The 144179-nt window shown below is 45.7% G+C and overlaps 2 protein-coding genes and 1 pseudogene across 2 annotated transcripts; 2 read left to right on the top strand and 1 right to left on the bottom strand.

The window, feature by feature from the left end:
• Window positions 1–23650: 23650 nt before the first annotated feature.
• On the top strand, window positions 23651–132341 carry LOC121838488. Its single transcript, XM_042294766.1, has 2 exons — window positions 23651–24379; window positions 132225–132341. Exons 1-2 carry the CDS (start codon window positions 23651–23653, stop codon window positions 132339–132341), a joined length of 846 nt encoding a protein of 281 aa, XP_042150700.1.
• A 3029-nt stretch (window positions 132342–135370) lies between these two features.
• On the top strand, window positions 135371–135984 carry LOC115323557 (annotated as a pseudogene).
• Window positions 135985–138888: 2904 nt separating this feature from the next.
• On the bottom strand, window positions 138889–139673 carry LOC115309340. Its single transcript, XM_029967586.2, has one exon. It carries the CDS (start codon window positions 139671–139673, stop codon window positions 139137–139139), a length of 537 nt encoding a protein of 178 aa, XP_029823446.2. The 3' UTR covers window positions 138889–139136.
• Window positions 139674–144179: the final 4506 nt, after the last annotated feature.

The following is a 144179-nucleotide window of genomic DNA, read 5'->3' as shown; positions in this document are numbered from 1 at the left end:
CCGGTGCAATGACCCCAAGCTTCCACCGTGCTTTTTAAGCACACCATAGAACTTGGCATTTGCAAGTGATGATAAGTTCCGTCAGTCCACTCACTGGCCACGAACGCGAATTAAAATATTCGTCGACGAATTGATTGTTGACGAGCGCATACGTCCGAGTGACGCAGTTTTTGTGTCCAATGCGTGAGCTGGAGTCGGCTGACGTCATTTTGGCCTTTGTAGGCATTGCAAAGAGGATATTTAAAACCATACCGACGTGATGACAACATTATAGCACACTAACATTAATGGCACAAAACGGACCCAGCTACAGAAAATAAATATTGCACTCGTAAAAAATAATTTTCTGTAACTTGTTAGTTACAAAGACGAGCACACTTATGAGCATCGAAGTTGAATAGTATGTGTTGATGAATAGTTATATAGCAGGTCATTTCATATACGTCATTTGAGGAAACGCCAACTTGTCACTTGAAAAAACCAAAAAAAAAAAAAAAAAAGAAAACACTGCGATCAAAAGCGAGCTATTGTAAAGAAAGCACGTTATATCAAAACTAGGGATGGCGCGAACTTTTATCGACCCGAAGTTTCGATGATCGATTCAAGCGGTTCCGAAGGCTCGAAAGATTCGAATTTTCGAACTTTCAATATCGAGAAACTCGACGGAAGTCGAATTCTCGAACCTTCTAAACTAAGAAGTTCGACGCTTTTTGAAATTTCGAACATATTACGCTGCAAATTTCGACGCTTGTCGAACTTTCGAGCTTGATAGACTAAAAAATTCGATGACTTTCGAACTTTCGATTTTCTGGCACTAAAAAGGTCGAAGCTTTTCGAACTTTCGAACTTCCTATGCTAAGAAATTCGATAATTTTCGAACTTTCCAATTTATTATTCTAAAGAATTTGAAAATTTTAAACTTTTGATTCCTGAAAAGTCAAAAGTTCGACGAACTTCGACCTTTTAGGGTAAAAGTTCGAAGGTCGTCGAACTTCGAAAGATCGGCGGGCGGTTTCATTTGGATTCAAGCAGTGAGGTACATTCGTAATTTTTTCTTCTCGCAATTTTACATGCGGCGCCGCATTCCTTGCGAACGACAATGCCGTTTATTTCAACTATCTGGAATGCTTGGTTTTAAAGGAATAGATTCCCGAAGGAGCGAGGAATGACGACGGGTTTTTGGCAATTGTCGTTTGTGCCATATTTGAAGCGCGCTATAGCCGAAGCTATTTATGGTAGAGATGTTAAACTTTTTAAGAATAATCTATATATAGCCTAGGTAAGTGTCGTCTTAAAAAATGATTATTGTTGTTCAAGACGAGTTTCAAAGAAATATCTAAACATGTACCTACGGGCAATTATGCCCTAAATTTTGTAATTTTTTTCGCCTAAATTGCACGAGGTTTCGGATTTGAATTAACATCAGAGACAATACATGTCATTACCATCTTCAGAATACAAAATAATGAATTTATTGTTTTTTTTTTTCATGTTGAGGAATAAATTAGGACTTGTTTCTTTTGGCCTGTACACATTTTGGTGGGAGAAATTTGTTTCATAGTTCTGGGCCTCTGAATAAGCAAGAATACAACTCTTCCGGCGGGTTCTTGATAGTTCTTTTTCTCTCCAGCTTTTTTATTTTTGCATTGATTGTTATATTTCTTTATTTATTATTTTTTACCAATGACACAGTTATTTAGGTCGAAAAAACATAGCTTTGAACTTCCGAAGCACCGAGCATGTGGCGAGTAGTGCGTTCTGACAACGAGTTTCTAACAATGACCATCTACTCGATCTTTTATGCAGTGAAGAGCGACAGTAGCCATACATACACATAAATGATTTCAGATTAAAATAAGCTCGATCATGCCCTCTTTCCCCGTATTGTTTTCTTTAACAGACCGAAATATGGGACGAGGAGAGACTGGAGGCCCCCCCCCCCCCCCCCCCCCCCCCCCGTTTTTCCTCTTCCGACGCCACTGGTATGGTGGAACGCTCTTCGACCTCAAGTTACGTCAGCTTCTGCGCTTTTTGCTCGGCGTTTCTTCCGCCCCAGAAAATAAACCTCCAAAGCAATTACAAACAAAAAGAATGTCAACGTGCAGACGAGCTGGTGTATGTTGATCATGATGCAAAATCCCGAGAATGGGAATGAAATTTGCAAGAGATAGTGTAAGAAGAAAGAAAAAAGGGGTCAGGACAACGTCTCAAACTCAGCTGAGTTGAGTTTCAGACATTGTCCTAAGCTGAGTTTTCAGCTTAGTTGAGTTTGAGACGTTTGTCCTGAGTTGATCTTGAAATGTTGTCCTGTCCCCTTCTTTCTGTCTTATTACACCTTTTCTTTCAAATTTAATTCCCAGAGCTGAGCTTGAGGCGTGGCCCTGTGTCATGATTTAGAAAAAGAAAAGGAAGAAAGACAAGGGAAGGAAAAAGAAGAGCGGTATCGCGGGTGCGAAGGGATTCGAAACTGGACCAAGAGCCGCGACGGTTGGCTGCTCGAACGGTGCGCTGCCCGGCTCCGTCCCGGCGTCAGTGTGCTGCGCTACCCGGCTCCGTCCCGGCCCCAACGCGCTGAGAATCAACGAGCCTGGCTCTGTCCAGGCTGCAGGGAAGCTGAACTTCAACGTAACCGGCTTCAGCACGGTGACCAGCAGCGCAACCGGCCCCGTCCCGGGATCAAGGCACCCGTACCCGAGATAACCAGCCCCCGTCCCGACATCGCGGTACGCTCTACTTCACCAACGATCAAGGGGGCGAACCATCAAGAGCACCAGCGGCCCGGGCTACGACCCCAGGGGTGACTATACTGCCTGCCGAACGTGCTTGGACGGTCGAATGGTTTCTTTTCTTTTGCCTTTCTAACGTTGCCTCTTTTTTATTTTTTACTTCCTGACTTGAATATATATATTTGTTTTTCTTCATGCATTTGACTCAATCTCCTGATCCTTCCTCTCAACACCCCGGACGAACCTGACACCCTGTCCCCTTCTTTCTGTCTTCTTACACTTTTTCTTTCAAATTTCATTCCCAGTCTCAGGATTCTGCATCATGTACAAACTAAACTTATAATATGCCAGCGTCACTCGGGCGGCGTCCGATCGGATTACCGGCGTGCAAGGAGGTAGGGGGGCAGTTTGCCAGATCACCTCAAGGTTTTTCTGAACCTCAACCACCTGCCTGCCCCTGGCCGTTTCGAACTGGATGAGTATCGTTAAACAGTGCGTTCGTAGGATCACTACTTCGTGATGCACGTTAATGACCACCCCGGGCTGGCGGTCACAATTACTGATCTATTGTCACACGTCGCTCTGCACTGGCAAATATTCCAGCACATCCGGGAGACTTGTCGTCTCATTTAATTGCCTGACCAACTTCGGGCAGTCTAAATATCACACCCGAACTTTTCTAAAGCTGATTTTGTGAAAACCAGTGAGGCGTGAAAACGTTTTTTTAAACAAACTGTGGCGGAACATGAAAACCGGACTTCGAACTTTGCGGTCTTGGACTTCAAAAAGATTGAAAACCTTCGAAGTTTTTTTTTTTTTTTCATATTTAACTTTAGAAGAGAATCGAAACCTTCGATCTTTACGCTGAAAGAAATTCGAAATATTCGAATTTATCAAAATTTATGTATGTAAGAATTCGAAACATTCGATTTTTTGATTTTTAGATTTAAAGAAATTCTAAATATTCGAATATATCGAATTTCAAATTAGGTAAGTTCGAAATCTTCAAATTTATCGAACCTCAAGTAAACAAATATTCGAAATAATCGAACCCGAACGCTTAGAAACCGTGAAAGCTTCGACCTTTTTGAATTTGAAACCCCACGATTTTGGAAAGTTGCGAATTTTTCGAATTCGAACCTCCGTACGGTCGAAAATATCGAAACTTTTTGAAATCGAACGTAGGGTGGGTCGCGGTATCCCTAATCAAAGCCTTCAGAACTGCCAATTTGTAAAATCGTCGATTAGTATTGAAGGTTAAAGATCGCAGGAGATTCGTTGCTAAACGTTTCTGTGATTATGCGGTTACCTGGGGCTGAAACAACTTCCCCAAGGCCCAACATGCGACGCATACATTTCGCATTGATTCTCAGACACTCCAACGTTGAAACAAAGCCAAGAGTATGCGAAAATTGCATGCTAAAAGTCTTACCGATCCTCGAACACATCCTGGAATTCGAGCACCGCTACGGCTATATGATTGATGCTGTCGCACAGGTACTAATATCCAGAGCGATCTTCCACAGAAAAGGTATAAAGTGTCAGTCTTTTATATCTTCACGTTATAAATGCATCAGAGAGTACGAAGTCCGAAATTGTCGCCAACCAGTGGCACATTATGACTACCGCGCACCGAACAAACTCGCATCCACCAGGTCTGGGTGCTGCCATCTTACCGGTGACATCACGGCTCTTGCGAGGTCACGTGACCAGAAGTCACTCGGTTGCTATTGGCACGGTGCCAGCTCTGCTCGTTGCTATGTGCCTCGTGTGACCAGTCCCGGTGAGAGGCGGCACACGGAAAAGCGTGGCGCAACACTGGCAGCTACGCTGCCACATAGAGTGGCTCTAGGTTCCGTTGGTGCTGCTGGTGACGCGCGCGCTGAAAATGTCCTTAGCCTTTGACGTTGCGCGAGCCACCGCTCTAACCGCTCATTCACACTGGAAGCGGATCCGCGTTCGCAAAGCAGTTGCGAACGCGGTTGTATAAAGATCCAGTACAATTGCAAGCGCGCGCTCGATGACATCGAGTGCGCGTGCAATGTACTGAATCTTTATACAACCGCGTTGGCAACCGCTTTGCGAATGCGGATCCGCTTCCAGTGTGAATGAGCGGTAAGTCTTGCGCTGTAGCGCTACAATATATTTCATGATTTTGTTTTTGTGAAGAAGGTAAATTTTATCGAGATTGGTTTCTTTGGATGTACCCCAGACAAGGCTGCAATAATTTAAGCGGGAAAAATAACCTATTTTAGACAGTTATTTTAACAGCAGTTCAAAGAGCTGAGCTTTGGAGGGCACGTCAAAACGAAAACGCGGAGGATTTTTGAAATCAAATAGTTAATAGACTGTCCCATATCATATTAGCACAAAAAACTACACCGGGAGTTTTAAAATTATTTACAATTTCTATGGGACTTGAACAATATTTGCCTAGTCGTATAAACATGTTTATTTTGAGGACGAAAGATAATAACCTTTGTTTTATCAGTTTTAATGCTTATTCCTTTATCTCATGCCGATGTCCCTGATCGTAATAAAGTAAAATTCACAACATCTACAAGTTCTTCGCTGTTCGGGGAGGAAAAGCATATGCTGGTGTCGTCAGGGCATTGCAGTCCGTTGCAAATAAAAAAAGAAAAAAAGAAACGGAGGGCGAGGGAAAGAAGACCAGGGACGACGGGAACGCTGGAGAGGAGAGGGGGAAACCTCCTTTTCTCTCTAGCGTTACGCCTGCTTCCTGCTCTCAGGCCTTCCTTTCCCTCGCCCTGCCTTCTTGAGTTGCAACGGACTATATATAGGGTTCGGCGTTTTCGGTTTAAACCGATAAAAGTACGCCGAATTCATGTTTGAAAATTCTGTTTTAACCAAAAAAGGTCAGTTTTTAGGTTCGGCATTTTCAATTTAAACCGATAAAAACCGATAAAAGTTCGTCGAGTCCATTTTCTAAACTTCTGTTTTAACGGGAAAAGATCACATTGACGTTCCAGTCGTACAACAGAGCCGTGGCGAAAAAGTGGAACGCGGGATTCTAGAGGGGCCCTTGTCGAACGTTTTTTGCTTTTTACGAGATTGTGCCTGCTAAACACAAATAAATCTATATATTTTAGTTTAGAAACTCAGACTTTCACTTCCATTGGCTTATCTATTTGTCATTCATTATTATTCCCATTGCTTTCATGGAAGGTCATCTCTACTTCTCACGGGAAAGACCACTTTCCCATCGTTATAGAATTTAACCTTCTTACCATGACAGACCCCACGCGCTCTCCTCGTTGGAAATACGGAAACGTCGACTGCTCAACTTTCAAAGAATCATCTCTTTTGGCTTGCACATCACTTGACGAACTCGATATCGACAGAGCCACTGAACATATCACTCAGCATATTTTACAGGCTGCAATTCTCTCAATCCTCCTGACGCCTTCGCATCTGGCCAGGAGACCTAAGCTCTGGTGGAACAAAGATTGCAGTTTGGCCCAAAAACGAACGAAGTCGAGCATGATGTATATTTCGCCGCTACCCTACAACACACAATCTCTTTGAATTTAAAAGAAAAAGGGCCCAGGCGAGTTTAATTCGAAAGCAAGCGAAGAAAAAAATTTAGAGGGTACGCTTCCTCAATTAACAGCACTGTATCTGCGAAGGAAGTCCGGGATGCCGTACATAAAATTGACGGATCTTACCGGGCATTCACCATCCCACTGCTGAGTCTAAATGGAGTGTGTCCTTCAAGTCTCGAGGAACAGGCCATCATCTTCGGTAAGCATTTTGAGTATGTCTCCGGTTCCCAACATTACACTCAGACGTTTCAGCGACACAAGATAAATCCAGAAAAAAAAAGGTGTTATCACATCAGGTGGCATGCACGAATGATTAACAGGAGACTCATGTTTCTTCTAGAACGAAACTACTGCCTTAATAACTGAAATGTCGCGTTCGTTCAGCACGGTCCACTGTCGATCATCTCGTCCGCCTCGAGACATTCGTACGTGAGGCGTTTGTCATCAGGCAACAGTGTCTCTCCATCTTATTTGATTTGGAGAAGGCACACGACACGGTCTCGCGTTATGGCATACTGCGAGATTTATTCGATCTTGATTTCCGTAGCCGAATGTTGAGTGCCACACAGAGTTATCTGGAGCACCGCACTTTCGCCTGAGGCTGGGAGAAACTCTCTCTAAGAAGTATTTACAGGAAAATGGAGTCCCTCAGGACGGTGAACTGAGTGTCACTCTTTTTTATTGTCAAACTTCATTACATTGGCCATGCAATTTCTCCTTCAGTGCAATATTCTTTATATATTGATGATCTTCAGATCTCCGTTTCATCCTGTAATTACACAATTTGTGAACGTCGGGCCCAACTTGCGGTTAATAATGTGGTCAGATGGGCCGATAGAAATGGTTTTAAATTTTCTTAAAAAAATATCTTGTGTCAGTTTTTCTCGTCGATGTGGTGTTCTACAGGAACAGTCTTTGAACATGTATGGTTCTCCCATTGCTCTAAAAATTAACACAAATTTTTTGGCGTTGTGTTTGATCCCAAGTTGACTTTCGTTCCACACATTGAGAGCTTAAAGCTCAAGTGTCTTAAATCCCTGAACATCCTTAAGGTTTCGTCACATATATCATGGGGCTTCTATCGGCAGTGCCTGTTGCGTATCTATCGCTCAGTCAGCCGCTCTCAGCTTAATTATGGTTGTATTGTCCATAACTCTGCTCGGGCATCAGTTCTAAAGATGTTAGATCCTATTCATCATCAAGGAATGCGACTGGCTACTGGTGCATTTCGTACCTCCCCAGTGCTTAGCCTTTACGCGGAAGCAAACGAAAAGTATAGGAGGTTTTCCCTGGGTTTTATGTACTCTGTCAGGGTGCGCTCTGTCGCGGAGCACCCCGCTCAAGAAAATATTGAGACTATCAAGTTTCAACGAACATTTCAAAACAAACCTTCCATAGTCCCCTTTTTTATGAGGAATAATAGTGCAGCAGAATGTGTTGGGATGGATGCAAACCCTCTGTTAGTCCAGTACCCACCACATATAGCCCTATGGAAGAAATGCCACATACATTGTGACCTCACACTCATCAAGTATAGCAAAAAGGATGTCCCACAGGAAGTCGTAAGGCAGGACTTTTTTGAGCTTCAGACCAGGTATCACGAGTGTGTCAGTTCTTATACAGACGGGACAAAAAAAGACTCGGTAGTAGGCTGTGCTATGGTGGGACTATTGGTGAATCAGGTAAAAATATTAAATCCAACAGCCTCTATACTAGCAGCAGAGATTTATGGTTTGCCGCTGGCTGTTGATTACATACTCAAAAAATGTCTTTCTCAAGCTGTAATCTACACCAACTCTATGAGCTCTCTGAAGGCAGTCGTATGAATGAAACGTGAAAAAAATCCACTGGTTACCAAACCAGTGGATTTTTTCACGTTTCATTGATGCGACTGCCTTCAGATCCACTGGTTGCCAAACCAGTGGTTTAACAGTGAAAAAAAAATCCATTGTTAAAGTACCAAATTATCCTGGATGCAAAAAAAAAAAAAAAGAAATTGACATAGTCCTATGCTGGGTTCCTAGCCACGTTGGCATTCCTGGAAATGAAGCGGCTAATTGCGCAGCTAGCTCTGCTGATGATAGAGAACCTGACGCACACCTAATACCCTACAAAGATTACCGCAACTCCCTGAAACGTCGCATCAAAGCAAAGTGGCAGCTGCAGTGAAACAATGAAACCGGCTACAAACTACATGCAACCAAACCTTTTCTAGGCCATAAGAGGGTGCCCGACATTGAGAGCTCTTTCATGAACTCATAACGTGAAGGTTACGAATCGGTCATAATCATCTCACACATGGGTACCTTTCGAGCGGGGAGGATGCCTTTCAATCTGTGCACTGTAGCTTACCTTTACGTATTATGCACATATCCATAGGATTCCCCATGTATGACGAATGCCGTTATAAAGGCCTTCTCACTCTCTTATAAAGAACACATTCCACTACACCTTGCCATGCTACTAGGTAATGAACCGCTCATTTCGTACAGTTTTTTTTTTTAAATTTACCCAGAAATACCGGCCTTGTATACCGACTGGTATTTTATTTTTAATCCTAAACCCATTGACATATTGTTTAGATATATAATAATATGAAATGGGTTTGTGTGTATATTTATGCAACGTGTAGTTGGTCAGCCATTTTTAAAGTTACGACGTGTCACTCGCTGTAGATGAGCAATTTATCCAATCAAGTACAACCGCTAGCCTGGGGTCGTTAACATGCGCCACGCAGTAGTGATACACGACCGCACGCCGGTACGATTCTAATCCAGATCTAAACGACCAGGGGTGGGGATTGAACCCGGGATCCCTTGCTTCTGCAGCGCGAGCTTTCGCTCCACGTGCTGAAGGCTGGTGTGCGCTAGTCCACTCGGCCAACCGTGTACGACCGAGAGAGACCAGACCGGTTTTTAAGCCTTTTGCGCCTTCTTAGGACCGGATGGGATGCTGCCGAGCTGGTCCTGACTCCTAGGAGACCGCACGAGGCTTAAAAACCGGTCTGGTCTCTCTCGGTTGTACTCGGCCGCAAGTGTGTGAACGGGCCTTTATACACATTGATGTTCATAGTTTTATCACATATTTCGCTACTATAAATCTTTCCTCTTCTTAAACCCGAATAGCAATAGTCTAAGCTTGGCGCAATAAAGCCTTAGATACTGATGCGCATAAACCCAAAATCAATCAATCAATCAACCAACCAATTATCCCACGTATCCTTCCCGTTCCCGTTTTCGGGATTAGACGATTGGCAGCGAAGGCCTTGAGTAATTGACTGTCTGACAACAGAGCCTGTGAGCGGCTGTCCGCATCCACGTGATAAGCAGGCTTTTGAACTGGACCTGGCTCCGCCAATTTTTGGCTTTCGGCGGGTTCCTGGAAACTTTGATTCTTTGATTCATTGGATTAAGTACGGTTCATTCATCTGCACATATTTGTTCATATATATATATATATATATATATCAGGCACATAGCCAGGATTTTGTTTCGGGGAGGGGGGCGGGGGGAACGGTCCCCATGGGGCCCTCCCCCCTGGCTACGTGCCTGATATATATATATATATATATATATATATATATATATATATATATATATATATATATATATATATATATATATATATATATATATATATATATATATATATATTGTGGTGATTTGATCTCACATTGTGCAGGCGAAATGGGTCAAATATTTAATATTTTTACCCAAATATATATGTCGTATGTAATTTTCTACATCAAAGATATGGGAAAGCCGAGAGTTTGGTTAATTATTTGTCCTAGAGTTATAGAGCGCAGAAGCGGAAATGAGCATTTTTCCCAACTTTCGAAGGTCACGTGTTTGACTCCCTCTCCTACCGTGGTTTTTGCTTCTACGTTATTGTCTATTTTGTTTTTGACTCTGCGGATACTTTGAAGCGGACTTGATGTAATTTCTTATCTGTAGGCATTTAGAGATAGCAAAATAAACACCAAAATCACCTCCCAGGTCGATTTCTTATAAATTTTTACAGGTTGGTATTTGCGACCTGCATAAGTTATATTTAAAATTTGTGGGAGCCGAGGGTGAACGATGAGGCAGAGGGCACGTGACAGGCGGCCGACGGAGAAGACACGAGCTTGCGCGAGACAGTGCGTGCTGAGCGAGGCTGGTAGCTGGACAAGGAACGTCGAAGCCAAGCTGCCTGGCTTGGCCCATAACGAACCCCGGAGCGGTCCACCAGCGAGGTCTGGAGCAAGACCTGTGGAAACGGCGAGCCCTGGCCATCTGGCCTAGGCCACGACGATCCCGGGGTGGTTCCGCAGCGAGACTCGGGCATTGATAGCCCGGAACAGCCAGCCTACGCAGCGCTCGCGTGGGAAAGGCGATCCGCAGGCCTGGACACTTACCGCGACTGTGAGCTCTGATCGACGGGCGACAACAAGGGTCGGCGTGGCTGGACTTCCGGCTCTCGACCACGGGCAACCGAGAGGTACCGTAAACCCATTCGCTGTCCTCTCGTTGTCGGATCCCCAGGTGGCGGGTTCGAATCCCGACCGAGGTGCCCGCAATATGACGGAGGCTTATTGCGGAGAAGGCGCCGTGTAGCCGAGCTTTCGGTTGCACGTCAAAAGATCCCCAGGGGGTCCAAATTAATCCTCAGTCCTCCGCTGGGGCGTGCCAGATGCCCGTGGTAGGTTTGGCACGTAAAACCCCCAAATTTAACTCTTGTCCTCTCGTTGCAGTGTGTAACTTCCTGGATGGCGGTCGGAGCGCAAACCGATCGGGCGGCGATTATTAGTAGAGGGCTCTACGAAAAGAAACCCACATTAAAATGGCGCATCCAACGTGGGGCCCGTTCGGTATGCCTCTGCTTCTAGTCGTCCCCAGGGAGTCCCAAGGATTCGTTGAGCGGGTTGTTCAGTAACGCTAACGATGCCCTTTGAGACAAAGCATGGTAGAATTTTGGCGATTTGTCTCACAGCAGATCTCAGCAGGTGTCTCCTCGAATCGAGTACCTAAAGGGCTCGAAGGGCGAGGTTGCGGACGCGCTTTCTTGGATACCCCAGAATAATGGTTGGCAGGAGACGAGGAGCGCGGTTAAGATGTAAGAAAGTCGCCTTCGGAGGCAGGGGAGAGGCACGGCAGGTTCGCTGGAAGGCAGGATGGCGACTGGCAGGAGGGAAAACAGCCAGGCCTTATTGCATATTTAGGATTTTGGCTTGGAGTGATGCGGTGAGCCGGTAAGCGCTTGTCGAGGCCCGGGGTGCAGAGGGGTTTTTGTCAGTTGGTGTCGGAAGGATTGCGGGAATTGCAGTCGACACCGGGAACACTGGCGGACGAGCTTGTCAGCAAGTGTTGGGTAAACTGGCGTAAATTGCAGTTGACACCGGGAACGCTGCAGGCGAGTTAAGGAGCAGTATGATCTGGTAACCGCGGGGCCAAGACGGCTAGTTTTTTCGCATCACTCCAACAACCGACGAAGGGCAGAGGGACGACCGTCCCTTGAGTGGGGTCGTTCCGCGAAAGCTACGAAATGTTTTATAGGATGCTTTTTCGGCTTCACTCTGGCCGGTCGTGGCAGTGACAGCAAGACTTTTAATAAGTTATGTCGCGTCACGACCTGACCGGGTATGAGGTGGTAGACATTCGGGTGGCTTGTAGCTGTCTAGCTTGCCTTGAGGCGTGAACGATTCAAGCGGGCTTGCTTGCTGAGCTGCCGCCCCCTCCGAGGACCGAGCAGTCCCTAGAGCTTGTATGCACGTGGACGGAATGGGACGCTGACGCTTACATCGAGTAGCACATAATATATGTAGCCGTTGCGGAGCGCGGGTACAGTATATGGCCATCCCGCCACAGGATTTGGATCCCTTCGCTTGCGCAAACACTGGACTTGGTTTGCACCATCGTTACCTGTTCTGAAGGAAACTCACCCTTTGTGCAACGCAGCTAGTGGTTTTGCCGCATCGCTTACTCCGACGTGAGAAGGGCACCCGAGGTATAAAGACGCGAGCGTCGTGTCTTACTTCTAGGCTTACTCGGCGAGATACAAACGAGGAGGCTTGCCCGGTTCACATCGCTGACTTGAAAGGATACTACCGTCGTCGCGATGGGGAAGACGTATAACATGAGGTTGCGGTAGGACACAAGAAACCTCCTGTTCTTGGCGACCCAGGAGCGAGCTCTGGAATGGAGACTTGCTGCGTTTGCCGCATGGTATACGAACCCGTCGGCAAGCTATTTGGCGGTAGAGGCTATGGTCACTGCCACAATCTGCGGCAGAGTATTTGTTCGCTGTGTGTTGTTTTAACAGTTTGTTCTGCGCAGAATAGCTTCTTAGAAAGACGGCCATAGACGCTGTAACCCAGGAAACTTACCGGGAGGGAAGACGGGACCATCCGTTTTCCCAAGTGCTCAGGGTGGCTGACAGTTGTTCGGCCTGACGAACGGTTCAGGCGGGCAGTTCTAAGCCCGCTGTGACCTCTAAGCGGAACGGGGCAAGCCCGTCTGCGTCGGCCGGACCAGCTTAGAGCAAGCCCCCTGCTGCATCGCGGTGAGTGGGACAGCGAGCGACAGACAGGTCGGCATTGTCTGCCGGCTTCGCTAGCCACCACCACCTACGCCGCTTTCGGACGCTGCAACGTGGCCACTCCGGCAACAGCAACAGCGGCCGCCCATTAAGCCCAGCGGCTTCCTGAGGCCCATGAAGTCCCCCGAAGTCCGGGCCTTGATGGGGGAGAGTGTGGGAGCCGAGGGTGAACGACGAGGCAGAGGGCACGTGACAGGCGGCCGACGGAGAAGACACGAGCTTGCGCGAGACAGTGCGTGCTGAGCGGGGCTGGTAGCTGGACAAGGAACGTCGAAGCCAAGCTCCCTGGCGCGGCCCCTGGCGAACCCTGGAGCGGTCCACCAGCGATGTCTGGAGCAAGACCGGTGGAAACGGCGAGCCCTGGCCATATAACCAGGGCTACGACAATCTCGGGGTGGTTCCGCAACGAGACTCTGGCATTGATAGCCCGGGACAGCCAGCCTACGCAGCGCTGGCGTGGGAATGGCGATCCGCAGGCCTGGACACTTACCCCGACTGTGAGCTCTGACCGACGGGCGACAACAAGGGTCGGCGTGACTGGACTTCCGGCTCTCGACCACGGGCAACCGAGAGGTACCGTAAACGCATTCGCTGTCCTCTCGTTGCAGTGTGTAACTCCCTGGGTGACGGGCGGAGCGCAAACCTATCGGGCGGGGATTATTAGTAGAGTGACTTCTCTAGAGAACCCCACAAATTTTATGTAAATAAAAAAAACAAAAATGAGTTCTTAAGAAAGTTAAAATAATTCATGTGTACACATGAACTTCTTCAATATCATCACTTAAAAGTGTTCAAAAATAAGAGAGCCGTAATTTTGAGTTTAATTTTCTTAAAAAAAAACAAAAAAAAAAAACAAGTTGTTTTGCGTCCACGTACAGAAGATTGTTTTCTACCAAGAATCATAGCTTTTAAATGTAATATTTTATTTGTATGGACTTTATTTAGGCCAGGATATTGTGAAATGTGTGTTCGTATTTAGCAAAAAAATAGGCAAACTTGTTGAGTTTGGGCATCTTTGTGAGTTTTAAAATATTGTAGTATATCTCTCGGACGATATGTTCACTGCGTGGTGGTGGACTCACTACGAGGCGACAGGAACGAGACCGGGACGGTGTAAGGTGTAACTGAAAGAAAAGCCGTTCTACCCGGCAAATGAACACTCAGCATTTTAGATTCTTTTCTTTTTTTTTTTTTTTTGCAATGAGACATCGGAGCCGTTTAGCGACTCGGGTGTGGCACGTGACGCGCTGCTGCAGTGATGTAGCCAGAAATTATTTTCGGGGTGCGTTTCAAGGGACTGGTGCAATCACACACACAATAAAAAATTAATATTATATATATATATATCACACATAATAAAAATGCATATTATATATATCAGGGTGTCGAACCGAAACCGAACCGAACCGAAAACCGGAACCGAACCGGTATTTTTTCCGGAACTGAACCCGAACCCGAACCGTTATATTGTTATCGCGATGAACCGGAACCGGAACTGAACCGGAAAAAAAATAACGCTTACCGGCTCATGTCAAAACGGTGGGCACGCGCTGTTGACAATGAATGTGCTATCAATGCCATTTGTTTTTTAAGTGCCGTCAACTGACACACACCTCGCTTACATATTTTTCTTCTCCACTCAGTCTTGGGAATATAAACGCTGCATCTATGAATCTTGACAAACGCTGCATCCATGAATCTTGACATAGGAACCAGTATTGCGCTGGTCGCGGCTTGCACGGAAGAAAAAGAATTGGAAGGCTGTGGTAAAAAAAAAAAACTCGCGTCACGGGATTTCATTTTCCTACAATCTCGTAAATACTAAATGCTGCTGTGTGCTCATTTCATAACACGTTTCTAGAACGCGCAAGTTCTTGAAGCTTGCTTCTTTCGGAATGAGAAAAGAAAAGGCTGTGGAGTTTGATAATAATGCATCCGGTTTCGTATAGGCACTTAGAAGCTAACATATTTGTGAGACAGCGAAATCTTCTATTTTAATATTTATCCTATTACGTCCTTCTGGCGTTGCGTTCGGTGAAGTGTTTTTCATATTCCGTATCTTGTTTAATGAAAACTTCTTTAAGGGTCTAATTTGAGTTACCGAAGGCTAGTTCAAATAAAGAAAGCTGTATTTTGTCCCCACTGTTCCTTCAATTGCTTACACGCCGAGGTGATGGGATAGTTAGCGAGTTCTACTTGTAAGTGGGTTTGTAAGGAGGTCGCGGATTTTACAGCTACTGCGTCGGACCCAATTAGATATAAGTCCGAATGCGTAAACGTCGGTGAGGTAACCTTTGAGTGCACATAAAGAAACCATTCCTGGTAGAAATCCCTGAGCCCTACACTCCGATGTATCCCGTTTCGTATGTGCTGTTTTCAGATGTTTTATTTGTAATTTATATTGATGTTGCAGTTTGTCATTTATAATTTCCGAACCGGTTCGCAGATAGAATTAATCGAACCGGAACAGAACCGGAACAAAATAAATTTACCTGAACCTGAACCGTAACCGAACCCGTATTTTTTTCGGTTCGACACACTGATATATACATATATATAGGCCGCCCTATGGTTTGAAGACAGGTGGCTTCACTGCGTTTGCATAGGACTTAAGCCTTTTTCTTCTTTTACTTGTTCCTTAAGTAGGCTCGCTCTTTGCGAATTTTATAAAAAAAATGCACCACCGGTGGCCAACGCTGTACAAAATCGGAACGCGATAGGTTAAGTAACCAAATTTCGCGGTCGATTTAAAGAGCCTGGCCGCTCTTTGAATGACCTAGTACATACATATTGCGCTACCGCCAACGTTGTATACTTACTGCAGTGTGGTGAATGTTACATGAACTACGTTGGGCCAATCAAAATCGTTATTCCTGATGAGGTTCAATAACCATAGATCTGACACCGAAAAAAAGCCGTCTCTGCCACTCTCAGAACCTATACTCGACCATTCATTCGAGAAGTTAACTATCACGCTTTTATAATCTGGATTTGGTTCGCATCGCGAGCGGGAACAGAAGGAATCATTCCTAATTCGTGAGTTCAACATACTACGAAGAGGGATTAACGAATATCCCGGGATACTAACACCACTTCAAGTCATCAAATCATAAACTTGGACAGCTAATAGCTTTTATTTAACTCCCTCAAATCTAACGGACTACAACCTAAGGGCAAAGTCAGCTTATATAGACTACCATGAACCAGAACAAATTACGGCAACCAAAAGATCAGCTTCCAAGTACCCCAGCTCTTAAATGCTCTAGGCAACAAGGTATCGCTTGCCGGCTCCACAGGCGCTTTTAAAAAACAGCTTCGCTCCTTTTTGGTAAAACATGAGCTACTTATTATGTAAATATATTATTGGCTTTTACTTTTGCCTGGATATGTTGTTCTTATTTTTTTAAGGTGAATTATGGCAAGGGGTTTTTTCCTGACCATTTTTTTTATTTGTTATTGTTTTAGATCGTCTTTTTGACTGACGACCGTATAGCATAGGGTAATTTCCAATCGTGTAATGCTTTCCATACACAAGCATTTTGCTCATTGTTACACTATGTACTTTACATTATGTACTTCATGCTTATACTGATTTTTACATAGTGTACTTTATAGGTCATTTTTTGCTGTATTATTTTCATATCGTGTTTCTTCTCTCACACTCCCTGACAATGTGCGATTTTGTTGTGCTTTCTGGTGTTGCATGTACGTAGATGTAATTTTTTTTACCTTGTATGATGTATGAGTGTTATCACCATATTTGTAGGATCCTGCATGCGCGGATTCTGTTTTCTTTTTTGTTTGTATTTGCCGGTGGATTGTTGCCGTCCTTACCGGCAGCTGGCACCTCGTCAGGCAAGTTGTTTGCCTGACGAGGTCGAATTTGTATTTGACTTGAAAAATAAAATCATTTTGATTGATTGACATCCAAATCTAAAAACGAGCGCAAGAATTAAACTGGAGTCACATTTACTGTTGAGAGTCGAAGAGCAATTCCCACATTTCCAACAAAATTCGCCAGTAACTTTTTCTGCCGCTGTTGTTGCGTCCCCCCCCCCCCCCCCCCCCTTTTTACCCCTGGTTGTTCCCACATTTCCAACAAAATTCGCCAGTAACTTTTTCTGCCGCTGTTGTTGCGTCCCCCCCCCCCCCCCCCCCCCCTTTTTACCCCTGGTTGTTCTATTGCTGGTTTGTTGGTTGCTGTTTATACCACCTTCAAAATCCTGTTTTTTTTTTGTTTTTTTTTTTTTTTTTTTTTGTACGTGTCGCGGGGTTTTTGTTTTTGGGGGACCTTCCCGTGTCTGTTTCGCCGCCCCGACCGCGGATCGCCCCGGGGGTTAGGGGTCAGGCCGTCTTCGTCGGAGGCGACGCTGGTTTTGCCTCTTGGCTAGTTGGAAGTTAGCCAACCTTCCTCCTCGCCTTTATTGCTATTTTTTTGGTAGTGTAAGTTTTGTTATTACTGTTTGCTTTGTGGGACTACAGAAAAATTTTGCCAAGTTCCCTCAATCATAATTCTGAAGAAGAGAGGCCTCCTCTCGAAACGTCAAAAAAACTTTCCTTGTTTTTGTTCAGTTCATGGATCTTTCTGTGTATTTGAATAATCACCGGCCCACAAGCATCAATCATTATATATATATATATATATATACATTTATATATAACGTAAAACTGGGAGGACAGGTGACACACCACTCGAAGAGGGAGGCTCCGGTGTTGTATTCTTCCATTCCGCTCTCATCGTCGTGGACCTTGAACCATCACGTCCGCTGGGAATTCGTTCGGGGACGAAGGTTGTCTGGCGCGCAGTGTGGCAAGAGTGCAAAACGAACGAACGATTTTGATGCAGATTATTCTTTTTTTATTAGCATAGTGTACGCGAAGGCCTGATCGGAGTATGATGCCACCGCGTGTTATTGAAGGAACGGCGGTAGCGAGGACGTTGGAAAGCGGAAAAAAAAAAGTCGTACTAGGGCGTCGCAGTAGCAATTCTTTGTTGTTGTATTGGTCCAACATCGTCACAGTGCCTGCGCGGTAGAGGAAAAGCTGCGTGCATCATGTCCTGTTTGCCTACGTGCCACCTCAAAGTTTCAGTTTGATCTTTGCTACGATAAACGTTTTTTTTTGTTGCTTATACCGTTTTGGCTTCGTTCCTGTCGCCTCACAGTGAGTCAACCCCCAGGGCGTTAACGCATCGCTCGAGAGATAAACCAATATATATTAAAAATCACAGAGATGCCCAAACTCGATAAGATTGCCTATTTTTCTAGTTAAATACGAACCCGCATTGCACAATATTGGGCATAACTACAGGTTATACAAACAAAATACTAAATTTGTTAACTAATCATTTTGATAGAAAAATGTATCTTCTAGGAAAACGCAAAAAAAATGATGAAAATTATTTTTAAATTGGCTACTTTAATCATTTTTACGATATTTGAGTGGCGATATTAAAAGAGATGATGCACTCAACCGAATGACTTTAACATATTTATAAATGACTTCTTTTGGACTTTCCGTGCACATAAAGGTTTTGAATATAATCGAAGATAGCAGCGATTGCAGCCTGCCAAAATTGAGAAAAATATGACAAGGGAGGTGAATTTGGCGATTTTTTTTAAGATGCAAAATGCCTAGAAATATTTAATTACACTAAGACTTCTTCATAGCGTCGTCAGAATTGAGAACCGTTCAAGGACTTGCGTTGGACTACGACCAACTTAGAGCAGAGCGGCCTTCAAGCTGGTCGTGAGCTGACGCAAGAGGCTTAAAAACCGCTCTCGTTTAAGTAGGTCTTTGTCAACACGAGTGTGTGAACGGGAATTTAAGGACAAAAAGAAAAATATCCTAAAGTAAATAGCAGATAAATTGGCTATATCCAGTAAGCAGGAATCCCCAGATACAAAGGGGTTAGTGGCATATCCATATCCATATCCATATCCATATCCATATCTATATCCATATCCATATCCGTATCCGTATTCATATCCATATCCATATCCATATCCATATCTCCAAAGATAACAGGAGGAGACCGAGTCAAGCATGCGAGCTTCGACAGCCTGGAAAAGCGCTAACATCTAGCGCCACCGCTTCTGTGCTCGATAACTCAAGAACATAATATCCAAGCCCGTGGCTTTCACCCTTTCGTCTAAGTAGAAAATTCTCTTGAACATAAATGCTCTTGTCAAAATGAAAACTTCGACCCTTTTGCCTGCACGATTGCAGGTGAACTCGCGCTTATGTATATACGTTTGAAACGATTGATTGCGATAAAGTCGCCTGGTAGTGCAAACGTGAGGATTGTTATTGTTAAAGGGTGGGGGCCGATATCCTGTTCAGGTGTGCAGTTTCGAATTTGTGTTTACAGGCAAAAACGTTCCTGAATATTCGGCGACTTTTTAAAATAGCCGAAATTAAACTAAATTAAATCCATTTCGATAATTGTCACCAAACTTATTTACTTAGTAACTTTATGCGTGGGTGAAGAAAGGTAAAAAAACGCAGGCGAGCTGGTGAATGACATCCATAGTAACCCTAAGACGTAGGAAAGAAAAAATAACCGACAGAACAAAGAGGTTGTTTTGTCCGTTTAGGTATCGTCAACAGTAACTTACTGTTGACGATACCTAAAATAAGAATGCATCCATCGTAAAGGATATTATTGTTTTAGTACCAGCTTAAGTTTACTTAGTGCCCTCTGGTGCAATACTCTGTCGAAAGCCTTCGAAAAAAAAAAAAAACACGCAGGCACACACTTGGCCATTTTTTCTACACTATGACAGTGAATTCATGAATCGTGTGAATAAGTTGTGCCACTGTTGAGTATTTGCGTCGGAAGCCATGATGATTATGTTACTAATTATATATCATATGCACACGAACGAAGAATGCTCGAACCAGCAAATTGGCTGAAGGGAAAAGTTGGGCGACTGAGGTGAGTGTACGTGCCTTCTCTGCGGAGTCCGTAACATAAAACAACACCGCGCACGAAAAAAAAAAAAAAAAATAATAAATTGGGAGGTGTTTGTTAGAGGCGAATTAAAGTAAAGAAGGTGTAATTTCTGTTGGTTCGGGGACCACGTGACCCCTTTTTTGCGGCAGCGTGGCCCTGGTGCCAGCGCGGGTCAAGGCGCGGCCGCATCGTTCGCCCATGCCTAACGCCGGCCCGGTATGCTATTGACGTTATACGGACAGGGGGACATAATTTAGGGCGACAATCGCCACGATGTCATTTAATTAACTGAAATATGTTAGTTAAGATTTAATTAGTCAAAGCCTTAACACATGGTTCCAAGGAGAAACATTTTTTCAGAGTAATCAAAAACCACCAAATTAATCAATTCGAGAAAATCTTAAAAAGGTCGTGGAACGCTCGGCGATGCGCTAAGATTACCACTCGTGTAACAGGAGCAAGGCCGGCGGTTGGATAACGCGGACAGGAGAACGTCGTTCGCATTTCCTCACCGCAAGCCTTGTGCTTCCAATATTTTTTTCTAAAATGTCTTAATTTAGCTGTATTAAATGACGCTGAACGAGGTTCTAATGGGAACTAGGCTTTTATTTGCAATATTTAGAAAAGTGCATTAGAAAACAAACGTGTCAATGATTCCGCTTATCGTGACAATTATTTCACTACATTACGCCCCCTTGGCCGTATAACTCATCTGCACAGACTGCATTAGCGATATCTATCGCGGTTTTTGAATATATATGTTCGAATTACAAGTCACACGCCCCCTATACATATTTAAATGAGTCTGTACACGATAACTCATGAGCCCATAGCAAAAAAAAAAAAAAAAAAAGAAGGGAAAAAGAGTTTGGAGCCTTAAAATGAAGTTGGTAGAACCCATGCTTTGTGCAGTCTCGGAATATCGGGTCCGCTTTTTTATGGCTGCCAACGTGACATGGTATACTTTAACATGGCAAATGTGTTTGATCCTGTATGCCACGATTCATTTGCGTAGAACTGTTTTGTGGAATATATACAGGGTTTTCCCGAAAAAAAGAAATTCCTGCAGTGTCTTTCTTCGCCGCCAAAATTAAAGTACGCATGACCGCCAAAAGCTCCGCCTCCACCCAATATAGCGGTAGCGACCTTGGCTCGTGAGCAGCGTTGGGGCCCGAGGGAGCTCGTGGAATCGTGGTCTATCCGCCGTGACTCCAAGGCGTGCAACAGAAACAGTGACCCACTGCCGGGCATACACGTGGACCTGTTGGATTAAAGTGGACTGGTTTTGGTTCTCCCCACCACCCGGGCCAATGCATACTGTTGATGCCTCCCGGATTGGTGGCGAAACGCCCGTGTTGTTGATATTTTTGTGTTGTGTTGAGCCAGAGTAAACGTATTTCATTGTGAAAATTCTCCGACAGACTGCCCAGTTCGCTGCTGTCGGCGCTTTTGCGTTGACCAAACTATACCCCGCTATGCGTGGAATAGGGTGCCCGTTCGGGCCTTTTCTTGCGACCCTCCTTGAGGTCGGAGCTGGCATGCCCTGCCCTCATCTCGCCTGACCGGCGTGGGAATTTCAACTTCCTTTTTAATCTTCAGACCGCCTGGGGTTCCTTCTTCCGGCCCCAGGGGGAGTGTGACTCCTCACCTGAGCGTTATGAGGGCGTCGCCGAATGCACTAAACGGGATGGGTATTGGACTATGATTGGTTGGAACAAGTTGCGGCCCCGAGTTTTTGAACTCGAGGAGGATTAAGACTGGATCGAGGAGAGAGACCAGGTCGGCGCTCCCGGGGCGGGGTTTGCTGCAAGTCTCCTGCCGTGTCCGGCAACGATGACAGTTCTGTGATATTTTGCTTTTATAGTTACTGTATTCACTCCCGACTAGTAAACGCTTTCGTTGTTGTGGTTGCCGCCAAGTCTCTGTGATGCGTAATTCGACATCCTCAAAAAGAGGCAAGACTTCAGGATTGTCCTCAAGCAGCCAGCATCATCACCAAACATCATCAACGGAAAGAAAAGAACCCCACTAGTGCTGTAATCAACCCCGACTTTTTTTTGTTGTTGTCTGAAGACAGAATTTGGTAAAACCGTTGGCAACGTCCTTTGCCTTGGAAGTTCAAGAACGCATGAAATGCATTATAGAGAATTAATTATAGTTCAGAAAATTGGTTGGCCACGTGATCCATGTTTTCCCACGAAATTTTAGCGAGAAGATTGAATGGTCCTACAGGTCACGTGGCGTCGATTTAATTCGCTAACTGTAGCGGGGAAACCGGATTGGTGGCTAGGTCACAAGACCTGAATGTTCTCGCTAAATTTGTAGGGTAATTCAGTTGGCGTATAGGTCACGTGAGTTTATTTTTCCGCTAAATTTAGCGGGAAAACAGACGAAATGTTTTGGCCGCAAGACGTAAATTATTTCCGCTATATTTAGCGGGGAAACAGAGTTGACGTATTGGTCACGTTTGAAAAAAGAGTAAGTAGACAGGCGGGATGGTTCGTGTTAACCGTATGTGTATGTATATAAAAAAAGAACGGACACGACGTTTTCGCTGTTTTGTGTTTGTCCCTTTCTTCGTCCGTCGTCTACGGTTCTTTCAAACTGTGTAGGTCACGTGCCGTCAACTTCAGTAAAATAGGTCAGCTTGACGTCACATTTCCGCCACTTTCTCCACTAAACTTGGAGGCAAATGCGCGAACAGACGGATGTACGGACAGAGGGACACAATTTTGGGATTGGGTGGTAGCGTTAAAAAGCATTTCATGCTTTAAAAACACAAAATCTGTGGACGAAAAAACCGCCGAAAACTTATGGGACCCTTGCTGAACCAGCAATAAGGAGTATTCATTGGCGGCCATAGCTACGTGCGCAACGGATGAGTGCGTGCTGAGTGCGACCTTCCGCAGTTCTTTTGCAGCGTGCATTTCGCACCATCAAGATTGCCGGTCTTAGCGGGCTACTAATGTGAGCTCGTTCTGAGCATGCGCCCCATGCATCACCCTCAAATATGGCGCCCAATGAATACCCTCTATGCTCCGTTCCCCCCAAAAAGAACCCCCCCCCCCCCTCCAAGGAAAAAAAGAATGTTTTCTTTTTAAACAGCCTGGGCGGGTCACGCGTGTAAAAAAAAAAAAAAAAAAACAATTTTACGCGAAAAAAAAAAAAATATAGGAGTATTGACGGTGCGAGATTTATTTTAGTTTCGGCGGGCCAAGTCCATGACGTCACGGAATGGTCATACACTCTTTTTACCTCAACGAGGTGTTTACTAGGCTCTCTTCACCTCAACATTTGGCGGCAAGGGCAGCGAACTGTCGACACGCCTGCTGAATCTCTGCTTCTGTATTCTGTAGCTGCCAAAGCCTTGTGGCCCACGAGTTATAACTTCCTCCAGGGCCTGGTTACCAGTGTGACATCTCTTCAAGTTTCAACTCAAACCGATGATTTTAAATTTTTATCGCGGGAGCCAAGCGGACAGGCTGTTCAGTGCAGCAAAATCGCCCACGACATCAGCGACGCCAGTAACATCACTTAACGCCATTTTTTTTTTTTTTTTTTTTGAGAGGCGTTCTTTTGCATTTGGCGGCAGCGGCAGCGACCTGTCGATACGTTAGCTGAGTCTCTGCCGCTGCTGCCAAAGTGCGGTGCCTGATAGTGTACCTTCGGTTTGTGCATTAGTCATGCCACGGTGCTGCGTACGCCGGTTATCTGTTCCCGATAATGGCCCATCGATCAGCTGCTCTGAATCTAAATTTACGTTTCATTTCGGCACTTGTTCTTGTGAAACCGAAGAAACGCGGAAAGTAAAACCTGAGGATTTTTGGAAAATGTCGAAATGTGAAGCGTGCAGGGGGGTCAAAGGAAGGTACAATGAAACAAAAGCGCAGAAGTCAGAGGTAGACTTCCCATTACAGCTGCTGGGAATAAGTAACAAGCTTGGCTCGCTCATGACCTTGCCCAGTGTGATTGGGGGGGGGGGGGGGGGGACGATTGAGAAGTCTGTACAGGTACTTTCGGATGCGTTTGACGACTTCCAACGCCGGTTACTTGAACAGAAAATATCAACTAAGGAGCTGACGAAACGAGAAAATCTGCTGGAGAACGTTGGCTCACTCAATAAACTTACTCAGATTAGGCAAGATTTGGATAATCTTGAGTGGCATAGTCGTCGCTTGAACGTCGAAATTCATGGCATCCCAGAAACAAAAAATGAGGACTTGATGAACAAAATATATGAACTGGCAAAAACGCTGAATGTGCCGCCCATGGCCCGAAGTGACATTTCAGCTTTGCATGGACTTCCAGCAAAACCGGGCGAAACTCAAGGAGCTATTGTTCGTTTCACAAGTCAGGAGCCTCGCGATTCTTGGCTCCTGAAGAGGCAGACACTCAAGAAAGTAAAAGACAATATATACATTTGTGAAAATATTACGCGGTTCTCCCGCACTCTTCTGTCAGCAACAAGGCAATGGGCGCAGAAGTCTGGCTATGCGTTTGTTTGGCACGGGAATGGGAAAGTGTTAGTTCGAAAACAGAACGGTGACCGAGCAGTTGTCGTTTGTCCAGAGCAGTGTTGGACAAAATACTCGATAAAAGTATTTAAGTTAAGTTACTAAATACCTGCTTCATAAAGTATTCAAAATACTACTCAAGTTACTTTCACTGTAAAGTATCTTGAGTCGAGTACAAATACTTAGAAATGTAATCAATTCCTTTTGAAGATACTTCCGCATTGTGCAATTTGAACCGACGGCAGTGAAAACAGCAATTATAGAGCTGCGCAAATCTGGTTAACCAGAACGGTTTATTTGTGTGCAACAACACAAAACGGCAAAAAAAAAAGGAAAAAAAAAACAAACAAACATTGCAGGGTTATTTTATGCAGTCCAACTATAAGGAGCAGAATATTGTCACGAATGACAAATGATGAGGCGGCGAATAACTGAAGAAACTAAACGTTTAATGGGGGCGAACTTGTGCCCAGAACAAAATAGAGAAAGGCTAGCGTCGCAGGCGTCGATGTCGGCGAAATAGCAGGCTGAAGCGCTGAAACAAAACTAACTCCGGACCAAAAAAAACAAAACAAAATTGGCTTGCTTTTATTTGTTTATACAGCATTGATGGTATAGTGTGCCTTAACAGGTGACCGGTAGCTTAGCTGTTGATGAGAAATTTAGCCAGTGCAGTACAACCACTAACCTGGGGTTTTAGCGTGCATCACGCAGTACTGATTACATATAACGCGTGCCGGTACGAAACTCATCTAGATCGAAACGGACGAGGGCGATGGGGATCGAACCAAGGAGGTTTCCAGCGCTAGCTTTCGCTACCGCCACGCGGAGCACCTTTTGTACCCGCGGGTTTCTGGAACATTGGGCGTAGAACGTTCCTGGCGTAGAAGATTCGCAACTCGATCAGACGACAAGGGTCTCAAACTTACGAGAATGTCAAGTTGAAAGAAAAAATAAAAAAGGAGTCCGCTCCCTAGAATTGAACCCGGAGGCTCCGCGCGAGAGCCAAGCGCGGTAACCATTCAGCATCGCGCTCGCTCCGCAAAGCGCGTGGCAATATCACGGATACATGTAACAAAACATTTCTGGGACAGAAATAAAAAGGTCGCTTTAGCTAAATTGACATTGCTGAATATCACGTCCTGCGGCGTACCTTAGACGCATCATGTACCTACAATTCATATTCCCAATATGGGGAGTTAACTATATACGAACTTGGGATACGGATATGAGTGAATGGTTAACGAAGATCCCACATAACAGCGACGGCCGTGATCTCACCTTCTTTAAGCAGGTTGCGTTCAGAAAGGCACTCAGCGTTGGGGGGCGCTTTGTTCGGAATCGGAGAGGTCACTTTTAGTTCGTTTCCTGTCCTGTTCTCTGCTTATCAATGTTCGCTTAGACCGTGTTTGCGAGTGCAATAAGTGATGGACTGAAGACAAAAAGAAAATAAGCAAAAGAAGGCCTAGGCGTTTTGCCGTAGAAAAGTCAAACATGCAAGCAAAAAAAGAAATTCTGTGTATTTTTTTTTTATTTCTTAATTTCTTGACAACTAAGTCTGCATTGTTGTCGAAGGTCGTTTCTCGGGCTGCGTTCCGCCTCATTGTGGCAATCCTAACTTCCGTAAAACGACCCATTTTGTTTGGGGATTTTTGGGGGGAAACTCTAGGAAGCAAAAAGCACCTTTGGGAAGGCGAGGGGAAAACCTTCATTGTGCGAACTTTTGGCTGAAATATGATTCACAATGGGCAAAAAAGCGATGTTTTTTTCACGAGCTCAACGAAAGTCACCGTAGCTAATCGGAGCTAGCAACGGGATTGGGTTGCTCGAAAGAATGTTCATGTTTGCTCGTGCCACGCCCATGCCATTTCACACCGAAAAACTCGGAAAATGGCGGAATGTCAAAAATGTATTTGAGATAATGAGTACAAGATACCTCAGAAATGTAATTAAGATAGAGTATTAAATACTCTCGATCCAAAGTATTTGCAAGATACCAAGATACTTCAAAAAGTATTTAAAATACAGTATCTTGAGTAGAGTATTTGAGATAGGCACAAGTCTGGTGCAGAGAAGGATCTTGCCAGGCTAAAGTAAATCACACGTCGTATCCTCTGAACACTGTTATATTCTATGTCAAGCTTTTCCCGCGACATTGCATCTTTGAAAAGGCGGTATCTTTCACTTGTTCACTTAAACGCCAGAAGCTTACGAAATAAAATCGATGAGATGAATTTGTTCTTATCTGAACTCAACCATCGTTTTGACATTATCTGTTTTAGTAAGACGTGGTTCTTATTTGATGATTGTGTTGCACTAGATGGCTACGGTTGTGTGTCGGCATGCCGCTCAAAAAATAGTGGTGGTGGGGTTGCCATTTATATTCGTTCAGAACTCTCATATAACGTACTTTCCGAACAGAGAATTCTAGATAAAAACTTTGAGTGTATTGCAGATAGTGCTGTGATATCTTGTTTGCTTGTTTGTACCGCCCTCCATCAGGATCCGTGGATGATTTCCTTCATTTCTCAGAAACGTTACTTGATCGAAGCGTGTCGCTGAGGTTATCAGCTGTCTTAGTTGGAAATCTCAACATTAATGATTGCACAGACAATGTATCTTACACGCGTTTAAAAGAAATATTTGAATCATATCACTGCACAAATACAACAAATGTGCCGACTAGAATTACTTCGACCACAGAAACCACTCTTGACCTTTGTGTAACAAATCTTCCTTCAGATGATTTGAGATCAGGCACATTAATGTGCGATCTAAGTGACCACTAACCAATATACTCTCTTCTGCCTTGTAAGCAGCCACGCGGCTATAAACAAGAAGCGTTAGTTGGAGATTGTACTAAACGAAATATTCAGTGGTTTATGGATTTTATCTTGTGTCACGATTGAAATATTGTTTTGAGAAAAAACAATGCAGACAGGGCATATGACGTTTTTCTATCCCATTTTATTTCCGTTTATAACACATGTTTTCCCTTAAAGGAGCGAAAAAACGTAACAACATTCGAAAACCAGGGACATCGAACGAATTATATCAAAGGATTAAAAACCGAAACAAACTCTATCAGATATTCTTAAGAAAACAAGGAGTGAAAATGACATTTGCGTATTTAAAAATGTACGAAATAAACTAAACACTGATATTAAAAAATGCTAAATGTGAATGCTACATGTAAACGTTTTCGGAAGTTATGGGGAATCTTCGCTTGATGTGGCAAACAGTAAATTAGCTAAGTTCTAGGAACGTCTCGCGAAAAAAAAGTGCCATTTTACGATGAGGCGCTATCGGAAGAACAGATGGCAAACCGGTTTCATGCCAACTTTTTTATTGCTGGTGCCCCCCTAAATGACCGCGTAGATATACCATGTGAGCAGTTGCTAAGGACAAATTGCCTACATTCTTTCTTCTTGTATCCGACTGATCAGTGTGAAATTATAGATTTAATTAGGGCACTAAAAGATGACTGCGCTTCCGGTACTGATGATATCAAGCCTAGACCTTGAAAGGACGTTTGTGAAGAAATCAGCTTTCCACTCGCTCACGTTTGTAACCTCATTCCACCTACAGGCGTCTTCCCGGACAAAATTAAACATGGACGTGTGGCTGTCATACACAAAGGTGGACCAGTTAAAGATCTACACAACTATAGACATATTTTTGTACTTTCAGTTTTCTCAAAGGTAGCTGAAATTATTATAAATAAATGACGTGCTAAATTTTTGACTTCACATAATATTCTAGTAAAGGAGCAATTTGGCTTTCAGAAAAAGATACGTCAGCAGAAGTTGCACTGCTTGGAATAAAAGAACAAATCCTTGAGAATATAGAACAAAACGTATATACGCTAGGTATATTCCTTGACCTTAAAAAGGCATTCGATTGCGTTCAACATGACATAATCTTAAAAAAAGCCAGTTCTGCAAAGTCCGTGGTGTTGCGTTATTATTATTTAAAAACTATCTCGCGTCGATAACACAGTATATAGCCATAAACGGAGTTAAGTCAGACCTTCAACGCGCCAGATATGGAGTCCCCCAGGGATCTATTTTTGGACCTATGCTGTTTTTTTTAAATACCAACGACATTGTAAACATACATGGTAGTTCAAATGTAGTATTATATGCAGATGATACAAATATTTCTTTTTCTCCGGTGTAGACATGCACGATCTCTTTGGAAGGGCAAAAGAATGGTTGATGGGTTTAGGCAAGTGGCTTAAATCAAATGAACTTTATTTAAACGTAGACAAAACTAAGTACTTACTATTAAAACCGAAAGGAATGCCACTACTGTCAAATATTAAAGCAGAATTACAGGACTCTTTCATTCAAAAGTCTTCAACATGATTCTTGGGAGTTCAATTCCTCGAAAACTTATATGGACACCGCATCTTGATTCGCTCATAGGAAATCTTTGTCGAACTGTTGGTCTTTGAATAGATGAAGATATTATCTCCCCCCAAAAGCTAAACGTCAAATTTATTTAGGCCTCATACACTCCCGCATAAGTTATTGTCTCTTGCTGTGGTCAAGCACGTCCCGAGCAAATTTAGATCGTGTCTTATCTATACAAAAGCGGGCATTACGAGCAATTAGAAACATAGAATTTTTTAGGAATGCCACACCATACTTAAGAGCATACCAAATATTAAGCTTAAGAGATCTACACAAATATAAACTGTCCCTCGAGATTTGGCGGCAATTTCATACTGTCAAATTGTTGTTCCATGCAAAGTATCCCGTGAAAATTGGCCCGTACAATTTGAGACAAAATGTAATAATCAAATCACGTTCATGGACAAATTATGGAGATCGTAAGCTAAGTTTTAAGATAACAGGTTTTTTAAACAACACCCAACTATTTTGGACTTTTTAAATAGTGCCAGGTCACCCCTTAATTATAAACAAAAGTCTGAAATAAATTTTATTTAGGGATGAATAAAACAACGAATTTTTTTCTAAACTTCTTGAATGATAAATGCATGTGATCTCACAAAAAGTGATATTTTAAAGATCTGTTAAAGAAAAATGTAATGTTCTCAATAACTAGCCACCCTTTGTGCGCACACCACTGGTTGTTTCTTATTAGTTTTCCTTTGTATTTTTTTATTGTATAGCAGCGAAAGCATGTCACTCTTTTTGTCTTGTCTTGCTACTGCTGTTGCCAAAAAGGGTGGCGTGGCCTCGTCAGGCACTTCAAAGTGCCTTTAGCCATGTCCCCTGAGACTTTCTGTAAGTTTGTCTCAAACAACCTCATACAAAAAAACAAAAACAAAATTCAAAGCAAAGCCAATCCACCTCTCCTCCACGCGCCCGAAATGCAAGAGCGAAAGCATGTCGAAAGGAGGAGACTACCGACTAAATCGCGTTTCGCGCCGTGAATATTGCTCTATTTTTTGTATTTTTGCGAAAAATATATTTCCTTACATGCGTTTCCAAACCAGACTTTTAATGTATATATATATATATATATATATATATATATATATATATATATATATATATATTCAGGGTGTTTTTTTTAAGCTTTATAGATTTGTTTAAAAAAAACGTGAAAGCTACACTAATGCCGCTTGTGGAGGTGAGTTATACGGCCAGGCGGACATATTATAAGAAGCTAATCGTAACGATCAGTCGGATAATTAATTAAAAATCGTTAATTAAATTTTTAATTAATGACAATAGACATATGGTTCCAAGTAGAATCTTGCTCAGCGTCAGGGGGCTAATCGTAACGACCAGTCGTCGAATTAATTATATATATATATATATATATATCGTAAGAAAGAGGTAAATGCTTTAAAACATATATATATATGTAAACAAATATGTGCAGATGAATGAACCGTACTTACCAATGAATCAAAGTTTTCAGGAAACCCCCGATAGCCAAACAACGGCGGAGCCAGGATTTGAACTCTGGGCTTCCCAATGTCCGGTCGGGTGTGCTAACCTCTACACCACTCCACCTTGGCTTTCTGGCGTTTCCTACCTGTCTTATTAATGCACAAGAAACGAAATGTGTCCAATCTGAGGTGTTCTGGAAACACATATACACACACACACACACACACACACATATATATATATATATATATATATATATATATATATATATATATATATATATATATATATATATATTTCTTTCCAAGTGTCTTTTAAGCTGAGACTGCATCCAAAGCTACAAGCGCGGCTACCCGGCGTTTCTGGCTTTAAGACGTAGATTTCTAGCCAGAGCGCTCGTTCTGCGGGAGAACGCTTCAAAGCAGCGACCTTGAGCTCCCGTGCTTGTGGCATTGGCTGCACACTCAGCTTAAAGGGACACGACAACGAAATTTTGGCGCTCATTTTTTGGTCTATATGTGTTCAAAAAAGCGCCATCAAATCGAGCATACCAATATCTTGTTAAAAAAGTCACGAAAAGGAATTTTAAAACGAATTAAACGATTAGCAAAGAGCACCTGGTGGATGTCGCTAACGCCTCGCTTGTAATGCCCGTCTAGCAACCTTAGCAGCTAATGACGGAGGTTGTCTCACCTCCAGCCACGACGAAAGAAGAGGGGCAGGAGGAACTCCCCTCTTCCCGAGAATGCCTTTTGTGTGTCACAGAAGTCGCTATTGTCCCCTTACAAGATTATAGAAGATTAACCCGTCACTCAAAATTTGTGCAAAAGCAGCCGCTTCGGTGGCTGGAACGACTAGGCCATCCTCTCGACGTCAGCCTCGCCGTAGCTTTGCTCGTCTTGAGACGACCTACGTCACGATTGCGTTGGATGTCACGTGGTCTCCGCTGGGCCTTCTCCGAGCGCTTGCCAGAGTGGGCCGTTTATAACGAAAAATACAGCCACCAGGCTCAAAATACAAACGTGCGATTGACTTTTACGGATGTTCTGCAACATATTCAGCCTATTTTTGAGCACGGCGGGAATATTTCAAATTTCGTTGAAGTATCCCTTTAAGGTGCAACCCTCCGTTCATGACGTTTTGGTGCTTTTTTGACGGCATATAGCTTTCTTTCATGTATCTTACAATCGTAAAAATAATGTCAAATTAAAGAGCGTTTTTTCAACAGTACTTTAATGCCTCAATATTGCGATTATCTTTAGTTGTTAGTTAAATATTCAGATTTTAATAAACCACAGTCTCTAATATTGAAAAAAAATATCTCGTGTTATAACGTCCCATCGTCCCCGATATCTTACGTGAGCGTTCGGTTGGATGTAATAAATTGAAAGAAAGTAAGCAACAAATCGTAAGATAAAAAAAGTAAAGTTTAAAATGGTGTTATTTTGCGGCGCTATAAAACGGAATCACGTAAACTAATCAAAATTACGAGACATTAAAGTATGAAGCATCATTCGATATAACATATTCCAGAACTTCCATATCAATATGTTACACGTTAAAGGGATACTTCAACGAAATTTGAAATATTCCCGTTGTGTTCAAAAATAGGTTGAATATGATTAGGGTGTGTATTTTCCGGTTTTAACCGAAAAACACCGATAAACATCCGTCGGTGATGAAAATACAAAATCGGTTAAAACCGAAAAACACCGCTGGTTGGATATTTTCGCCCCGGTTAAAACCGAAAAACACCGGCCGTTGCACGTTTCCGACCTAGCGAAACCCTTTCCCTGTAGAAGTTCGTCAAACGTGTTATCTCGTGGATCCTGCATTCTTTCAGTGTCTATACATGGCTTGCACGTGGCGTCAGTCCGCCCTCCTCTCTGGGGGTCAAAAGCGTCTAGTTAACGCAGTGAAAGCTAAGCTCTCACACGCCTTTCCCCCATTGTGTCGCCCATGGCCCCCTTTTGTGGAAAAATTAACGCAGCGGAGGGTACGCTCTCACGTGCCTTTTCCCCATTATGTCTGGCCAAGTAATTTCGGTGCAAGCCATGTATTCAGTGGTTGCTGTGGTTCCTGGAAGACACTACCAACATCCGTGTCGTACAGGGCTACTGAACTATCAAAACTGAGATGCGTTCCTTGTTATCTGTTTAGTTTCTATGGGCTTTTGGGAAAACGGAAATAGAGTTTTGTTGGCGTTGGAGTTTTTCGCTGTATATAAAAGAACCGTTCTGTAAAAAAAATTGTAGACGTGTTTGAGAAGGCGCGTCTGTCCCGCGTCTGCGGGTTTTCTCAACGCGAGACTTGCTTCCCTTCGTCGCCACGCGGAGTAGAAGGCCACCAGGATGGGAAGTAAGCGGAAAGCTCAGGATGACTACGCTACAGATTTCGTGGATGAATCGCCGTTCTGGTTCCGCGTGCCAATTGTTAATGTGTACATAAACGTGCAGCTGCCAGAGGGATTTGTGCCTTATGAAAGTATCTATCGGCTGGTCCTCCGAGACGAGAGCTAGCTGAGTGACCCAGAATCAGAGTTTCTTTGTTACCGCCAGTATGCTGTGACTATACTCCGTTTCAAACATAGCGTGCAACGTAGTCAAAGCTAGCGCGCCGGTTTGCACAGCCGACCGCGACTACGTTCGCTCCACAGAATAGTGCGGCCCCTGAAAAAAAAAAAAAAAAAGTCGAAAAGTGTACGTCTTTGTCGCTAGTAACTAATAGTGGCGTTATGATTTCGAGGGAACAGCATTCTTTTCCAATAAAAAGGAAACGATAATGTAAACTACTCCAAATTATTTTCCGTTTTCGTACGTGCGGCACTCGCACTCGCTTCGGGTTTTCGGGTTGTGCGGCTGCCCCTGCCTCGCCGGTTTCGAGAAGATGGCGTCTTACGCGGAAATGCCTTCTTTTCCTGCTCGGATATTTTCGAAGATTCGTTGTGTGAAGATCTCGCAAAAGTGCAAGCAGGTGATTGCCAACGTGTACGCGAGTTCAAGAACGTGTTTCCCGGAGACGTCAGTCCGTGAGGTCCTGGAGACGGTCAGTAACGACACCGGAGTGTCTGGCAAGGTGGCGTCCCCGAAGCGAAGACCTCGCAACGTGAAAGTTCCGAGCACGCGGACAGTGTTGTGAACTGCCACCTGTTATTTCTGGTGTTGAAATCGGCCTTATGGCTTCAAAGTGAAACAAGCCTCAAGAAGGAACTGTGTCGGTGATGAATCGTGCCTACGGCTCCGTCTGCTTGCGGGACCTTACAGCAGGCGGTGCCCGTGATTGCATTCCGAAGCGCCTGGGTTCTTCTGCCTGCGGGACCGTAACCTTGGTCGGCTCCGTCTGCCTGAGGCACCTTAACCTTGGTCGGCTAAGTAAACGACGCACATGCCCGTGCCTGTATTCCGAGGCCCCTGCTTTCCTCGAAAAGGAAACAACATTCGATCCTGATCTCGAGTGCCGTGTGTTGTGTACGCGTCTATTGTGAATCACTCCCGGTTCATGGGGGCGCCGGCACCAGAGCACCGAGACACTGCCGTCTGGATGACTTCTTCCATACACCGGCGAGTATTCCGATTCTGAAGGAAACTTCCATGGAGTCACATCACGTGAGGGAATGCCAAGCCGTCTGACCAAGGGCAGTGCGGTTCCCTAATCACAGTATTCGTGATATAAAGGACCGTCCACCACACTCTCAAGGTACTCTCTGATTTTCACGCTACCATGTAAATAAACGGCTTTAAATAGAGACGCCCTGGATCTCAACCATTCTTCCGTTTTGACGAGGCCGGCGCAAGTTCAAGCGGAACACCAGCCCCTAGTCTACCTTCTCATCGATAAAAATCGACAAAAAAAGAGGAATTGAAATATGCACTTACGCAATACGCACAATCTTGCACAAAAAATAGGTCGAGGAAAAAAAATTAAAAAAAAACCTTTGTGCCCTAAGTGGATTCGAACCACCGCCACCGAGACGTCGGCATCACCAGAGCAGTGCCTTGTACCGCTCGTCCACGAAATCTCGCGGAGTAACACATTTTTTTGTGTTTTTTCATGCGCACTACTTCAGTAGCTTTCCCAGCGTTGCACGCGATGTTTGAAACGGAGTATAGCACCGCTGATCCAGTGTTATTTTGGAAACTTCATTTACCTGACTGGCGTCTACTGTCCCAAGCCTGGCTGGACATTTTGGGATTTCCTGTGTATAGCGAAAATGTGGAGCGTGTGTTTTTGTGAACCGCAAGGAACGTGCTGCCATGATGGATGCAAGCCTCTCGAAGTATGCTTGCATCCACTATAATAACCAAGTGTGAGAAATATATGCTTTCTCGAGAAGGGTATGAAATATGTTAATAAGATTAGAACTCTCTGTCTGTGATCAATCGCATTTTTTTCACCGATAATCACCGATTTTAGCCTCGTCGTGAGACGTTCCACCGAAATACACCGGTGCTTCGAAAATAAATAAACACCGAAAAACATGCGCCAATTTTTCACACAAATAAACACCGGAAAGTACACACCCTAAATATGATCCACAGTATCCGTAAATGACAATCGCACGTTTGTATTTTGATCCTGGTGGCTGTATATTTCGTTATAAAGGACCCACTCTGGCAAGCGCTCGGAGAAGGCCCAGCTTAGAGCACGTGACATCCAACGCAATCGTGACGTAGGTCGTCTCAAGACGAGCAAAGCTACGGCGAGGCTGACGTCGAGAGGATGGCCTAGTTGTTCCAGCCACCGAAGAGGCTGCTTTTGTACGAATTTTGAGAGACGGGTTAATGTTCTATAATCTTCTAGGGGGACAGTAGCGACTTCTGCGACACAGAAAAGGGATTCTCGGGAAGAGGGGAGTTCCTCCTTCCCCCCTTCTCTCGTCGTGGCCGGAGACGAGACAACCTCCGTCACTAGCTGTCAAGGTTCCTAGACGAGCATTACAAACGAGGCGTTAGCGACATCCACCACGTTCTCTTTGCTAATCGTTTAATTCGTTTTAAAATTCCTTTTCGAGACTTTTTTAACAAGATATTGGTATGTTCCATGCGATACTGCTCTTTTGAACACATATAGACCAAAAAATGAGCGCGGAAATTTCGTTGTAGTATCCCTTTAAGAATTTTATTAGACTTCAAACGTTTCCCATTTAGTTACGGCAAATTGCAGTTTCTTAATATAGATTACAGAATGGCGACAAGTGTTCAAGAATAGCTTGATGTGCATTTTCCGTCGTGTGCCTCTTGGAACGCCACGTGAAAGACAGAAAAAGCGCCAGATGTCAGGGTGTGAGATGCCTGAATTCCCGCAGTGAGCGCGCCAGAGATGTCAAAACAGCAAGCACAACGCTGTGGGTGCACTACAGCTGCTTTTGCACGCGTTTGACTGTGCGTCGGTACACATGCCCGGCGCGATCCAAATGAGATTGGCGCACTGAAAGGGATTCCGCCATTTCGGATTCCGCCACGTATGCGAAAACATTTAAATGTTCTTATCACTTGCAAAAACCATTTTCGCAGGCAAACCATGCTTGTCGGAATGGTTCGACTCTATTTTTTTTTTTTCAAAAACCACCTCGGTGGTTTTTAAGTGGAAATAATATAAAAACAAAACACTAATCATTAAAACCAGCACGGTGTCTCTGAGCCACCGTGCTGGCCCATGAGTTCCTATTTATCTATTATTTATTTATTCGTTACCTACATTTCGGCCTGGGGGCATTATTGTAAGGGGTAACTTACATGCAAACACAACAAATACGAAACTGGAAATGAAAAGAAAATATCAATACATGGTGACATCAGCTACAAATAATACAATGCGCAATCACAAAAAAAAATTTAACACAACATACACGTATCTACTATAAGCTGCTAACATCAGCACAATGCAATACAACACATTAGTCATGGACCATTCTCTTGTAAGTAACGACTCAAATGACAATCAAAAGTTCCATCCGAAGCCGAAACCACATGCTTCGGGAGTCTATTTCACTGATTTATTGTTCGTGGGAAAAATGACGATTGAAAAACAGATGTGCGGCATGCTATTTCCCGTATTTTTTTCGAGTGGTCTAATCTCTGGGAAGTAAAAGGTTTAGGTAGATGTTCCTATCAATGCCGGTACATTCACGAACCACTTTATTCAGAAAAGAGTACCTTGATAACTTCCGGCGAAGTTCGAGCGACTCCGATGACAATAATTATTTTAATGCCGTGACACTGATATCAAAATGATAAGAGTTAGTAACAAAACGGACAGAGCGATTTTGGATGGCCTCAAGTTTATTAGATAAGGTTTTAGTGTTCGAATCCTATACTACAGGAGCATGTTCTAAGAGGGAATGTACGTTAGAAATGTATAGTATTTCTTTGACGTCACGAGGTGCGTGTTTAAATTTTCTCTTTATAAAGTTGAGTACATGTCTTGCTTTCATTGTTATAAATTCAACATGACTACTCCATGTTAGGTTAGATGAAAAATAACATCCAAATACTTCACATCCTTCGCCAAGATAATCTGGTTTGTATCTAGATAGTAATTAGTCTCTATGTTTAGACGCTTTCTGCTAAAGCGGATACAGTTACACTTTGCAAAATTCAGTTTCATTTTCCATTCGTTGTACCGTGTGAGTATTTGATCAAGATCAGTTTGTAAAGCGGCAGCATCGTCCTGGTTATTTATATCCCTGCATAACACAATCATCTCCATGTAATCTTATTTTGGAGGTAGTTCCGTAGCCTGTATCATTTATATAGGTTAAAAACAGAAGCGGAGCAACACGGATCCTTGGGGAACACCCGACGTTACTGAAACAAAGCAAGATTCTGAGTCATTAATGACTACTTTTTGGAAGCGACCGGTAAGATAGTCTGCTATCCAACCAAGGACAGAAACAGTTTTAAAAGCCATAAAGAGTGTGGCACGGTATCAAAAGCCTTGCTAAAGTCTAACAGTATACAATCAACGTGCTTCCCAGAATCAAAAGAAGAAAACACATCATACGAAAATCCGACAAACTGAGTGATGCAAGAGAAGCCTGCCCTAAAGCCATGTTAAAACTGCACAAAAATACTTGCTTGCAAGTGATGAAATATGTTTGAGTAAATTATATGCTTAAGAGTCTTGCAACTCGGGTTTAAATATCGACCGAGGTGCCCGTTATCTGGCGGAGGCCAATCTGAGATTTCGGTTGCACGGCAAAAGATCTCGAGTTAGCCAAAATAAACCCGCAATTTTTTTTATTGGGGCGTGTTAAGTGATTTTTGTCACTTTGGCTTGTAAAAACCTAAGATCTGAATACTTGCTTCGCTTTACCTTAGTTCGGAGCGCAGCCAACGCTACGGGCTGATAAAGCACCTGAAGCAGCGCCAAAGGCGCGAGGTCAAGCAGTTCGTTCTCTTTCTGTGCCTGCGCGGTTAGGCTAAACTGGACCCACTAAGTAAGCTACGCTTCATACATATCTCGGTGCTTAAAATGATGGTTGTCAGTTACCTGAAGTTTCATTTGAAATCACAGGAAGCGCTTTTCCGTCCTCCACAAATGTTGAAATAGTTCGCGTCAAGCAAAGCAATATTACGTGAGCTTCCTGACACCGAAAGTAATGCTGAGGAAGTCGCACTTCTGAATCATGACGATCGGCAGTTGCGTCTGATTTGTTACTAACCAGCAAGATGGCGGCGCCCACAACAATATCGGGGAAAAGAGTGCCGATACTCTAAGCGCCATGACAATAATGATCGTAGCTCGTTTGGTCCAGCTCACAGGCAAAACCAAGTGCGGTGGGGGATCGTTGGCCGAGTGTGTTGTGGCACTGCAGACCAGAGCACGTGGAGAAATGCGCGAGTGCGGGCTCCGTTCAAAGGACGGAGCTCATGTTGCAGAACCTGTAGGGACTAAATCCCCTCGATGTGTTTTCGATAATTTTACAAGTAACCAAGAAGGCGCCAGTCAACGAGGCCCGTATCTCGAGCGGCCCATGGAGACAAATGGCGGCGCAGCACTAAAATGACTGACCTACAGTGTTCTAAAGGGTTATAGTGGCAAGAGCGGCGGCCACTTTGTGAAGCTTTTGCGCGTAGACGACACCGGGGTGCTGCTGTTCTGCGCCCTAGAAGCACGCTCCCGTCAGCCCCATCGTCAGCGCTGTTCGGCGCGTACTACTGTGGTTCGACTGGAGCTTTTCGCAACGCGAAACAATCGCGAATGTGAAAAGAAATGTAGTTCTCCCTTTGGACTAATGCCTCTAGAGTGTGTGCTACCCTCTACCTTAAATATTCGCGTGTTTCGAGGCAGATTATTTAATGAATATCTACTCCCCCCAGTACTGACAAATCGTCCAGCAACGAAAGAAACCACGTGATATTGTAATACCAAGGGTAAATAGACTAATAAATCTCAATAAATCTTTGACTTTTTCAATGGTGAGCAGAACAATAAACTGGTGTATTGTTTTTTGTCATCGTGTTGCCGATGCGGGGACCAGAGTTGCGTAAAGTACAAGGCCGAGCGTGCTTGGGAACGGCCAAGCCCATACAAAAATGTCTTATGGTCGGCTATAGAAAATTCTTTGTATGGTCGGCTTTAGCTATTTGGCCCAATCAGCTAAAGAATCTTCTATAGCTGTCTTTAGAATTTTTTATGGTCGCATTTATGGGCCTCTTTAGCTTTGTCTATGGCCCTATCGCTGTCCGGCCATAGCGGTCTTTAGTTTTTTTAATGGTTGACCAAAGACTTCTCTATGGCTCTCCCTATGGCTCTTTTTAGCCAGCAGACCCTAAAAAAAATTCAAGTTCCCCCGACTTGTGAATGCTACATGGCGTATGTATATCTATGTGCAAATCTATGTATAGATAGATATACATACATCTCTGAACACACAGAACACAAGCAGAGCACTTACCCACACAGCAGCAACAACGCAATCTATGTTTTGCTCGCACTAGCTCTATATATGGCAGTCTAATTTTTGAATCCCACTTTGCCGGTGACCCATCATTTGTCGTAAAAACACGGAGAGGCGGAGCAAATATTACTCGTACTTAATAAATTATTTGAATTGTCTCTTGGAAAAGCCCCCATCTCTTAATTCAAAACCCTGAAAAAAGCAAATGTTGATCATTAGGCTAATTAGCTAAAATGTATTAATTATCTTTTTAATAAGTTTGATGAATCATGTTTACAATGCAGTGATGATATACAGTACACTAGTACTGAAGATTGCAATTAATCTATTGCTTGATTGCAGTGTTCGGCGCCAGTGTAAGTTATTTTCACTTTTGGGGGTAATGATTAATTTTAATTGTTGCACAAGTATTTTAATGGATTTTTCAAACAAGAAATATTACTGGTTTTCACGACTCGTTGCAACAGCAGAAAACATATATTTGGTCATGGTTTGTCACCGGCCTGACAGAAATTTAGTATTGATTTAATTTTCTAACGTGGAGTGTTTTTACTAAAAAAAAGTAAGCGCCGCTAGTGACTTTCTGTAGGCGTGGAAAAAAATTTATTGGTTCTTAGTCTTTAGACATGGGGTCATAAATTTCTCTATAGACGGGTAAAGGCAATTTATTGGTTTCCAGTCTTTAAACTCGGCGCGAAGGAGCTTTTATAGACGAAAAAAGAACATTTATTGGTTCGCCGTCTTTACACGCTGGTCATATTATTTTCTGTAGTCGTCTAAAGAAATTTTATTGGTTGCCAATCTTTAGACTCAGGGTCATAAAATATTCTATAGACGGTTAAAGACAATTTATTGGTTCCCTGTCTTTAGACACGGGGCCATAGATTTTTCTATAGCTGGCTGTAGCTGTCTTTATGGATTTCTATGGCCGACCATAGAGGGCCATAGCCTGCCATATAATTTTCCATACACGACCATAAACCATTTTTGTATGGGAGGTGCCACTGCAACTGGCGAACATATAGCAAATTGTCTTTCGTAGAAGGCAACCTATGAAGAAACGATACCTCGATTGGGAGTATGATAAGCATTAAAATATATAATGAACACAAACTTCAACAACCCCTAATATGAAAAACAAAAGGATTCTCAACACACTGGTTTATGAGCTCTCAAAAGGGGTAATACACTTCTTTGATATACACAGCAAGCACGTGAAAGATACCCATCAACATACTACGCAAAAAGACTACAAAATAGGCGTAATATATTGCGCCATAAAATCCTAACCTCTTCGCCATTGACGATGTGCACGGAATCTCGAAGGATAAGGCGCGGTTCAAAATGTCTCTCGCACACCGCTGATGTCTCGGCGAGGCGTTTATCATCTCGTTTAAGATTTGCTCCCCACTGTGGTCTTGGCGACTTCTCCCTTGGCACACGAAACAGCGACGGTTTACGATCGTTGGTGCTCCGGCTGCCTTTGTTGTCCGGGTAGCCCGACTTGCATCCCGGCGCAAAGCAGTGTCTGTCCGTCTTTTTCCTTGCATTTATGACCGAGACGGCAAAGGAACGTTGAAGAGTCCCCACCACTACACCACAAAGAAAAGTGCTACGGTTCTACGTTCGGAAGAAGCGTACCGTCTCAGCCTTACCTTCTTCTTCGCTCATCGCACATCTGCCATGTGCCACCGATTCTCCTCGGGCTCGGAACTCCAGCGCCACTCGTGGCCATCTACGTCGACCGTCTTCACGCGGCCCATTGTAAGCGGGCGCCGCTCTTGCCACTATATCCTGTAAAACCCTGTAGACTGGCCCTTAAAGCGAATGGCGGCGGAGCACCCGCTCGTGGCACGTGTCCTGCGGGTTTCCACAACAATGGTTGACGGTACTTGTAAAAAAAGCCTTTCTCGAGGGGATTTAGCAGGGACCTTGGGTTCTCTCACCCATCTACATCCTACCGTCGTGCGATCGTGTATCACATATGCTGCGTAATGCACGTTAAAGGCCCCGAGCTAACAGTTGTACTGCACTTTTTATAATCTACAGCGGGTAACAATGTCGCCGTACGAAACTCCTACTCTCTAAAGAACTAATGACTAATTTTAAATGCGCCGTATCATTGCATTTTTAATGTGTGGTCGCGTGATCGCGTTCTTTTTTTTTTTTTTTTTGTCTACATCTTTGATTATGCGGTTCTTATTTATTATGAAACAAACCATAGTTGTCTGACCTGTGGGAAAATATTATATAACTAAGAAAATGGCACGTAAACGCAAAAGACAAAAAAAAGACACATGGGCGCACTTAATAAAAATAATTGAAATAATATAGTTGATTATAATTGTGTTTTAAAAATTTTGAGCGCACCAAAAGCTATAAAAGCGAGCTCCACACTTTGGACTGTGCTCTTGTTAGCTGGAAGTATAGTTCAAGGCAGCATGCTCGCACTTCTATGTTCGGCTCCGCTCGTACGATAAAACCAAATACTTTACCGGTAAGGTATCTAGTGAAACAAAGCTTACCTTCTGCGTATGTGCAATGCCCTAAGTTTTCGCGTGATTACACGCTTGTTTATCATTACTGTTTTCGTTTGCCACTGCGATTCAGTTCGTGCTCTTTTGTGTGATACATGCATTAGAGACCAAGGTAACCCATGATCATTCTATTTCGCGGATTGTAATAAAAAAACCTATGCAACTTGCCATCTGTGCCACAATCAATACAAAATATTCTAAACTTCACATGTGACCGCCTGCCTTAGTAAACAATGTTATTTTTTAAGAACCATTGTGATTGTATGAAATCACGTGGGAATAGTCGTTCTAAGCACGCGACCATTGGCATGCAGTGAATACTCATAGTCAGTGACGAGACGTTTCCTAGCTGTCAACAGGTGGAGTTTTAGAGCGCAGCTCTTAGGGGCCCGTTTCCGGCTTGAGCGGCGTCGGCGTCGCCGTCGGCGTAACCAAGGTCACCCCAAGGTCACGTGACCCCCAGAACACGTGACCCCCCAAGGTCACCCCAAGGTCAGGTGACCCCCTAGGTCACGTGACCTCCCAGCTCAGGTGACCCCCAGGTCACGTGAACCCCAAGTCACGTGACTCCCCCAGTCACGTGACCACCCAAGTCACGTGACTCCCCCGGTCACGTGACCGGTCACGTGATCTGGGAGGTCGCGTGACCTGACTCGGGGGGTCACTTGACCCCCAAGGTCACGTGATCCTCCCAAGGTCACGTGACCCCCAAGGTCTCATGACCCCCCGAGATCACGTGGCCCCGCAAGTCACGTGACCCCCAGGTCACGTGACCCCCAATGTCTCGTGACCCCCAAGGTCACGTGATCCTCCCAAGGTCTCGTGACCCCCCGAGGTCACGTGACCCCCCGAGATCACGTGGCCCCCCAGGTCACGTGGCCCCCCAGGTCACGTGGCCCCCTCCCCGAGGTCACGTAACCCCCCTCCCCCCCGAGGTCACGTGACCCCCTCCCCCCGAGGTCAGGTGACCCCCAGAGCACATTAAAGAATGAGGGGAGGAGGAGAAGGAGGAGGAGGAGGGGTCTACCCTCCCCTCAGTACCCTTCCCTCCTCCTCCTCAAGAGCTGCGCTCCAATTCGGCGTTACAGGGAGTTGTAAACGGCTTTCATTTTTTCTATCAACACAGAGTTACAATGTTTCCTTCTTTCTGTTGTAAGCAATCAGGAGGCAACTTACTCCACATCTGAGGGTAATAAAGTGCTATGAACATTCAAACACACGGCCTGAACAGTATACGCGTACACGCTTTAGCTTTTGATGCACCCTTAACTTTCGATACGCTCAACGCTAGTGCAAAATGTAACGCTGTTTCAGTCTTAATCAGTGTACCATGTGCGAGCTTACACTATATTTTATACAACGTCAGACTCTACCCGTTTCCATCTTTTTCATTTTTTGCACACCACTGCTTGCGCGCATAAATCACCAAATTAAGTCTGGTACATTGCCTAAAGTATTTGCAAAAGCTATCCATAGACCCAGAATCTTTGTCTGGCCAGTCATTGCCTTTATCACTGAACTCGTATTCAAATTAATTCTTATAGTTTATTGCTGCGAGTCAATTTTTAACCTCGGCATTTTTTATTATGACTCCCGCACCCCTTCTTTGGGTTCACAAAACTCAGCATATAAACCTGAGTGTCATTTTTTTTTTGTGTTTTACAGTCTCGTGGTTTTGGTCAAAATAAACAACCAGCTACCAAAATGAGACACCTGACCGCCCGAAAAATAGTTAATTTGTTTTGATTTTTGAGGTATTTGATTCCTCAAGCTAGAATTTTGAAAACCAAAGTCTATCACGTCATCTCGTTTTCTTGTAAATCCGCAAAGAGCCATACACATGCACGACAAAAGGGCCGGCCCGCCATATAAATCTGACCTCATTGAAATATGTGTAATTGGCCTCCGAAATCTCCGATAACTGCACACAGGCAATTTTATATTTTTCAGCGCGTGGGTTGTTTTGTTGCGCATGTGCCTCGCCATTTGGCTCAGGACGATTTTCGCGTTTTGTTCTGCCCAGATTTGCTGGAGACGTGAGCTCGGAACGTAGGTCACTGGCCCCCTTGCACGAAAAATGGCGCAGCCGTGCGTGTTCCACAGAAATCTCGTGCAGAGAAAAACAAGCAAAGGACCAGGAATGTCAAATTCAGGATAGTGGAAAATACCCCACTGTGTCGAAGTGCCACCATTTACGATTTCTCGCACTGATGTACAGGCCTGGGGCCCTAATCTGGACGCTTGGCGAAAAAGTTTGCGAGAAATCCCGCGGCTCTGGTAATAGGCCGGCGCCAAGGTCAAGTGTGGCATTGGCCAATCACGCCCGCCAGATTTCTCGCCGAGTTTCTCGCCAAGTGTCCAGATTAGGGCCCCTGGAAGGCGATCCCACCGCCATCTGTTGGTTCAGAATCACACTAAACAAAGGTGGGGTTGCACCTTAAGGGTGAACGGATTATATACGCAGATACGTTGTCCTCGCTTAGCGTCTACTTTGAGCACCCTCCCCGCGCAGGCACCATTAACACCACCTAAACAGAAGGCCTCCGCAGGCGACATCACAGTCAAATCGATCGAGGTGTGAGATGGGGCACGGGTGCTGTGTCAGTGTTCGGCTGGGGCTCGTGTCCAATGAGCGCGTCGGAGGTCGGGCTCGGGTCCAGTAGGCGAGTTAGCGGCATCCGACTCTGATGACGTTTTATATAGGGAGGGGAGACCATGCGGGAGGCCTTCTGTATAGGTGGTGTTGGCTTCATACACTGCAGGGCTAGATAGAGATACTTAAAACAAAAAAAAAAACAAAAAAATCGGGAGTATAAAAACAGCGATAGATGTATTTATGTAGAAAATACAGATACTGAGGTATATTTGTTTTTTTATGTAACATGATATTTCTGAGACACATCTGCTAAAAACATCACATGGGTATTCCGGTATAGACGTAGTGATACATACCGAAATAATTTTTTTTCTCCGACCAGTGTTGTGTGCGGAAAGGAGGGGGGCGGGGCCCTCCCCTTGCATGGAAACCTACATCTATTCAGAAATACAGTGCCGAATTAGGCGGAAACCAAACTGTCACCTTGAGTATACCCGACCATCCTAGGGTGGGGAGATCGGACAAAGGAGCAGGACCTGTTTGGATCATTCGTACGGATCCTGTTTCGACATGAGAGGAAAATAAATTTCTCCGGTATGCCACATTATTTTTTATTGTTCAATATTGTTGGTTTCCTACTGTTCACTTGCTGCCTTTCCAGCGTTTGCTCTGCTAATGCAAAAAAGAATTGAGGGTTTACGGGGGAGCTAATCCTGTTTTAATGCGAAATCATTAACTGTCCCATGGAGCGAGCCGACGTCTTCAGCCACTCCAAGCGGCCGACAAATTCCCTTTTCCCAATGCAGCGAAGTGAAGCCGCGATCTGAGGCATCCCAGCCTTGAAGCCTCGCAAAACACCGCTCCAGACGGCAAATAAATTCACCTCTCCAAGTGAGGCCGCAATCTCATGGATAGGGCTCCCTTGGCTGGCGTCCGTCATAATTACAAGGAACGAGGCTCCCATTGGCCGAGGCGCATCAGTTTCAACGAGAGCCACCCCATGGCATTACGTGCCCGAGCCAGATAAAACCGCGCCACAGCGTGCCGCGAAAAGGAAGCGTTTGGCTGGAGGGGCCTTCCAGGGAGAGCACGCTCAAGCATATACCCTAGAGTACGAAGCACAGCGCGGCCATTTCACGAGAGAGCGCGCAAGAACGCAGTTCATGCTTTCAAATTCACCACTCACAAGAAGTGCTTAGGTACCTCAAGCCTTATTTTGCAAGTTACTTTTTCTCAAACAAGTTTTTTTTTTCAGTTTTGGTGACCGTTCGTGATATAGCGGGCAATCAGGCCCTCCACTGAACGCCGGTGCGTTCATATTAAAACTCCTCTCTTCTGGAACCACTCGCCCAAAAAAGGGATTTTCAGTTGAATGTAAGCTGCCGACAAATGTTACGAGATACCTAAGCCTGGCAGAGTACTTTGATAAAATCGATAAATGAAATATATTTCACTACTAAAATTAAAATAGATTTTTATAAAATATATTTTCATACAGAGATACAACTACACGAAGGTATCTCTAAGATTCATTTGCATACGATACTTCACAACCCTGATAAACTGTTGCAGGTTAAGAAGAGCAGCAGAGTTCCTCTTGCAAAGCCATTCCTTCTTTCCAATTTAGCGGACGAAGGCTGAAGAGGAGGAGAGAGAGGAGGCGAGTTCCTCATTTACTCCTCTCGAGCATTTGCTCTGCTTGCATGGAAAGAGTTGAAGGCTGTGCGGCAGTAGCTTCTCCTGTTTTTCGGAACCTGCAACATGGTATAGTCATGTTTGTCGCGGTCACGCAAAATGTTCAGTACACTCTATGAATGTTTCTAATGCAAACACGTCAATATTGCCTCATACGTCCATTGATATACCGTATATTGTTTAATATTGAGAAACCAATTGAATTTATTTCTTCGTGCATTGCCTTCCATCATAAATTATAAGGATGTAATTTTTTTGCGCCTGCTATCGGCCTTTTAATTCCCTGTTGATATTTTTTGCGCTTTATATGGAGTCATGAAAAAATAGCACGTGGGATTGCCCTCCTTGCCCATTTTTGTCAATGATGATTTTAATATCCGCGGCATTACTTTATATTATCCGTTGAAAGTTACAGTCCATGTGAATGCATTTTTTTTCCTTAACACATGCTCGGATCCCAAGCTCAAAGAACTTGTTAAGTTTCCTATCCGTACGTCTCAGTCAAGTTTCCTATCCCCACGTCTCACAAGCCAGTGTTGTTGACTTAGTTCTCACCAACCACCCAGATCCATTTCCCTCCCTTAGACTTTTACAAGGTTTGCAGGATTACGCCATTATCTATTTTAACCTGTCCAACATTTCTTGTAAAAGTAAAATAATCAGCTATTTTATAAACTACAGATGAACAGGCCACGGTTTTATTGATACATAACTTTAGCGATCTTTAAAAAAGTTTGTTTTAATTTTTCAAAGCTGTCACTAAATTGAGTTAGCTGATATTTAGATTCAATTAACTGAAGTTACCAGCCGATATATACCATTTACATTAATGAGAAATACGCAATCACCCTAATTTACTCCATCATTAAAGATATTATGTAATGGGAAAAAGGACGAATTTTCCGAAGAGCCAAATTTTAAAGTATTCAAGAAAAATGGATTTTTCATCAACTTGTTGTGGATGAGCACACACTATAATTGATGCAGGTCTACCTGCGCAGATTTCGGGGTTTAGTCAGTGTAAAAATATGCTTATTTAAACTAATGAGGGTTTAGCTATCAGAAAAAAAAATTGTTGTGTTTTACTATGTTCTGTATTACCTTTGTATTTAGGCAATAATAATATTTTGCCGTATCCTGGTATTGATGTTAGTAATTTCCTCCCGATGTCTTCTATATTTATTCAGTGGACTGGTACAGGTAAATTAAATCACAATATTAAACTTGATCTCCAGGTGAAGGGGGCATCAAACGTAAGATCCTGAAAAAAAAACTAAAGTTTGTTTCTCAGTAATATTGTCCAAGATTTTATAACACTGTTCAGAATCCTATGTAACCTGACGACTTCAAGGTAGGTAAGGTGGGCCCTCTGCACAGGTCAGGTTACACTTACTGTCCAGACAAATTACCGACGCATTTTGATAACCAGCATATCACGGAAACACCAAGAACATGTTATCTACCACCCCGTTGTATAATTTCTCGAGTCTGATTTCTTTTTTATTATTTATCAACACGGATGAAAAAGAAGTACGAATGCGAAACTCATCTCCAATCTTTTTCTAGCTGCCTATTCTACACTATTGATTGCTTATCCACAGATCACAGGAATTTTTTCAACTTGTTTAAAGCACTCGACATGGTCTGCTATAAGGTACTGCTTTTTAAACAGTAGGTATACTTTGCCTAAACGCCACTGCTTCAAAATTAACTAAATGTTTTTGTCTAACCGTTCGCCGTTTTAACTTATAATGTACATGATTCGATCCCATGACCTGTAAATTTTCAGGTCCCACAAACACCAGTGCTAGTACCTTCGCTTTTGCTTATATACAGGACGTATTTTTAAAGCTTAAGAGATTGGTATAAAAAAAGCCGTGAAAGCTACAGCTTCGTTTTTACGGCCAGGTGTACATAGTGTAGGGGCTAATCGTAACGATCAGTCGGATAATTAAGTCGGACGCGTTAGTTATATTTTTAATTAATGCAATAGACATAAGGTTCCAATTCGAACATTATTGAAAATCTCTAAATCAGTCATTTTTAGGAGGAATTTGAACTCGTGAGAAGCGCAGTAAGGCGCTAATTTACCACCTGTGTAGCAGGATCAAGGACAGCGGTGCTATAACACGCCCGCGCGATTTTTCCGTTAGAGCACTACGACGTTTTCCACGCACTCAAAGTATTTTTAATAATTAATGATTAAGTGGTTTTCGATGAAGCTCAGCAAGTTTCTAATTGAAACCATATGTCTATTTTCACTAATTAAGAAGTTAAATAACATGTACTTAATTACCCGATTGATCGTTACGCTTAACCCCTTATCCTACGCTCTTCTTGCCGTATAACTCACCCGGAGAAACCGCGTAAGTATAGCTTTCGCGGCCTTTTAAAAAAAAATCTGTTAAGCTTAAAAAAAAACAAAAAAACTGTGTGTAAGTGACTTAGATAACGGCATTTCTTCTTCCATAATATTGTTCGCTGACGACTGTGTTACTCACCTCAAAATTTGGAATACTACTGATTAGCTTATCCTTTAACGTGATTTAGAGAACATTTATTAATAGTTGGACACATGGTTAATTAAACTTAATGCTACAAAATGCAAGTCGATGAGAAGTTCACGTCAAACGTCAGATGTCTCATCCTTTGACTGCATTCTTAAATAGTTTGGTATTTTCTAAGTTTCGTCTGACAAATTTCTTGGCGTTTACATATCGAATAATCCTTCTTGCAAATTTACATTGACCACATAACAAGAAACGTGAATCGGACACACAATTATTTACGGCTAAATGATTCACTTCCCCATCTAGCCTGAAACTTCTACTTTGCAACACGATATGAAGGTCCAAAGTTGAGCTGTAAACGACAATTTGGGACCCTCATGTAACCTTGCTAATTTAAACGTAGAAGCTATTAAAAATTATTCGTGCGGAAAATTGTTTTTAATTATTTCCGAACTGACAGCGCTAGTTTGATAAAACGCAACTAAAATTTACCTAAGCTTTCTTTGCTGTGTAAAATTCTTCACCTTTGTCTATTTCATAAGGTTTACTAGTCTAAGTTGTCTAACCAACCCTTAGCACCTCTCTCGTCTTTCCGCCACCATTCATTTCATCCTGCAGCAACCACCAGTTTAGTTTGTTCGAATAGATAATAGTCGCTCAAGAACATTTCTTTTTCACTGTCAGCGTTCGCCAATGGTCTATTCTTGGCCCCCTTTTGTTTCTTATCTGTGTAAATGATTTAGCGTCATATTCGCAATGATTTAGCGTCATCTGCAAACAACAACCAGTTGTTGTTTGCAGATGACATTAAGCTTTTTTATGAATGTTCAAATTGTTGTCGATTGCGAAAGTTTAGAGAATGATGTGTCGTGAATAGTTAAGTGGTGTAAAGTAAATAGCTTGTCACTGAACCCTTTCAAAACAAATGTCTTGTTCGTGTGCAGACGTCGTAATGTATTATATAACGATTGCGTATTTAAAGTAACTTTAATCAAACACATCTTTAGTTGTAAGAGACCTTGGCGTGAGCATCGATACTGAACTGACGTTTACGTCGCGGTTGTCCCCTATTGTTGGCAGTGCGACAAAGATGTTGGGTCTGATATCTCGCATCACGAATCATTTTAAAAACCCTGCCTGCGTTATTCGTTCATTTTACTCTCCAGTTCGGTCAAGGTTTGAGTTCAATTCTAAATCCTGAAATTCTTTGTCACAAACGCAGTCAGCAAAAATTTAAATTGTGCAAAATCGGTTCATACGCATCCGTTACGAACGCTATCTTCAGCGCCGCTTTTTTTCGATCACAACTTTCTTCTAGATAAGTTTTTGCTGAGGCCATTGCCTGACAGAAGAGCAGAACGTGACTTGACTTTTTTGCACAATATAGTAAGTGGAACTATATATAATGATTCGCTTTTATCCAATGTTAATATCCATGCCTCCCCCCCCCCCCCTCTTCCCTCCCCGGTTTGACCATCTCCAGATTTTCACCCTTATCACATATGCAATCACTGTTCAATCGCCTGTACAACCCAGGCATTGAAATATTCAGAGACCTTTCTGTTTACCGCAAGCAATTGCATGGAATCGCTACCTATTTGTGATGTGTGTATTATTTTCTTTTGTGTTAATTTGGCGTTTACTCGTTCTTTGTGCACCAAAGGGAAGACCTCCGGGTTGTTTTTGGGCCCACGGAAATAAAGATTACTATTTTATTATAATTAAGGCTGGCTGCCCACCAGCCGCACGAATTCGCCCTTCTGTCCCTTTACACCAAAGATATCGACCGATTGAAACTAGCATCCCGACTCTATTACTTCGATCACCGACACCGAATTGTTCAAAACTACAAGTGCCGAATCATAGTGCATTGTCCTTTGAATGTGGACATTTCTCTGTTTTTTGTTTTTTGTTTTTTCGCATTGCCCATTGTTCTCTGTAATGCTTCGACGGGCGATCGCTTGCTTCCGCTAACAATTGCCCTTTGAGAGGGGATAAGTGATGTCTGGTTTCTGTCTTGTGGCAAATGTAAACAGCTGCAAAAATAAATAAACAAGAAATAAAACAACCAGTCTGCCGGGCAGTGCTCATTGGGGGCAGTAGCATGAGAGGTAAAGTTTGCCCCATTAATATTTAAGACAAATGCAGAAAAGCGTTAAAATTGTGTTCGCGCTACCATTGTGGGTTAGTCTACATATATGCAAATAAAAAATCACGTTCACTCCCTTCTGAGTTTCACCGATTGACATCGTTTAGCTTCACAAGAGGTTTCAAATTCACGAATTCCCTCCACTGGCCAGCTGACCTTGACGCCGGTAAACAGCAGGTTACGTACACGTACGTACGTCGCGCGAGCCCTATTCACACCTACTACGAGCTTGTAAACTAAACCTTGTTGTCGCGGGGCCGTTCAAGGTCTGCCGCCCATTCCATCACATATCGCTTCCCCGGGCTTTTGTTTGCTAACGACACGAGACGTCCTGTTTTCGAATAGTTGCACGTCGCACGTTTTGCTCTGACTTCCTGATTAATGCAAGTAAACACACTCGTGATGCACGCAAGACCAAGAATTACGCCGATATTCGTTTCACCATACGATAGATCGCAGCGGACGCTATACGAGCCACAACAGCCTATCCAGCGCAGTGAATCTTGTTACGTGACTACACACACCACAGGTCTCTGCGTCCCTGCCGAAGGTCACGCGACACACAGACGCGCGTCACTGGATTGACTGCGATGGGTCGTGGCGCCAGCTATAGCCCATGGTAGGGTAAACCTGAGTATAGTTTGCGTCTCGTAAAGCTACGACATACTCGAGCCAGTGACTCGGGTGATGTCCTCGAGCATCCGATGACTAATCGATCTTTGAACAACACGGAGCGAAAATACCAGAGAAGCGGTGATCTGCGCTAGCCCTAGAATGAACCGCCAAGGACGGCCGCACGATTTTTGGGGTCCATGTTAAGCGCACGCAACATTCGCGGCGACACGTTCGCCCCAGCCTCAGCGCTACCAGTCAACGATGAAGAGCTCATTAAAGCTGAATTGAGACGAACTTGAAACGTTGTTCGCAAAATTATTATTAAGGCGAAAGTCTTATATGTCTCGTCGTTCAGTCGACCTTCAAAGTCCTTGAGCGAAAACACGTCGGTGACACGAAAGGTACCAAAACGCTTACGTGACCACTCCTGGACGGCTAAGCGAATTCAGATGATTACTGGGCACATTGCTAAGAATGACTCAACACATTGAGAAGAATGACTTAGCACATTAAGAAGGATGACTCAGCGCCTTAAGAAAGATGACTCAGCGAGAGAGTCTTGCGTCTGTCATTAATGCATCGGCGCTTTGGCTTTGGCCTTCAAGTCGTCTTAAGGATAGCATATTGAGTCATTGACTATTTATTTGCATTGGCGAATCAGTGGCGGAGTCTGTGTTAACTCAGCGTAGCTCGGAGCAGATGGAGCGAAAACTGGAATTCCGGAACCAAGGGGTCGTGTTTTCAACGCGGACTCCTATTCTTTTCGATCTGTATGTTCATCGTATACCGACATGTGGTCGTGCTATTACTAGTTTGGGATGCACGCTAGGGACGGTACGAAAAAGCAGGCGGTACGACACTGGCTCACTTTTTTCGTCTATAGCGGAGACACCATGCGGCCACTTTGGCTGCCTAACGTCCCGCCGTCTAAACATACACGCAATACTATTACTTTCTGCGTCTCGCATAATGCCGCAGAATACGCGCAAATAAAAAAAAAATGAGACAGGTCGACGTTTTGGCAACCGGTCTCCACGTACGAAGGGATATTATTAAAATAGTGTTCGATAATGCTACAGTTACCGAGAGCTTTAGTAACGCAGGGCCCCCTATACATCTTTTTATCGCTTTTCATCGGGGCGTGGCAGGCTCCGAGCATCCCGGACACACCGAAAAATGAATCACAAAAGCAAGAAGCCACCAATATAGCATCAGTTGCTTTATCAATGGCTTTCGGAAACTGTCCGTGAAGCGGGTAGATGATTCCAATCGATTAACTGGCATGTTTAACTATACACATGTACTGTAGCGATTCACTGGCAGCTTAAGACAGGTGAGACGTGACGAGTCATCGCGCATCTTATCGTCGCTGTGGTGCCACTATGAGATTAACCGATAAGAATAAAGTCAAAGAAGAAATCGCGAAGCGAAATGGGTGAATACAAGTCATGCCCCACGTTGGCTGTCATTGGCTATTAGTGCCGAGATGTTTCTGTGGCGCCCTCTAGCGGTTTCCGCTCGGGACGTCATGACCGGAAGTTTCTTAACCGTGACGTCGGGAGTTGTGATATCTGGCAACGTGGAATCATGTGGCGAACCAATAGTTCGACGGTATGTGCAGAAATAACGATGGAAGTTTGGAGTTGTCGCATTCTTAAACAGACAACGTCACATTTGACACTCTGACGTTGCGCTCGTATACGTCGACGAAAGAAAAAATATTAACCCCGGTAAAGATTGGTGGAAATTATCAAAGGAGAATTGAGTGACGTACAACTTGGCTAGGTGGCGCAAGCTGCCGCCCGATTTAAAGAGTGCAGCCGTTATCATCTGTTTGTCCAATCGCGAATAGCGACCACGGGGACGCTTATGGCCGCGCACGTCGCTAAAAGCGGGGGCGGCGGAGAAAAGCTCACCGGTGAAAAGCTCAACGGAGAAAAGCTCACCGGAGATAAGCTCACAAGTATAAAATCAGAACATCGTACCCCAGTAAAAAAGACAACAATCTATTGACAACTGACTTAGCGCCGTCGCTAGCTCTGGGAAATAACGAGGTTTGTTAATGAAAAAACAATTAGGGCGCAGGCGAGCTGGTGTAAGTTAACCATTTTTTTTTTTTTAGACCACCTGAGACTGGGTGGAAGAAACACGACGACGTCTCAAACACAGCTAACTACTTTATTCAGTTTTCCCTCCTTTTATACATCCTGATCCCAAAATCGTCACCATAAAAAACACTCCAAACAAAGGCACCAAGGGGACACGTCTTGACTTCGCAGCCACAACAACGAATCATTTTGAACTAACAAAAGCTACACACACATCAAAACGTCGGCCGAAGGTAACATTCTTTGACCTCGCAGCCACTCTTACAAAAGACAAAGAAAACGATCCACACGGAACCGACTGCAGTTCGAACCCATCAACCTAATACACCATTTTTTTTTTTTTTTACATAAGTATACAAACGGAACAAGAACATGACAAAGGAGGCACCTCTGGCGAAAAAACACAAAACCTGTTCAATTCATACTCGCAGAAAAGCTTTCGCCCTATCACTAAGAAGCATAGACGCCTGGCTTATGCAATTGCCGATCGGCCTAATTTTTACTGTCTCTTTTACAACCCTTTTAACGTCATTTATCTCTTTGCATACTACCGTTGTACCGGACCACTTTGCGAGCTACTATGAATAGCGGTGTGTGAACAGTTTCAGCTCCAAATAGTGTGTTGTGCCTAATAGATAAGTAGGTGTTTGTTAATGTAATCAGTGTCGGATACGCTGTTTTTGTTTCTGATAATTTCCCTAACAAAACTTTAGTTGCGAGAACAGCTTCGTTCTGTCGTGTTTGTTGTCTTCAAACCGTCGTCGTCGTTTGAGCGGTTTTCATCATGTATAAGGTTTACCAACTCGCCCTATTCGCTACCTTACAGGAGATTACGTTTTATATAGGTCACGAACAGCGGCGTAGACTTTCTATTTTCCCGGGGGGGGGAGGGCTTTTCCGCGCAAACGGGAAAGCACCCCCCCCCCCCCCCCCTCTCTCTCTTTCGGGAGCACGGTGGGATTCCCTTTTTCATGTATTTTGTGAATGAAGGCAACGTGGACATTATTTTGTTTACATGCCACTACTAAAAACTCGTTACATGGCACGTTAACAGCGTCTCAATAAGGATCATGGCCCGGACCCGACCCCCCCCCCCCCCCCCTCCCGATCTCACCAGGGGGGCACGAGCCCCGATGCCCCCCCGTAGTCTACGCCTATGGTCACGGGTAACAACGGTGCCAGTGTGCAGCTCTGAAGGTCATGGGTGGCTCACTTAGAAGAGCACTATCACAAAAAGGCAACGTGTGGAAACCCCAGCACGAACGGCTAGAAAACGTGCATGTGGGTGGAAGAAAGAAGCCTCGATATCCTACTGACTGTTTTATCCTGTTTTCAGAGGTTAACAAAAGCTTCAAGGAGAATTTCAGGCACCGCGTTTGCTGCACATGCACATTTGGATTTTCGGCATTTGCAGTTTTGATTTTTAGGTTTTAGGCAGACATTATTAACTTTTCGAACTTTTTCCTGTTCCACAGTTCATAAAGTTCGTTGCCTAGAGAGTAAGCCACAGAAAACAATCGCCCACAATTATTAGTTTGGGAGTAATATACCTAATACGCTTAACAAGTATTAAAAAAAAGGACAGTTTCTTTTTCGCAAAGCTGACGAATTTTAATGATAGTAAATTGATATAGGTTACGCATGAACCAACAGCCTCCACATAAAAAGATGAAAACAAATCGGCGAGCTTTTCTCCGCATACGCTCAATGGCCGATGAGCTTTTCTCCGCATCCGCCGGTTTTGCAGTGAGCTTTTCTCCGGTGAGCTTATCTCCGGTGAGCTCTTCTCCGGTGAGCTTTTCTCCGGGATTCAAAAGCAGTGTTGGCGGTAACGCGTCACAAATAACGGCGTTAGAGATAACGGGCTACTTTTCTCGGTAACGTAGAAACGCACTCGTCACATTTTTTTTTCAAAACCGTAACGGGTAACGTACTTGCGTTACGTATTTCAAGTAACGAGTGACATAGTTACGTTACGCGTCACATCTTTTCATATTCTAAAAAGAAAGTACACTTAAGTTTGTTTTGTGTTTCTATACTTCGTTTTACCTTGTGTCGAGACGCAGCCGACGCGCCGAGCTGATGGCACTAATGAGACAGCGTCAAAAGCGAACCACTTTGTTGCTCCTCCTGTTTCTGTACGTGTTCTATCATCGCTGAACCATTCATAAACAAGAAAAAAAGTCCCGTTGATTCGCGATTTCGATGCTGCTTGGTTGGTTACGCTAGCTCGTAGCGTCGGCCGCGTCTGGACTTTAAGCAGGAACGAAGTATAGGCGCCAGGCCATAATTGTTGCACTCATCCCACATGCCTTCCAAATTTTGCTTGTCTTTTCCCCACTTTAGAAATCCCCAACGTCCACGCCCTTTGTCCCAATGTCAAAAAACGCTGTCACAAACAACAAACAAAAAGAAAACCAAAGCATCGCTGTTGCCGTCTATCTACAAATAAAAAGTAACGAAAAAGTAATACCTGATGATTGATACTTGAGAGTGGTTCGAAAAACGGAAACTCGTGAAGTAGGAAGAGAAAGGGCAGACAACATCTCAAACTCAGCAGAAAACTTTATTGCCTCTGAGCCTTATGTACAGCTCCCCCGAACGTCGACCCGATCACAACGGTTGATAGCCGAACTACAAACAATACACTAGAATCACAATACACCGAACCGCAAGCAATACATAAAAAAAGAGAAGCGTTTCCCTATCGTTTCGATGTTCACCCAGTACACGGGGTCCAATACAAACACAAACACAAGGTCGTCACCACCGCACCCGGAAGGACTTCGACACGGACAACGTATCACAAGCACTGTGAAACACACAATGACCGTTTCTGACTTCACCCCCCCCCCCCCCTTTATCCTCAACTGAACCATGAATCACACACAGTCGCCAACAATGCCCCCCCCCCCCCCATTACTACCCCGAACCCAACTGGGCAAACAATTCTGCAAAGCGGAAACAGGCACACCCGTCGCAGTTAACTTGTCATAGGGAAACTGGTCGTAGGTAAACTGGTCAAAAAGGGGCATCTCGCCCTAGGCGAACCGGTAGTAGGGAAAGAGGTCGAAGTGGCTTTCTCGTGCTTGGAACGCTCGCCGCAAACTTTTTTTTTAGAGAGGGGGGGGGGGGGGGGGGGCTTTATCTTAAAAAGTGTCGCGTCGAACTTGTCGCAATTTCAAAGCTGGCCTCTTCTTTTGTTTGTTTGCAGGGGGCGGTTGTGGTCGGCTTTTCGGTGTTATCTTTACTTTCGACGTCCCTTTATTATTGGACCCTTTTTAAAGCTGTGCTAGGTCGGAACTTAAAGGGGTACTCCACCGATTTTTTGAGCTACCTCAACTAACTATATTTTCTGACTCCCCGGCCTTTACTCTCTCCGGTATGCTATTTAGAATCGCGAAATTCATAATAGTTATTGCAAAATGGGCAAATGAAAATGATGCAAAAACCAACATTCAAATATACGCGCGCTTTTCAGGGCCGTGACGTCAGTGGCAGGCAGGCTTGCCAGTCGAGCAAGCAGCCAAAAAATAGAATATGCCAATCATTTGTTCCGTGCTGGAGCGCGGGTACTGCAGCGAGCTCCCCAAGCATTCATTTGACACCATGAAACTGCTTCGAATCAGTTTAAAACAAAATCTAAAGCCCAAAGAGTGAACCCCTGCCTTCCACTGACGTCACTTTTTCATTGTTGCCAGTAGAGACTTCGAGCTTGAAAAACACGGTGAGGACCAAAACTGTAAATTCAATAACTTCGCGAAAAAACAATATTTTGACCTAATACTTGGGATACTATTTTTGCGATGTTTGTTGGTTAGTTTAGCAAAATTTCAAGCAAATCGGAGACAATGAAAAAATCGGTGGAGTAGCCCTCTAGTAAGACCGAGAGAGACCAGAGAGCTTTTTAAGCCTTTTGCGACTTCTCAGGACCGGATGCGCAGCAGCGGAGTCGTCCCTAAGATGTCGCAAGAGGCTTAAAATCTGGTCTGGTCTCTCTCGGTCTTACTCGGTCGCAAGCGTGTGAACGGGCCTTTACTGGGTAATGACAAAACAGGGGTGCTATGTTGGGCTTTTTGAACTCCCAGGAGAGTATGAGAAAGGAAGTGACGTCAACAACGCAGCAAATGCAGATTGGATGTTGATTTTGCTTTCTTCTGTCAACATGCAATGTGCGTTTGCTGTATCGTTAACGTCACTTCCTTCTCCCTAGTCTCCTGGGAGTCCGAAACGTGCAACATAGCCCCCCAGGGCTCACCCTGTGGTATGCAGACCTCCACACCAGGATGCTGGGAAGCGTAGCAGTTAGGTTTCGTCTTTGAGGGCGTCTTCTTCGTTTTCTCTCTGAAGTCGTTTTTCGGTTGAAGCGGCTTCGAATACCTATAGACGCTTTGCAGCAGCTATGCATGGGCGCCGCCATAACCGCCCTTCAGTTTTTGTTTCCTCTTATGATCTTTACTTCACTTCATCATTACCATAGCAGGCCAGGTTTTTGCCATATTAGATTCTAATGTGTCCTTTGCCCCAGCATTGGCCTTTGTAGAGGAGCAACAATGCCCGTTTCAGTGGCTCGGAATCTCGGCAAGACAAGAGAAGGTCAGCCATGGCGGCTGTAATTGGCACGTGTGTGAAGCATCTATATATATATATATGTAGGGGCGAAATGTTCGGACCTCCAGATAGCACGACCGCTTTTCGTAAGAGAAGCTAACTAAAACCCAGCGCGGCGCTCCCATGCTTCTGTACGGGTAGCGGACATTTCATCGAATGAATGGACATTTCATCGAACGCCATTTCATCGAACGTCGTTTCATCGAATCGCTAAGGGCCGTTTCATCAAATTTTGAGGCATAACAGTGCTTTATAGATGTTTTACCTTACATTTGTTAATACTAAGGTAGTCACTTGTGAAGCTGTTTTTAAGGTGAAGTCAAATCACTAGAAATAAAAACCATTGCCGAAGAGCTGAACCGCCACGTCTCGGCAGGAATGAAAACCAGTACGGTCTTTAGGTGGCCGCTGTGGTACCCGCGCGTGACGTGGTCGTAAGTATAGAGGAGGTCATGCTAAGGACAAACCCAGCTGCGGCGACCAATTAAGCGTACAGGTAACACCGCAGGTCCGTCATTAAAATACCCCAGCGTCGACCTGGGGCAGGCGTGGTCACGCACGCTATCTTGTAGAACACGGAAGCCGCTGAGAACGTAAAAGCCCCTAAAAAAAAAAGAAAAAAAAAAGAAATGTACGGCATTGCGGAAATGCACGAGGTTCGCCCTTGAGGAATCTACCAAAGGACAGTGGCCATGAAGTGGTGAAAGCTGTGTTTACGAACGTTGCGGAACTTCACTGTCGCTCATCTTCTACCGATCTCGACAAAGATTACCGAGTGTCCACGTCAGACGCGAATCAAACAACTTAAACCGCAGCAAAAATGCGGCGATGTGGTTACTGGCGTCATCACGAGACCATTAGCGGTGTCATTACGTTAAGTCACGCGACTATTAGGAGGTCATGAGTTCGCGATTTAGAAATCTGAAGGTCAAACACGGAAGCGCAGTCCAAGTAAAACGATAGTTAATAAACTCTGGAGTGCCAAAGACAAGGCCGAGTGAAAGACCAGTAAAAAAAAGTAATTATTCGCTATTTGCTTATACAGCGAGAGGCTAGTCTGATAGGAACACGGCGACGTTGTTACCCACCGTAGAGGAGAAATTTAGCCAGTGCAGCACAACTTCTAGCCTGGGGTCTTTGAAGTGCATCGCGCAGTAGTGATACACGACCGCACGCCGGTACGATAAAACAAAAAGCAAATTGTTGTGTGTATGTTATACTACAGCCTAGAACTTGGTTTGCCTCAACGGGCGACGGGTCTCCCAGTTGTAGACGAGCAATTTAGCCAGTGCGGTACAGCCGCTAACCTAAGGCTTTTAACGTGTACCACGCAGTAGTGGTACGCGAGCGCACGCGCGCACGCCGGTACGAGTTCGTTCAGATCAAAACAGGCAGTGTTTGGGAATTGAACCCGGGATCTCGGGGCTTGGCAGCGCGAGTTTTCGCTCCACGTGTCCCAAGTTGGTGTGCGCTGGCCCACTCGGCCATCAGTCTCCCTGACAGGACGAGCGAAAAAAACCAACAAAACAAGTAGACCGATCTCACCAAGCGTTCGGCGCATGCGTGACGCCGCCATAACTTTAGTTCGCAGGAGGCAGGCAGCAGTGCACAAGGCGGCACGTGCCGCCTCATGCTCCACACACGCAGAGCTCCAGCGAGTTTGTCGCACGGGTCTACACGGGACTAAAGCTCCCTCGATGCATTGCGGCAGCGGTGGCGTAGTCAAACTGGCTGGTGAGATCGGTCTATTAGTCGTAAGTTGTTTGTACAGCAGGAGTTTAGTCTGCCAGAACATGGCGACATTGTTACCCAATGTAGATAAACAATTTAGCCAGTGCAGTACGACTGCTAGCCTGGGGTCTTTAACGTGCCGAACGCAGTAGTGATACACGTCCGCACGCCGGTAGGATGCTCAACAGGACGAGCGCTTTACTCAGAGCTGACGTTTAATGAAATAATAGTGAAAAAAAGTAAGATGTTAGACATTTCAAATTTGAAATTCAGTAATGATTGAAATGTAGAATTAACAGTAATAATATTATCTAAGCGTGTTATTCAATTATATAAAAAAATTCATGAATATACTGATCAATGTAAATTAAAGTCTACATTCAGAATTTATATATAATATATAAAGATGAAAAAAAAGGTACGATTAGTCGTCAGTTGTTTATACAGCAGGAGGTTAGTCTGCCAGAACATGGCGACATCGTTACCCACAGTAGATAAGTAATTTAACCAGTGCAGTACGACTGCTAGCCCGGGGTCTTTAACGTGTACCGCGCAGTAGTGATACACGACCGCACGCCGGTACGATACTTATCCATATCGAAACGGGCAGGGGTGGAGATTGAACCCAGGATTATAAAGATGAAGGGAATAGGCCTTTTGCAAGTTCGAAGCAATCCTGGTGGTGTAGTGCAGAGCAAGGCATTGTGGGTACCTTTTGGTCACAGTTTCGCTTTTGATATGTGAACCTCAATTCAAGACATCCCCTCACGACCAAACGCAGTACACGGTCGAGTAGAGTGACTTTCCTTAAATTAATGACATGGCCTGGTAATATGGATATAGCCCTGGGACACGTTCTTGGAGGCTCCCGAGGTGCCAGAGTTTGTGCTCAGGTAAACAAAAGAAGAACAAGTTTACTGGGCGGGTCGCATGGTCTCATTGTCCTATGGGCTTCTTAACTGACCCGTGACCCGTGACCAGCGAGGGTCATGCTATGTACCGTCATTGATTTAAGTGATATAATTGATTAATTGGCAGAAAACACGGACGCACACGCCAACGAGCCAAGAAAAGCAGATAGGTAAAAACCCTTACGCTAGAGCGACTGCGATACTCCGTTAAAGGGGTACGGAAGAGAATTGACGTAGATGTAAATTTTGAGTGTAGCGTTCAATTTTTGTTAGTCGGTATGTTCGTAAGAATATATATATATTATTGAACAACACGCTTAGAGAGCGATATTATAGACAATTTTACATGTATATAGTTACTTCGAAGTTTAACATTTTCCTAACATCTTTCTTCTTTTTCACTTGTGAGTTTAGCGATTGTCCTCTCACGGGCGGACTGAATACACGCTCGCTGTCTTACGGCCTGCCCAGTGAGGCATGAGAACACCTATGCATCCGAAGCGGCACTGGCACATGCTACACATATAGAGCCGTATATTGGGAGAGTTTGGGCAGCGAGCGGAGCAAAGGCCAGCGCCGATTATTTGCACCGTGGTTAGGGCGCAAATTAAAAGTTAGACAGAGCGTCGACCAATCAGCAGACCTCGACGTCACAATATTGGAAACGACATTGAAAGCGTGAAATGGAAGCGTTCAATCTCGCAGCAGAAATGATCGCAACTACGCAGTGTGCTTTGTCTTGTAGTGCACGTTCGTTCATTCTACCGTTGAATATGGATGTGACGAAAACCTTACATGCACCAAGCTTTCAGTCAGCACGATCTACACCTTTTTATTCTATACCTACGCTAAAACAGCTTAAATTAGTGGAGTATCATTTTTAAAGCTCACGGCCACCACTAGGGGCAATTTCGCGGCTGTGGTTGGCCACGAGATGTTCGTCTATTCAAACCAATGAATAGCCAAACTCTCCTTATACCCGGCTCTGCACATAGTTGGCTCTAAGCACCACTGGCGGCCGGGACGTGCGCCACAGCGCGGATGCATGCACTCAAAGGTACAGGAGCGCGCGCTTGAGTGCTCATCAAAGCTGTGCACGAGTACGCTCTTCCCCTCTTTGGAAATGGCACAGAAAGTTGTCCATGAGTATAGAATATGGTGAAAGCAAACTGAAGAAGTGGGCAAAGAAGAAGCGAACGCGTAAATCATCTAAATACTAACGCAGAGCTTGCTATGCCCTGTTCCTCACTCTGTGCTGGAATTGCGGCATGCGCGTAATGTGCTTCGTGCTTCTAGATTCTCGGTTACTCGCGGTGAACGTTAATTTTGAGTATGAACTCTGAGAATCGCTAGGAAAATCACAATTACAGCGTTGGTCGAAGCCCCGAATGCTAACTCTATCCGAGGTAATGCCACAACACAAAAATCGCAGGGTATGAGCATTTTCTTTTGTAATCGCTTGATTGCCATTAAATCAATATTCCGATATTTGCTTCACTAAGGGAATAGAGGACCTCAGAACACCGTGAATGGGTACTTGTTGGTAACAAGCTTTTTCTTTTATATTCTCTTTTGACGTGGTGCTTAGGAATTCATCGCTGGGCATCTGGTGGAGATTACACGCCGGAAGGCTTGCCTGTTGTTGACGTGCAATTAGGGACACGACAATAAACCACAGGGCCACAAGGAACAGATCTCTTTGAGAAGCAGGGTTAGCCGGGCGTAACAGCGAAAATAATATGCGCCCCCCCCCCCCCCCCCCCACACACACACACACTCTGCAGAAAGATGCACACGCTTTCTCTTGTGGCGGATAAGGCCTTATGAAATAGAGGCGCTCCAATCCAATCCGGTCGGGGTTTGGCAATTGTCCTCGCATCCTCAGATCAAGCTCGTACCTAACACCTGTAAAGAAGGGCGATCTCAATGGTGTGAAATGCACGTTGCGAAAGCACTGCGGAAGTTAACATATACAACCTAGTATACTCGTTAGCGTTCTTCGCCATGTCACATACAGGACTAAGTAACCCCACAAGAGTGCAATGCTGCCGCAAACTGGTGCTGCTTCTTAGAAGCCAATGGCGTGGCGTATTCAAACGGAACTTCGCAGATCGCCACTAGGCGCAACCTAGAAATATGTTAATTCGTTTTAAAATTAGTTTGTTTTCCCTTTTCTGCCAGGGGACCAGAAACAATAATCTCGACGAGTGCTTCTGGGCTGCCGCCACAACATCGACCGTATCTAAACAAAGAAATAGCAGTAAAATTGTTGTTTCCGTACACTAATAAGAAGGTATTCAGGCGATATCTCCATAATACCCGATTTTCCTGAAAATGTGCTAAACACACCAACAGGCATCGCTGAAATAGTACCCCAAATATTATGTAAAAATATTTATATTTCACGAAGGTATTGAATTGCAAATTCGGTCCTCACAGTGTCGTTCAAACTGGAAATCTGTACTGACAACTACAAAAAGTGACGACAGTGGAATGAAGGAGTTCACTCTTTGGACTGTAGAACTTGTTCCCAACTGATTCCAAGTAGTTCCATGATTTCAAACGAATGCGTTAGAAGCTCTCTCTAGTAACTCTGCATCAGCACAGAACAAATGCTTGGCATAGTCTATTTTTAAGACTGCTTGTTCGACTAACAAGCTTATGTGACACTGACGTGTCGGCACTAAAACTGCGGGTATATTACAGTGTTTTCTTGCTTAATTTCACAATAACAGTTATGAATTTCGCGTATAATAAATAGCATATAGGAAAAAGTAAAGACCGAAAATTCAGGAAATGTATTCAGTTGGGGTAACTAAAAAAAATCACCGGAGTGCACCTTTACTCCTATGGAAAGGCGCAAAGTTGACACCTTTCCATAGGAGTAAAGGAAAGGGATAACGTTTACCCCTTTCCGTAAAGTTTACGGAAAGGGGTAAAGTTTACCAAAAAAAACTAAAACTAGCTGCTTGCGGCTTGAGCATACCAAGTTGCAAAAAAACGGTTTTCTCGAAATCTCAATTGCTTGTTTTTTTACTTTCTCATAGCTTTCCCACATAAGTCAAGGTTATACATTCTGAAACTACAGATTAGTATCAACTTTAGGTAGCACAAACGCCCCGGGTTTCTTGCTGTTTGACGCGAGAAAGGCGGGCGCCAGCGTACCCGATTGACGGCCGTCCGCCTCGCTGCCCGCCGGTGGAGAGAACTGGATAAAAACTGCGGAGAACGGGTTTTGGCAGCGAACAAAGTATCACATTTTTAATTAAATAAAGTGAATTTGAAGGAACGAGATTGCATTGCGGAATCAGGATTAGGTAGCTTCTTGAGACCCAAAATACCTGACCCGATGAACCTTGGCTAGATAAGCGGTAAGATTCCTCATGTCAATGGTCCAAGATTTTAAAGAAAACAGGGGTGACGTTTTCGCAAAAGCACTGGTCCTGTGCGCTGTGCGGAGTTAATTCTAAAATAGTCTTTTTTATTGGCTTCGGTACTTCCAACATCGGAGTTGACCGGATCCATCCGATTTCTGAGTTTATCAAATAGATTTGAATTGAGGAAAGTTTTACCGGCGGGTGTTTTTCGACGTGTTTTGGATTAAACCAAAAACTCTATAATTCAATAAAAACCGAGCGTGTTGGTAAGGTTTCATTTTACACACGATGAATAAACAAATAGGACAGAGCACAAAACATGACATCGTTCAACTAGCAACAACAAGAATGAAACAGAACCGCCCCCCCCCCAAAAAAAAAAAAAAGGAATCTGCAAAGCAAAAAGAAGCAAGGAAAGAGAAATTTAACACGAGGAAAGGGACAAAACTACAATGCATAAATTTTGTGTTCAAAAATGAGTGTGAAAGCTTAAAAAACACAGTGTCACGTCGGTGTGTGAAGCAGTCTGGAACGCTCAGGTTTAAGAAACTCAACTTCTGTCTTTGTCAGTGAGAATGAAGAAGCAGAAACATCGCTGCTCACCGCACACATAAAATGATTCCTTGATTTCCCTACGAAATATTCTGTTTTGCCTCCCTTGAATTGTCGAATCGCGAAAGTAAGGTGTGCAGTCATCACACGCGCGGCCATGAACAACGACTGTGCGTAAAGACTAATCTGAGGCCTTTGAAGCCTTCAGATTATGTTCCCTGGGTCGGAGGCTGACACATCGGCCTGTTTGACCAATCTACTAGCTTCCGCAGCTCAAGGGGATCGAGTAAACCTTATTGTGTCATTATTAACAAACTGGTTTGCGTGCGTGACACTGCACCCGTAGTTTTTTCGCGTGTAAAATTAAATCCTACCTATAAAACGCGATATATGCTCCCGAATGTCCACTTTTTGCATTGAACGAAGGATGATTCTTAAGGCTCCGATCCCATGGTGGTCATTCTGAACTGCTACAAAAAGGCTTTTAATATTTTGAAATAGATGTAAAAATGAATACTAAAAATCAGTTCGCTAACAGCTTACCCTACGTCGTGAGGATACTAGGGAAGCGATTATAGTCGTAGTATGCTTATTTAATTAGACAAAAAATTAGTAAATATTGCCATGGACTTCTAGCAGTTCTGCTTGAGCACTGCAGTTATGAGGGGGATATTTTTGCACGGCATGCTCAGTATTATAGACACTTTACGCGCGTGCCAGATTACAGCCACCATTGCTAACCTTCTCTTGTCTTGCCGAGATACCTAGGTCACTGAAACGGGCGTTCACGAGTCTCTACGAAGGACAGTGCTGGGAAGAAGGACATTGTGGGATCTAAAATGACAAAAACCTGTCCTGCTCTGGTGATCTTTGAGCGAAGCGATCAAAATAAAAGGAAACAAAAATTAAAGATCGGTTACGGCGGCGCCTTTGCACAACTGCTGTAAATCGTCTATAATGAAGAACTACATTAAAACTTTTTGAAAATATATTGTTTCGAAGGTGTGTTTTTAAACGTTAAGTAATGCTTACCATAAAATATTTTGGGTGGTTTCTGATAATATTATAGAACAAAGGGTGGCCGGTTGACATTTTTAAATCAACTTTTGTTTTTATATGCCATTGTCCTCTTCGAGTCAGGTATAAACAAATGCACACCCAGCTTTGACCAGAAAAAAACAATTGGGGACAGCAAAAGTTGTAAGGCCCGAAGAGGGGTATCATTGCTGTAACGCGCACTGATGGAGGTTGCATGTTTCAAAGTAAATAACTAAAACGAGAATATTAGGAGCATTCTAATAAGTTTTAGAAACAAACTATGGATATATAGTACTTACAATATATAGTACTAATATTTATTTATATTATATTTCTTTTTTAAATTGCCTAACACGACTGGTCGAATGACAAATGTCAAATTTTGGAGCTCTGAATCTCATGAAATAATTTAATCACTATGATATACTTTTCAGATAGTATTCTACTTATAAATGGCTATTATTTAAAATATATATTAGGTGTCTGAGTGATACGATAGTCTTTCTATAATGAGGCAAACATGGGGAAAACAATTAAAGAACGAAAAATACTGATGCGAATAAAACTAAACTAACTAAAACTAAAAGTTTGGGTACCCTGTCGTACTTTATTTGGGAATTCATTTCTATTAAAAATATGTTGCATTATTATGTTGAGAAAGAAGACATAACCATCCAAAATAGGGCCCTTTTTCAAAGCCTGCAAAGCAGTGCCCCATACGAGAAATGACTTTGAGTTTCAGTTTCTTGAAGCTAACACACATCTTTCATATATTTTTATTCCGATGAGGCCATTGACAACTAGAAGAATCGGTCACACGGTAGAAGTGAAGAGAAACTACTTACAGCAAACTACATGCAGCGTACAAAGAGGTATCATATTAGAGGCTAGTGATTCGAGAAAAGATGATGCAGTGTGAAGTTTCACTTTCCGGTATATTTTATATTTAGAATAAAATATATAACTTTACTTCCACACCCAAAATAAAAATAGAATACTAAAATTGTTCAGGTTGGCTGTGTATTTCCAGGGCAAATCATTTCAGGTTAGAGGTGCCAACGCGCCGGACTGTGAGAGCTTCGATACTCTTGGTGTACGAGTGAATCGGGGCAAGCCGAGATATTTTTTCCTCTGCGAGGAACGTTTCGTGATTCTGATATGGTGATCAGATAAAGATTATAAGCAATCACCAAGTAAAACAGTAGGTTAAATACCTCGCAATGAAAACTCTGATAAGTAAGATATCCCAGCATTCAAAATGAGCAGCCCCTGGGGAATCAAAATCGGCACATTACGCTAAGGCTTTTTTTCGTTTTTTTTCCCCCATTTAATAAAGTTTTTTCTTTCCAGATCCGTCTGTCCGTGCTAGATGTATGTCACAGGTCCCTTCTGTTGATGACTTGCACAGCCGCCACACGTGCCAAGACTGAGTGTCAGGAAGGGCGCGCAACTTCAGCTACTCTTTTTTTTTTTTTACGATATTGATTAATTTTATTTTCGTCCAGGTACATCCAGATACAGTTTCTCGGATAGGACGCTCACCATTGTCCCGGCCGTCTGAATTGCTTTTATTGAACGTTCTCTCAGGTTGTTCAGCGTGGCCTGGTGCTTCACGAGTCCGCCGACTCCGTCACATGCATTTCCCCATGTCCAGATGCAGAAAATAACCACTGGGCTTGTGGGCAATCGTTCTGTGCAAACTGGTGAAGCTGGTAGCGATTCTTAAAATGGGTGGCTGCCCCGTCACTTACGTACGTCATGTGCGAGTATACCGCAAATTTGTGTTCATCCCACCCTTTTACTTTTTCTGAATCCAGGCGGCGTCGCACAGGTCCTGACTGATGATAGCAAAGCTGTTTGTAGATTTTCTTGTCGTCACTACACATGTAAATATCGTAACTTGTTTTTGTTTTTTTAGAGTGGTATGCTTGAACGTCGTCAGGAAGCACGATGGTCCAGTCTTCAGCAAAGTAAAAATAAAAGACAATGCTCCCGCGTTGCATGCACAGCTTTTCATCGTAGCTCGCTTTACCTTTCGTTTTTCGGATATGGTTATGAAATGTTAAACATTCAATCGTGACTTGAACGACTTTTAGGAAAGTCTCAGGATCCAATGTTTTTTTCCTAAGGTCGCTGGACTCCCATGTTGCAAGCACAATCTCTTAATTTTCTGGCATATAAAGTTCCTCGAGTGTAAGATACTGGCCTTTTGGGCGATGATCACAGAGACTGCGATCACTGTCCAAAAGACCAGATAGTGGACCGAAAAAAAATACGGACTTCATTTCACCAGTGTTGAATGTTGAGCCTGTAACGTTTTCTAGAGTGGCAATACAAAGATAATAATTGGCGCAGCGCACACAAACGCACACTTCATGGAGTGTAATACATTTGACTCATCTAAGGCGCAAGGAGTAAAATTTCGTTATCTCAACGCCGGAATCAGGATGTTCGACTTTATGCACACGGAAGGCCTCTCTGAATGAGCGTGTCAGGAAGCGCTTTGGCACGAACGTTTTGTCTTCGTCGAGCATGACAAATATTAAGTCCTTCTGGCTGGGACCTTGTCGCGAACTTTGTAGCTCGTCTTTCGTGAAGTACTCTCGGGCAGCAGACACGTTCTCAGGGCTTACCTTGCACACCATGTGAGGATCCGGCTCATACCACACGCCATGCTTTTCCTTAGAGCGTAAACACTGTCGGCATATTAACGTTTCCTAGGTTAACATTGCGACAGTGTTTACGCTCTATTGTATTTAGGCGGGGCTCGAGTATTTGGGGATTCTATATATCTCAGTGTGCCCCTTTGTGACTGATGTTATCGCCCGTGACGTCAGCGAGTGCGATGGCGACAGGCACGACTGCTCAGTACATAGGCATCGGCGGCCATATTTAGCTCCTTGAAGCCAACTCCCCTTATCCTTGAGAGCGAGCGGGACAATGCGAAAGAAAAAATTGTATCGGCCGTCTTGCCACAGCTAGCGAGAAGTGTCGTCTGCTACCTCTGTCAACTATTGCGCCATAATCGTGATCTTCGTGAGGAAATGATTGTTGCTAGCCAGAGAACACTATCACACAGGAAGAGAATGCTTGCATGCTTTTATTCTAGATATAAGTGAGGGATATATATAAAAAAGAGAGATGAAGATAGAGGGGAAGAGAGACGAGCATATATAGTTTCCTAGGACAATAAAGTAAACAAATTTCCCAGTGGCCGATGGCTGCAGGATCTTTTATTGGATCACTAGTCTGTAGTATGATAGTTCTTGGTACATAGTAGTTTATTCTCACTTTTATTGTGTGATCGATTGCTCTAGTAGTTAGTGACCTCATCTAAATAGAAATATATGAAAGATGTGTGATAGTTTCATGAAACTGGAACTGAGAGTCACTTCTCGTATAGGCCACTGCTAAATGTAGGCTTTGAAAAAGGACCCTACTTTGGGGAGTTACGTCTTATTCTCAATAAAATAATGCAACACGTTCTTAATAGGAATAAATGCCGAAATAAAGTATGACAGGGTACCCCAATTAATAAAAAAAATCTAAGGCGGTGTTTTTGTTTTATTTGCATCGGCATGTTTAGTTGTTCGGTTTTTCCTCAAGTTTGCCTAAACATTGCCGCAAGCGCAGCTGACCAAGAAAGCAGCGCGCTCGTGGTCCAACGGTTATCGCGCGTGCTTTCCACGCTGAAAGCCAGGGTTCGATTCCTGGCCGCCGAGGCGCATTTTTGTTGACTCTGTAAAGTAATGTTCTGGTAAATGCGAGAACCATGTTGGGCTTGTTCGAGGTCAGAATGTTCTACGCGCCGAACCTTCTACGCCGAACGATCCAGAAACCCGCGAGTGTACATAAGGGATTCCGCAAGGCGAGCGGGGTCAGTTTCGCCCCAGCATTCGACTGTGCTGCTACGCCGACTTCGACGCACGCGACGCTCTGTTATTATCTTTGTACACTTTTATTCTTGGCACAAGTTCGCCACATTAAACGTTTATTTCTTCCTGTTTATTTCCTGTTTTTTGGTCACCACCCGTGACAATATATCACGACTATCGTATCACCCAGAGATCTAAAATATATCTTAAATTATAGCCATATCTAAATATAATACGATGTGAAAGGTATATGAGGGTGATTAAATTATTTCTTGAGATACACGCCTTTAAACTTTGCCATTTGTTGTTCGAGCAGGCATGTTTGGCAAATTTCAGAAAAAGAAATATATTGTGAATAAATAACATTACTATATATTACAAAAAAGCTGTACCATAGTTGGTTTCTGAAAAGTATACTATTTCGTCTAATATTATCGTTTAGTTATTCACTTTCAAACATGTCCCCTCCATCAGTGCATGTTAACGCAACTGTCCACCTCTTTATGCCTTACGAATTTTCCTGTCCCCAAATTTTGTTTCTGGTCAAAATTAAGTGCAGGTTCTGTTATACATGACGCTAGACAATGACATATAAGAACATCAGTTGATTTAAAAATGTCGAGCAGCCACCCTCTGGCAGATCTTATCTGGAATCACCCTTTATTTCTTAAAGCCCACATAAACTAAATGATGAGAGAAACTCTCGTCTATTCCTATAATATAATACTCAGTAACCCATGTAAAAACAAAATAACCTTCCCAATTTTATTGTGAGCGTAGAACAGGAAACTCCTTCGGTAATATTTACGGATTAATTGTCTAAATAAATACTTATGCTGCGAATAAAAGAGATTACCCTAGAAAATCTCAGAGCACAAGGAATGTGTTATTAAAGCTGCATATTAAAGACCCTTTTGCAGCCACCAAGAAGACAACCGTGGGACCGAGACACCCATTACCAGCTGAAGATTTCTCGATGTCGAACACGATTCACCATCAATTGAATGTTCTATGCAGAGTCATCGTCGATGTTTAGGTATACCTGCTCTTCAATGCACGCATCAGTCGCTGTTGTTGTGGTCAGGGAAAGAAAGCAGAAAAAGAACGTCGCTAAATGAGCGGAAAGTTTTTTGCGAAAGACTTTGAACTATCCGGGTGAGAAGGCAGAAAGAGGATGGGGAGGAGGAATAATGAATCTCCCACAAGGTTGTAAAATTGATTAGACCCCGATGACGTCGGAAAAAATGATCGATGTTCGCAGAACTGACACAGCTTTCGTACAAAACGACGGGACGTCCGCACTTTCGCTACGTTTGCCCGAGTCTGGAAGTTTCGATTACAGAAAGCCGTAAAAAGGGGAGCGATTTGGGCGTGAGCCGAGTTGAGGCAACACCAGCTAGGATAACCAAGGCATGCGAACAACTTCCTCTTCCTCCGCCGAACGTCACCAGGGTTGGGGGCGCCAACTCGGCCATCAAACCCGAGCCCGCTGCCGTGCGTAATTCCACGGTCTGATTGGACGCAGTCAAGCCGAGCACTGACGCAGCACTCGCACCCAATCTGTGTCCTCGCCCAACCTCACAGTTATAACGTCGATGTTCTAGTCCGCAGGCTACGAATATTTGGTGGTGTTGGATCAGGCAAGGTTGGTTTGGCACTGGAGGTGTCAGGAAAAGGATATTATTGGAGGGAGTGTCATGGATGATTGAAATTGAACCGTTATTTTGATTCAGTTTTTTTATTCGTTAATATTTTAAATAAATCAATGCATAAATAGGGCCTGAAGAGTATAAACATGTTTGCTGAGTTTTCAGTTTATAAGACTTATAAGGAGTCTTGCGTTTTTTTGTACGTACTGATAAAATCCCCAAAAATTACCTTGAAGCGGGTTTACCGAAGCAACAATACTCAAAGTGTATATATATATATATATATATATATATATATATATATATATTCACCGGGAGTTTCATTTTAGTTTGAACAATTTATTACCAAAAATCTATAACTGATGAACTTATACAGTTTGGGCAGGCGAGTTATACGGCGAAGGGACCGCACTGAACGGGATCACGTCTCTTCCTGTCCCCAAATCCTCAACGGAACACATCAGAATAAAATTATTTTGATTATGATTATGATTGTGACAATTAATTGTGATATATTATATTATCATAATAATTAAATAATTATATTAACAAAGAGTTCGGAATTTTAATGTGCTTTCAACTTTCAATGACCTACCGAAAAACATATGTGGTGTGGACTGTATAAAAGCTCAAACTTGTGCTCCAATATCTCAACGAAGCAGCAGAGCTCTGCTTGAGTGTGTGAGCGTCTGTGTGACTTTTTTACATATTAATTTATTGCATAACAATGTAGTTATTGAAACTACGCATGTTTTTTTTTTGCATCATAATTGATTGCATTGCAGTGTTTATATTGCATGGTCAGCTTGATACTGGTTGTGTGTAGGGACATTGTAATTATGTCCAGTTGGGTGCTCTCAAACAGGCCTTAACTGGCTTTGTCAGCGGTGCCTTGACTTGAAGGACTATCTGCACAAATGAATATATGATTATTATAATAATTATGAAAATAGTAATACTTCTTCTTCTTCTTCTTAATATTATTATTATTATTATCGTTTTGCGTCTTTATATCCAAATTGCTAATCATTATCGACCATGTCTTCGAATGAAGGGATGGTCTCTCGATAGTCCTGCATCCATGCAACCACCGTCCGCTCACGACCTCACGGAGGACTCCCTGCAGCAGTGGGTCACCATCATCGCTTTCGGCACGTCTCAGCCATTATCTCGGGATCCCGAGACTCCTACCCTTACGACGAATTGAGTTCACAGTGTCCGCGACCAGAGTCGCCTGCTCCTCGAGTCCATTTGTTATCGTGGTGAACCTAGAACCCTTCCTTTATTGTGCAGTTTATTCTTCCGTATATTTTCTTGTACGTCTTCTTCGTCGTCTTCGTCCCAATACCATGGCCGATTCTAAAGTGTGCGGTATTTGCTACGAACCTTTGCTACTGGGAAGCAGGAGCATGAAGTGCGCTGACTGCTCTCCCCTCTATCGTTTGTAGAAGAAGTGCTCTGGCATCGCCGACGGCACATTTTAAGACATGAGCACTGCCAAGCTTCAGAAGTGGCGATGCCTTGCGTGCCTTGGAGGGCCTGCGAAATCGAATATGCACATAGACCCTCCACCTTCCGAAGTCGAACCGTCTGCATTTTTGGCGTAGCTAGCAACGGTGAAGAAGAAACCCTATCATCTGATTTCTTAGAAGGACACCGTTGACACACTCCACGAGTTGCATCCCAAAATGAACGCCCTACTCTCAATGAAGCAAGCGGTCGATATGCGCGACACAATGACCGGAATGCAAGAGTCTCTGAACTATGTGCCATCTCAGTACGATTCGCTTATAGCTTCAGACACAAAACTGGATACAATGTGACCAAGGCGCTTCAGGCTGAAACAACTGCCTTGCGGTCAATGATATCCGGCTATGTTTACGGGTAAAACAGCGCGAACAAGGACACAGGACAGAGAAGATGCACGCAGACGGAGCGCACGAACGAACTAGGGAGATAACTGAGGCCTTTTATATTTTGAAGTTCAAAGACAACTGTGTCAGCGCGCCTTCGATAGATCTTTTTGATTGTGAGTTGGCAGTTTTGAGGGGCTTCATCTTGTGACGATCATTTGAGTGTCATGTGTCGTGATGCAATTTTTGTTTGGTGTGACCACGCCGTTGGACGCTTCTTTCAAAATAAACCAGCGCTCCGTCTGAAGGCATCTTCTCTGTCCTGTGTCCTTCGCGCTGATTTACCCGTAAACATGTTTCACAAACTAGCCCAAATTTAAATAGTATTACAATATCTAGGTGCTGGAGATACAACTCAAAGCCGTCCAGAAGGACTCGTGATTAATCTAGTCACCAATCCCAAATGGAAATACACGAAATACACATTTTTCCAAGAGATAATTTCAGAGGCATCCTCCAGGGCTTAGCTAAGCAGCTACAAATTGAGGATTTTCAACCTTTTCAAGATGAGACTGTGCCTCGCCTTACGGCTAGACGTGATGCCGTGCCGCCTATTCTGGTTTGTTTTTCATCATCTCCTCTAAAAGAGTAAGGGTGGCGATGTGGGTTAGTTGGTTCATACTGACGAGAAGGCAAACAGCGCACAGTAAACGGGGACTAGAAGGAGTGCAAACAGGACAAGCGCTGACTCTCAACTGAAATTTAATCACAAGGAAACAAAACAAAGAAAACGGCAACTCCGCCCACGTCACATGACACATTCACCCCGTGTCCAAAAAAACCATCTCTTTTCAACTCAAGCCCAGTGACGTTTGGCTTACGCAGTTCGCGCCGGCTTTGATGATTGCATGCGCCTCTAAAATTTCTCTATTCATTCTTTCCCTTCCATTGCCAATGATACTAGTCTTACTGAAGATAGGTTCGCACCCACAACCATGACAATGCAGTGGCAAATGCCCCCCTACAGGTCCAACCACAGATCGCAACGACAAGTCATGCTCCCGCAATCTGTGATTAACACATCTGCCCGTCTGCCCTACGTAGGCTTTCCCACACGTTAGTGGAATCGTGTAAACAACTCCCACCTTGCAAACAACATATTGATTCTCATGCTTCACCGAGCAGGCGAAGCCTTTGGCCTTCTTATCGGCAACTCTCGCGCATAATTGCGAAAGCTTGCACGGAGCAGAAAACACCAATGGCACATCGTACCTCAAGGCAACTTTTTTCAAGTTGTGTGAAATTTTATGGAGATACGGTATTACGAGCGGTCTCTTATTTGGCCTTTCACTGCGGGGACGGGGTTCCCCCTTGAGTTTCTTTAACAAACCCACCGCAACGCTCAATAAAACCGAAGTTGGGAAACCTGCCACGGTCAGTCTCTCAACCTGCCGGGAGAAACTATCGTTAACGACATGATGACATGACTTCTCGAGTGCAGCTTGTAGGCATGACGAGGCAATGCTTCTCTTGACCAGCCTAGAGTGCGATGGATGAATCATATGGAAGAAGTCCCTTCTTTGAGCGTGGGTGATAAGTCCAGCAAACGTGTTTAGCACTGAATTCTAATCTCAAATCCAAAAATTGCAGGTAAGCCCCATCCTGAAGTTCGTGAGTGAAAGTGAGCCCCTCCGAATGGTGTGCGAAAACTTCTAAAACAGACCTCACGACATCTGCCTCACATATGCCCTCCAACCTAATAAACAAAACCAAAAAGTCATCCGTAACGAAACACTTTACAAACGCGCTCGTCATTTCGAAAAAACTGAATGACGAGCGCGTTTGTAAAGTGTTTCGCTACGTGGATGACTTTTTGGTTTTGTTTATTAGGTTGGAGGGCATATGTGAGGCAGATGTCGTGAGGTCTGTTTTAGAAGTTTTCGCACACCATTCGGAGGGGCTCACTTTCACTCACGAACTTCAGGATGGGGCTTACCTGCAATTTTTGGATTTGAGATTAGAATTCAGTGCTAAACACGTTTGCTGGACTTATCACCCACGCTCAAAGAAGGGTCTCCTTCCATATGATTCATCGCACTCTAGGCTGGTCAAGAGAAGCATTGCCTCGTCTTGCCTACAAGCTGCACTCGAGAAGTCATGTCATCATGTCGTTAACAATAGTTTCTCCCGGCAGGTTGAGAGACTGACCGTGGCAGGTTTCCCAACTTCGGTTTTATTGAGCGTTGCGGAGGGTTTGTTAAAAAAACTCAAGGGGGAACCCCGTCCCCGGAGTGAAAGGCCAAATAAGAGACCGCTCGTAATACCGTATCTCCATAAAATTTCACACAACTTGAAAAAAGTTGCCTTGAGGTACGATGTGCCATTGGTGTTTTCCGCTCCGTGCAAGCTTTCGCAATTATGCGCGAGAGTTGCCGATAAGAAGGCCAAAGGCCCCGCCTGCTCGGTGAAGCATGAGAATCAATATGTTGTTTGCAAGGTGGGAGTTGTTTACACGATTCCACTAACGTGTGGGAAAGCCTACATAGGGCAGACGGGCAGATGTCTTAATCACAGATTGCGGGAGCATGACTTGTCGTTGCGATCTGAGGTTGGAGCTGTAGGGGGGCATTTGCCATTGCATTGTCATGGTTGTGGGTGCGAACCTATCTTCAGTAAGACTAGTATCATTGGCAATGGAAGGGAAAGAGTGAATAGAGAAATTTTACAGGCGCATGCAATCATCAAAGCCGGCGCGAACTGCGTAAGCCAAACGTCACTGGGCCTGAGTTGCAAAGAGATGGTTTTTTTGGACACGTGGTGAATGTGTCATGTGACGTGGGCGAAGTTGCTGTTTTCTTTGTTTTGTTTCCTTGTGATTAAACTCCAGTTGAGAGTCAGCGCTTGTCCTGTTTGCACTTCTTCTAGTTCCTGTTTACTGTGCGCTGTTTGCCTTCTCTAAAAGAGCACTGGATGACGCGTCCCAGCCGTTTAGTTTCTCTAACATGAGAAGATTCAGGGCTTAGATTGTGTTTCAATGACAGTCTCACGAACACCAACAGAAAACTCTTCTAAATGGCGAGAACCAGAGGGAAAGAGAAAGGATTTAAATTCACATGGATTCGCCATGAATGCGTTTTTGCGAAACGAAATGTGGGCCCTATATTAGAATCAGTAGTGTTGCTTCCTTGGAACGAATTGGCTAGACTTTATAGCCATTGTTTCACACTTTACGGACCTTAAGTCATGCTCACAAAACTTTCAGTGTTATTCGGTTGTTCTTTATTATTCTATGTAACGTTAATATCAAAAGTATGCATAAGCACTGGGATGGGTATAGACTAGCCGTAGATTGCGTGATTTCAATGGATGATAAGTCTGTTCTTACAGAAATTCTTATTCACAGTGATGACGCCGACCTACATGTGCTATCAGGATACAAGGTTTTTTTTTGTTCTTGAGACAAAAAGTGCGGTGGTGGTATTTTTCTTTTCCTAAAATCTGCGGTATTTTATTCAGATATTGTTGCCTCATAGTTTTCTTATAAAATGCCAACACTTTGTATCTTTACTTTTGCTTATGACATCTACCTACTGGCTTTATATAGACCCCCTTCTGAAAGCGTTCCTGGTTTTCTATCTGATCTCCAAAACCGTCTTCAATCGTTGACGGCGAATTCAACCCTTTGCATCACTGGAGACATTAACATCGATCTGCTAAAACCTTCGAAATCACTAATTTGTGAGCACCTAACCTTACTGGCTGACTACGGAATCGTACACGGCATTCTTTCTCCAACAAGAAACAAAAAATTCTTGGTGACAGACTGGTAAGCCCATATTAGTTTGAGAGCAGCATCGTCAACGGCTATCAATCAGCAACTACAACCAAAAAATATCGGATCACCACTTTGTTGCAGCTCATTTCGAAATTCCAGGACAGGTTTATACACAACCAAATACTAAAATTCATCCCCTTGAAATCGATGAAAATAAAACTTTTAAGAAAACCGTATCGGACTACGACCGGGCTACATTTCAGCGGTGTCTAACCCAATTATATATATATATATTTTTTTCGTTTTTTTGGCTGCATTCTAAGAAGGGTTTTTTCTCATAGAGAGGAAGACTAATCTACGTTGGTTGACTAATGACGTAATATCCGCCGTTAAACTTAAAGAAGCGGCCAGGAAGTTTTGCTGTCGCTCGCCACATCACCGAAATCTGAAAAAAAAAAAAGATTTTTGAATTATCCGCAACCAAGTTATTGCGCTTATCCGCTCGCGTAAACGAATTTATTATCAGAAACAATTCCCGGATTCTCGGAAAACTCCTCTATAAAACCTGGTGAATAATCAACGAATTGCGAGCTGTCTCAGCGGGCTTTACAAGAACATCCTTCAAGATGCCTTTGGTCCCAATTCACTGGCAACTGCCACCTTTTCAATGATTTGTTTGCCAGCTTCTCTCATACAGTTCGGTAAACCATCCGTTTTTTTTTCTATCTTACTCAATCTTTTCTTCTGCTTTTCTTCCTGAGATGATGGCCGGTGATTTAGAATCTATAATTCTTAGCTTGAAATCACACGAATTTCCAGGATTTCATGGCATAAGGCTGAGTTATCTCAGCATAAATTTCAGTTACATGCGGGACACACTTCTGCTACTGTTAAACACTGCAATAGAATCCGGTTGCAGATCTCATCACTTAGAAATCGCAGTTTTTACACCTTTTTTGAAGGTAGGACATCGTAGTATGGTTAAAAACTATTTGCCCCATTCGATTTTGCCATGTCTAACTGAAATTTTGATAAAATTATTTTTGTCGCGATATTTTCGTTTATTGATAACCACAACTTAATGTCCCCAATTCAGTATAGCATTTTTATTGGTCGAGGCGCACAGTCGTTCTTGGACGCTCTTTCGGACGACCTAAATTATGGTTTTGAACATAACCTGTGCATTTGTGCGTAATTTCTTGACGTATCAAAAGCATTTGACAGTACTACTCATTTTATTTTACTCAACAAACTTTCAGCAATCTGTTTTCGGAATCCTTACTTGTCACTGATAAAAAAAAGAAATGTTATCTGACCGCTCACAAATGGTTTCAGTCGGCGGCATGCATAGCTCCAAAGTGTTTTTAAAATCTGGTTTTAAAGTCTTATATATCTATGTTAACGATATGTGTAGTGCAGTTTCTAACTGAATTTTCTACTAGTACGCTGATGACACTCTGCTATTGACTCGCCATTTTTCCTATCCAATATCAAATAATGTGCTCCAACGCTCTTCCAATCAACTCATCGACAGGTTTGCTTGGGACCTGATTGATACCAATATTTTTAAACCAAACTCGTCTCCTTTCATAATCCTTTAAAAGTCATTTCCCTTAATACTCCTTTTTTGTTACATACATCACATTACATTGTGTGCGACTGTGATAAAATTTATATTGAGACACTTTAAAATACTTTGGAATGCTTTGTTCATCACAAAAAAAAAACTGTTTCCTTCCTACTTCATTACATCAACACATTTATGCCACTCGCGATTCGTCAGCAAAACGCCTCTTCTTTAGCTTACAGCAATTTGCGCTATGGCATAAGTATTTTTGGGAAATGTTCAAGTTTATGGCAAGCAACGGTGGACAATATCTTGAATCAATCAATCAATCAATCAATCAATGTTTATTTTTCTCTTGTGCTTAAAAGGAATTTTATAAAATTTATGTTAGAACTTAAACCATTAAATTTATATATCTTCCACAAGCTAATTCGATATTTTTTTTGTAATACAGTAACACTTTTTCGCAGTTGGAATGATGAGTTGAAATATCTTCGCCCCGCCTTACGGAAGCTGCGTAAGGTTTCAACACATCGTGTTCCGAGTTGCTACACTTGTTATGGTAATAACTTGCATTCATTTTATGTTCCAAATCTTTAATACTCTGCCGGCCCATTTTTCGGACATAAGTTCCAAAAAGAAGTTTAGGAAAGGTTTACGTCAGGTATTTTAAAACGGTGAAGATAAGTAAACTTTTTTACTCTCCGGTCAATATAGTTTTTTTTAGGTAGTTGTTTTGAGGTAAAGAAAGTCGTCAACGCTTTCAGGCATCTTGGAGCACGTTTTAAGTGTTTCTACTACCCATGCTGGGCAATATCTATCCGTTTTTGTGTGACTGTCATTTGTAACTTTTTTTTTTATTTTTGTGATTTTTGTGGACTGCCTTAGCCCAAGTCAACATTTCCGTAAGTCTTTTGGTGTGTGTATTTTTTTCTTCTAGATCTACTCGCTTATCAGTGCTACTCTTGTTCAGTCCCACAACCCCATGCGGGGCTTGATGAACCGGCCGTGTTTTATCATCGAATTCATCCCGTAGAACTACATTTATTACTATTATTACTATTATTATTGTTATTGTTGTTAACAAGGAGTTGTAGATTAAACGAGCAAGGAACGTTTAAGCAAAATTATCGTACATTTTCTATGCGGCCAGTTTTTATAGTAGTTATTCAGAACACGCTTGAAATTCAACTTACGAAAACGGTTTGACCCAACGTTGCGCTAGGACGTCAAGACTAAGAAAAAAGAAAGTTTGTTCTCGTTACTTCGTTTTTACCGGATTTGAGGGATAACGTACTTTGGCATCGGTGCGCAAATGAGCAATTCCGGCTTAAGGGCGACGGAGCCGTCTTAGGACGGTCGACTGGGCGACTGCGGATTACGGTTCATTCTGAAGTCTAGCTTTTTATTAATATTTAGGTCGTAAAAGGACCGGTTTCGCAAGACTGAACATTGCTGAGGTCAGAACCATGGCAGCACGTCCTAGCTTACCCCAAGTTTGGCAATCTTATAGGGGCCTAACTTAGGCGTAATACGGTTTTTGCTTCAAGGCGTTAGACAGGTCCAAAGTATTTTCCTTTGACTTTTTTCCCCTTTCACTACACAATTGCCAAAGTCCAAGACTTGAGCCAATAATGCCACGTTTCAACCGAACAACTAGTAGTGAAGCCTAATTTGGACTCTTGCTAGACAATTTACGCCAAAAATTGCCAAGTGAAAAGTGCACAATATTGAGTACCTTTATTTCTGGCATTTCTTTGAGAACTGAGGCTGGAAGATACTACGACAAGCGAACAACCAAGCAGTGAAGCTTAAATGTGTCACTCGACAACCGAAATTCATATTGCCGAAAACTGATTTGAGTAGTTTGAACAAATTAAAACCGCTCAATGCCAGGTCTTTTTATTAAGCGAATCTCAGTCCTTGAGCGAAAACATGTCGGCGGCACGAAACGTACCAAAACGTTTTCGTGACATCTGCGACTTTCGCTTGCCCACATGATTTCCGGATGGGCATAGCGAATGCAACATTCGTCTCCAATGGCAATAAGTTAAAGAAAATCACCTCTCGTAGCTTCATAGTGTCGGGCCAGCATCTCGCACTCATCCACATGGCGCTCCTTAAGGTCTCCCGTATATTGCCTTGGTATCCACTTGGCGGACACTTAATGATATTGTACAATGTCGGGAATCTTGGGCTGCACGGATACACGACGAATGTGACATTTTTTAAGTCGTTTTACCGACAGGGACGCGGCAATATTTGTGCACAAGCCGCTGAACTTCTGGTATTGATTTGCTGCTTCGTCGAGAGCCCGGACGGAGCAAGGTGCGCCAGTCATAATTAACTCTACTTTTTTTCAACTTTTGTACCACACGTGCCCTTGTCGAAGTGACATACATGTGGCTCCTTAGTGCTTCAGTACTGTGAGATAAATTTTTATGGGTTTTTGTGACCTCCAAAATCAAAAACGGATTACTGATCTTTGCTCCTTCCTGTTGGATCCTTTCAAGGGGGTGGCTACTTTCAGAGTGCTGCGGTCATTTGACATTTCTCAGCAGGCCGCTCGACCGCCTGTACGTCTTACCTATTATAGTGTAGGGTTAAAATATTTTAGACAGACAGTCTATCGAGAGATTTAAAGTATTATAACTTAATTGCTCTTACTTTTTGACTGGCTGTTTGACTTTCGGGGGGCTTTCAGAGCCCAAATCGCCAAACACAAAATTTCCGCACAGAATCTGTGCTACTTCAAGTTCTCGCCTGACTTCTTTGAGTCTGATCTCCCGAGGAGATGCCGGATTCGGGCTTCACTTCTGGCTGTTCCAACTTCACCTGGCAACTCTGGGCCTGAATTGCCAAGCAAGTGCGAGCTTCAGCCTTTACTGCTGGTTTCTCGATTGAAATGTGGTATTTTTGGCTCATGTCTGGCATTCCGAGCAACTGCATGTGTGGCGAACCCGAGCAAAGGCGTAGAAAGGAAAAGGAAAAGTACTTGGGCAGGGAGTAACACCTTAGAGGACAACCTTATTAGGCCCAAGTTAGACCGCTAGGATTGCCAAACATGAACCAAGCTAGGCATTCCTCTGGCGTGCTGCCTGGGAACGGAACTACCATGCAGAGATGCGTACCTCCGGCCTATGGTTGGCAATTTAGGGCCGAAATGCAAAGACTCTAGAAAAAGTATATGAAGTTTGGTCGTACCTTGACTTTTTGGGGGCATTCAGAGCCATAAACTGCCAGACAGAAACCTAATCTTGACCCGTAAAAATGGGCTACGTGAGTAAAGACTCCGAGTTACTTCTCAGTTTTAACCAAGAAAGTGGGGTCATAAGTATCTGATGTAAATACTGCAGAACAGTTGCACTTCAAGACAACTTTCTGTACCAACAACGTACGCCCACTTACCTTCAGCAGCGATCAGAGCTGTGCATGGACTGCTCATTTCTTGGGAAATATCATGACATCTTCCCCCTAGTGTAGCAGGGGCCATTTTTTACATTATTCTTGGCAAAGAAAAGTGTTGTACTTTATCATCTATTTAAATGCAAGCGATCTAAACTTGTTAGCAAGGTGACTATGACATATATAGAGGAACTGGAGCTCCAACGGCTCGAGCAAATAAGACAGGTACAATAAGTTAAGACGTAGTGAGGTAATAACAACAACAAAAAAAACAAGAAAACTTTTTTTTATATTACCAATGTGCGTTTGTGAGCAGGAGAGTTTAGAATAAACACCCTCTCTATCTCTTTCTCTCTTTCTGAAACAAAACTATTTTTCCTGGCTGCTGGTAGTAGTGGTGGTTCAAAATGCTACCGTGCCGCAGGCATTTGCAACACTACGATTCCATAAAAAAAATGGAAACATCTCCTGCGCGGCTCTTACAGTTAGATTTGTTAGGTAAGTGCACGTATTCGCATAAATAAACACTAAGTAAAAAAAAATATATTTTAGTAAGGCACGTACGCCAGAAAAAGAAACTTTGCTGAAAAAATAAAATCAGTGCACTAGTTACGTCACAACTAATTATAAGTTAGGAAAGAGTATAAAGCAAAATTTTACTTTGGGGTCTATATTTAGAACTATAAGCATTTTCTCTCGGAATTGCTTCCAGCTCAAAATATGCCATACAACATAAACTCTGCGCTATTTTTTTCCCCAGGAAATGTTTATTACACGTCATACTCGCCATGTCCATACACTTATATAAAAAAAATAATTATAAGGGGATGGGGAGTGTTTAATGCGTTTTAAGCGTGTTTGAAGTCCGAAGAAAAAAATCCTTATAGCTGATAAGGCTGGCAAGTTAAACGGTGCCGATGAAGTGGGTGCCATATGATTATAAAACTTAGAGGCGACTTGAACTCAGATTACGCATCAACATTCTTAGAGGATCTGTATAGAAAACTGACGATGCAACCGTATCGTTTTTCAGCATCAAAAATCAAAGTTTGAGTTTATCGTGTATTGGGATTAAAGTCCACATTATTGGTGTATCTTGCCCGCAACCTTCACACAAAAAATATCAAGCAAATCCACCCTCAATCCGATCGCAGCCCCAGCACGTAAAATAAGCTATTGGTGTTCCCGTCTTTAGTGCCGCCTCCGCGTACAAAAGTTCAAACAGTACAAAACAGCTGCACTTTAGCTGCTACCTCCGCTGCTGCGCGCAGAAGGACGCACGACAAAGCGTCCAACTTTAGATTTGGGGCGGCAGGGTCGGTGAAGATGAAAGGCGTATATTGATTCTCTTCCATATAGGCAGAGGGGGCTTTGGAGTGGTGGCTCTTCATATTTTCCGCATCGAGTGTTTTAGGCGAGAGGCGCACTTCGGCCATCTCCGCGACATCGCCTTTACTTTCCGGCACGCACTTACGTAAGCCGATGCGAGATCGGAGAGTGCCTTGCAGATGCAGCCAAGCAGACCGAAGAAAGTTTCATGTACAAGCGCGGGGCCTTGTCATCCTGCCTACTCTCGGCTCGAAGCTGAAAAGCCGGCTTCGTCTCTCGATATTAGGAACCTTTCCAGTGGCGGCGTTGCAGACATTTAGCGTTGTTTTATGTAGGTGACGAGGTGGTTATAGAATGGGGCAGTCGATTGAGAGCCTAGGACCATATATATGTTTCTATCTATAACAAGGAAATATTTTGTATATAATTTGTCCATACATTCACCAGAGTTCATACGAATTACAGGCGCCGAATATGTCGAGCGCCAGTTCGTCTGCTTCTTGAACAGCTGCTATGGTGACGTCAGAACCCCGAGGGCTAATTTTTCTGATTTGAAGGATAGTGGGGTAGACCTAGCTACCTCTGGGTGTGCCCAGTATCCTTCCAAACGCCGGTCGGACTGTCGCACTGCTTTTTCTCGTCTTTACCCACACGGGTTTACGTCGCAAAGTTGTGCCGGTACCCGCTTAGTTACTGTAAGGCGGCGGGAAGAATTCAGCGGCCGTTTTGCCGTCGAAGCGTTCAACGTGCCCGCCCACGCGTGTGCGTGCGAGTATTCCTTGCGCTTGTCGAGACGGAAGGAAGCTTCCACGGCACCGATATGTTCGCTTTGTTCGTCTGCTCTTCGCCCTCGGCATATGCTACCTGTGACGGTTGTGGCCGCCGTCGCGATCCTTCGTGATGGTTCCTGGGGGACGGGCCGACAATGCTGCGATCAACTCTATCGATGCAACATGCCGTGCAAGATGCTGGAGTGACGCCACCGTCGTGTGGCCTCACCGTACTCCTCCTGCTTCGGTGTTTAATTCAATAAACGAAGACTGCCCACTCAAATGACGCCTGAAAGGAAAGCTGAAGGACTTTTCAATAAGTATGAGTTAAGAGCGGGCGTCTAGAGCTTTTTGTGCTGTGAATTCAGTCATCGCACTTATCTGGGGCAGAAGTGAACATTGATTGCACTTTTAAGAATACGTGCAGCGATTGCCGTCCAGCATTTTACGATCCTCTCTGACGTCTGTTATTTGTCCAGATCGTTGTGACGTCATCGTCGGCCTCCAGGAGCCAGATTAGCGACAAGTAAAGTCACTGGATCCTGGGAATGTATCTTCATTGCATCCCTACCTTCTAGCCGGACACAAACGTATACTAACATACAGACGACCGAAACCTCGCAAGGCGATTGGCTAATCTGTCTACGTTGCCATGAAAATCGCCATTTTGGTCCATTCAAAATCTTCGAAGCTTCTAGAGGGTCGTTCTAGAACAGTCGCGCCCAGATTACCACGGGGCAGAGCCGTTTATCGAGAGAGTTTGGCCATACATTGGTTTGAATAGGCGAGCACCTCCGGGCCAATTACAGGCCGCGAAACAGCCCCTAGCGGTGGTCGTGAGCTCTAAATTTGTGACACGACTAATTCAAGCCGTTTCAGCGTCGCTAGAGTTAAAAAGTGTGACTCTCAGTGACTGAAAACTTTTTGCGTGCGAGGTTTTCGTCACGCCAATATTCAAGTGTACAATAAATGAACGTGCGCTCCAAACCAGGGCTAACTTGCTAGAAACGGCGTCTCAGCTGAGACGATGAAAGAAAGCACTGTCAAAGCCAGCGCACGAGTCGAGCGGGACTCCGCGTCTCCAGACGCTCGCGCGTCCCACCCTTTGCACTGTTTTCTTTCCGCCAGTCACAGGACGCTGTTCTAACAATCCAACATCAGCGGCGGAGAGAAAAACATGGGCACGAGCGCGTGGCTTCGGAAAGTGGCTCCTATGCAGGAGTTCTCGTACAAACAAAAGCGTTTTGCTGAGCTAGGTTCACGCGCCTGTACCTTTGTCTTCACTGCCGACATTTGTGAGATGGAGCAGAGAGACCGAGATTGAACGCGTCTATTTCACGCTTTGAATGTCGTTCGCAATATTGTGACGTCGCGGTCTCCTGATTGGTCGACGCTGTGTCACAAATTTAGTTTACGCTTTAAGCGCGGGGGGACTAATCGGCGCTGGCGGCGGCCTTTGCTCCGCCTATTGGCCAAACTCTCCCAATACACGGCTCTGCCACGGGGCATCGTCACACTGGAAGCGTTCGTCACCAAAATAAGCGTCTTTGGCAATGTGTATGCAATCAACTTTTCAATCATGCCCATCTCCACGGATTTCTTACAATTATATTGTTCTTTTTGTGTATTTCAATACAGTAAACTTATTTCTAGTGCCTCCAAGCACCGACACAGCATGTGGTGGTGGTGCGAAGATGTACGCTCGTTTCGCCGGTATGTGGATAGCAAAATGTCGGCATACAAGAAACGTCTCAAAAAGCTGCCAGTCACCAGTGAATTTATATCGGCTCTCCAGGAACGGAGGGGTCAAGAATAAATTGCTCATCTCACGGACCAAAATGGCGACCATACGGGGAGCTTGGCGCAACTTTCCCAGGTTCATGTAACTTCAGTGGCGAGCTCCCTGCTGATGACGTCACGTTGTCTAGTTTTACTCTGCGCTCTCGCTCGTTCGTATACCCTTGGCGCGCCGCAACGGGCGGACATATGTCGAACTTTTATTGGCTATTACGACGCGCCTACAAATAATATAGCAAGAAAATTTAACACACATCAATTTTAATTTTTTCTACATCAGAACATGTGCTGTTTGTTTAAACTGAAACACCTCTTTGGCTTCCCTTTAAGGCAGTATCTATTCATCTGTAAAACCGGCGACCATGCTAAGCCCTGTCGTTCCGATCTGTAAGATGGTAAGTCCAGTAAGCAAGGAGTGCCTCCTAGCACTTTTGCCCATAAGGGCGCCGTGGGACAAGGTTACAAACGCCCTGCCATGCCCCTCGATGACACAAGCTAGAAAATCTTCCGGTAGTCTCCACATCGTGCAGAGTAAAGCAGCTACATTTTCCGGCTCGCGATGATGTCGTCCAGGTCGATCTCCGGCGAGCTTTAATCTCTCCACTCAAACCTGACACCGACGTTGCCGATGTTAACTTTTCGCTGTGCACAAGACAGACTATTTTCTCGGCAGCTGAGGAGGATGATGCTTGTGGGCGAAGCAATTACTGAATACTTAACCTGTCACTGCACAATAGGGATGTGCGTTTTATCGAAACTAGGTTGTTTTCGGCCGTTTTTTTTTTTTGCGGTAATTTGATATGGGTGAAAATATCGAAGCATAGGAGCGCGTTCTCCTGCGTCTTTCCCAGAACTGGGTAGTCTTTTTGGTATCTTTTAGCACTTAACAAATTCCCCCCCAAAAAAAAGTAAAAAAGAAAGAAGAATACCGTGGAAGCTACATTGATGCGATTTGTTCAGGTAAGTTAAATGGCATGGGGGCTATATTATGGGAAGATAATCGTCAGGATAACTGGGACAATTACCTAAAATTGGTAATGAAATTTTAATTTGTCAAAATAGACATAGTTTCATCAAAAAACACTAAATAAGAATTCATCAGAAAAACTTTGAGCACGTGAGAAGCGCAGTAGCGCGCTAAAGGTATAGCTCATGTAACAGGCACAAAGCTGGGGCTATGATAAAAGACGGCAAAACCGCGCGGGGGTGTCATCGCACCGGTAGCCTTGCTCTGTCCTGTCTTCTCTTTCTTTCCTGTGTCCGCCCCAGTCGCGCTAATTGTGTGCAATACGTTCAACCAACTAGGCCATCAAATTATTTTGCTACAGCCTTGCTCCTGGTGCACGATTGGTAATTTTAGCGCTCCAACGCGCTTCGCACGTGCTCCAAGTCTTTCCAATATTGACTGATTTAGGCCTTTTCGATGATGCTCAGCCCGGTTCTAATCAGTACCGTATTTTTATTTTCTATAATTAAAAAGTGAATGAACACATTTTGGTTAATTAGCCTTCTGATCGTATAACTTGCGTGCACAAACCGCATTAGTGTCACTTTTACGGCTTCTAATAAGCAGATTTCTTAAACGTAAAAAAAAACAAAAAAACAAAAAACAAAGAACAATGCATTGTTACTTACAGTTTAAGAAACGACGGGCGTGGCGAGTCCCAGGCGCCTCTTTATGCGGAGGATAAGTTCGTCTGCTTCCTTTGCAAGGGTTGTGGTGACGTCAGAACGCCGAGCTCTGATTGGCTCTGATTGAAGGATAGGGGGTAGACCTTAAATCAAGCTTCTTTGAAGTCTACTCACTATCCGTCAATCAGAGTTAATCAAAGCTCGGCGTTCTGACTTCACCACAACCCCTGCAAAACAAGCGGACAAACGTGCCCTCCGCATTGCTTCGAAGCCAGATAGATTTCTGTATGAGCCGACAAAAACACCCGGGAAGAAATCACACAGCATCTGTGACCTACCCTGTTCTCATTGGTTGTAGTGCGAGAATTTGGAATCGTGTTGGGATGAATCAGAGCGTGAAGAACGTGAACACTTCAAACCTAAAACAATCTGGGCACGATCCTGCAATGACCAGTTTGTCCGTCATTCTTCTCACTCACTCATGGTGGATGTCGAATCACCAGTGTTGCAGGCGTCAGAAAAACAACAACAACGAAATACGTTGTTTTTTTTTGGTTGCAAATGAAAAGAAAACACGTAAACGACCTAGGTTACCTGAAAATGAATGAAACGCGGTACCGTTAAAGGTAAAAACAAATAACCTATGTTACTTTTGCGTTACTTTTTTATGTCTTAATTGACAGGAATGTAGCTTATCGGCAACAGCGTTTTTCGACACTGGGACCCAGGGCGTGAGCTTTGGTCCCTGTGTAATTTCCTTGAAGCCTTGTGAAGAACATGTAACTAGTAACCTAACTATGTTAAACATTTCTCGAAATCTTTAAGTAACGAGTACATTACTACGCTATCAAAAGAAGTAACGCGATACCAGTAATGCCGTTACTTGGAACATGTTTTCGACAAAACAGCGTATTACTATATAATTTTCGAAGGAACCTGGCAACGTCAAAACAACCATTTTTGCACATCGGTCAGTACTTAACATAACTATTAAATAATTATTTAGGGTAAACCCCCGGGTGCGGAAGGTATTTTCAGTGACCACCAGTCGATAGAGAGTGAGAGTTTTAGGTAATAAATTTATTCCTGAGGAAATCTTCGGCGCCTTGGAAACTTCCCATAATCAATTACATCTAAGCATCAAACTCTTCTCTTAACCCTTGCGGTGGCTGCGATCCAGGTTGGTTGCAACCATTAAAGGTGCCCTGAAGAGTTTTCTGAGATCACCTTAGTATGACGATAATTCAATCTGCTGGCCCTAAGCACCCTAGAAATTCATTTCATAATTCATGACGCTACGCTACCAATTACCCTATCAAAAAAACAATCAAAGGTCGCAACACACCGCTGTCTTCTCCGGCAATGGGAAGAGCATGTTCCGAAACAACGACCACAGTCAGCCAATAGCAAGCGAAGGATCCTCGCGCCTCCCACTGGTGGAACCGCGGAGTGATATCTCGAATGCGCGTCGCTCGTTTCCCATACAGCCCGGACTACGATTCAATCCAGCGAGCGCGCGTTCGGAAGCTGACAAGAGAAAACACCACTCCCGCTGGAACCAACAACAACAAAGAAACAAACAAACAAACAACTATAGCTTGCTGTTTGTGAGACGAATATTGCGGTATTGGTACTCTCTCCTCCAAAAATGAAAATGTTTTAACTACTCTCCTTGTGTTTATCATCTACAAAAGCATACACATTTTGTAATAACAACATTTGGTGCCTGAATGAAATGTCGCGTTTTGATTGGTCACATGTCGTCCAGGCTGCGGGCACAAGATGACCTCCGTGTGTTCGATCTTTGATTGCTTTACAATAGGGAAATGGGCCACGCATCGTTTTGAATTATGAATTTTTTTGATGCTATAGAGCTTGCAGAATGAGGTATCGCCATATTTAGACAAGCTAAGAAACCCCCTCAAGACACATTTAAGAAACCTTTGCTCTACTGACGGCCGGCTTCTTGTAAGTTATTTTGGTATAGCGCTTGTTCAGCTATACTTGATGAGGACACGGGATTGAGTACCAGCCAAGGCGCATATTTTTAACGGCCTCCAGGGATCTAAGGAATAGTGACGACACAGCACATGACATAACACCGCACGACAAAACAGCGCCTGTCGAAACAGCACGACTTTAAAATTTGACGGCGACAAAATAGCGCGCGTCAAGTTAGCTCCTGGCAAAAAAAAGGGAAAAAAAGAGCACAACGTGAAAATGCAACATCACAAAAAAATGCGTGCAAAAATAAAGCAAAATAAATTTCAGCAAAAAAAGTACAGCGACAAAAAAAACAAACAAAAAAACGAATGCACCACGGCGTCTACACTGCCCATTGACACCATGGCGTTTGCCGTTAAAAATGCATGTGCCAAACAAGCTGTTGCGAACGGAAATGTGATAGCGATAGAAAACCACTATGGTTAAAACTTATAAAAAATAAAGTACTAGTTGCGTTATAAACTATAGTTGTAAAGGGGGGGAGGCGGGGCTCCTACTTCATTGCTTTTTCTTCGTGCAACCGTCCCTTTTGCAACGTAACGCTGTTTGCAGTGATATACCGCCAATGAACGTTGCCATTCAAACAGAGAACGCTACGCTTCAGGTGAACCGATAACTGATTCCTCAAGACAAACAACAGTGTGGAGGCGTCGTCCCACACGAGTCTTCAGTCTGCAATTCGGTGTCAACATCCCGACCCCTATAGTTTCATCGAGGCTCTGAAGACATATCAAAGCATCACCCAACGGAGGCTTACAGAGTGCCAGAGGAGATTTGCTGCGCCAAGCTCGAAGCCCTACGCAGTGGCCTATGAAAAGCTACGAAATGTAGCATTAAAGTATGACACAGCCCGTTATTGACACCCTGTTGGACTTCCCCTTTTACTATGCTATGTAAGCTCAACATGCAAACGATGAAATAATATCGCACAAAAAGACGAGGAGAGAAGACAGATAAGCGCAAAAAATAGCGCACAAAACATGTTTTTATGCGCAATTCTTTTTATTATACTCAACCAGTATCAATCCTCCCAGCTTACCATCTTACTGCAATCAGCCTGAAAAGAGTGCGTAAATTAAATGAAGAACACTCTTTAACACTTTATGTGGAGGGCAAGTTCGTCTGCTTCTTGCGCAGGGGGTAGCGGTGACGTCAGAACGCCGAGCCCTGATTGCATGATCGTGACCCCCTATCTGAGCGTCGTCTGCTCCTTTGCAACGTCGTCTGCTCGCAACGTCGTCTGCGTCTGTCTTACCTTTCCTGCGACTTTCGGAAGTGCAGAGGCCAGATTCACGAAAAGATCTTACGCCAAAAATGTGCGTAAGACAAAACTTAAGAACAAATTCGTATTCACGAAACGAAATTTTCGTAAGTTTTGCTATGGTGCCTGGAACGCGTCTCCGACTGGTGTGTTTACCGCGGCCAAAAAAGTGGTCCCTCAATTTCCGCCTGATGACGTCATAGAAGTGTCATGCTGTCGCCGGTCGCGACCCTGGTGGCGTCCCAACAGTTATGGTGTATGTAGCAGATGCCTGTTCTGCTGCAGGTCGCCTTCCACTGTGACAGCTCACGGAAGCTAGTGCAGCCGGAAGTTGGGACGGCTAAAGGGACGCCGTGACGACAGCGACACTCGCGTTCGCTCGTGCTTTTTGCCAGCATTTCTACGGCCAACCGCCAGGATCGCGACAGGCAACAGCATGACACTCGCGTCATTTGTTGCCACATCGGGACCACTTTTGATGTATGGGCGGGATAGGACGCTAAACACACCAGTCGAAGACGCGCTCCAGGCACCATAGTTTTGCTCCGGTTACGACGAAACCCTACGACTGCTCCGAAGCTGTCTTATGCACTTCTTACGCTCAAATCAGCATGGCCGACAGCGTCGCCGTCGCGACCCACGGACGTTTATCTTTCTACGTGCGCTTCTCACGCGTCCCACTTCAAGCAGCAAGAAAAATGTAAAACATACTTGAAACAGACCACGACGAACAAGAACGCTGAATCCACAAACACCCGGGAAAAGCTCCAACGGCCACGATTCCACCGAACGCGACCAAGCGAGCACGGCAGTTAGGCCTAGCAGGCACTCCGCGACTCGGCGACCGTCTGCCCACGACCGGCTGGCGTGCTGAATTGAATATGCCCGCGCGACCCTTGTGCACCCTTCCCGTATTATACTTTGATCGCTGACCTCAGTTTTAGATTAATAGGTCAATTTCTTCCTCTTGTTATCTCCTTGTTTCCCGAGGCAGCGGTGACTTTCGCCGGTGAAAAAGTGGTGAGTCTCCGACAGACGCAGGAAAGGTAGAGCAGCCATCGCTTTGACTAGCAGACGTAAAGCAGACGACATTAACTGCGCCAACCCGCCGACGCTGTTAAAGAATGAGGGGTCTCGCCGCACACGAAAGGAGGGAAAAAGTCTTTGGGAGAGAACTTGCGGACACTAACACGCTCACTCTCGGTTCTTAGCAAACAAACCTCGGCGCCTTGGGATACCTCGCCTGTGAGTCCTTTGACTTCCCTCCTTGATGCGCGTCTGCTAGTTGTTAGACTAAAACAATCTACCGCTCCAGTCATTTCGTCTGCCCTCTCTGAAAGGCGAAGTCGAGCTCGCTCGTAAAGACCTGCACTTCCGAACGTCGCAGGAAAGGTAAGACAGACGAAGACGATGTTGCGAGCAGACGACGTTGCAAAGGAGCAGACGACGCTCAGATAGGGGGTGCGATCAGCCAATCAGGGCTCGGCGTTCTGACGTCACCGCTACTTCCTTTCTCATGCGCAGAAGACGAAAATGAGCCCACTTGCGAGGCGTATTGTTGCCATTCGCGATGTTCGCAGATTGCAAGTCACAGAGTAGTATTTTGTGAAAAAATAATGGCATATGTAACATGCTTCACTAGAACGGTCATGAAATGTTTACAATTATGATTAAGTAGGCACCATCACATCTCCCACTAAAAATTAAGATATTCACTGGGTTACGAACCTTTAGCAACAAATTAGCGGTGGCTAGATGAAATTTAATGGCGCACGTTATTAATGCGGACGCTCTCTTTACATTTTATTAATTCAAGCTCAGAGTGCTATAAAAAACGTACGCGTACGTTACGTGCGAGCAGTTTTGTTACTGTCCCGGTGTAACGCCATGCTGTTTCGGCGCGCGCTGTTTTGGCGCTGTGCTGTATGGATGCGGTGCTGTTTTCAACGTGCTATCTTGTCGTGTGCTTTTTTGACGTGTGCTGTTCTATCGCGTTCCCGTCATCTAGAAGGCGCGGGTTCCGCTCCATCTAAGATGAGATGTAAATTAATTTTTGTGTTAACTACACTGTGATTTTTCAAAGTCATTTTTACTCCGTTTGATCTGAAGTTCGGACACAGGCGAGGCTACGAGCTGATGAGATCAATCAAACAGGGTCAGAAAAGCAAGTCACAGGGCCTTTCCTGTACAGGAGTGATTCAGCGAAAATAGAACACTCACAAGGACACGAGGAACACCGTGTTAATGCCCCTTTAATGCTGGTTGATTACTCCCATCAGCTCGTAGCGTCGTCTGCGTCCTGACTTGAGTTAAAAGGAGGCGTTTTTAAGCATTGTCATCGCTCACCTTGCACCGAAATGACAATTTAGGCAACTCCACCTACGGTCTTTAATAAGAAAGCAACTGGGAAGGTCACAGTGCACCAACAGCGCTGATCAACAAACGCTTTGGTCCCTTCGTCATTCGCCGCTTATCACTCTGATCCGCGGGAACAAGTCGACGAGAAATTATCGGATGGGGGCTCCGAAAACCCCGACAAACCGGCCCCCGTGTTGAATGAGCGCTTTCGCATGATGTAGTACATATGCTGGCCCGGTGGGCTCTCCCGATATATACTTCTCCCGATAGTGCGGAGGAGCCACACTCTGGCCAGACCACTCACCCGCTTCCCTTTCGTCACGTGACCCGACTCTCTGCGTGCGGGGATGGGCGGGAACGCGACCACGGTGCGAAAGATAAACGTACAATTTGTCGGACGAGCATCGACCTTCTGCTGCACAGTCCGCTTAGAAGTGAGTAGGGTATAGCCAGGGAGCGGCGCGGCGCATAAACTCTTCGGTTATTCAGCCGCTGCGTATGCTAAAAGTGGCTCCCTTCTCTCGTCACTCCCCAAAACGGGGTCATGTTGGGATTCTCGGAGAAGGTTCGCGAACTCGGTAAGCGTTCATTATGCGCGCGTCGGTAAACACTCCCTTTTATCTTTCTTGTCTTCCCCTTCTTCCGCGAGAGCGCTCCGCGAACGTGAGCTAGAAACTCGGGGGCTATGTCCCGTTCAACCCTAAGCCGACAGTGCGGTGAAAGCTACATCCTCGTTGGGGCCAGCCATACGTTCGTCTTTCGCCACGTGATCATGATCTCGCCTCTACCCATGCAATGAGAGCGGGGTCAGGTGATGAAAGGAAAGCGGTTGATTGGCCGGGCGAGTGTGTAGCTCGCGGGCACCACTGTCTGCTTAGGAGTGAATGGAGTGTAGGAGCTCCGTCTTTGCGAACGGACGCGGAGGCTTCTTCCGTGTGAATGCACCATTATGGCCGGCGTTGGGCGTTCACGTGGGGACGACGGACGGTGTACTGCGTTTACGTTGAAACGGACGAGTGCGCTAACGAGCAAACAATAGCCTATGCCTTGAATGAGCAGGCACAAATGCGGCTCGGCATCGGACGGTCTTTGGGGAAGGGGGGGGGGGGGGGGGCGGGGGGGGGGGGGGGGGTGTCCGTGTGTACGACCAGTTAGGGAGACTAGTGTGGGCGGAAGACAGCGACAGCCAGAGCGAGTTGAGACCAGCCGAAACCTGGGGAAGGGAGAAGACAAGGGTCAGCGCACGCCGCAGCAGAGAAGGAAGTTAATGAAATACGATAGAAAGAATTCAAGAAAGGCATTTGTGTACCACTCTTTGGATAGAGACTTAAGACACGGAATGTGCGGCATAGATTTAGCTGTTCTTCTTGTTCAGTAACGAGCTTTTATGAGCTCTACAAATACTGTAAAGGCCCGTTCAAACATATGCGACTCCTTAAAACAATGCGCCTTAAAACCCGTTAAAATTTTTACGACGAGAGAACGCTCTGGCACGCTGGCGCATCTATGCGGTGACGCTGGGACCGAATTTCAGTAAAGCGAATGTTTCGCAGTGCTAGAGGGGGAATCAGGAAGTATTTGCCCTTATTTCTTATTAGCCAAAATAAGGTACATAAATAAAGTTAATTACAAATATACGTACTATTCTACGCACCTTAGACTATTTCTCCACATAGTCCCCACCTAGACATTTGACCCATCGCAGCACTAAATTTAAGATTCCCCTGTGGTAGAATTCGTCCGGCTGACTGTGGAACCAGCGTCGGACTGCTGTCTTGGCTTCCAGGCCGCACGGATGATGTCTCCCGCATAGGAGACGAAACGTCTGATAAATTGTGGGTATTGTTATGCAAGTCGGAGGTATTTGTTTTTAATCATCTTTGCACGTTAATCGCTGTCCTCCCAGGAACTTCTTCAACGGACTGGAAACGTAGAAATCACTGGGGGCGAGGTCTGGACTGTATGGTTGCTGGTCCTAACTCTTCCAATGAAATGGCCGGAGCTTGGCGGCGGCTCTGATTGCCACATGGGGCTTTGGTTTGTCGTGGAGGATAACCACGTTGTCCTCATCGAGAATGCTTCGGCGCTTTCGCCTAATGGCAGCCAGTAGACGTGACAGCGTGGAACAATAATCGAATCACGAGCCCGAAAATATGCATATACATCGTTTCAGTTCAAGTCCAGACGGAGCCGGCGCTATAGGGTAATGGCACTCTTCAAGCAAGCATCAGGAGAGCCACTCACTCGTCTATCAGTTTGTGATGGCGTCAGTGACAGTGGAACACGTACGGGAAGATGCGAAACACCATGATTGTGCGCTTTTGATGCTGTCTGATCGGTCCCTTAAGCTAGTAACGTCGAAGCAGACCCACGAAGAAAAAGAGTCTGCGCTGATTGAACAATCATGACGTTTCACTATGCTTACATAGTCACGGCGTAGAGCTTAAAAAACACTGGGTGTCTCTTAAGCACTATTCACATTATGTACGGAAATGTTCCTTCGTGATTGGCTCTTCGGCGTTTCTGATCTGCTGATCACAAAATTTGATTGGTTGCGGAGTGATAATTAAATGCCCGCTAGTTTCTTATACGGTCGGTGAACGTAACCATTCATGTCTCAAGAAACAAGAGGAGTGTCTGATGCCAAACATTAACTTATCGCTCGAGACCCGCTGAGATTGCGGCATCATCCGATAAGAACTAAAACAAAAATCTATACCGAGGGCAGAAGCTGTACGAAGACTATACGGAGCGCAAGGTTATCCCCTACTTGCGCAGGGGTTGCGGTGACGTCAGAATGCCTTGCTCTGATCGGCTCTGTTTGTAAGGATAGGGGGTAGACTTTAAGGCAGCTAATACCTCTGTCAGACGGATTAATTGAACGCACTTCAACCAACTTCATCTTTAGTGGGGGGATCGGTGGCCGAGTGGACTGGCGCATACCAGCTCGGAGCAGGTGGAGCGAAGGCTCGCGCTGCCGAACCCTGGGATCCTGGGCTCAATCCCTATCCCTGCTCGTTTCGATCTGGATGAGCATCGTACCGGCGTGCGGTAGTGTATCACTACTGCATGGTGCACGTTAAAGAGCCCAGGCTAGCGGTTGTACTACACTGGCTAAATTCCTCATCTACAGCGAGTGACTCGTCGCAACTTTGAAATGGTTGGCCAACTTCACGCTGTATAAATATCCGCACAACCCCAATTATTATTTCTGCTTTAGTGGGGTATCGGTGACTGTCGTCATTTTTGCCATCTAGGGGTAGGGCAACGCCGCGAAGACCAAACAGGCAGGCCGGCTACCAGGGTAAGAACGGTTTATTCCTGGCACGCGTGGAAGTATATATAGCGCTGCCACGGGCCAATGGCATAACAGTTATTAAAACAAACAAAGAGGGGATAACATTATCGTCATGCTTCGGTGACACTGCCGAAGTGATAATAGTGGCCGCTCCATGGGGTCGGAGCACATGGAGCGAAAGCTCTCGCTGCATAACCCAGGGATCCAGGGCTTAATTCCCACCCCTGCCCGTTTCGATCTCGATGAGCATCCTACCGGCGTGTGGTCGTGTATCGTTGCTGCGTGGTGCACGTTAAACACTCCCAGGCTAGCGGTTGTACTGCACTGGCTAAAGTGCTCATCTACAGCGAATGACTCGTCGCCACTTTGAAATGGGTGACCAACTACACGCTGTATACACACAACCCCAATCATTATTATTCGCCTCAGTCTCATTCCTGTAGCGCGCCACACGGCTTCTTCCTGAGGGACACGCTTGACATCAAGTGAAACTGACCATCTGACTTCACTAAATTGAGTGCGTGACATCGATAGCTGTTTTACTGCGACAGCAGTTAGTGAGACACTTTACTGTTTTGCGCCATCGACCGCGCTCCATATCGACGCGTGCAATTTCCGACAGTACACCAAAACATTCCACGGGCCGCTCAAGGACGAAAAGAAGCAGGCAAAGCAGTACGTGGGTTATGCAATGTCAGTGGTGTGCAACATACCAATAAGTTTCCGAAATGCTAGTGTGGGGCAAACAGCAATATGCTTAAATGACAGAGCAAGATGTAACATGCGTGACCAGCAGAACAGTCACCGCCGGGCAACCGGGCAGCGCACTGGGGCAGGTGGAAATCTTACCCAGAGTTAGCAAAAACAACAATTCTCGGGATACCCAAACAAACCTGCTGTAGCGACCGGCATTGTTGTATATTGCCCCGCGCGCAGCTGGCCAAGTAGGCAGCGCGGCCGTGGACTAACGGTTATCGCGCTCTTCTTCCACGCAGAAAGCCAGGGTTGGATTCCTGGTCCCGGGTACGCATTTTTGTTGACTCTAATGTGATGTTCTGGTAAATTCGAGAATCCTGTTGCTTGTTCGAGGTGCGAATGTTCCCGTCGACGAACCTTCTGGGCCGATTGTTCCAGGAGCGGTCTACACAAGGGGCTCCGCATAGCGATCCGCAGTCAGTTTTCGCCTCAGCGTTCGAATCTGCTGTCATGCCGACTTCGACGCCCGCGACGCTCTGCTTTATTCTGTTTCCTTTTGTTTTGGGGAACAAGTTCGCCCCTTTAAACGTTTAGTTTCTTCATTTATTATCGCCTCATCAATTGTCATTCGTGACAATATGGCGGCGCACCGACCGCTACAAAGTAACCTTGGACCGTGAGGTTGCTCTTGCATCACGGAGCGAGGAAGGAGCCTCGCTGAACGAACGGCGCGACATGCGCACAGAACGAATACGACGAGTAGCATGAACAGCTATGGCTCTGCGCTCCATGGACTAGCTCTCATCTTAATTAACTTTGTACATATGTAAATATATAGTTTACTTATTTAGGAACAAAAGGCCTCGACGACTGCAAATTGGTGACCCGGACGTGCGCCGCGAAATCGGCGGCTCACCGACCGCCGATTTGTGTCCTATACAACAAGCCGAGTACCGCACCTCTGATCTGAGGCGATGCAGCAGAGGAAGCCTTCAACAAGATTTGAAGCTCATGCTCCTCCAACCATCTTCAATTACACCCTGCTCTAGGGGAATCGCAAAAACACGAACCTCGCGGTCGGTGCGCCATCACATACAACGATGCCCGTCGCTAGACTGCCTTAGGATTTTATGGTGCATTCCGTATCAGAAAACAAGGAGAAAGCAATTGCGTTAGTGCTTTGACAATGCTCCTTACAGATACAAAGATTTATTTTCTATACGAATACTCAAAACATGGTATTAAAGGTTGTGGGATTTCCCTTGCTGCTACCCGTCTCGGAGAATGACACAGCACACCGATTCAACAGCACGTAAAAATTTAATGAGCGCTATCGCCTGCGCCGCGATCCTAACAGCCCCCGCGCATCCGCTGCGACGGCCTTTTATCAGCGGCGGAGCGCCGCTCGCGTGGCCAGTTGCCCTTGGCCCCCTCGTGGTCAAGATGACCACTTATGATTGTCGGAGGGACAGCCTGGGCCAACCGCTTGGAATCGCCAGGTTGTTCACAAGGTGTGTTTGTTTCATTTAGCCTTAACTTAAAAATTGCACTTCATCTCGTCTACTTGCTTTTCTTCACTTGTTCAACGCATCTTGTTCGGGACGTGTGACTATTTGCACCGAAGAGACGCACAAAAACGCGCTCCCCTCTTACCCAGACAGCTCAGATGCTCTCTACTTAAAGGGCAACTAAGCTCAAAGCCTAAGATTTCTGAATAATGAGTGATCATTTGATTCACGAAAAATGGGACATATATTTAGAATCTAATTTTAAACACGCGCAGAAATTGAAACCGAAACTTCGGCTCTGTCCGGCAACATCGGCCTCGGGCCGCCAAGAACATGGCTACCAGGTGGCACGAGATGCCACGTGATCCTCTACGAAACGACCAGCGGGTTTTGGGTGGGCGTGTGTTAGACGCAAGTGTCGTATGGAAAGCACTCTAAGAAAAAAGGGCACCTAAAGTGCTCCCTACAGAGAGGAACGGTCTTGTAACATGTTCCTCCACAAAGGGAGAAACTTTCATCTCTAAAGCAGGGGAGCAAAGTTCCTCCGTCGCCTGAATCTCATTATGGGAGCCCCAAATCGAGCAAATCGATCTCTATGAGGATTAACGATGACGCAGCGTCTCTTGTACGGGACGAGAGGAGCAGCAAATAAGAGCGTAACACAAGCTTTCCGCGAACTGCGTTTATTTCCGAAGCCAGCTTCCCCCCGCAGGTAAAGAGACTTCCGTTTCGAAACCACTTACTCAGTCTTCTCGTCGTCAGCACTGCGATGTTAAACAGAGACAGCCGATACCCAGTTACTTCGCGCACTTTACGTCTTACCTTTGCTATTCCTCGAGTTGCAATTCCTTCGTCAACCGCACATCACGGAGGAATGGTAAACCAATTGGCGAAACCAAAAGCCGCCCTCAAAAGGACAAACTCGAAGCCGCTGTAGCACGGTGACAAAATTATCGCGTAGCATGAAAGAAGGTTAAATCGCTTGCCACCAGATGGCAGGGTCAAGCAGACCGAAGGTCTCAAAGCGCCACCATTGCGCTCCGAGACTTTCGGGAACCTTTATTATACATACAGGGAGACACATTACGCATACTACAAGCAACAGCTGAGCGTTTACATTGAGCGCATACACATAAAAGCCACATACAAACATGAATACAACAGCACACGAACCCCATCACTACTTCCGAGCTCTCCGTTTCCGTCTTCTATATTTGTTCTCGGTGACCACCTAAGCAACAAAAATATTCCCAGCATGTTGATTCTTTTCCAGCAATGCCATTCCTTTGAGAGTATTTTGAACGGCTCAGTGGATGAATCTTTTAGTAAAAAGTAAACGATCATTCCGTAATTATTTGAAAACCAATAATAAATCAAGCCGCTGCAATGCGGTTCCAAGCCTAGCGCTTGTTTCTCCGCACGGCACATCGTAGCCAGTATTTCTATTGTAGTTTTTGTTTGTCTTTTTGTGCTGTTAGTGTGCAGCTGCAATTGTTCCTTTGAATTAATCTTTGTAGAGCCGATATTCACTCAACTGGAAGTAATGCTTCACGGGCAGAGAAATCGCTTTTCAATGAAATTCAATGCAGTCAAAGCTGCGGCTTGGGGCAGGTGTTAAGTGTACGGAGCTACGCTGAAGTGTGGCGAGCTCGAAAACTTATAGCGCTCATCCCAGCGCGCCACTTGGAGGGCCGTTTCTCCACAAACCGTGGTATATTTAAACAGCAAAACAAAAAAATAGTTTTTTTGTCGATTTTACCTACCATTTTTTTTCTTAATGCTAAAATTCTAAACTGTAAATATACGCACTTTCCGTCATATTTTCATACTCTTCAGTCCTTTTCTTTCCCCAGAGCGCAATCTCTCTCGGGGAGGAGACAGCCGACAGTCACAATGGCGATTGTACAATAAGAGCTACGGTTCAGACCAGAGTTCAAACATAACCATCCGCACGTCGATCGACTGCATCTAATCCCTCAAGCGGTCTTAAACTCTTTAATGTAAAGCGGAATGTCAACCTGTGACACACCACACCCTCCATTCACGGCCCGACCAGCAGCATCATTGCCAGACAGTTTACGTCATCTCATGTTGTTTTTATACCACTGATACACGAACACACGGTCACGTCGGCGACAATTCCAGTCTTCTGTTCACAACCCACTACACTGCCATCGCGATGTTGCTGCTACGTTGCTGACACGCAGATATACAGAACCACGTTGACTGCCGTTTTTCACTCGGCATCGGGAAACAGAACCGAACTCAGAACAGTAGGCACCCAGGCACCCGGCAGCAAAACCTGCCTGTCTTGGACGCAGTTTTGGCGATTTCCATAATGTCGTCAACGTCGACACATCCACTGTGGACACATCGTTCCGCGGGGTCCGCATGGTTCTATTTAAGTTCCGCAATCCGAAGATGGCCATCTTAGCCCAGTGTACGTAGCGCTGCTGTGCCAGCAGTGCTCCGGAACTTCGCTGTTTCTAGAGGATTCGTTTGCTCGTTTGATAAAATAAGTGTCAAAAACGTCAATGCAACCGATGTGCTCTGCACGTTTGGACTAGGAGAGGGAATTACAGGCGACCTTCGCTGCCACTGAAGCTTAGTTAACTCAAAAACGTTTTTGAAACAACGTCTGCGACGTGCTCGAAAAACGAAACCGAGAGATTAGTCGAGAGAACGAAAGCGTTCTCCCGACTGCGTGAAGAAAAAAAAAAAAAGAAAGATGTCTCGTTTCTCCCTTCTTCTTGTGTCCGCTTGGGGGCGCGTCAGTAGAAGGGAGGAAAACGCCGTTGGCACCTTTTTGCTCCATTTTTTCTTAGAGGGCGCACTCTTTACCACGTTTTCGTGTCTACGACATTCGACAACCTCTGCACAACTGAGGCATAAGTCTGCGCACGTAATGTTCGTAGTTCAGTTCAGTTTATTTTACCTCAAAGGCATTTCAAATGAAATGCATTACATGAGGGGGGATCAAATGACATATACAGATGGCAAAAAAGTGACGACAAGGTAAATAATACGAAAACGCAAAAAGAAAACAAAAGAACTACAAACTAATTGGACAGATATCAGAACATAACATGTATAAAAAATAATTAGCAGATAAACATGTTAAGGATCAACGCTTTTCAGGTGTGCCTTGCATAGTTCACGGAATGTCTTAGGGTTAGATTCACGTACTATGGATTCAGGAAGGGAATTCCAGTTAGTAACAGCGAGAGAAAATGGGGAATTTTGGAATTTATTAGTTCTGGCGAATAGAGGTTTAATTTTTAGGCTGTGGTCATGACGCAAGGAGATGTGAGGTGATGGGTGACAGTTGGTGTTTCGAAAATCAGAAGAGGAATAGAAAGTTTTGTGAAAAAGGACAAGACGAGCAAGTTGAGATCTTTGAGATAGAGGGCATAGGTCGAGGTTGAATTTTAGTGCAGTTACGCTTGACGTTCGCGAGTAGTCGTGTGTTATAAAACGTGAGGCCTTGTTTTGCACCGATTCGAGTTTAGTAATGAGATATGATTGATGAGGCCACCAAATAAAGTTGGCGTAGTCCAATTTTGATCGGACGAAAGTCTTGTAGGCAGTTAGTTTAACACAACGGGGAGTGGGGTATAGGTTACGTTTGATGTATCCTAGAGATCTGCATGCACTAGCCACTACATTGGCAATGTGAGTATTCCAAGTTAGGTCATCAGAAAATGTTACGCCTAAATATTTGTAAGTTGGTACTTTTTCGAGAGGCAGTGTTAGTAAGGTGTAGTTACGTACAATAGGAGATCGCTGACCAGTGAATGTTAAAAGTTTGCTCTTGGTTACATTGACCTTCATCTGCCACGTGTTACACCAATGAGACAGAACATTTAGATCCTGCTGTAGTAGTAATGAATCTTCAGGGTTAGTGATGCGACGGTAAATTACGCAGTCATCCGCGAAAAGCCTAATAGATGATGTTATCTGGTGAGGAAGATCGTTAATATATATAAGAAATAAAAGCGGACCGAGAACGCTGCCCTGAGGGACGCCCGACAGTACAGGCAGGCTTGGTGATCTGGCATGTCCAAGTTGAACAGCTTGCTTACGGATAGTTAAGAATTCAGCTATCCAGAGTATAATAGATGGATGGATGTTAAGTTCAGAAAGTTTGTATAGAAGTCGCTGGTGAGGAACCGTGTCAAATGCTTTAGAGAAGTCGATGAAGATGGCATCAGTGGGTTTAGAGGAGTGAAAATTGTTATGCAAATCTGTTACAAACTCAAAAAGCTGGGTTTCGCATGAATATCCCGACCTGAAACCATGTTGGGTGTTACATATTAATTTATTTTCCGACAAATAGTTCATCATGTGGGAGTAGACGACATGTTCAAAAATTTTGCATGGCACACTTGTCAGCGATATAGGTCTATAATTCGAGTAGTCCTGCTTGTTTCCGGATTTAAAAATAGGTAGAACTCTCCCGAATCTCCAGTCCTCCGGGAGGGTCGCCGAGTCAAGCGATTGTTGAAACAGTCTACAAAGAAGATAAGATGATATGTGCTTTGTTAGTTTGAGAAGTTTAGGGCAAATATTGTCGTCGCCAGGGGCTGAGCTGCGGGAGAGTTTTTCGATTGCATTCAGGATACAATTTCGATCAAAGACAATAGGTTCACAAGAAATGTTAAGTGGTCTACAGATCGGATCACAGGGTACTGGTAAGTCTTCTACGGTGAACACGGACGAAAAATAGTTGTTAAAAACGGTAGCTGATTCAAGGTTTGTTAATACTTCGTTGAGGTCGTTGCTCAGCTTAGGGAGAGAGTCATCCCTCTTTGGAGATATTGTTTTCCAAAATTTCCGAGGGTTGGTTAATAATAAATTTAGCAGGTCTTGTTTGAAGTATTTGTTCTTCGCCTTTTTTATGCTATTTTTGAATTCCTTAAAACAGTTCAAGTACTTTGACATATCAGATACAAGGTTGGTTTTTTTAGCTTTGGCAAAGAGACGCTTTTTTTTATTATTTAATTTTCTGAGGGTATTCGTGAACCAGGGTTGATCAGCATTCGTTTTTAACACAATTTGAGGCACAAATCGAGACATCAACTGCTTAAATTCGTCTTTTAGTAATTTCCAGTTTGACTCCACAGATCTTTCATAAAAATGGTGTTCGTATTCTGAAACAAACTGCGTAAAAGCCTCGTTTAGAGCACATTCGTTAACCTTGCTGTATACATTGATGAGTTTAGGAATTATCTTTCTAGTTACTAATGGCAGAGACATTTCAACTAAAACAGTGTTATGATCGCTGATCCTATCAAGAATACGAACTGACCGCACATCATCCGGACTCGAGGTGAAAACAAGGTCCAGAACAGAATGTAACCGTGTGGGTTCGTTTACGATTTGAGCGAGACCATAGCTATGCATCAGGTTAATAAAATTTGAAGCTTCTGCACCAACCGCACAAGAGGTAAGACCAATGCCCCCCTTCCAATTTACACCTGGGTAATTAAAATCCCCGCCAAAAATAATGGTACTACCGGGAAATAAAGAAAAAACGTGCTCCATACAAACGTACAGTTTATCAACGAAAGTATTGTCACGACCAGGAGGGCGATAACAGGCGCCAACGATAACTGGAAAAGAAGGATGATCTAAGCGTACCCACAAAACTTCAAGGTCACAATCTACAGTAATAAGTGATGCATTCATGGCTTTACTGATAGCAATAAGTACGCCGCCACCGCGGGAACGTGTGCGGTCGTTACGAAACAAATGAAATGATTGACTAAGAAGAACCTCGCCATCGCTAATCTCCGGCTTTAACCACGTTTCAGTTCCCAGCACAATCTGAGCACCTGAATCATGCACAGTTGACAAAAAACTATCTTGTTTTGGCAGAAGACTGCGAAAGTTTGCGACAAGTACACAGATATTAACACAATCCTGCCTAGCTATTTTTCTAGACTGTCACGCCATCGCTTGACTCACAGTTTGCAATTTTTGAACTAAAATAACTTCATCAGACTCGGGACAATAAACGTACTGCTTTCCACCGACATAAAGTTTGTCGTACACAAGTTTCACTTTTATGTTTTGATTTCTGAACTGCGCACTGAAATGCCACAGTTTGCTCCGGTGGTGGCAGACCCTAGGCGAAAAGTCTTCTGAGATAGAGACCTTAAGTGAAGGCGAGTGTTTAAGTTTGTTTGCATTATTCAGTACGTTCTGTTTTTCTCTGAAGTCCAGAAAACGCACCACAATCGGTCGGGCTGACCCCCCCTGCTTCCGGCCAACGCGGTGGGCACGCTCAATCTCTCCCGGTTCTATACCCAAATGGTCCTTGATGAAGCCTCTCAAACAGTTAGCCGTATCCTCCCACGTTTCATTTGGTTCTTCTGGGATACCCCTGACTAATAAGTTATTTCGCCCCATTCTGTTATTTAAATCATCGATACTAGAGTCAAGGGTGCAGATTTTATCATGTGAGTAACGGACGTCTCTTTGGACGCCACTGATGGTATTCTCAACCACGGCGAGTCTGTCCTTAATGGCGCTAATCTCCTGCATTTGTTTCTCTGGAGTACATACCTTCAGTTTTAGTTCATTAATTCCAGAACTGATAGAGCCCAGTCTCTTTCGGATTTCGTTTTGGTGTTTTTCAGCTGTAGATGCTAAGTTTTCGATTAGCTCGCCCAGTCTTTCGATTTCAAAAGGACCGGGATTAAGCTCGACGTCTCCAGACAACATCAGCAATACGTCTAAGAAAAGAAGGCCACTGTCATGGGGCAGCGAGAGCAAGCAGCTAAACACAACAGAGACAACGCGTCTATAGAGTGTTAGTAGACTCTTTCTGTCGATGGGGCACGACACATTTAAGAGCATTACGTTGTTAGAGCGATAACATTTCGCGTAATCCAAGTAACCAACCTGAGTTACGAAGCGTGTTAGCGTCGGCATCGCTGTGTCGTGCCCCGAGGCTTGCGTCGGTGGTAGGTCTTTTTGTAGGCAGCCTGAAGTCGGAAACGGAAGCGTTCCTCGGTGCGCCATCACGCGGCGGTCTTGTAGGCGGAGCCACGGCTGAGGTGAGACGGCAGATTCCCCTTGCGTTGTGGAATCCAAGTGGAAAACGTGCTCCAGCGGCCATGACGATAGACAGGCCACGCCCCCATCCAACGCACTTGGTGACACCGTGAAGAGCAGCAGCAGCACCTGAGTTACGAAGCGTGTTAGCGTCGGCATCACTGTGTCGTGCCCCGAGGCTTGCGTCGGTGGTAGGTCTTTTTGTAGGCAGCCTGAAGTCGGAAACGGAAGCGTTCCTCGGTGCGCCATCACGCGGCGGTCTTGTAGGCGGAGCCACGGCTGAGGTGAGACGGCAGATTCCCCTTGCGTTGTGGAATCCAAGTGGAAAACGTGCTCCAGCGGCCATGACGATAGACAGGCCACGCCCCCATCCAACGCACTTGGTGACACCGTGAAGAGCAGCAGCAGCACCTGAGTTACGAAGCGTGTTAGCGTCGGCATCGCTGTGTCGTGTGCACGAAACTCCGAGAGACAATAATCACAAATCGTAAGGCGACCACGGCGGTTGTGACGCTGAAGACGGCGGTCGGGACCACGGCGGGGCGACCGGACCGCTCCCAAGAAGCGCGCTGCGCGTGCGCGTTGCGCTAATCACGTGGAAACCGCTAAGCGCCGAGAGGAAGCGTTGCTGACGTCACCCGCTACGCTTTCTCGGAGAAGTAAAAACAAGCAAAAGGGGGCAACGGTGATGACGTTTAGCTTAATGTTGGCTACGCCCACGCTGTAGCCTTAACTGCGCTGTTGGTTGCAGCTCAAGTCTGCCTCTCGAGTCAGCCGATTTCGACAACTTGGCGAGTTGCAAAGTTTGCCGGACCCTTTAAGAAACATTTAAACACAACTATGTTGTAATATTTGACGCGTGGGCTTCCTAGGTGATACTGAAGAGGACTGCATAGTTTGTTTCACAATGAATATTAAGTGGGGTTGCCCTTCACGTGCACGTCACACGATGGGCAAATTTCTATACACAAACCTGAGTTTCAGGAATGCACCAGAGTATTAAGTCTTTTTGAGCTTCATTTTAAAGGTGTATTGAAATTTTGAGAAGTCAATAATTTCATCAAAGAGTTCTGGACAACGCATTTCTTATTTCTCACGTTCTAATTCTGCGTTGTTACGTCATGGCCGTCCTTCAACCCGCCCCCGCCCCCCCCCCCCCCCCCCCTTTCTACGTCACGATTCAGAGCGACACCGGCTCATTTCCATGGAGGAGTTCTTTTACATTCTGAGCCCTCGTGGATTACCCTCTCGGGCGTGGGTGCCTCAACCGCTTCACTATTCAAGAAAACGTCTCTTACGTGCCCCTTCCTCAGTCCGCTCGGCCTAAGATGCGTAAGCAAAAATCGACGAGATTGGGTAGGTCTCGGTGGTTACGTCTAACAATATTATGGCGCCAAAAATCTGCGAAGCACACCGCCCGGAGAGGTTGACGAAAAAACAGCGGAGGGAAAGCCAGCTTCTGATTTATGAATCGTACGTAACACCTAAAACTGTGGTGCGTATAAATAAAAAAAAAATTGCAAGTAAAAGAATGAGCAGTATATAAAAACGTCACGAAGCATCTGTCCATTACCGCGCGAAAACGTCCGTAACTGAATGAAAAAAAAAAAGTATTTCGCCAAGGTAGTGTCAGAAGGAAACTGACAGTATATTCGTCATGCCTTTCACGGCTGCTGCGATTCTTTCTCTTGCTGACAATGTAAACAAAATGTTTGATAACCCTCTTGTCAGTCTAAGCATGAGAAGGAGTGATTGCGTCAGAAATAAAAACAAACAAGTAAATATTATTAGCCCCCGCTTAAGACTATCTCTTTGTCATTTCATTGCATGAGTTTTTATACTGAGAAATTTAAATGCGATGAACATAAGTTCATGTCTCAGACGACGGTTTTCTTTTTTTTTTTTAACTTACCATTGAAACAGTAGTTATTGCCATTCACAAACGCGATGAAGGACTTCAAAGAACGAAAAATCCTGCTGCACGTTTTCTTTGTACGTCTATTTTATGTACGTGAGTTTGTATAGCCGTAAATAAGAATGCTTTAAGTGAAACTTTTGTATCGCCAACAGCGCCACTTTTGCAACCGCGGCATGAGGTTCCTAAGTTTTGACAATTGAAACCAAACTTTTTGACACTCGCATCTGCAACCGACTTCCTGGAAGAAAGAGGAACGATTCAAAAAGGCAAACATTTAATGAAGGAAGTTGGAGTTGCACGACCTTTTCTGCGAATGCTACTTTTAGGTGCGGGAGTAAGTCCACCGGGGTGTATAAATGCCGCGGGCGTGGTTTGCGGATCATCGAAAACTCACTGAACCGACACGTTGGGTCGACGTAAATCCTGGACCGAGTATGAGTCGTTGCGCTGCTTTCTTTCTGCTCGTCTGTTCCTTTCTTGCAGGAGTGACTTCAGAACGGTATATGACCGGGGGATGGGAAAAGAGGGACCCACACGAAAATCCCCACTTCCAAGAGTTGGCACACTATGCGGTTTCCAAGGGGTCTAAGCCTAAACGCTACTACGACACCGTCGTGACTTTGATCGAGGTATATACGCAGGTGAGCATTTTCGTCACTCGCACGCCCCATCTTGATTACGCGAGACGACGCAACAAAGTGCCTTAATACCAAAAAGAAAGAAAAGAAAACAGTAATCACAGAGTTAAGTTTTCAAAGGTTCAGCGAATGCACGCGATTCACCCAGAATTCCGTTCAAGGGTTCACAAAAAAAAAAAAAAAAATAAGGGCCCAAACGAGCTGGTGAAGATTAGACATAAGGCAACCCTGGGACTGAGGGAAAACAAAGGAAAGCATGTACACAAACAGAGACGAAGCAAACTCTTTTCGAGTGTCTGTAGGTTTTTACTTACCTGCAGTCTCGTGGGTGTGTCTTATTTAAAGGCTTTCGTTTAGCTTTTAGCGGTAGATCAACCGCCCTCTTCGATTTGTTCAGATTTGAAGCTTAATGGTGGGTTGTTCGGTGATCTTATGGATAATACCGTAACCTTACGGGTTGCAGAGTGATAATACAACGGAAGGGACTCACTACGCCCTGCGTTTCTTAAGCTGCACTTATTAAAATTAGGCGAGTCAGTCGGGAAAGCGGTTTTAATATTCCTTAGTGATACGACATCAGCGGCAGAGAGGCCTCTGTTTTTACTGAGACTGCGTGGAAATTTGCGTGGTCGCTTTTATCTTATGGCTTTCGTCAAGACGAAGAGCGGTATGGTGACCTTATCCAACCTCTTCTTGAAGTTCAGTAACGTTCTGCCATTCTTGAGGCGCGAGCGACGCTCAAAACAACTCGCACACCTCACTGCCATTTCACATAAACCTTCTAATTAACCTCAGAGATTTCTGTGTTAGATTAGCCGAGTTGGGCGCAAAATTTATGTTTGCTCTCGCTTTGGTTTGCAGTCTATGGAGAGATCGCCATTAGGCGCCTGCTTGGAGTCAAACAAACTCGTCTAGAGAAGTCCTAAATATTCAGGCATCCCGTACTCCATTTGACTTGATGACTCAAAAAGGTCCCTGCCTCGTACTGCTGGGCATCGCGTCCCTGTTCTGCCCTCTCTTTTTACTCTACAAAATCACTACCTGAACATATTTTATCACGTCTCGTATGAGAAAGGAGCACGCCGGAGGCGTCACCTCTGTCACCTAACGTTCGTAAGGGGACTAGGTTGTGGAGAGGGTGCAACTCAAGCCATGGGGAGCGTTTGCAGCTTAATGACGGACGCCTCCATCGGAGATTAGTCGCAAGAGCACATGCGCTCGAGTGGCTAGGAGGATAGCAGGCGGAAAGGCTGAGCCGCTCGCAGACGACCAACGCGTTCATCATCTGTAGCTCGTATTGCAAACGACTCCCATAAACCACATGACTTCGATCGAGCAGTTGAAAATTCTTTCTAATACAGGCGCTTTAATTGTTTGGATGCCACCTAGCGGTTGTCGCCACCTACTCCTCTGGACGAAATTGGGACGAATTGCGCGGGCCTAGTGTGCTCGTGAGTATTACGACGGGATTTAAGGTTCTTACGAATTCCGTAATATTTTTTCGGTGGCGCAAACCTTGAACGAATCTAATCTTAGTGCAGCGGCCAAAAAGGACCTATACCGATGATAATAATATGTTTTTCGCTAGAGGCACTCTGGTTGGGGCTTAAGTCATGTCTGCTCCTTTCCAATCAGCCGTGTGATCCCGTTTTAAGGTCTATCAGCTGCTCGGGGGTGCAGTAAAACCAATGATTGATTGATTGATTGATCCTGATGCTTCTTAGACATTCGAGGGAAGCTGTGTTTAATCAAAAACGTATTTGATGACTGCAAGTTACTTAGTTTTCGCATATTCGTGACCGTTGTGTGTGCGTAGTTACCTTCTTCACCGTCTGGAATTAAGAAAATCTAGGTTTTAATGAAACAAATTCTATTTTTTTATGTTGATATGTTTGCGTGTTAGAAATATTAACTTCCTCCATCGCTGTTGACCGAGATTTCGGGGTTAGAGAATAAAAATGTTATCATTCAGAGCATTCGCATCATTTCAAACTCTGGTGCCATTATTGTTTTGGAGCAAAGTGACGCTTGAAGGTACAACTGGGGGCATCTGGAGCTTAAGCTTCAAGGCTGTTGTTAACTTGATGAGGATCTCATTTAGCTCGCGACGGGAGCACGCTGGGATAGCATGGTCAATGGTGCTGCGGCACTTTCGATTTTTTTATTCTGCATTCGAACGCTCGACAAATGCTATTCAGTCTGAAAACATCCGATATAAAATTGTTCAGCTTGTTAATATGTTTCCGGTGAAGATTCGTCTACACGCATCAACGTCTCTACTTTTCTGTGTCTCTCGTGACAAGCGATGGCCGCCGGTTGTGCCACTAGCTGCCTAACGATTGGGGATCCGGCCCATAATGGTAAAAACCAGCGGGCTAGAAGCCTATTTTTTTCTCGTAGACTGCGAGTTCATCGGAGCCTACAATATCCTTGAAACGTTTTCATCGGAGTAACAAATAATAAAAAAAACACGATAGTCACTAACGGAATGAGAACGACACAATGGGTTTTTTTCCGACCCCCCCCCCCCCCCCCCTCCAGGACGCGCTCTTTGCAACACGGGCAGCCTAAGAGGTACCTTCAGCAAAGGACCCTATGCCATCGGCCGGTCTACCCGCACCTTCTGTTGCGAGCACATCCCACGCGCCAAGGATCACCAACTGATTCGTAGCCGTGCATTGAGGTTCCTTGGCTAAAGGCTGCGCAAGCACCCTTAAAGGGGTACTCCACCGATTTTTTGAGCTACCTCAACTGACTCTATTTTCTGACTCCCCGGCCTTTACTCTCTCCGGTATGCTATTTAGAATCGCGAAATTCATAATAGTTATTGCGAAATCGGCAAATGAAAATGATGCAAAAACCAACATTCAAATATACGCGCGCTTTTCAGGGCCGTGACGTCAGTGGCAGGCAGGCTTGTCAGTCCAGCAAGCAGCCAAAAAATAGAATATGCCAATCATTTGTTCCGTGCTGGAGCGCGGGTACTGCAGCGAGCTTCCCAAGCATTCTTTTGACACCATGAAACTGCTTCGAATCAGTTTAAAACAAAACGTACAGCCCAAAGAGTGAACCCCTGCCTTCCACTGACGCCACTTTTTCATTGTTGCCAGTAGAGACTTCGATCTTGAAAAACACGGTGAGGACCAAAACTGTAAATTCAATAACTTCGCGAAAAAACAATATTTTGACCTAATATTTGGGATACTATTTTCGCGATGTTTGTTGGTTAGTTTAGCAAAATTTCAAGCAAATCGGAGACAATGAAAAAATCGGTGGAGTAGCCCTTTAAAGGGGTACTCCGCCGATTTCTTCATGGTCCCCGATTTGCTTGAAATTTTGCTAAACTCGCCAAACAACATCGCCAAAATAGTATCCCAAATATTGGGCCAAAATAATTTTTTTTCACGAAGTTATTGAATTTACAATTGTGGTCCTCACCGTGTTTTTCAAACTGAAAGTTTCTACTGGCAACAATGAAAAAGTGACGTCATTGGAAGTGCAGGGGTTCACTCTTTGGACTGTAAAATTTGTTCCCAACTGATTTGAAGCAGTTTCATGGTGTCAAATGAATGCCTTGGAAGCTCGCTCCAGTCCCCGCGCTCCAGCACGGAACAAATAATTGGCATATTCTATTTTTTAGACTGCTCGCCCGACTGGCAAGCTGAACTTCCACTGACGTCACGGCCCTGAAAAGGGCGGGTATATTTGAATGTCTGTTTTTGCATCATTTTCATTTGCCGATTTCGCAATAACTATTATGAATTTTACGTTATTAAATAGCATTCCAGAAAGGGTAAAGGCCTGGGAGTCAGAAAATATAGTTAGTTGAGGTAGCTCAAAAATGGGCGGAGTACCCCTTTAAGGCCCACGAGGCTAGAAAACGATAAGCAGCAGTCAGACTCTCAGTGCATCATTCAGTGTACCGTTTAGGCTAGGTGGCGCAAGCTACCGCCCGTTACAAAGGGTATAGTCGTTAACATCCATCCATCCATTCGTCTGCAGAGACCATATAGTTAGTAGATTAAACGCTAGATCGAGGCTCAGGTAGCGCTAGTGTGCTGTTGCATCTTAATGCAGACAGCAAACAGCCTAAATTTGACTTCCGTTAATACATTCCTATAGAGAAACGCAAATGCGTTTTTTCTTCGTGCTCGTGTGTAAGTGCAAATATTGCTTAGTGTTGTGAGAGAAGAAAACGTTTAGAACGTTTTACAATCGGGTGTACAAAAATATGTGCCAACTAGAACGTTTTTCATTAGAATTCAGGGAGACGAACACTGCTCTAAAATAGCCCAATGCACATGTATAAATATAATACGTGTCGACGTTGCAGACTGCTATTATGAAGCACGCATTTAAGCGTATAGTCAATGCTGCGAAGCACAAAGAGTGAATCAGATAATAAAACACTTAAAACAGACGACAAGAACGAAGCATGGAGTTATGGAACGAAGAACACGCACTGGATTAGTAGCAAATTATGCATAAGTAATCGAACTAAAGCAGTAACGAAGCGCCTCGTCCTGTTTACTCTCCTCTTTGTCCTGTCGTTTTTTGGCGCTGTATATACTGATGATGAACCAACTAGCCCAAATTTCTACTTTGCTGTGGTTGCTCTTTTTATTTGTTCTTTTTGCTTGAATTGATTGCTTGTATTGACGTATGCTGTTCAAGATAGACCTGGGCCTCAATTTTAGCTAACTTAAACATCCCTCAGTCATAAAAAACACCATTAACTAAATAAATTAGACATTTATAATGTGAATGAAGCTGCGTAATACCCGTAACAAGGAAAAAAACAATTAGGAAGGATTTCTGTTATACCCTGGCAAAGAGAAAAATATCATGTACGTTTTCCATAGGAACATACACGAAGACTGGAAAAGTAGGCTGGTTGCTGTCTGCTTCAATTTGCAACCAGAGGTCCCGTAGACACTAGCGCCAGCTGAGCCTGTAGTGTTTATTGTAATACCTCTATCGCAGAGGCTGCCTTGGCGCTATTCTCTCCCTCATCTGACGGTCAGATTAGTGCTGCAACAACCGTCCACAGACATGTTCAAGGCGCACACATGTATAAAACAGAAGTACTTCAAATTCGCGTGAGGAGGCTTCGCAAGATAATTCTGTCTCCGTGTTGACAGCCGAAACCGTGCATGTTGTCTGATGTGCGACCAGTGCGACTGGCCCTTACCAAAGGCACGTAGCTCGCGTTGGATGTGCTTAAACCAAAGGACCTCCATGTCGTTCTACTCTTGTCAGTTACTTCAATCGGCCTTTAGGGTAGACCGGGAAGTGGTAGAGATGCCTCGACTTCTAAGTGGGCTCAATCAGACTTTCGTTTCGCAGACCTTATGTATATTACATTTGTTTCCACCGATATTTTCTGCAGCTCGTGGCGGGTGTGAACTACCGGCTCAATTATACGTACGCTAATACTGGCTGCAGGACTGACCAGGAGTACAAAGCTTCCAAATGTCGACCGAAGGGCAAGGTTCGTATAACCTTAAGCAAAGGGAAACCTCGAACGTTTTTCGGCGTGGAGTATAGGGGGTCGCTCCCACAGACGAGAGTGCCTTTGGGAGTGTAGGTGTTTCTAAGGGCGAACGCCGTTTGTGTTGTCTTACTTATTTTGTCCCTGTCTTGCGGCGCGTTTTGTCAAAATAAGTCATGTACCACCTGGCCCACCTGTCACTATTGATGAAATTTACGGACTTTTTCCCGCTAGACTGTGCGGGGCAATTTAGCGAAAATGTTCCCATTAAATATAGTGGAGAAACTGAATTGGTGTTGAGGTCACGTGAAGTTAATTTCCCCGCTAAATTTAGCGTGGCGTCACGGGACATCACAATTCTCATATTTAGTCACACGTGACGTCACGTGTGATGTAATGAGGGTAATATTTCCCCGCTAAATTTAGCGGAAAGTTGCCGCTAAATTTATGGGAATAATGTCCCGCCAAATTTAGCGAAAAACTTTCGCGACAAATTTATCGGGAAAGTTTCACCCTCGTGACGTCACACGTGACGTCACGTGGGACGTTGTTATGGGAAATATTCCATAATGCAACGCGTGGTTACGCCGACGCTGACGCTGCTCAACCCGGAAACGGACGCCTAAAGCAGGGGACACACGAGCGATGAGAACGGGCGCCGCGCGGTGAGAACGGGCGCCGCGCGGCAGGGCGCGCCAGTATCCATGGCAACCGGTGATGGGGGTGGGGCGTCCAGCGACGCTACGATCTAATTGGGAGATATTTCCGCGCGGTGCGCCTAGCGGCGAGCGGCGGGGAAGCAACTATGGCGACCGTTTATTCGATCGGATCGGTTTGAGTTTGGTGCTGTGTGCGTCTCAAACATCCTCGGGAGAACGTTCTAGTCGTTTGCAAAGTCATTCGAACTCCCAGGGGTGACACGGACGGCGTTGCGAAATCACCATCTCAACTAGCAACAGGCGGGTCTTCACGAACAACAACGACGGTGTAAACAAGCGGGGGTATGACTCCGAGCGCGATTGATTTGGTGTTGGTGGCTTGAGTTCAAATTGGGGAATCTGTTTGCCAGAATGTTACCGCCACAGCAGATAAAGCGGTGTAGAAAGGGGTGTAGAAAAGATGTTGAAGCCGTGAACTTCCTACAGGAGAGACTTTTGGTGTCGCTTGGTCTAACTGCAATGTTATTTCTATTTAAAGTAAGATTTGGATCTAACCAAACTCCAAGCCGCAGAGAAAAGGGTAGACAGACTGTTTTCTCTGAAGAGAACTTAAAACCATTTTCATTTGCCCATTTAGTCATCTTATTTATAGTTATTTGCAGCTGCCTTTCACAGCTAGACATATTACACAATGCTACAGAAATTTGAATATCATCTACATAAAGGGAGTATGATACGGAGGAAGGTATGACACGGCATAGAGAATTAATTTTTACAGCAGAGAGGGTGACACTCAAGACTCCACCCTGAGGAACCCCGTTCTCCTGAACAAACAAGTTGGAAAGTGTTGTACCTAGCCGTACACGAAAAGAGCGATCACATGAGAAGTTTTTAATGCAGTGAAGCAATCTGCCACTACTCCATACGGAAAAAGGTCACGCAGGATGCCATGTCGCCAAGTGGTATCGCGAGCCTTCTCCAAGTCGAAAAATACCGATACGCAATGCTGCCTGTTTACAAAGGCCTCCCATACAAAAGTCTTCAGCCGAACTAAGTGGTCAATAGTGGAGCGTCCAGGTCGACAGCTACACTGATTTACATCCAACATATTATTTTGTTCAAGAAAGTAAACAAGACGCTGGTTGATTAACCTTTCATACGTTTTTCCCAGGCAACTTGTATATGCTATCGGCCTGTAATTTGACGGGAGGGAAGGGTCTTTTCCAGGCTTCAGTAGCGGAATCACTTCTGCCTGTTTCGATTCGGTAGGGAAGTATGAATCTTTTCACAGGTCATTAAAATAAATGAGGAGAGCTGAGAGTGATTCCTGCGATAAATGTCGAATCATCTCGTAATGTATACGATCAGGACCTGGGGAAGAGTGCTTCCGAATATTCAAAGCCATTTGGAGCTTCACCATTGTGAACGGTTGATTGTAGGGTGCAGATGCTCCTCCTGCTAAGCTGATTCTCGTTCTCTATACATCATATTTTAGCTTCAAAAATGCCGAAGAGTAGTGCGAGAGGTTTAAAACGGCTGCAAAATGGGCACCTAACAGATTAGCCTGGTCGTGCAATTAGGATGCAGATGGAAAGAGGGGAACTGTGAAACAGCGGTATCTGCCTTCGACCTTGTGAAGTCGGTCCCCCACTTCTTTTGTTGGGACATAGCTACTAATAGAGGACAAACATCCCCTCCAAGACTCTTGCTTGGCCTGCTTTCGAGTCCAACGAGCTTGAGCCCTATTTCGCTGAAACTCTATTAAGTTCACAAATGTTGGATATCTGCGAAATATGCCCCAAGCCTTATCCTGTTTCTTCTTGGTGATGGAACAATCATCATTCCACCATGGCTTACATTTTTTGGCTATTTTACAGGAAGCTTGAGGGATGGAACGAAAAGCGGCATTAATTATCTGTTCTGTAACGTATGTCGTGGCTTCATCATGTGTTAAGGAGTGGAACATGCGAGGTTTTAGGTCCGAGTTTAGGCTAAAAAGACTCCAATCTGCTTTTTCCAGTTTCCAACGAGGGGTACGTTTCATAAGGCTTGGTACAGAAACCAAACTCTCCAGGACAACTGGAAAGTGGTCACTTCCGAAGGGATTATTTAAAGCTTTCCACGTAAATAAAGAAAACAATGAAGGGGGATGAGAAAGAAAGATCAATAGATGTAAATCAATTGTGAGCTGCACTAAAAAAGGTTGACTCTCTCTTATTCATAAGGCACAGTCCAGATGTTAATAAAAACCGCTCAAGAACCGCACCACGTGAGTCTTGACGGGTGCTACCCCACAAGGGGTGGTGCAATAAGTCTTTGGAGATGATAAAGATGCAGCGAAATGTTTGGTGGAATATAAATAGACACAACAGTGATGAGGTGGACCCAAAAAAAGGCGCACAGCCTCAAGAGGCGTAGTGAGAGGAACCTGAGAGCAGGCTACCCTATTTTGGACAACCACCGCCACTCCACCAGATGAATTAGATGCAGGGCGATCTTTTCTAAACACTTGATGGCGACACAACACTGACTTATGATGATCGCTAAGATGAGTCTCTTGTAAGGAGTGAGCAATAGGATGTAGCTCATCCATAAAAAATTTAACATCGTCAATATTGCGTAAAAAGCCGCGGTAGTTCCACTGCATAAAGTGAAATTTGGTCATTCCTTTAAAAAGAAATTAAAAAGTTGCTAAACTAAAGAGCAAAACTAGGTAAGAATATCTAAAAAGTTGTAAATCTGCCGCATATCGCAACAGAAAATCAACGTCACTTTAGAGGGATTACAGGTTTCTTGTTTTTGTGCTTATTTTTAGAAGTCTGCCACTCCATGTCGTCTTGCTCAGGCGCATGAGTGGAGACTTCTGTACCCTCATCCATGGCCTCTGCTTCCTGAGGCAAGGCCTTAGCTGCAAGTTTGGGTAGGCTCGGAGAATGGGGCGCCATGCCCCGTCCACGACCAGCCACAGCCAGAGGGGCGGAAGAGGTGCTGGGCGGGGCGTCGCCCGAGTTCCCCCATTCCTGCCCCTTAGGCGCTGCAGGAGCGGCACGAGAGCCATGCCGCTCCTTCGACGATGTTCTCTCCAGGGAGTGTGGGCGAGAGTGTCCACCCTTCTCCCTGGAAGGAGATTGCGGAAGAGGGACGGTTCCGGCAGCCACCCGCCCATCCAGGGTTTGGGAAACAGCTTGAGAGGACACAGGCTGTTGCCCTGTTGGAGCGCGAGGGTTCGCACTCTGGCTGGGAGGGTCCGTAGACCGCCCAGCCGAGATTGCATGCCCCGGGAGCTGAATCTTCAGCTGGGGCGTAGGGGACTGCCGTGGCTTCCCATAGTCCAGAAAGGACGTTTGGGTCGCCACTGCTACCATCAGTGGTGCAGGTCCCCGCTGCACCACCTGCGAATAGCTGCCCTTGCGCAAGAATGCGAAACGACGGCGTGCCTCAGGGTAGGAGAGATTTTCTTTGACTTTAAGAGTAAGTAGTTCCTCTTCCTTCCACGTTCTGCAGGATCAAGAGTATGCAGGGTGGGGATCGCCGCAGTTTGTACAGTGTGGGTCGTTGGTGCAGGACTCTGTGGAGTGGTCATATTTGGCACATTTTGCACACGTGGTCTTTCCACGGCAATGCTGAGAACCATGGCCGGACCTCTCGCATTTGAAGCACCTTCGAGGATTAGACACATAGGGTCTAACCCTGCGGTGGAGATAGCCGGCCCTAACAGCCTCGGGAAGTGTGGTAGATTCGAAGGTTAAAACTATGTGTTTGGTTTTCCGCTCTTGACCATCCCGACGCAGGGAGATTCGCCTCACAGCAACTGCCCCTTGGTCAGAGAGCCCTTCAAGTATTTCGGTGTCAGAGGCCTCAATCAGGTCATCTTCGGAGATGACGCCCTGAATAGTATTAAGTGTAAGATAAGGTGAAACAGTCACTTTGTGATCAGACACAGAGTTCAAAGAAAGAAGTGCAATACTCTGCTGTCTGGATTGGATCTCCACGGGTAGGTCGCCTGAAGGCATCTTTTTTTAAATTTTTTCCAACCGCGCTTTCGAGCAGTTTCGCAACAAGAAAGGGGGACATTTTGGAAAGTGGTGTATCATCTTCTGAGTGAATAACCAAAAATTTGGGGAATGTAGGAGTCGATGAGGTCCTGTCTTTTATAGGAACTTGGTGCGGACCCTTTTCAGGGCCCGATAAGAGGGTGGTTTAGCTCTAGAACCCACATAGATGGGAGAAAGGTTCAGTGCCCGGGTGCACCGCCCACCACGGAGCCCAACAAGGTGGTAGGTAATGTGCCATAGCAAGATGGGCTTGGCTGACACAATTACTCTACCAGAGCTGCCCGGGCACTATACCCTAGTGTGGTTGCAGGGACAGGACCTGTTTCCACTCAAGGTTGACCCTTGCCGCCTAAAAAGGTGAAAAAGAAAGAGAGTGTAGAAGAAAAGAGAAAGAGGTGGAAGGAAAAGTGAAAGAAGGAAGAAGAGGGTAGAAGAGGGGACTGACTGAATCATCCTGGTCGGGCCAAGCCAGGAAATCCGTCTACGAGAAACAGAGGCCGAAGCGGTGTTTTGCCTCGCCCGGGGGGCCCCGAAGGGTCCAAACATACCCCGGGCTCAGCTCAACCACCAGGGTCCCCCTTTCCCCGGACACGGGTTAAGCCACGCACAGCCAGACGTGGGTGGGCGAACCTACATGGCTCGGGGTGCGTAGTGACACCACTCACCAAGCACCTACTAAAGTAGGTGCCCCCTGCGTGCGGGTATGGTGGCCCACGTGGCTGGGGTCCGTGGTGACGCTACTCACCAAGCACGTAGCACCGAAGGTGCAGGCGCCCCCTGCGAAGCTCTGGGTACGTGGAGACGCCACTCTCCAAACACCTGCTTTCACAGATGCCCCCCTGCGGGGGACGGGTCGGGGATCTACTAACGATGACGTCATGCGCAGGCCTTGTCTTCTAGGTAGTATCGGTGTCTGTCGTGTGCTAAACAGCTTCCCTGGTCATCAACCCTAACAGAGTGGAATGGCTCATGATTTTTTCTGCGGTTTTCGTACATAATTACATCATTATGCGAGTAAAAAAAGGAGGCCCCGCTATCCCTAAAACCAGTCATACTGCTTATACCTCATACAAAATACAGACTGCATACAGATTCGAGCGCGAGTCACCGCGATATCCGTGCTTCGAATGCCGCATGGCAATGAGTTCAAGGAAAAACTTGGCACGCGGGATTTGAACCTCGGATATTGCAGTGAGTCGTGCTTGCAAAATGTCTTCAGTATGATTACAGTGGTATGATGTATGAGCAGTGTCACCACCGCTTTCAAGCCCCGGTTACAAAAAGAAGAAAGAAAATAAGTCGACCCCTTTTTTACGTCACCAACTAAATTGCCACCGGTAGTGCAGTTGTGACTGGAACGTGCAGCAAGAGTCAGTGTTAAATTACTCGATGACTGATGAAGAAAAAACCGTAACAAAATGAGTATTACTCTGAATGTATGACGATTGAAATATTTGATTCGACAAAACAAAATATACTCTTTTAAGATTTTTGAATAACAACCCGACTTCCTGAGCATCGTCGGAATAGTAAAATATGACAATAAAAACATTACAAAAATTATTTGCCTTCAGTGATATTTAAAAGGTTCCAGTACAAGCACCCGCTGTTTTTGTTTGAAAAAAGCTAAATTTGCGGTGTGGTTTTTGCTTCTTGTTTGTTACAGGTCAGGGGATGGTGCAAATCTATAGTGTACGAAATGCCCTGGGAACACATCGTGCACCTCAGTCAGCACCAGTGCAGTAGCTTTTAAAAAAAGAGAAGTAAGCGGAGGAAGCGAGCGCATGTCATTTATAACCAGGCTTGATCTAAATTTGAAATAAAAGCTTACACAAAACTTACTGTAGCAATTTATTCTAAAGATACGTATTGTAAATATGTATTGTCTAGATAATGCGGACGTAAAAGCAGATTGGTTTGGCCGTGGCTGCTGCTGCGGATTGGAACAGCCGCGTGTCCTTTCTTATTCGCACGTCAAGCCAGCTCCCCCGCGCAGCTCGGTCGTGCCAGGCCGGTACTCGATACACCTTCCTTTCTTTAACATAAAATAAGACTCAATAAAACTTTGATACATATACATAATATATGCACAAGAAAAAAAATCTATACCTATTGCTCAAAGATCTCGTCATAGGTTAGACGATGCGGAGGATACACTCGTCGGGATGATCTACGGGCGGATGCAACGATGTTGTTGCTTCCGGATGCTGACTGATGGTGCTACCAAGACCGCTGCTTGAAGGGTCCATCCGTGGTGGCACAGGCTCGTCTGCAGTGCCGTACCCTTCAGAACCATTTTCATCTGAAAAGCAAACCTCTTGTTGAATTTTTAAAAGTTGTTGACGATTCGGGCGCGGTTCTCGACCCCTTTCCGTGTAAACTCGGTAGGATCTTGGCTCTTCGCTGCCTACCATCCGTGCTTTCGTGTCTTATCATTGGGGGGCCTCTAGCTTTAACGCAATCTTCATCTTCCAGTGGGGGATTTGGTGTCCATGATGCAAGTTCTGAGAATGATTGCGCACGGTGCGAGCGTGCCGGGTTGTGAAGTCTGGAAGAAGAGTACGTGGTCTGCGTCCTATCAGTAGCTCTGCAGGCGCTTCTCCACACCCGAGTGGCGTCGCTCTATAGTTAAGTAAACCTAGCCAAAAATATCCACCGGAATGTAGACATTTTTTTAGAAGACTCTTTATCACTTGAACATATTTCCCGGCGGGACAGTTGGACCTGGGAAAGTAAGGACGACAGTTCATATGCACGGAGTTAAAGCGCGCAGCAAAATTTGTGAAGTCTCCTGCAGTGAAGTGTGGTCCCCCATCTGTACATACTTCCATTGGTATTCCGTGTCTTGAAAAGTGCTTGACAGAACGTAAATTACTGTTTTGGATGTCGTGTCCGGCAGCTCAATAACTTCCGGAAAATTGAAGTAGGGATCGTAGACGAACAGGTAGGTCTCACCTGCGTACTGACACAGGTCTGCACCAACTTTCGCCTATGGCTGCCTAGGTGTTTCTCGCAGCATCAGTGGTTCATCTGTGTGTTGACACGCAAAATATATACAGGTGCAACACTTGTTTATCCACGCAACATTGTTAGCTGTCATTCCTGGGTAAAAGAGCAATTTCCGTGCACGAGATTTGCATTAGCTTATTCCTAGATGTCCGCTATGTACACGGTGTAGCATCTCACGTCTTAGACTTTGTGGTACAACAACATTAGTGCCCTTCAGCAGTACGCCATCAATTACTGAAATGTCTGATAGCAATGGCTTGAACTTGCTGTGCAGTGGTGCTTTATTCATAAGGGCGTTGATGGCGTCTTGCACTTCACCACCTTGTGCCATTTCCTTGATGGGTCGTGCCCTTGTCTTGTCGCTGACAAGGGTAGATAGTACAGCTGCTGCGTGGACCTCTACATCGTCTGTAGCTGAATCAGTGTTTCTGGTTGTTAACCGGGACCGCGCATCTGCCAGTACAGGTTGCTTGCCGGGGACAAACTTTAATATAAAATCGTATCGCATCAGTCGTAAGAAAATATCGCTGAAGTCGTGGTGGCATGTCTAGAATACTTTTTTTTTTGCTATTGCTAGTAACAGACGACGGTCTGTTTTGATGGTAATGGACTGACCGCTCACAGACCGGTGGAGCATTTTGCATCCAAAAAACTATGCCTAGATTTTTGTTTTCAATTTGTGAATATCTGCTTTCACTGTCTGTCAGTACATGTGACGCGTAGCCTACTGGGCGCCATTCTCTCTTGTGCTGCTGAAACAAGGCAGCCTAGGGCTACTTTTTATGCGTCCGTTAACAGTTTAAGATGTATGACGGGGTTGAAAACAGCGAATGCTGGAGCTCTTCTCAGCATTCGCTTTAATGCACACCACTCACCCGTATACGCTCCGTGCGGGAACTATAGGGGGAGCTTTGAAAAACGCGCGTAGCGCCGCTAGCGGAGGAGCTGGCGTTCGACAGTGAGGCGCGTTCAGCAGCCTGCGGCGCCTTTTCGCATGCGAAGCTGTGGCGGCGGAAGCGCGCACGGACAAAACTTTTGCTTTTTGAGCCGATACGTTGAAAGTGACGTTGCATGAGTGCTAAGGCAGACCTAAGAAGGGCATCTAGCTGTTTTCCATTTCTTATATATATAGTTTGAGGCGTTATTAGGGGTAATTTGTCTAGTTGCGGCCGAAAAGGGGTTGGAGCAATTTTCCGAAAAGCAAGACGGCCGCCACCATAATTGCTTTGAGTGGGAAATTTGTTTCGCTCGTCGCTTTAAACGGGACTGCTGGAACGAGGACGCTTGGAGGCGAGTGTGATGTTCACTAAGTTTCTGTATGAACTGTGCCAAGTTTCATTAAGACAGCATAAGTGAAAGTTATGTTTTTAACGAATAAAGAAATAAAGCCCAAAATGTTGTGTTATAACCGAGCTGTGTGAAGTGCAGATTTGGGCACAAAGGTGCTTGGACTTGACAGTGACATGATACAGCACTTATTATACCAAAAAGAGGAGGCATAGGGAAACCAGGTGGAAATTTGGTTTGGGCGAGGTAACTCAATGGTAACCGGTTTTGACCATGAAAGGGCTGTCAAGAGAATACCACTCGTCGTGGGAGGTGGAGACTTTACAGATAGGAAGGGACTAGTAGACTGTACTCCCAATTGAAACAACTCTACGAAAGGTGGTTCTAAAGCCGAGAAAACAAAGTTGTCGGCCAACACGGTTTGGCCGTCGAAGGCTTCTGCGGTGAGCTGTTGTGTAAAAACCTGTTGCGCGAGGTGCTGATTTTCGGCACACAGGTACTTTGACATGGCCGTAACTGGACACAACACTTATTATACCAAAAAGAGGTTGCATAGCGAAACCAAGTCGAAAATTCATTTGGGCGGCGTAACTAAATGGGAACCAGTTTTGACCGTCAAAGGCTGTCAAGATAATACCACTCATCGTGGGAGGTGCACACTTTATAGGTAGGAAGGGACCAGTGGACGGTACTTCCAGTTTGAACAACTTTGTGATAGGTGGCTCTAAAGCCAAGAAAAAAAAATTGTTGTCTACAGAACTCGGGGTGTCAGCGGTTCCACAACCAAAAGAAGGCTGATCAAAAAAGAAAGCACACCACATAAACTTCCATATTCAATCGTCGATTCTCCAGTGATTCGGAGTTTCATTGTAGTTTTCTTTAGATTCATATTTGTCACTTTTTTTTACCGTTCGAATCTTTCTACATGAAGTAAAAATTGCGTGCCATACTTGTCCGGAAATATCATCGACACATATGATGGGGACGAGACTTTTTTGGAGGGCATTCCTCCAATGAAATTGGCACTGCATACCGGCGAGTGTGGGATGGCTGTTCAGTTAGTCTCATCGGCGCTAACACATGTAGGCGTCACTGGTACGAAAACAAACGCAGAGTGCAAAGAGGCACTGTAGAATATGTGAGCCGTGTCGACACATTGGCAAATATGATCGGAAGAATAAATTTCTCGCGTAGTACGTCACGGGTTCATCGTTGTCGCTGTCCCACAAAACATCGGCGAGGTGAAGAAGTGTGTAACTTTGTCCCCACGAGATACGACGCTTAACTATTGAAGTACTTAACGACGCAGCACCGGCAGCAATTCATGCTGTGAACGCAGCGCAACCGCAACCGCTCCGACTTCAGTGCGTACCAACCAACGAGGTAGAAGGGCTTAGAGCGATAAACCGGGGTTCCGGTCTGCACTCGAAAGTGACCCCCATAAAGAGGCTGCCATTGTACGCAAATTTGACCACACGTCACATGACCAAACCAAATACGTGACGTCACAGGAAAGATGGCAGCGCCCATGTAGCGGCTGGCCCCAGCTGGGCCGGAGCTTGTCGGATGCTTTGTTGGTTGTCGTTTGTCTCGGCGAGTTGATTTCAGACGCGGAAGCCGTCATATGAGGCCGGTCGAAAGCGAGTTCAGAGTTCAGCGTGGTGTTTGACGTAGGTATAACGTGAAAATACGGAGAAACGGTGTGCATTTCGCTGGTGACCGACCGGGATATTGCCACGGAAGAGACAATCTGACCTACGTTGCTCGGACCTCGGATTGATTCGGATACCGCTAGGATAAAATTTAAGGCGACGTTTCTGTGCTCTCGTTGACCATCGGAATCTTCGAGGTTTGCAGTGAAGCGTGTGCAATGTATTTGGACACACAGTTTAGCGACGGAAATTGCGTGAGTCGTGCTTGGCGGTGTACAATCGCGGTGCAGCTTCGATCAAATGACCGAGGGCTCACTTCGGTTGTGCGGCGCACCGGAAGGCTGCCTTGAAGCTGGTAGTTCCCGTGCCGTGCTGAATGATGCTGTGCTGCTTACAAATTGTTCCGGCGTAGAAGTGCACTTTCACGGAGCACAGGTGTGCGGCGCACCGAAGAGCTGCCTTCAAGCTGGTAGTTCCTGTGCCATGCTTTAGGTGATGCTGTGCTGCTTCCGAAATTGTTCCGGCGTAGACGAGCACTTTCACGGAGCACAGGTGTTGCAGTTGGTATTGATCCCGCTGGTCTGTCGCACGTTTCGTCAACACAAACGTTTCATCCATACTCGTTACGCGAATTGGAAGCTGTCCGGACATTTCACCGAGCGTGTTACGTACCCAGCTCACGCCGCTTTGTGGCAACGGTCTGCAGTGGCTCATTACCAGAAAAGTGGTCCCACATCCATTTCAGTTCCGTTCGTCCACGGCAGTCGCCAAACCCCGAAGGAGAGGATTTATTCGGACAGAATGCCACTAAAGCAATGCAGCTTCTGCATTGGTCAGGATAGATTCTCTTCTGCTAGTTTTGTTATACTGTCACGGATCTTTGTTCCAGTCCTATCTTCTATCAATATTCACTATTCTGGGACACTGCAATGCTCAGCTGTAATCGTATGTTCAGGTGGAGGTGCTGGGCACTTTACCCGTAGCCCTTCACTCTGTGTGAACCCGGCGGCTCTTCAGCCGAGTTACACGATAATGGGACACGGCTGGCGGACTATTCTGCGTCTGATACCCCTGTCGAGCCGTAGGCAAAGTCCTGACCCGAGCCTGGCAGAACAACCGCTAGACGACCGAGTACCACAAGGAGTAACCTCGGAAATACACCACGAAGCACCTGAAATCCGAGCCAGTTGCTGCTACCAGGAAAACCACCAGAATTCGGTCTCCTGTCAGAAAATCCGAAGCTGACTAAGCCAACAATGACAAACCTGTAGCAGCAAACCGTGTCCCCTCCCACCATTGTTTGCATGCCCGTCGCAAATCACACTCCGACGCTTTTTCAAGCAAGCTGTATGAAGACATCAAGGACTGTATTGAACAATATGACAGTGTCGCCCGCCACATTGGGTGGACAGACAACCAGCTCCTGCAGAACCTATACTTCTCGTGGAAGCAACTGCCGGCGATGGTCTGAGAACCATGGATCCTCCTTAACGTCATGGGAAGTTTGCAAGATCAAGCTGAAGCACGCATCCGTCAGCCAACATCAACGAAAGAGAGCCGCATTCTTGATTCTGTCCAGGACACTGCCCCAATGAGAGCGCCACCGCACTCGTGGAGGATGTTTTGCGCTTGATCGAGCGCCCACGCCCACGCCGACCTTGATGCTACAGAAGGCAAGAACCTAAGAATCCCATGCGCCTCACGTGATGGACAACGCCTTCGGCAGCCTTGTCCGCAACCCCCCAACAACAGTCGAAGTGTTCATATCACTGAGGCTTCCAACATGGAATGTGCACTGCATGCCCGAGCCTGCCACTATGAACAACTTCCCGGCGTTTCGACACTCGAGTTGTCCAGCTACTACTTCGACGCCAGCCTCCCAGGCATCCACGACATCACCCACGACGTTGTCTGGGAGGAGATCAGGAAGCTACTTCCTGCCATCAGTTGCCCGGCTTTTATTTTGATTGCCGAGATTGTTTCGGAACAAGTTTGACAGGTATTTCAACCGAGACTTCTGCGAGCGAAGCGGCATCTGACAAACCAAGGGCAACTTACGCCACAATGGCACGACGACTGCCACCGGCTGCCCCTTAGTATTCAATGCCAATTCAATGAGACACTCTAACGCCGAAGCATTCCCGACATCGTGTGTAAGACTGTGCTCAACAAAGTACACCGAGGAAAACGTAGGTGATGCGAATGTGCGACCGAAAACCACTTTGCTACCACTGCATGAAGCCGACCATATACCAAAGCAACCCGTAACAATGAATTGGTCGGCGAGGGTTCGTGCCAAATGACCCTCGATTACGTCTCGAGGAGCGACCACGGGAGATTAAGGATTACCTTCGGCGACCTTTGTCCCTGATGCCGAAGGTGCTGAATCGAAGATTCTGAATCCCTGATTACCCCAAAGCTCCTCATGTCCATCACCTCAACAAGAGGTAAGCACGACAAAGCAGGTGAGCGGCGATGCAGTGACAGTGGATTTGGTGTCGGTTGTCGTCCAAGGACAATACCTAAAAATTTGCTGACACCAATTTTCTGTGTCCACGAAGCACACAATTTCCAACTTTGAGGGAGAATGCCCCTGAGTGACTTGAAGGAATAGAATGGTTGGTTGCTCTCAAAAGTGAACTGCAAGCATCACCAGACTTGGATAGCAAACAAAAATTGTTGCCAGCTTTCAAGTCAACGGTACAGCAAAAGGCACAGCCACGTAAGCAATACATGCCCGAGCTTGCTACATTGATGCCAAAAACTACCAGGAAAATTTTCGGATTAGAAGCCAGCCCTGCAGCTTCAGTGCACATGACGTATGATTACAAGACAGCATCAGTCGGTCAAAGTTGCCACTCGACCAAACTGAACACCGACGTGCCAGGAGCGTCATCCGACAACAAGGTCCACAGGTACTACGACTGAACGCCTGACACGAGACTGTCGCAGAAAGAACTCGTTATGGAACCATTTACTAAGAATCAATAATTATGTAATCAAGTGGAAATAAACATATTTGATACGCTAACCAGATAAACATATTTCCGCTTGCCTTCATGCCTTGAGAGTCTACACACCGAGAATTGTGTCCATTGCACGCTCTGGACCTTACGAGGACACTCGCTTCTCTGACCCTTCAATATTAATTAAGGGGTCATACCAGACTGGCAGACTTCTTGCAAGGGGATGCACTCGTTCAACCTTTCCTGAACATGCGGTGCATCCGAAAACCAACTCCAGTGATGTGAAAAAGTTATTTATTAATTTATTCCTTCCAGGGGCCTTCGTAAGCATTGCAGAGGGGATACTTAAAACTACACACATGATAATAGCATTAAAGCACACTGCTGTAACTTATTAATTGGAAAAACAAACACACCCCTGAGCATATAGTTCAATAGTATGTGTTGATGCATTGTTATATAGCATGACACTTCCTATATGTATGTTATATAGCATGACACTTCCTATATGTATGTTATATAGCATGACACTTCCTATATGTAACCGTCACCATTTTTTTCGGCGCAAAGCACACGAATGGGCCCCAGTTCACGTCGAACGCCAATGCAGCATTCGAGTCCAATAGGTGCTGAGCCGAATTCACAGGGATGGCGGACATAACCTTCTTGTCGAACAAATACCCAAAGTATGAAAGCCTGGGGTAATTACAGTAGTAGCTACTGTAATTTGTTTCATCAGAATTTGGCAGATGGCAAAGGCTACAGTCTCGGTGAGTCAATACACACATTGGAGAGAGGCACATGACAGCATATCACCAGAGTGTTCATCTGCACAGATTTGTCACACACCTTCGCTCCGTCTCTGATTGGCTCGAGGGGGCTGTGGCGGTTGGCCTTTTCCAAGTTACGGTGATGCGAAGTATAGACAGCCCACACTTTTAAAAAGAGTCTATTGAAGAGACCGAAAGGAATGGTAGTCAACATTTTTCAACAAGACTCCTCTCTAGGCAAGAGATGAACACAAAGATGAAGCATGTCATCCAGGTAATTAGAACAATTAAATAATTGACTGACTAATACAATGCACTCTTGATGGAAAAGAGTATAGCTGCAGTAAATCCTACAAAACAGAAAAAATGCGCAGTTAATCTATGCATGCACCAAAACAGTTGTTCTTATAGCAAGTCGAATAGCTTTGAAGCAGGTGCCTGCAACGATTTATTCTTCCCCATACTCAATACAACGCCAACCTCGTAGCTGAAAATAAGGATGCACTTCGCACTCACACACACACACACACAAAAAAGGAAGAAAAGCGATCGAATGTAGAATCGTGGATTAGCACGAAAGGTTAAAATCGCAGGAGCTTCCTCGCTAAAAGTTGCTATGGTTGTTCGGTGACGGAGGGCTGAAACAACTTCCCTTAGGCCCTAACGCGACGTATACATTTTTCGCAGATTCTCAGATATTTCAACGTTCAAACAAAGCTAAGAGAATGCAAAAATTTCATGTTAAAAGCACTCAAAGTTCTATCGATCCTTGGACACATCCCGGAATCCAAGCACCGGTACGGCGATGCAGAGCTGATGCTGTCTCACAAACGTTAATATCCAGATGATCCAGAGCGATCTTGCGCAAAAACGGTATAAAGTCTCATTCCTTCATATTTTCACATTATACCTGCGTCAGCGAGCACGAAGAAGCCCGAAGTCGTCGGAAAGCAGCTGCACATCACGGCTACCGCGCACCGAACAAACTCGCATCCGCCAGCTCTGGGCGCTGCCATCTTACCTGTGACGTCACGGCTCTTGGGAGGTCACGTGACGAGTGGTCACATTTGCGTAAAATATGGCGGCAACCGGGGGGGTGCCACTTCCGAACTTCCGGTTTATCACTCTAAGCCCCTCTACCTCGTTGGTACCAACGTACGTGGCGTGGTTTGGGTTTCGTTTTCTCTGGGGTTCTCACTGCCTACCTTCGGGAACAGCCGCGCGGCGGCGCGCCAGTTGCGTCGCACGGAGTGTATAGGCACTGCTCCACTCGGAGACTGAGTCTTCTTTGATCAAGGCTCTAAGCATAGTTTTACAATAGGATATATTAGGAAAAAACTTTCTGAAGTAATTAACAGCTCTCAAAAGGCGTTGAACCTCTTTCTTGTCCTTGGGCAGTGGGTGATCCTGAAGGCACTCTATCAAGATAAGGGTCTTAAGTGATTCCCCTTCTGCTTATGCCGTCGCCAAGGTAGCGTATAGCTTGGACACCAAACTGGCATTTCTTAGCGTTGAGTGCTATTACGCCTGATTTTGGCAGCTCTCAGGGCTGCTCTGAGACGCAAATCATGCTCTTCACGCGAAGAGCCCCAAACAATAACGTCGTCAATATAAACTCTGACACCTGGGAGATCGTCAAATATTTGGCTCATGGCTTTCTGAACAACCTTGGGTGCTGAAGCAATGCCGAAAGGAAGTCTCAGATAACCATAGCGCCCAAAGGGTGTCGCAAATGTACAAATATGGGATGTGTAGCTGTCAATTGAAATTTGATGAAATCCGTTATACGCGTCTAACTTGCTGAAATATTTTGCGGCTTTGAATTCTCATTTGATATCTTTTCGACGTGACAAAGGAAAGTGTTCTCTTACAAGGTGGCATTTTCGTGCTTGTCGTCCATGCAAACACGGATCTTCCCGTTTTTCTTTTTTACTACAACCAAAGGGCTTTCCCAGTCAGTCGGCTCCTGAACCTTGGTGATTATTCCGCCTGCGATCATCCTCTCAAGCTGAGCTATCAAGGGGTCCCTGAAAGCATGTGGAACACGTCGGGCTGGCATAACTACTGGTTGTGAGTTTTCTTTGAGTACCATCTTGCACTCCCTCTTGGTTCTTCCGAGGCCCTGGAACAATCCTGGGAATTAAGACGTCACTTGCTGCTTGAGGCCTTTTTGGTCACTTATCGAGCACACTCGGTTAACTAACCCAAACTGTTCACAGGTTTCAAGGCCGAGAAGGGCCTGCTTCCCTTTCTTCATGACAAAGAAGGTAAGTCGACCTATTCGTCTGTGAATCTGAATTTGAAGATAAACCTTTTCAGCGTGCTCCAGTGGTAATCTTCCGTAAGAACGTAAAGTGGCGGAACTGTGCACCGGTGTTGTTGAACATCGAGAGTGGTAGCAAATTTGTGTGGGCAACGGTGTCAACATTTAAGCGGTCGTCGTGGCCGCCTGACTTCGCGGTGGTGATCCAGTCACTTTCTATAGTCGTTTTCCGTTCAAGGTTAGAATGTTGAAATCATCGGTCTCCTCGTTCGAGCTCGTTGCTGGATCTAGCACGTTGTCAACAAATTTCTTTGAGCTGGCATACCTTGGCGAAGTGATTCCTTATTCCACACTCTGTCGCAAATCTTGCCACATGCTAGGCATGTGCCGGGAGCATGAACAAAACTGGAGTACTTGCACTTTCTCCTCGCTTGGCGCTTTTTGTTACGAGTGACGGGCTCGAATTTTCGTTCCAGCTGCTCGAAGACTTTGCTCTGGCGCTCGGATATTTCGGTGGACTTGCAGTAATCAACTGCCTTGACAAGGGTCAGATATTTTTCTTGCAGAACCCTTTTCGAAGTTTTTTTGTTAGAAGTGTCATATATAATTTAGTCACGCAGCATCGAATCAGACAAATCTCCGAAGTTGCAGGTGCTTGTCTTCGTCTTCAGGTCAAGAAGAAAATCTCGAAACCTTTTCCAGGCTCCTGGACTCTTGTTCAGAAGATGTATCCCTCGTAGTTTTTGTTGACCCTCGGGGGGCATTATGCTTCGAACTGGTTCACCAACACATCATAGATTTCTTCTCCTCTTCTGTCAACTGGAATGTGTTGAACACGTCGACAGCATCTTTACTGGCAATGTGTAGGAAGATTGCAGCCTTTTGGTATTTCGTTCTTGGCTCCTTAGTCGCCGTGGCTGCGAAGTGTAGCTCCATCCGTTGCTTTAACAGCTTCCAGTTCTCGGCAGCATCTTCAGATAGCCGTAGTCATTATGGTTGCTTCATTTCAGCCATGCGAAATCTCAACTCTCACCTTTGTAAGAAAAGTTCTCACACTTCTGACACCATGTACCGTTTAGATAGTAAGGACCGACTGCAACTATGGCCGTGTGGACATGGGTGCTGCTGCTGGTTGGAACAGTGCGTGTCCTTTTTTATTCGCACGTGAAGCCAGCTCCACCATGCTGCTCGGTCGTGCTTGGCCGATGCCCGCTACAAATAAATCTGTTCGTAATAGATGAGATGAGATGTTCTGTGATGTTTATTTCTATAAGCTGCACTGCAATGCCCCTTGAGCACTAATTCTGGGATTTCCTTAATAAAAAGCGAATGACAACATCTATTGATATATTTGTCCAATGACATTATGGTTTATCTGGAAAAAAAGATATCAGCGGTCGACTTTCTGCAACTGAGACAGCGTGACTTTGCTCAAGATTTCTCAACGGCGGCGGTTGTCGGTGGCGCAATTTGATTTACGCTAAACCTGCAGTGTGCATGTGTTTGTGGTGCACCTGCTCTGCTTTATTTGTTGAACTACCGTATATCTCAGGATTTAACCCAGAGGCATTTAAAATATATTTTTTACGATAAGGAACTCTGATGCCTCTTTTTGGTCCGATCGCTTTTTACAGGGTGTACCACCCACAGACAAAGAGTGTAGAGAAGTGCCGTTCTGTGTTCATGCGAATGGTACGTGCTGCTTGTCTCGAGCATGCAGAAGATTGAGATAGCTGTGTTGTATGGGTGACACAATAAGCGGGCTACAGCTAGCGCGCGCTCGTGCGTCTCGCGCCACAGTTTCTGGGGGGCTATGTTGCGCTTTTTGGACTCCCAGGAGACTAGGGAGAGGGAAGTGACCTCAACGACACAGCAAACGCAGATTGGGTGTTGATTTCGTTTTCTTCTTTCAACATCCAATCTGCATTTGCTCTAGTCGTTGACGTCACTTCCCTCTTCCAAGTCTCCTGGGAGTCCAAAAAGCGCAACATAGCCCCCCTGGGCACCATATCTATCTGAGCCAGCGTACCGTTTGCACCACCAGCTGCTATCCTGTCGCTCTCTCACACCCGTGGCTATGTGTCGTACTCCGGTAGTCCTGGAATAAAGATGTTCCAGCGAAGAACCCCATCGTCCTGTTACTCCAGATACCACACAGTGGCGACGAGGACACGGATTTCGCTGCTACAGCGGGATGCAGAGACCGTCGGACGACTCAGCAACTGAGGGCTCTTCAACTGACGTTCCAGTATCTGGCATCTTGAATCAAGGACCAGAGGACCGGAAGGCAGTCAGGATTGCTTTATTCGGGCAAGTCGAACCTTCGAACCTTTCGATGACACGGAGTGTGATTGGTTATCAAACGAGGTAAGGTTGCGAGCCTTTTTGAGAGCGAATAGGGTAGCGGACGCAAACCGAGTTGACGTGGTCATAAGCCCCGTAGGAGCTGACACGTATAACTTCTTCAAGACTCTAGTAGCGCCTGAGGACCCGGCACTACAGAGTTTTGAAGATTTGCTGGCCGTTTTGCGAAACCACTTGTCGCCGTGGCCGTCGGTCATCGCAGAAAGGACAACGTTTCATGAAACGGAACAACATGAAGGGGAGTCGGTCGGAAAATATGTCGCCGAGCTCAAAAAAATGACACAGACGTGCAATTTTGGAAGTAACCTGGAAGAAACTCTCAGATACAGGTTCGTCAGCGGACTTAGTCGTGTTGACATTCAGAGAGTTTTGTTTGCCGAGGATGAGAGCCTGACATTCAAGAAAGCTGTGGAAAAAGTGTTAACTATGGAAAGAGCCACCATGAATGTGCAGGCGTGTCATAATAAGGCGGACAACGACCAACTCGAACTGCAGAAACTGACGGCGGTGAAACCGAAAGCGGTAGTGGGGGCTCAGGACAAATGTTTCCGTTGTGGCTCCCCGTCACTAATATTGCGCACGTACACCGGCGAGCGTGTCAAGCCAAAAGGAGTGGCGACGCCGGACGTAGAGTATCGAGACTTCAAAGGAAAACTTCCCCTTCACGTACTGGGAGAAGACGGGCCACCTTTGATTGGCAGGGACTGGGTCTACAAGCTCAAGTTTGACTTGGGATCGCTAAACGCGGTCAGCGTTGATGTAAAAGCGTCTCTCCAAGACATCCAAATACGCTACCCGGAGGTGTTCAAGGACGAGCTCTGATACATGCAAGGGGAAGAGGCGCGGCTAAGCTTAAGGGAAGGTGCGAGTCCAAAGTTTCTGAAAGTTCGAAGTATGCCGTTCGCACTGAAGCCAGCGGTAGAAGAAGAGCTAAAGGGACTAGAGGCGACAGGTGTCATTGAAGCGGTGGCCCATAGTTACTACGCTACACCAGTTGTCCCGGTTTTGAAGAAGGATGGGTTTGCACTCCTTTGCGGGGACTACAAAACAACGGTAAACCCTTGCCTGGACGTGGAGCAGTACCCATTGCCAAGGTTGCAAGATATTCTAGCAACGGTACCTGGGGCGATTGTTTTCTCGAAAATAGACTTAAGCCGTGCATACCAGCAAGTTCCGGCCCACCCTGCGTCGAAACCTTATCTGACAATCAACACGCACAAGGGTCTCTTCCGCGTCAAACGTTTGACTTTCGCATCACTTCAGCTTCAGCACTGTTTCAAAAGATAATGAACAGCTTGCTGGCGGGAATTCAAGGAGTAACCTGCTATCTCGACGATATCCTGGTAACAGGGAAGACCGCCGGGGATCACCTCAAGAGTTTGAAGCAAGTCATAAAGAGATTGAGTGAGATGGGCGTCCGAGTCAAGAAAGAAAAGTGCGAGTTCTTGAAGGCAATTTCGAAGCTCCTGGGGCACCAAGTCAGCGAGCAAGGTGTAGCTGTGTTGGCAGAAAATGTGCAAGCGATCCTCGATGCACCTCAACCACAAGACTCAAAGCAGTTACGGTCGTTTCTGGGAATGGTGACATTCTACGGAAAGTTCCTCTCTGACCTCTCCACCACAATAGCGCCGCTGAACGAGCTACTAAAAAAAGATGTCGTCTGGACCTGGAGCAAGCGCTGTCAAGACGCTTTTCACATGGTGAAGAGGCTTCTGGTTGACGCACCTGTCCTGGCACACTACAACCCCAAGGTAGACCTTCAGGTGTCATGTGATGCCTTGGCATACGGTCTCGGAGCCGTCCGGTCCAGGGTGTACTCCAACGGCGACACACGGCCTGTCGCGTTTGCGTCGAGAACCTTGACATCGAGTGAAAACTACAGCCAACTAGAAAAGGAGGCACTGGCTATTGTGTTTGGCGTGAAGAAATTTCACGTCTACTTGTTTGGACGACCCTACGTGTTGGTCACTGATCACGAACCGTTGCAAACCATTCTTGGTCCAAAGCCGGGAATTCCGAGCATTGCTGCCGCACGTCTGCAGAGATGGGCTATTACCCTTTGCGCCTATGAGTACCGATTGGTTTACCGACCGGGTCGACTCAACGTGAAGGCGGACTGCTTGTCGCGACTTCCAGCTCCTGGGTTTAAGGATAAAAACTGCGAGGTTGACGTCGCGGCGTTCCTCAGTCTTCGCCTGCAGTCTTTTCCGGCAAGCAGCCAAGAGATCGCACAATTTACAGCGAAAGATAAAGAGCTCTGTCAAGTGGCAAGGTTCCTTGCCGGTGCGTGGCCCGCAAAGGTAGAAGATTGTCTGAAGCGTTACATTGCAAGAAGAAACGAGCTGACGTGGCACCAGAATTGCTTCTTGTGGGGAATGAGGGTTGTGATCCCTCAGGGACTGCGCGAAAGCCTACTGGACGAGCTGCATGAAGGGCATCTTGGAATTGTAAGGATGAAAGAACAGGCACGCAGCTATGTATGGTGGCCGGAGGTCGATACGGATATTGAATATCGCATCAGGTCGTGTGACACCTGCCAACAGCAGCAGAGTCTTCCAGGTCCAGCCCCGCTGCATCCGTGGTCCTGGCCAACTCGTCCGTGGCAAAGGCTGCACTTGGATTTTGCGGGACCTTTCCAGGGCCGTCATTTTCTGGTGAGCGTCGACTCCCAATCCAAGTGGCCCGAGGTTTTTGGGATGAACAGCACATCGGCCGAAGCAGCTATTGAAAAGCTGAGGGAGCTGTTTAGTCATTTCGGTCTGCCAGATGTTGTTGTCAGTGGCAATGGCCCCAATTTTGTTCCCAAGAATTTCAGATTTTCTTGCGAGAGAACGGTGTGAGGCACGTCAGTACAGCCCCCTACCATCCGTCAAGTAATGGGCTGGCTGAGCGTTTCATACGCACCCTGAAGAAGGCCTTACGAAAAGAGATGCCGGGCCAGCCTCTGTCTCGTCGACTAGCAAGTTTCTTGTTAGCTTACGGGAACACACCGCACGCCACAACCCTTCAGAGTCCTGCGGAGTTGCCGCTTGGGCGGCGGCTCACTACCCGTCTGGACAGACTGCGACCCTCTGCAGAGGAAACTGTTCACCGCAAGCAGACGTGCTACAGGTGAAGCACGGTGGCAAACACCGACACTTCGTGCCGGGTGATTAGGTGTACGTCAAGAACTTCCGGCCGGGTGCGAGGTGGTTGCACGGAGTCGTCATGGCTAGATCCGGACCAGTCTCCTACAGGCTTCGCGTGACTACACCGCGGGGGACCTTCGTGTGGCGGCGACACCAAGACCACCTGCGGTAGCGGCAGAGCTCTACTCCAGAGGCGGAGGAAGGTGGTTTGCTGATACCGAGTGTCCTGCCATCATCGCGAACCCCAGGACAAGGGGGACTCGTGAACGAGCTGCCTCCAGTTTGGTCACCGGTGGTAGAGGGACAAGACATGGAATCAACTCCAGTCTCCGGTCGTTCCCCAGCCCAGCCGCAAGAAACTCAGCGCCGGTATCCCGAACGGCAACGGCGTGCGCCTGATAGGTTTTCGCCTTGAGAAAGAAGAGAAAAAGACGAGGACTTTGTGTTTTTCCGAACTGTAATTATTTTGTATTTCGTATGTTTGTATTTTGTACTTTCCAGAACTTCAATTATTCTCGAGTTTTGTTAAATTGTCATATCGTGTTACTTTGTGAGTATTGCACTGGAACGCCGTCGAATGGTGTTACTGTGCTGAACTAAGTGTGGGGGAGTGTTGTATGGGTGACACAATAAGCGGACAACAGCTAGCGCGCGCTCGTGCGTCTCGCGCCACAGTTCCTGGGCGCGATATCTATCTGAGCCAGCGTACCGTTTGCACCACCCGCTGCTATCCTGTCGCTCTCTCACACCCGTGGCTATGTGTCGTACTCCGGTAGTCCTGCAATAAAGATGTTCCAGCGAAGAACCCCATCGGCCTGTTACTCCAGATACCACAAGCTGTTTTTCTGGAACCATATTCACCTTAAGAACAGTGCCACATGAAGCGACAGGGTTCAGTCCCGTAGAACTAGTTTACGGGAGAGCGTTGAGATCGCAATAAAGAATGATAAAAGAAGTATGGGAGGGTTCAGAGCAGGACATCATAGTTGTTGAGTACGTGTTCCGCCCTGCAGCACATCGCGGTGCTGGACATCGCGGCAGAAAACATGAAGACAGCACAAATATCTGCTAAGGAATATTATGACCGTCACACCAGACATCGGGATTTACAGGTTGGACCGAAGATGATAGCCCTAAAACCACCAAGGAAAAACAAGTTAGAAGTTCACCGGGAAGGACCTGCAACAGTTATAGAGAAACTGACGGACACAAATTATGCCATTTCGAGACATGGAAAGAACACTAATATCTATCATTGCAATCTGCTAAAACCCTATATGATGAGGGAGCGTATGATCAGCTTCACTCTTGGCGAAAGGAAGGAAATACGCTTACAAAAGATTCCGAAGCTTGAAGTACCCTCTCAAGCACTTGCTCCAGAGGAATTAATTGAGGTCTCTGTGAAACTGCCAGAACCAGACGCGAGCCAAGTTGCAGATTTATGAAAGGTCTTAGGAGAATTTCAGGATTTATTCATAAACCGGCCAGATCACACTACACTCGTCACTCATGATAGAGAACTAATATCGGATATGCCGGTTCATTCAAGGCCATACGATGTGTCAACGCGTTAGAAAGAGCCCCTCAGAGCTGAGATGCAGGCAATGCTAGATTTGGGAGTCATTGAGCCTTAAGAAAGTGATTATATGTCACTTATGATATTAGTAGAAGCACCGGGGAAAGATTCCAGACCGTGCGCTTGTTATCGTAGATTGAACGTCATCACAAAAAAATCAAACTGATCCGATCCCAAATATCGAAAACCGAATTGAGGGGGCCAGTTCAGGCAGGTACAGTCTCCGGCGATATGAAAGACCCACTGGGAGCGCGTGGCCGAGGCGGTGGCTGGCGGGAGCGCTGCGAGCGCTCCGGGCAGTTCCGTTCTGCTTCGAGGGGAGGACGCTCACTCGGGGCTCAGCTAGAGGGCGCGCTTATTAGTTTGTGCTGAGCCCCGAGTGAGAGTCCTTCCCTCGAAGCAGAATGTAATTGCCCGGAGCGCTCGTAGCGCCCCCGCCAGCCACTGCCTCGGCCACGCGCTCCCAGTGGGTCTTTCATATCACCGGAGACTGTACATTTCGACCATAGACTTAGTGAGAGGCTATTGGCAGGTTACGATGACGGAGCGTGCCGGTAGATATGCGGCATTAATTTCTCCAATCGGAACATTTCGTCCACTCATGCTGAGTTTTTGACTAAAAAACCCACCATTTTGTTTTTCAAGGTTAATGGAAGCGATTCAGAGGGGCACGGAAGGGTTTGTTTTCCCTTACTTAGATGAGATGGCCATTTTCTCGGATTCATGGTAAGAACACTTGGTTCACTTGCATACTGTCTTGGAGCGCATTCGCAATGCCGTTCTTACCATTATGGCAAAGAATTGTCAGTTCGGGTGGGTGGAAGTGACCTACTTCAGACCCATTGTCGGTCAGGGACTTCGCCAGCCCATAGATATTAAAATTCTAGCCGTGAAAGAATTTCCTCGATCCAATAGGGGCTCGCGCAGGGGCTCGCGCCGCTGCCAGCTGTGCTCAGCTGGCAGCGGTAGGAACGGCCTTTTATCGTTTATCGGCTCCGGCCAACTGCAGTTTATTTGTTACGAAAGTGTGCGGTACGGTACGAGGAACCAGCCGATACCAACATCGCGCAAGTGGTATGTGAATTTTCGCCTCTTTTGGGACTTCGAAAATTCGAGGCGAGCAAGCGTTGCTAGGCCTTAGGCTTAGCGCACGAGTACGGCCACCGGGGCGATCGCCCCCGGTGTTAGGCCTACCCGACCAGTACGAATAAGATGGCGTCGCCACCGACGATGGAGGTGTGCGAGAGCCCGGCAACCAAAGGCCTGCAGGCAACGATAGTCGGCAACGATGAAGGGAAGATGTACGTTCAAGTAGGAGGCCGCGACGCGACACCCGGCGAGTCGAGCGGATGGACCACGACGAGTAGAAGAATGCGCAAGGCCAAGGAGCTGCAAGGTGAGAGACCATCTTTAACCGCGGAACGGCAGTCGAGACTCAAGGAGAGAGTTAACTTTGTCAAGCGAGTTACCGAGAATATCAAGAAAGCAGCCCGTATGCCGGCGGCTATCCCCAGAGACTACCATAAGATCGTGATTAGGCCCAGGGGCGGCCTGAACGTAGCTCGAATCGAGACGCCGGTCGTCACGGACGCCATTATGGCGGCCGCGGGGACAGCAAAAGAATACCAGGGCGAAGACATGGTGTGCATCAATGCGGCGCAGAACATCTTAGTCGTGAGCACGCCGAGCGAGCAGAGAGCCCAAATTTACACTAAGATCAGGACCGTCGAATTCGGCAACATGGAATTTGAGGTTTCCGCCTACCGAACCGCGCCCGAAGGGACGGCGAAGGGAATCATCAGAGGTATCGCAATTGACGACTCGCCCGAAGACATAAATGAGGCGGTCGTGACAAAGTATAACCCAACGGCGCTAGAGGCGCACAGGATTGGAAATTCTACAGCGGTCATCGTCCTCTTTGAAGGACAGAGAGTGCCCCGGTACGTAATATACCGAGCGGCACTGCTCAAGTGCGGGCTTTACAGGAAACATCATGAAGTGTGTAGATGTTGCGGAAAAGTCGGACACCGCATCGACGTATGTCCAACCCCGGAGACCAGAGTATGCTTCGCGTGCGGGGAGGCCAACCCCGACGCGGACCACGAGAAGGCATGCAAGCCAAGTTGCAAGCTATGTGGAGGAGCGCATCCGACGGCAGATAGAATTTGCAAGAACAAGTTCAAGGTCCCCTTCGTCGTCACGAAAAGACAATGGGAGCGCCGAGAGGAACGCGAACAGCAACAGCTCCAGAAGACAAGACCACCAATGACGTCATCGGACTTTCCACAGCTGCCGAGCAGGGAGAAAAACGAGTGCAGCGAAAGCCAACGGCGCACCGGCAGCCGCGAAAGACACAAGAGCCAGCAAAAACACCTGCCGCCGTCGCAGCAGGAAGACGGGAAGCTTAAGTGGTTGGCTGCAGTTAAGGGAAGCAAGTCGAAAGAAACGCCCCGCAGCAAGCAGCAGCCACCATTCCAACACCATAACACCGGAGAACCGCCCGTGACAAGGCGAGAAATATACGACATGATCAGCGAAAACAACGAAAGGCTACTACAGAAGATGGAAGAGAAGATGGACGCAAGGATCGACAAACTACTAGAAGCAATAAGGGCGAGTCAAGCGCCACTGTCACTGCCGACCCCGCAACAGGAGCAAGAGGTGGAGCAGATACCCCGCCCATCCTCGAAGAAGAAAACCCCAGCAAAGCCACCTAAGAGGAAGGAGGAACCAGCCATCGCTGAAGAGGAGGCTACCAAAAGCAGCATCGAAAGCGACGAGGAACAGCCAAAGGAGCCCAGCAACAAAAAGAGGATTATCGAGAATACCAAAGAGAGAAAGCTCATGGCCAGGCTCGACCGCATGGACAAAGAGCGGGAACAAATTGCACATTCGATGAAGGAAAAATTCAACAAGGTAGAGATGACGCTGGGAGAAATACAAAGCGGAATGCTACAACTACAAACGCAGATGCAAACGTTCCTGCAGAGTATGGAAGCCAAGATGCAGACATTCGTGCAGAACGCCCAAACCCAGATCACCACCCAAATACAGCAATTATGAACCCAACAGCGAAATTGAACGCCAAGCCAGACAAAAGGGCAGTAACAGACCAGCAGCCGGTCAGGGACCTCCTGATTTGGCAGTGGAATTGTAACGGCTATCACAATAAGAGGGCAACGCTAACACGGCACCTACAGGGAATGGAGAGGAAACCGGACGTCATTATGATTCAGGAAACACTATGCACTGACACACCCCAACTTCAAGGATACAGAGCACACGCCAAGGCGGCCAAGCCCCTAAACAAAAACAAGAAAAAGTTTGGAATACGCAAACCAACAGGCGGGGTGTGCACATTCGTCCGCAAGGGCATCGTATTCCTCGAGCACGAGCTGACCACCGGCGGCTGGACCGATAGCAGCGCGGTGGAGGTGATCGTTGGGAAGAAGAAGAGGAAAACCAGCGTGCTCGCGGTCAACGTGTACAGCAGCCCCAGACATAGAAAGCAAAAGTTCCGCACGCTCATGCAAAGGGCACTGCGTGCGACGAAGAAAGGCACGATCGTAATAGGGGGTGACTTTAACGCACCACACTACGACTGGGGATACGATAAGACAACCGAAAAGGGGAAAGACCTATTGCAAGACGCCACGGACGCGGGGCTAACGCTAATCACGAACCCGGAGACCCCCACAAGAACGGGTACTTCGGTCGCCAGGGACACCACCCCGGACCTGACGTTCGTCGAAATAAATGGGAACAACACCGCAACGTGGAAAAACACCAAACACGACTTCGGCAGCGACCACATGGTCATAGAGATCCGGGTCCCGCTGGGGAACGGTGCAAGCCAAGAGAAACGAACACACAGATACACGAACTGGGAGGAGTTTCGGCGTCAGCTCCCAAGCCAGCATGGTAACATTGAAGATATAGAAGCGTGGTCGAAGGCGATAGTAGAAACGACCGAGGAGGTGACGACAGAGATAGAAACGGACGAAGACATACACGAAATGGACAGCAGATTGGCCCACCTCATCGAGGCGAAGACTGCCCTCAAGAGAAGGTGGAACCAACAACGAACAAACAGAAGGCTCCGCAAAAAGATCGCGGAAATCAACAGGGAAATAGAGAAACACAGCAAGGAGCTCGGCCGGCAGCAGTGGGAGCAAACGTGCAGAGAGGCGGACGGCCAACTCCATCTGGGCAAGACGTGGCGACTGCTCCGGCACCTCCTCGACGACACCCAGACCAAGGGAGAACAACAGTACAAGCTCAGCAGAATTATACACAAGGCGGTAGCGGAGCACGGGGAAGCGGAGGTGAAGAGGAGACTCGACGCCAAATACCTCCCGGTTTCCCCAAAGGAAAAGCACCCAGAATACCAGGGGGCAGAGAACATCGAGGTTGACCAAGACATCGAGGAATGGGAGGTCCGAAATGCGATGCAAGACCTGAACAGGCGTTCGGCGTCGGGCCCGGACCGCGTCAGCAACAAAGCGCTCAGAAACTTGAACGACGCGGCCGTGACGGCACTGACGGCGTACTTCAATAAATGCTGGAGGGCCGGCAAGCTACCCCGCCAGTGGAAGGAAGCCAAAACCATCCTCATTCCGAAACCAGGCAAGTCGCCCGACATCGAGAATCTACGCCCAATATCCTTAACATCGTGCGTGGGTAAACTGCTAGAGCACATCTTAATGACCAGATGGCAACAGTACCTCGAAGAGGCAGAGCTCTACCCGGATTCTCTCGTCGGCTTTCGAAGCAAGCTTGGAACGCAAGACGCCATGCTCCAACTCAAGAAGGAGATAGTAGACTACGAAACTCACACCAGCGACAACAGGGCAATACTGGGCCTGGACCTGCAGAGCGCCTTCGACAAAGTCCGGCACTCTGCGATCCTCGCCCAAGTGTCGCACCTGAACATGGGACAGAGATCTTACAATTACATTCGGGATTTCCTGACCGACCGCACGACTCACATCTGCGCCGGGGATCTCCAACTACCAGAGAAAACGCTTGGCAGCGAGGGGACACCACAAGGCGCGGTAATCTCTCCGCTGCTCTTCAACTTGGTCATGATCGAAGTCGCCAACCAGCTGCGGAGCGTCGATGGGGTACGCCACACGGTTTATGCCGACGATGTGACGCTGTGGGTCACCGGCGGCAGCGACGGCCACATAGAGAATACACTACAAGAAGCAGTAAAAACGATAGAGGACCAACTGAAGGGATCGGGGCTGGTGTGTTCCCCCGCAAAGTCGGAGCTGATGGTGATTCCACCCAGGGGAGCGAGCCGCAAGAAGCAAACTATCCGAGACTGCGATAAAATCCGCATACGAACGCAAGGGGGGCACATCATCCCTGAGGTAGCCAAGATTAGAGTGCTGGGCATGATCATCGAACGCAGCAAAGTCAACGGGGCAACGGTCTCCAAGCTCGAAGCTAAGACCGGCACGGCACTGCGTCTCATACGCCGCGTCGCCAATAGAAGAAGCGGAATGAAGGAAGCAAGGCTCGTCAGACTGATTCAAGCCTTCGTGATGAGCCATATCACCTACGTCGCCGCCTTCCATAATTGGCGGCAGTGCGAGCGGAAGAAGATCAACGCGATGATCCGCAAAGCTTACAAATCAGCATTAGGACTCCTAGGATGCACGAGCACGCAGAAGCTCGAAGCCCTGGGACTCCACAATAGCCTGGAAGAGATCGCCGAGGCACAGCAGACGGCGCAGCTCACCAGACTGTCGGGAACCAGGACCGGCAGATCTATCCTCAAACAACTAGGCATCGGAGCCAAGGAAGACGATCACCGGATGCAGGAGCAGATACCGCGGGAGCTGGGCAAGCACATCGTCGTGAGCCCAATCCCGCGGAACATGACTCCCACATTCCATCAAGAAAGAAGAGAGGCGAGAGTCAAGGCGCTGATCGCGCTACACGCCGGCGATGAGGGAGCCGTGTTCGTGGACGCGGCCAGTTACAAGAACATCGGCGACGCCTTCAGCGTCAGCGTGATCGGAGCCAAAACGGGTGAGATCAGGATGGCGGCCAGCGTGCGGACCACTGTGCCCAGCCAGGCAGAAGAAGTGGCGGTAGCCCTCGCCATCGCGGACCCCAGAACGAAGACGGTGTTGTGCGACTCGCGAACGGCTGTGCGCAACTTTGCGAAACAGCGAGTGTGCAGTGCGGCAGCGCGCATCCTGCGAAAGGCCGAAGTCAACGGAGTCATCACCAGTGCGGTGATAAAGTGGTTTCCCGCCCACGCGGGCGCGGAAGTGGCGGGCTCGCTGGGGCTCACCAACCACAACGAGACGGCCAACTCCGTGGCGCGTGGACTCGCCGGCCGCGCCCCGGTAACGGCCGCCGCCGACGTGGTGGATCGCCCCGAGAAGGACACCATGGACGCTTACAACGAGGTAACCCTGTGGTACCGGTTAGCCAGAAGAACGATGGCCCTGCCCCACCCCCGTCTGACGCGGGAGGAGGCGGTGGTATTCCGCCAGTTACAGACTAACTCCGTGATAACCCCAGTGTTAGCAAAGCACCTGTGGCCGGAGGTATACGTAACAGACTTATGCAGACTGTGCGGGAAGGAAAGGGCCACGTTGGCCCACATCCTGGAAGACTGCGAATGCGCGAACGCGGATAACAGTGCAGACGTTCTCCCGCCCCTCATGGAGGAGGCGAAGAGATCCGAAGACTACGACGTCCAACACACGGCCGTCCAGCAGATCCTAGCGGCACTCGAGAAGCAGCGACCGGACGGGATGGAAGCAGAAAGGGTTAACCCGAGTACGCTGAAGCCCGCCGCGAGCGGCTCTCCCCGCTAAGAAGACGTCCGGCCACGTCGCCCCAAGAACCCACCTGAGAGGGTGGGATGATAGGGGTTACTGCAGGAGACCCATTAAAGTTGCTCTCTCTCTCTCTCTCTCGATCCAATACACACTCGGATATAAGAACATTTCTGGGGTTAACAGGAGTCTATAAAAGATTTATCAGAAATTCCTCACAAGTGGCGAGTCCGT

This window comes from Ixodes scapularis, unplaced genomic scaffold (genome assembly GCF_016920785.2).
Source record: "Ixodes scapularis isolate PalLabHiFi unplaced genomic scaffold, ASM1692078v2 PGA_scaffold6__148_contigs__length_123643588, whole genome shotgun sequence".
In the NCBI taxonomy this organism is placed as follows: domain Eukaryota; kingdom Metazoa; phylum Arthropoda; class Arachnida; order Ixodida; family Ixodidae; genus Ixodes; species Ixodes scapularis.
The sequence above is the reverse complement of the archived record's forward strand: the minus strand, read 5'-3'. Positions and strand labels throughout refer to the sequence as shown.

Coding starts and splice junctions, on each gene's coding strand:
- LOC121838488 (XM_042294766.1), top strand. CDS start 23,651: ATGTCGAAATGTGAAGCGTGCAGGGGGGTCAAAGGAAGGTACAATGAA. Junction 24,380..132,224: donor ACGGTGACCGAGCAGTTGTC/GTTTGTCCAGAG, acceptor CTGTTACTCCAG/ATACCACACAGTGGCGACGA.
- LOC115309340 (XM_029967586.2), bottom strand. CDS start 139,673: ATGTCGTATATTTCTCGCCTTGTCACGGGCGGTTCTCCGGTGTTATGG.